At 36.7% G+C, this 144,179-nt stretch overlaps 2 protein-coding genes across 2 annotated transcripts; one reads left to right on the top strand and one right to left on the bottom strand.

Annotated features, from left to right (window-relative positions):
• The first annotated feature begins 9,983 nt into the window (after nucleotides 1-9,983).
• Nucleotides 9,984-106,601, top strand: ATP8A1 (ATPase phospholipid transporting 8A1). The gene is made up of 30 exons (XM_067297163.1): nucleotides 9,984-10,015; nucleotides 15,635-15,704; nucleotides 16,399-16,526; nucleotides 21,446-21,557; nucleotides 22,452-22,617; nucleotides 23,178-23,305; nucleotides 25,026-25,103; nucleotides 26,777-26,865; nucleotides 32,214-32,286; nucleotides 34,428-34,533; nucleotides 35,989-36,071; nucleotides 36,263-36,312; nucleotides 39,700-39,769; nucleotides 40,809-40,893; nucleotides 43,611-43,750; nucleotides 45,643-45,781; nucleotides 50,441-50,505; nucleotides 55,721-55,893; nucleotides 63,479-63,662; nucleotides 63,763-63,873; nucleotides 72,216-72,290; nucleotides 72,418-72,540; nucleotides 74,901-74,979; nucleotides 79,691-79,752; nucleotides 85,676-85,732; nucleotides 86,205-86,312; nucleotides 97,513-97,601; nucleotides 98,011-98,103; nucleotides 105,704-105,795; nucleotides 106,474-106,601. The coding sequence occupies exons 1-30, from the start codon at nucleotides 9,984-9,986 to the stop codon at nucleotides 106,569-106,571; spliced, it is 2,958 nt and encodes a 985-aa protein (XP_067153264.1). The 3' UTR covers nucleotides 106,572-106,601.
• An 8,327-nt stretch (nucleotides 106,602-114,928) lies between these two features.
• SHISA3 (shisa family member 3) lies at nucleotides 114,929-117,710 on the bottom strand. The gene is made up of 2 exons (XM_067297164.1): nucleotides 117,416-117,710; nucleotides 114,929-116,470 (listed from the first exon to the last, which is right to left on the bottom strand). The coding sequence occupies exons 1-2, from the start codon at nucleotides 117,708-117,710 to the stop codon at nucleotides 116,019-116,021; spliced, it is 747 nt and encodes a 248-aa protein (XP_067153265.1). The 3' UTR covers nucleotides 114,929-116,018.
• Between the last annotated feature and the right edge of the window lie 26,469 nt (nucleotides 117,711-144,179).

The following is a 144,179-nucleotide window of genomic DNA, read 5'->3' on the forward strand; positions in this document are numbered from 1 at the left end:
TTGTTTTTAAATCAACATACTTGTTATTGTGAGAAATGCATTGGGTTAATATTCACGATAGGTGTGACTTGAGTTTTTCCTTTCTTGTCATGAAATTTTTTGAATCTTGTGTATGTATCTGTTTATAAATCTGTATAAAAAATCTGTGTATCTGTTTATATTAAAAATCCTGCTGTATTTTTACAGGCTATGAGAAGCCAGATGATGTTTCAGAGAAAACTTCTTTAGCTGATCAAGAGGAATTGAGAACTATATTCATCAATCAGCCCCAGTTAACCAAATTCTGCAATAATCATGTCAGGTATTAACTCCAATGTTAATAGGTATTTAACTGCAGAATGACTAGGACAGCAGAGCTGTTTCTTTTACAGACCTTACCTTCAGAATTTTTAAGAACAGAGTGGGGAAGGTCTGGGTGAGAAATTAGAGGGCATACTTCAGCCAGAAAAGCATCATTTTCACAGCTACACCATCAGCATGTCCCTAGATCCCGTAGAGTACAGATTTTTTCTTCAACTGTCAGTTCAGTTGAAGTTCCGTTCATCTTTGAATGTATTTCTGGCAGCACAGAGTACTTTGCTTGAGCATGGCATTGTTTATGCTTTAGGAAGTCTGCACCTTTTTCAGTTAACCAGCTACAGGGATGCTGTTGTTGCTTATGGAGCTATTCTTGAATTTCCAGTGTGGGCTTTAGGCCGTTGCTGAGTATTATATATATTTTTTTCTACTGAGTTTTAAGTAATATACTAAATACTTATAAGTATGGTATATTTAGATCTGATAATGTCCTTCAGTTAAGCTATTAAAATTAAAAATAAGTGAATAGCGAAGATATCCCTGTTCTAGCTAGGTGTGTTTTATGAAGGTATCTTTGACATATGTAGACATTTTATAGACAGTAAGAATAAAGCCATTTTTCTATGAACTGGAGATACTTTATAATACTTTTTGTTTGTATACCCAGCTGTTATCCTTACTGTCTTTTTCTTTGTTTTGCAGCTAAGCTTTTTGCACAATATATTAATTCCTTCTTTGAATAGCCCATTTTATGCTACATTAAAGGAAATGTTATTAACTTAAAAAAGAGGTTAACATATTCTTATCAGTCTTCTGCCTGTCAGTTTTGGACATTGGTATTGTTTTAGGATGATAAATGCTAGCAGTCTGTTCTTAAACAAATGTAATGCTGACATAGAGCCAGGAGTCTGTTTTGTGTGCATGGTTTAGCTAAGATTATTGCAGTAAGGCTAAACTGTTTTCTGCTCTTCCAGCCTAGCAGAGCTACACTTAATATCAAATGTTTTATCAGTCAGAAGAAAAGTAAACTTTCATTTCAGTGAGGGGTACAGTTTTCCATATCTTAATAGCATTTTATAATTTTTAATTATTGCTTAAATGCACCATTTAAATTCAGTTGATCCTGTTAGAGTTTTTAATCTTCAGGACACATTGAATCAGGCAAATTCATACCCACCTTTTTGTGGTCCAAAGTGGTGTCTGTAAAAATCTTTACTGTTTTAGGCAAAATGAATCTGGCAGCTAGATTAGGACTCAGTGAAGGCTCTGGTTTATTTGAAAGCTTGTATAACTGAGAGGGAAGGAATATATTTGAAGAGTTTCCAGTACTATAATAAGGGTTCATGTTTTTGTTTTTCTGTCTCAGCACTGCGAAGTACAACATAATCACATTCCTGCCAAGATTCCTTTATTCCCAGTTCAGAAGAGCTGCTAATGCATTTTTTCTTTTTATTGCATTACTTCAGGTAAGATCAACAATAAAATGCTAGTGTTTGAGACCTATTGAGGACATTTATGCAGCAGACAGTGATGCTGTCTTTCAGCAGAGATATTGAAGTTGGTATAGCTTTCTTTCTGAGCTAGTTAGCCTCACAGAATACTATATCATGTAAACATACCTTTAATAAATGCTTTTTTTTTTTTAATCCTTGGGGATACCTGTTTTACAGAAAAATCTGTGTAAGAATTCTGTTAAGAATAGCTGAAATGTCACTTGAAAAAAGACTGTTACAGGAAAATCCTGTTTAAAAATATCTGTTGTACACAGAAAAATGTTGCATGTAATTGCTGTTTCTCGTAATGGAGGGTACTGCCTAACAACCTGAACTTTCTGCACTTTAAGCCTGTTTTACTCATAGAAATAGTATGTTTTCAGGGGTAAGAGAATTGCTGCTGAGGAGAGGTGATTATTTGTAGACTGTAGCTGATAAGGATTGAACTTCAGCTGTGGGGTTTTTTTTTCCTGTTTTGTTTTCTTTTTTTAGAAACAAGGGGTTCCTGAACTACACTAGGTATTTCACATTTGGATGCTAGTTAGCTGCACTGATTGGGAAGAAAGCATACTGTCTGTCTTGTATCATCACTGTGGTTTCATTCAGTATGAGTTTGTAAAGGTCTTCTGTGAAATAACTATCCCTGACCCAGCTTACTGAGACTTTTTTGAAGTACATAACTTTTTTCAGATATACTGGAATATTTTAATTTTGCAGTAATTGGTTGATAAAGTTAAGGCAGACTGTGTTTTTTGTATAATATTTTACAAATGTTATAGCTGATGATGAAAAATTGAACTCTGGGAAGGGACAATGATAATTACCTTTGGCTAGTTCTGTATTCTAATAATATTTGATAGCAATTATGCAAAAAATGTGCTTTTAATGCATATTTTATAATGTGTTGATTTGTCTGTTGTGGGGATCATTGTGTTAGGAATTGATGTAAGAAAAAAAATATATACTAAAATAAAAGCACTGCCATGTGTACTTTTTTTCCCCTCGTTTCAGATGTTTCAGCAAGTGAATGTTGATTCCTCTGTAGACATTCAAGTTTTTTTGCTTGGAAAGGATGAGCGCTTGGAAAAGTTTCTTAGGATGCATCTGCACAGAGTGCTTACACTTTTTTTTAATTTTGTAGAAAACGAGAAATCTTAAGTTCAGCATTTCATTAGCTTTGTCTGCCTGGAAACCTGTGGCTTCTAAAGAAGCAGCCTCTTGAACTTATCTGGCATCTCAAGGTTAATCCAATTGTGCAGCAGCATTTCTTTTGTTGCTTTCCTTAACCTGGTGCCACTGTGCAAGTCATTCCAGAAGATGCAGAATGTGAAGTTTCAGAAGCTGTCTGAGACTTGGCATGATTGGGTGAGAACTTAGCAGGTGGGTGTTTGCAGTGTTGTAGGAAGAAGGATGTGATGAAGGAATTGTGGACTTACACGCCATCTCTATCAGGCTGTCAGTGTGAGGCCAGAGTGCTAGGAAAGGTAATGGAACTGCAGTATGGGGTGGTGCTCCTTTGCTTTCACGTCTTGCCTGGAAAACAGGGTGTAATTGAAATGGGGACACTTGGGCATACATGGAGAGAGGAAGGTAAGGTTAGAAGAGCTGGACAAGTACCTTGTCTCTTTGCCACGTAGCCAACACATAGGCGCTTGCCCCACATCAACTTATTTCTGTCTGGTTTCCACTTAAATTTCTTGAAAAGTGTTGTCTTTTGCCACCACTGCACTGTGCATTCAAAAGAAAATGTCTACAGTTATAATTAATATTGGTTGTTTTTCAAAACTTTTGATGATAAATTGAGGATATGTTCTAAACAGGTTGAGGCAACACTTATTAGTATACTCTGTTCTTCAGAGATCTCCTTTTAGTCATACTGGCTGCATTACCTACTATAAATCTGTTCAAGCAGCAATTCTCTCACTAATTAACATTGCCATTGAAAACTGTAGACAATATACAGATAATTATGGATGATGAGGCATCAATGTATATCATACAAGTAGCCGTCTCCTCCCTGTACCTGTACTTTCTTATCAAAAACATATTCCTTTTGATAATCTGGCAGAAAGTTGCTATTTGAGATTTGTCAATTAGCAACTAGTACAAAATATCTGTTATAAATTAAAACTGTGAGGAACTAAAAATGCCTTTGACTTGTATCTACTCTGATACAAATCTGTAAACTGAAAAAAACCCTGTATTTTATAAATACATATTTGATTTGAAACACTGAAAAAGAAGGTGAATTTTCTGCAAATACTAAAACCTCTGAAAGTAACTCCACTGAGTACTATTTAAAATGTAACTTTCTGTTAATTGTAGCAACTTCTTTTGATTCTAGCACAATGATCCTCACTTGGAAATAATCAACAGCCTGTGCAAGTTCTGCTTCTTGCAACAAAAATATATTTTTAGCTAGGAATACAAACAAAATTTTTCTCTCTCTTTTTCTTTTTAATAGCAAATTCCAGATGTATCACCAACAGGTCGTTACACAACATTGGTTCCTCTCTTATTTATTTTAGCTGTAGCTGCAGTCAAGGAGATAATAGAGGACATTGTAAGTATTTCATAGAAATATTTTGTAAATAACTTTCAAATTTTGATAGATTATATTGCAGAAATTTTGTTGAATAAATATGTGTGAAACCATTCTTGGCTTCTGGATGTTGTTGAAAGCTTCTAAAGCTACTTCTGAGGATGAAAATCTTTAGAATATGGTGTTATGCTTTGAAAGTGCTTACTCTATCTAGAAGTGATAACACCATGGTAAAACAGGGATTAATGTTTATTATATAAGGTAATTGTTTTTTAAGTAACTCATTGTAGTCAAACAGTGTCATTAATGAAGTATAAGCATATTGCAGGTAAAGTGTGATTTGGAACCAAAACTAGTAGGTTCTACTGACTCCAAAGAGCCCAGTCAAGTGCAGAGCATTGCCAATTTTCTCAAACAAGGGCTCTGATAAAAGAAGATTGGAATTTACTGAATTCATCCCAGGTGGAATCTCCTTTAAGTAACCTTTTCAAAAATTATCTGATTAGACAAGTTGTTTTTTTCTTCCTTCCTGAGCAGAGTCCTTTATTCCCACTAATAACACTTGTGAGCTGGATTTAACTTCAACCTCTGAATGCTATACTAAATTTTAACATTTTATAGATTTTTTTTTTTAATTTCTAGTTTTTTAGTGTTTCTCATGCTATGATCATGCCAAACCAGTGTGTAAACAAGTCTCATATTTTACCCACAATAGTTTACTCACTGGTGGAGCAAGTAGTAGTTTTCCCTAGCAATGAAAGGAGCTTCATTTTGGCAATGAGAATCTCCTCAGCATCTAAGGTGCAATCAGTGCTAGTATTTACGCTAAATCAGCAGCAGAGTGAGCCTCTGTTCAGTTTGAAGCACGGAGAAGAGGCAAAACTTAGCAGTGCTAGACCATAGGATAAACCTGCTCAGGAAGAAATGAATTTCTTACTCCTAGGTATTTTGTTTAAACTAGTATTTTCTTAACCTTTTTGTAGCCAAAATGAGTTTGACTGTGCCTTGAAAATGCTGCTGTTTATAGCTGCATCAAAAGATTTTTATCAAAAGTTTTCTTAACAACTATGTGGAAGCTGAGAGATACCATTGCCTTTGTGGTTGTGGGCTGGGTGGTTTTTTTTTTTTTTTTTTTTTTTTTAAACTCTTCCCCCCCCCCCCCGGAAGTCTGTAGGGCATTTGCATGGAAGTTAAGTCATATGTTCACTCAATAATCATTACCTGATTTGTAATTTAAACCTAATGCCTGTTTGAAGAATGATTCCATGATTTTTTTTTTTTTTTTTTTAAATCATATCCCAGTTGTGGTAGAGGGCAAGGTTATGATACATAAATAGTAATATGGTACATAAATACAGCACTTCTGTATCTAAAGGAACTTGTCTACATAGTGACTGCCCACATGGGAGGATATTTTAGTATTACACTGTTAACCTGGAACTGGAGGTGATTTTTCTTGATGATCATGACTATGCGAGTAATTTATAGTTCTGTTAAAATGTTTTTAAATCAGTTTACTGAATTCATGAGTGGGAGGGAGTAATAAATGTAATGTTTATCTTAAATGTGAAAGCTTTTTTGTGTTAACAGGCGTCATTAACCACTGTGCATTTTTAATTCAGAAAAGACATAAAGCTGATAATGCAGTGAACAAGAAACAAACTCAAGGTAGGAATTTTTTAAAAGCCTCTTAACTGCAGTTTGAAGAGGGTTGTTTTTGGTTTGGTTCTTTTTTTGCAAATGGTAGTAACATAATTGAGATGCTGAGTTCACAGGTAATTGAGCTGGAAACTGCTCATGCAAATTACTTCAGAATTTGGAACCTAAACATTTTAAATGACAATTTGAAGTCATTTTGCAATCACAAAACAAAATACAATCTAAAAAAAATCTGTAAGGTTCCTAAGAAACTTTAGAATTAACTCACTTAACACAAGTGATACTGTAGCTGTTAACTGAGCTAATCACAACTCTGGATTCAGTGGGACCAAGTTATGATGAAAAGTCTATGAATATGTAAGTTCACAAAACATATTTTTATTTAACCAGCAAATTTGAAATAATTCAGTTTTGGAACACTTTGGAATTGGAAGGAAAAGCCATAAAATTGAACTTTTTCTCCATGCTGCTGCAAAACTCTGGCTAAAGATGAATGGAAGCATTTGTGGGTTTGTGGGTAATGAAGGTGATACTAGCTAATATGTCCTATAATGATAAAGACACTTTGTCAGGCAGAAAGTCCAAGTTAAATTCCCACTTCACTGCTCTTGAACTTCTCATGTTAGCTGTTCTAAGGTAAGCTTTTCTTGATAGGGCTGGTGCTGTTATTTTAACAGAGAAGGACTGGGTTTCCCGTGATTTTGATGTTAACATATTTTATGCTTTTCACAGAAGAGAATCCTACAGCTAGATGTGGAATCTTGCTTATTTAATAGAAAGCAAAACATATACTTAAGTTTTTTAGGGAGGATTGCACTCATTGACTAAAGATATTATATAATCAGAATTGCCTAACACTGCTAGCCAATAGAAATTTTTATTATTTCAAACTCTACATTTTAAAGCCTACATAAATTGTACATGAGTTGTAAGTTTACTATAAAATTTATGTAAAACAGCATGAACTTCAGCAACAAATGAGCTAGTAGCTCAATAAGAGATATGGAAGAGTAGGTAGGGGCACAAAACACCCGATTCTGATGAATATGTTGACTGAAAGCGCTGGAAATTTCCTAGTCTCTAGTTGCTTAGACCATAAAGCATCTGAGCATACTTTCTACGTTGGACATTTCTGGTAGATGTTTTAGGTAGAGATAGGAGAGATGTTTAGGAATATTATCCAGAGAACAGAACTGGAGAAACAGATAATCTCATATCTGTACATAAAAACAAAGACAAGCTTAATGTAGATGTCAAATTCTTTCATCAAGCATTCCTAGCTTTTGAGATTGTGAACAACTATAATTAACAGTGAATCTTCAAGTACCTTTTCAAACTTTCATCCGGAGTGTACAAAGTTTTAAATAAATAGAAACCTGTTGTTTTACTGTCTTTCCAGCCTCCTCTCCTTGGTTACCTCTCAAGAGGTTCTTTGGTGACTATTCCTAAAATTCTGGGTGTACAAAAAGCATTTTTGGGTTGAAATGGTAATGAGGATACACAAAATATTGCTGACACTGAAAAAGAAGGGTTTTTTTTTTATGCTAATGGTGGTTCATATGATCACAACACTGACCTTAGTGTACTGCTGTCAAAGCAGTTATTTAGAGTTAATCAGTATGGTACTCTATCTTTTTTTATATCTATTCAGCAGTTCTGTAGCTCTGAAAAGTAGCCATATGTTTAATGTATTATATATCCAGCCCCACTTTTGGTTATCTTTTAAATATGTAAAATCGTTAATGAAATGGCATATGCATGCAGAGATCTGTATCTGGGTTTCCATTCCTTTGCCTGTTCTTAAATGACCATCATTTAATTCAAGATACAGTTAACCTTAAGTAATTAACTTTCTGAACTTCTGTTACTATAAATACCTTTTGCAGAAGATTTTGATTTACTAAGCTGCATTAGGGATGATTTGGTTACTCCAGGCTAAATAGCTAGACACCAAGACACAGTCACTCACTCTGGTACAGTGAAGCATGCATTCCTGCAGTGTGGTGAAGAAAACTTCTGTCAGGGAGATGGACCATGCCTATCCACAACCTTGCTTTTGAAATCTAGTTGTTAGAGATATAGCTGAAAAAATGGGGGATATGGATTTGAAAGCCAGGCTTCTAAGGCTATGACTTTTTATGGGCGAGTTCTCTAACAGTTATATAAAAGGCGAATTGCAACACCACTTCTTTTTTTCTTTTAAGAAAACAGATTTGATTGAATGCCGGTGTATGTTAATTGTGCTAACAAGCTTATTGGATCAAGCTAAGGGTAGAGTACTCCTGCGATTCCAGGTCTCACAATACATTCCCATGACTCATGTGTTTGTGAGTTCATTTTAACTAACTACACTAGACAAACCCAGCAAAAAAACCCAACAGTTTCCTACCATTTAGTGGGTTAAACTGTCTCATCAAAGAGTCTAACCAGCACCGGTGCCAGCACACATTAAGCTATGAGAGCATGCACCTTTGCATGGGGTGGGGGCAGAACAGGAACTCCCCTTGGCAGTGGCAATGCAAAGCTGCACTTCTGGCTGCACTTTTTAAGAAGCTCCTGGACACCTCTGGCAGCTTATTTACATTTTGGACCCACAAAACTCCACTGTCATAGTTAAGCTGTTAAGGGAATGGAAACAAGTAGTTGGTGGCAGTTATCGAGTCTCTTGAGTTACTTGGGACAATATTGCTACCAGTCCTCACACTGTGGATCCATAATTTTCCCAGTGAAAGGGAATGGTTTGTCAAAATAGATTTTGTATGTTGATAGACTGATTGGTGAGACAGTCATGAAAATATCTTGCTTACTGTCTGAAAGGGAGGCTGCTCCGTTTACTGTTCCTAAGCATATCGGCACTAATACATTTGGGAGAAAGGGCTGAGATATTTTTTAACCTTTTCCTAAAGAATTGTTAACCACATTAATTGCTGGTTCAGAGAAATCCTTGAGGTATGCAAGAAGTGGGGTCAATCCAGGCAGAATCGCAAGGGCGATTTCCATATAAAGGCGATATGTATTCTCAGACTTTGATCCACTTCTGTGAAATAAGCACATGCTTTCATAATAATTGGATTCTGATTAGGTACTTGGATAAGCATCCTGACAGTTTGAAAGCTGGGAGCCACAGTGAAGGAGAGCAATCTCCTGAAGCTATCTGAATATTGATAAATGTCAGTACATTTGCTTTTCATTTTATTTTTCACATCAATCCTCAATACCTTTGTAAGTGGTGTTAATAAAGATTTCACATTTATCATTCTCCAAGAACATAATCCTGGCAATTAACTGGCAAACAGGACTTTGTTTTTTGTATTGTAGTAGCTGTACTTAAAACTAGGGTAGTGGAGTATACCTGCAAATATTCATTACAATGTCAGGGAAATCCTGTACTAAATCTTATACTGAATGGCACGGGTTGATTTGGGGGACTGATGATATGCTTATGGAGGTGATGTCTCCAGATGACTGAATTTATCCTGAAGTTCCATGGCATGCCAATAAAAGTAAGAACACCTGAATCCTAAGCCTACTGGTAACTTTGTAGAAACCTTTTTTAGGACATGATCCTCTTGTCAGTATTTAACTGAGCAAATGTATATTCTTGAATTGATTTCCCTCCCCCCCCCCCCAATAATTTCCTAACTTTTTTTTTTTACTTTGGAACTTTTTATTCTGATTACTAATTTTTTTTAGAAGACATCTCTCCTGATATGATACAATGCACATCAGATTTAATTGATACTCATATCCTGTAAAATGTCATGATTCACTTTTGTAATAAGTTTCTACAGTACAAAAACTGTCATACAAAATACATATTATATAATTGAGGTGCTTTACCAGAATTTATGGAAACACGGCATGCTGTAAAGTGCTGTGTGAATGTGCTATGTCAGTACAGCTTTTATTAATGACTTTAACATATACCTGTATGTTATTTATTTGTACAACTGGAGAATTTTCCTTTCTTTTTTTTTTTTCAGTACTACGGAATGGTGCATGGGAGATTGTCCACTGGGAAAAGGTGTGTGTTTTCTGGGGATTTTTAGAGCATAATACAATTTTCATATTTGCTTTATTTCTCCAAATAATCATCATTAGTAAGAATGAACTGGTATCATGGGAATTGCATAATTTGTTGTATTTTATTTTTCATGTTTGTTAATAATTGTCTCTTAAATACTTGTCTCTTAAAATGTACTTTTAAGTCAAGTCAGTTCTGGTGGCATGAGTGAGGCAAAACTGCCATTAAATGGTGGGTTTTAAGTTCAGTGAAAAATCACCTGAATAATATGATTGACTTAAGGTTATTCACATATGGCAAGATTTTGCTGTTACTTAGAACTATTTGTAGTAGTAAGCAAGAAACTTCTTTCTGGGAAGTAGTTACTTTGTGTATTTGCAGATTTGTTTGGCTTAAAGCATGAGAACTTTAAAGACTGTTAACATTTATACCTAGAAAGTTGATTTATACAGTCCATCTAGTCCCTTAGTTTTTTTGGTTTCCATACCTGAAAGCTTGAATAAAATTTGTCCCACAATGATTTGGAGGCAAGATTCAATGGAATTAGGTTTATAAGTTTGGGAAAACCAAAATGAGGACTATAGTGTGAAGCAACAGAACTGTGATCTTAGGGAGATGAGTTTCTTCTTTAACTCAGCTTCACTCTACCAGTAAAATATTTATTCCAATAACTAGCAAAAGTAAAGAAATGTGTAGGACAGGTTAAAGGATAAGTTTCTGAAGAACTGCAGTGACCTTTGAGTACTAATGCCTATAGGCTGCTTTAAAAGTGTTTAAGTTTCTATCAGTCTTTTTAGCAAATTCAGCAATTTGAATATTTACTCTGCTTAAAACAAAGGGATAGTGTAATTTGTTTGAGACCATTAACCAATTCCCAGTTTTCTTTCAGGTAGATGTTGGAGATATAGTTATAATAAAAGGCAAAGAGTATATACCTGCTGACACTGTACTGCTCTCATCAAGGTAGAGATGCCCACTGATGCTTATAGTGTAGAGGCTGGTTTCTCTACCCTGCATTTATTTATTTATTTATTTATTTTGTGATTGCTCCAAGGAAATAAGGTATAAACAAAAATGCTGCTTCTCTCAAGTGTATTTTTTTGTTAATTTGGGCACTTATAATTTCAGGCAATGTTTTGTAAATTGTGTCAATTACAATTTTAAAGTTATACTGGCGTTTTGTTTACTCCTAAGAAAAACTTAGTATGTTACTTTGGTGTTGGATATAATAAAAAAGTCTGAATCTCTGCCTAAACATTGGATCTCAGCTGCTATATTTAACCAGGTTGGCTTTTTGATAGGTACATAACAAATTGAATCTTTAAAACAAATCAAAATGTGATATATTACAGGCAACAGAAATGAATTTTAACAGATATAGTCGCCGTTTTGATAGTTGAATCAGGAAAAAAATGTTAATGTAAGATGTAAACCATCAAATTAGCAGTGTCTTTATGAACTGAACATTCAATTTACTCTGTAACATATACTTTGAATAATTTCATATACTGAAAGCAAGACTTAATTTGTATAATCTAATGCTGTGACTCTCTTACATGGACAATCAGAGGTTGTTTATCATCATTTCCTTGGACAGTTTTATTTAAGAAATCCACATCTTCTTATGTGGAAGATGCACATTTTTCAACATCTATTTGATCAGGTCAATAGACAGAGTTGTCTAAGATTTTTTTACTTAGGATTATTTTAAAAAGATCAATTGTATTTCACTTTATTGTTAGATATTTTACTTTGAAATTACATACATCTGTTTTGTGATAAAAGTGGAAACATTACTGAAATGCATATAATTATGGATTAGGTATAAACATTCTCTGGTCCCATTGACATTAATGAATCTGCTAATACATACAATTAATAAGGTTAGGATCTTATGTGTGTCTGTGACAGATTCTGGTGAACACTAGTACATGATTTATCTTCCATTATAGCTCAAAATTTAGTGTAGTTATTTCTACAATATTTCTAACAAGTTGTTATCAAGTTTAAAATAGTTGCCGGCTAATTCTGTAAATTCTCCCATGGTCTTTATTTGTTCAATGCTAATGTTTATCATAACTTCGGATGTTTTCTCATTAGGTATCTTCTATAAACCTTTTACTTCTCTGCTCTGAGAAGCATTTTTAATTTCTATTGGTGCTTCTCCACCAATATCTTCGTGGACAATACACCAGGTGGCAAGAACACTTGTTCTGTTGGCCTGATAATAGCTTCTTGCATGCCAACCATCATGAGCTAACCCTCATGTCTTGTATTAATTAGTGTAGGCTAACCAGTTTACATCATCTCAGAACAGTTTCATTATACTCCTCCTAAAAAAACTCCTAAAGTTAGAGAGCCTAGTCTTTGCCTAGATTTCTTCACTGTTATGCCCTTTTTGATTTGGGAGGACACTTGTGTTACAGTGTTCTCCTGTCGTATTTGTATACGCTCAAAAATAGAAACTGCTTGTAAAGCCTGCTTTCTGTGCCTCCTCCCTCGGCTCCCCTCCCCCAATAATCAAACACTGTATCTTGGTATTTTGCAATAAGATTTAGCTGCTACTGGACTTGTCAGGACTGTTCTCTTCTTTGTTTCAGCTCACTTTTTTATTTCCCCTTTGTCAGAACATTGTGTCCCAACGATGATTATCATTCACCTTGAATTCTCCTGTCAGACTTTCTTCTAGGATCCAGCTTGCCAAGATGACTCATTGATTCCTGATTGCTTCTCTGGGCCCAGTTCTGAAATTCTTACAGCTAAAACTTCTTCCTCAGCGGTATTACTGAAGACCTGTTGTAACCTTTCTTCCAGGAGAGAACCTTCTGCTTCTGCATCACCTCTATCTGCTTACTAACATGTACTCTCCTTCTCAAAGTCTCATCTTCATATGGTCACATATTCACCAAGAAGACCATGTCATCAGTTCTGGTTTCTAGGTGTTTATTGATGGCCAATTACATTTTAGGCTTCAACAGTAATGAGAGTCTGTCGGCCTGATTTTTTTTTTTTCTAACTGATATAATCTGGTTCTTTTTGCCAGCAATAGAAGTTTCTGGGGAATAAGGGGATCTTAATTATTTTAGGAAACTAATCTCTTGCGGTGGAAGGACTCAGACCTCCAAGGCTTAATTCGTTTTGTTCTTTCCAGTTCAGTGTAAACTGAAACTTACAGAATTGAAACTGAAGATCCAAAATCATTTTCAGCATGTCTACCTCTAAGAGTTCTTGTCACCTAACTTTTCAGGAAAGTTCATGGAAAATCTTTTGTTGTTGTGATTTTTTTTCGCTTCTTTTTTAATGTGTGCAGTGGCTAGAAAAATTTTCAGTTGAGAAATAAGCGTGATAATGTTTTATTCTTAGTGTTCAATATCAATGTTTTCTGCAGCTTAGAATTGGTGCTGTAAAGTCAAACAATTCATTTGAGTAAAAATGAGAATATTTTAGCTCTTTTCTTTCTGACCTGATTAAAATAGATTTTGAAAAAATTGTCCTCAAACATTTTAATTAACAATGTATTGTTTGTATAATAATTTCAAACTCTGTCTTTTTGTCTTTGTCCATTTGTTTTATTTTTTCCCGTCACTTATTTTTCTGTTCTAATCATTTTTAAACTGGGATGTGTAGGTGGCAGTAGGGGAAGTAGTGAAAGTGACCAATGGGGAACATCTCCCAGCTGATCTCATCAGTCTGTCGTCAAGGTTAGAATAAACTAGTTGCACAGGACATGTGTACGTGGGTCCTCATATACCAAGTACAAAAAACATTGCTGCTTTCATAATCTTTGCTTTGCTGTTCATCTTCCTTAAACAAAACCCACACCTTTTATAAAATTAGAAAAGGTTCAGTTGATAAATACATAGATCATTACAGTGTAAATGCATGATAACACTCCAAGAAATGAAAACTTGTTTCAGTCCCTCTTTCTCTTTTTACATTGTTGCCATTGAATTTTATCAGACAAGTTCTCATTAAACACACAGTAAAGCACTAGGATAACCATATATTTAATTCCTTAAAGCAAATTAAGGGGAATATATATGTTCATAACAACTTATTATTTTCAGTAAAGAATATAGCATAATGTTGATAGGAGTGGTAGAGGACCCTCTGCACAAACTTGGATGTTGCACAGTCTCTGCTGCATGCAATGGCAAAAGCAGCGCTGTTCTTGTGTATGGTGACAGAATGCATGTTACTTAGACATGTCAGCTTTATGCTATTGTCTGCATTGTTACTGCACTTTGTTTTTTCCCTAACAAATCAATGGGCCTGCCTTGATCTAAATGTAATTTATTTATTTTGGAGGTCACTGCTATCTGCTAAAGTAATTATAATTAAGCATGTGTCTCACTTGAAATGTCTTTGCTGCCTTAGTCTTTAATCTTTCTTAAAAGTGCTTCACAAAAGTAGTTTGTTTTTTTTAGTTAACTAATAAAAAATACTAGAATTGGAATAATGTTGTATATAGGTGACTTCATCCAAACAATCTAAACAGCAACTATTTACATTTTTAGAAAAGTTTGCCAAGGAGAAAATACTAGCCTGAAAGGAATTTGTGATAATGATCTATCACATTTTAATGCCTGTGCTTTACAAAAATATATTAGAATAACCTACACAGTTTTAACTTTATCCTGCAAATATTCTAAGTCATTTATTAACAGCCACTATTGCATTAAGATAACAACAAAAAAAAAATCCTTTAATATTGGATTTTCATGCTAGAAAAGAAGGAAAATATTAGAATTTTTAAAGCACCATATAGAGTAAATATTTCTTCTTTTAGTTCTTACAGGTTTTTTTCAGGACTCTTCTGCTTCTTTATGGGATCAAAACTTGTTTCTACTATAGATATAAGTATTAGATGCTCTGTCCTTATGTCCAGAAAATGGCAGCTGAGTGGAACAGTTCAGAAATCCTGACCTGTTAGATCTATTCTTGTTTACCATCCACTTGCAGACAAGTCATTTGGTCTTTCTGTATCTCCATTTTCCTAATATCTCTATAAAGGGTATAATACAAGAAATATAAGAATATTTTACAAAATACAAAATTGCTGCTAAATGTTATACATCAATAAATAGTGTTGAAAAAATTAAATGGAAAGGATAAGCCACTTATCAGTATATGTCAAAAGAATAAACTATTCGTGCAGTAGTGTTATGCATAAACTTAAAAATCTTAATTTATTTTTAAAAAGCTTCTTAAATATAGCATTAAAAGAACAGATATTTTGAAACCTATATTATGGTATCCATAATATAATTGTTGGGTTTTTTTTGTAATAAAACCCTTTACAAGAAAACTTTCATATCTAAACTACTGCTGAAAGTACATTTGTTCCTACATGTAAATCTCATACAAAAACTTAGAAAACTTTGACTATATGCAAGATTTTTAGCAGTGTTTGATCTAAGAAGACAAGTTTTGGCAAACTGCTTTCTGGAAATGTAAAGTACTGTTGGTAATTTTACAGATTTGTCTATAAAGTATTCTAATTCTGAAGATTTGATAAGAAAAAACAAACTGAATGCATAAGTATGTATTAGAAGAGTACAAGAAGTTTGTGCATTTTGGCAGTATAACTTAAAATTAAGGAAAATTTTTTTTTTATAGTGAACCACAAGCTATGTGCTACATTGAAACATCAAACTTAGACGGTGAAACAAATTTAAAAATTCGACAGGTAGGAATTTCATTTTTGAGTATACTGCTAAAATTATTTTTAGTCTATCACTGCTTATTTAAAATGCATGTATATAGCTTGCTAAGAAAAGTATGGAAACTTGTTAGGAAATTAACAGGAATTTTAGAAAACTGTGACATATTAAGAATTTGAATAAAAAACTGTGGATTATTGGTATCTTAGAGTTGTTATGTTTTCAGTATATATTCAAGCAAAAGGAACAGATACTGGCTCCTAAGGCATGCCTTGCACTTTGTTTTTCTTTGATAGAATAGGGGAAGAGGTTTGTAGTTTGGGTATTGACTTTGGTTTTAGAGGAGAGAAGCTGCGGAAAGAATCTGATAGTGCCAGAAGTGCCCTTGAGGGACAGGCAGAGAAGGTGCAGATGACAGCTTTTAACTGAATATGCTGTCTGTATGCAGGGGAACACTTGCTGAGTTATGTGATTGAGCGTTGGGGATTATGACCCTGCTTCCATCAAGATATTTCAAGATATCAAGGTGACTTTTCACTGTCTGTAGTGGCCAGCAACGTGACGGCAGGATGTAGTTGTCCCATTCAGCTCCAGTGAAGATGGAAGTTCTTGCTTTAGATATTGGTTTGCTGGGCTTGCATTATCAAAGTTAAAATACAATATGTATTTAAATATTGGAGAGTGGTTTGTAATGTCATGCCAAACAAATTTTGTTTACAGGGTTTGCCACTGACATCAGATATAAAGGACATTGAAAGCTTGATGAGACTTTCAGGCAGAATTGAATGTGAGAGCCCAAATCGACATCTCTATGACTTTGTTGGAAACATCAGACTGGATGGGCATGGGTATGTAAATCTGAGGGAAAAGATCTCAATAGAATCCTATGTATGTTGTTAAACTACTCAAACTAAAATATGAATACTAAAGTCTTTATGCTTTTAAGACTAGAAAGGTAAAATCTAACTTCTTATGCCTACAACTTGACTTCGTATACTAGATGACCTTCAGAAACCAATAGCTATTATTAATACAAGGGAGTAGTTATCAAATTCTAGTAGTGTTTTCGGATTTGTAGCTAGTAACTCACTTTTTTTGCATCTCATTCTTTGTCTGTTAAGTCTCTATTGTAGAAGCTGAATATAAAAAGTTTCTGGGGTGTTTTTAAGTCTGGAGTGGAAGCAAGTCCACTACTGTATACCTCAAATTCTTCTAATTTGATATAAGAATGTTGAGTTCAGTTGTACTCAAGCTACATCTAAAATACATTTAATACCTTAATTTCCTGGAAATATATTTCTGTAAAAATAGATAACTTAAGTGCAATTATAATATTCATGCTTTTAAAACTGCTTTTAAAATTCTTAAAATACTTAAGAGTTTACCTGACACTGATACTCAGAGTCTTCTGTGGGGTCAAACCTAATGTGGTGTATTAGAAGTATAAAATTCATTACTATATCCAGAATTGTTGAATTCTTCATTCCCAAAGACTGACTTTTTACAGGATTTTTTGAATTTGGTAGGCATTTATTTCTCCATATAGAATATTACTCATGTTTGTGTTTCTAGACTGAGATATATATAGATAGATAGATATAAAACTAATTAAAACATACCTTTTTTATATTCCATTTTTTATTTACTGATTTCTTACAGATGCATTCCGGGAGTTTTCAGTCGCAAGAGTGTGGATCTATTATAATTCCACTGTACTTGTTCAGAAGAGAAAAACACTTACCTGTAATTCTTCTCTGAAGGTAATAGTTATAATAGATCCACACATCCATCCTTCTTCCCTGTCTAGGGGGAAAAACATACTTTAAATTAAAGCATATTTTTAATTGAGTTATTTAATATTAAAATTTGGTTAAAAAGGAACATCAAGTGTGCTACTGGCTATTATGCCTCACGAATGTGTAGGAGCACGCCATCTGCTGGTCAAGCAATTTACCATTTGAGAAATTCAGCTATGAAATACTTAGAATATAGTTCTTGTGCAGTAGGATAGTTCCAAAAGTGTGGCTCTAATATAATATTTACCTTCAGTGAAAAAGAATTGCAGGTGAGTAACTCTTTTTGGATCCTGACCTTATTTCCAACCTGAGAAATCAGGGATGAGTTCTCTTTTTGCACATATTAGAGGCAGTGTAAATTCATCTAACTAATATTTATCCAGATATTTAAGACCTTCCTTCCAGCAGTTATGATTTCCACTTTATCCACTATCATCTTAACATTTTTGCAAGAGCAACAGCAGAATAATGAAAATGTTTCTTCCTCTTCTTTTTTCTTTCATTTTAAATAACTGATTGGAATGCCAGACTACTATGGTTCATAAATGTTGTATCCTGACAGGCTTTTTCTGTCTCCTTCTTTTTCCCTTCATGGGAGAGCAAATGAAAGAAACAAAGGTTCTCTTCACTCTTTTGGGTACTCAGTATTCAAGAAATAGAACTCCAGTACAGTTATTTTGCCTGTTAGCTATATCCATGAACTAGAAGAGCCCCAAAAAAGTTTTCACCCTTTCCTCAACTTCTGAGGGTGTTAACTCCTCTCTGCAAGGTGTGCAGCTCTTTCAGTGCTGCACAATGCTCATGAACATATAGAAGCATGTCACTTGGTTTTTGCACAATGAAGACAATTAGCTAGAGAAAGGAGAGAAGTGTCTCAGTAAATTTGAAATAATTGTTAGAAAAGAGGCCCAGAGGAAAAAGGGGTGAGCAAATTAAAAACAAGGTTAGATACTGGCTATCCAGACCTAAAATAAACATTTTCCTGAAGGCTTTCTTTGACAAACATTTTGGATAAGAGTGAAGTATGCTAGATAAGACAAACACTTTGATTTGTAAGCTTTCAAAGGTGTCTCAGAAATTAAGAGCTCTTAATATAGCAGTGACAGCCCTAGCAGGAAAGTATGCTGAAAGGGTTAGACCTTTTCTTAACCATAATAGGCAGAGTTTATATAATAAGTGAAGAAGTGAAAGCTTCTTAAACAGTTCTTGCAGCCTTGGTGGGAAAGGTTTGCTTCACTAGAACCACAGATGCTTTGTGTAATGATTTTAAGATGCCTTAATTCCAGGGAAGTGAAGAATTCAAGGTGATATGATATGAAATGAAAGAATATACATTCTTTCATGTTTGTTTTTGGTTAGTGAATTTATCATCCCCATGAGGCTGTTAGGGAGGTCTCTAGCTTTTAAATGTTCAGCTAGGCTGCAGTTTAAGTCAAAAGATGCCAGACAATGAAAATTATTAAAATAAAATCTTTTTATGGATAAGTTTCCTGTGCATTTCTGTCAAGTGAGAAATTCAATTAAATAGTGGCTACTAATACATACAAAACAAATGGCTTTAGGAAGAGTTGCAAGCAATAAAGACAAAGTTTATTCTTTCCTATTTGGAATAAAAAGCTTTTAGTATTTTCAGAATTAAACGCTGGGGTAGATGTGAAAATTACTTTCCAGTGTAAACAATAAAACTGCAGAAACAGTCTGTAGAAACAGATGAAAGACACAGGACATACCACTCCTTAATAAGTTCCAGCTGAAAACTGAATTACACTGTCTGGACATAAAGGATCATCACATCTTCACTTTCAGCCTCATGTAGAGAAACAGCATCATCTTGAGAGAGATTTAGCACTTCTAAAACAGCAGTTCAAATATGTAGTTGTGTGTGAGTTTTGGACCCCTCTCTCCTCCCCCTCTCTCCTCCCCCCCTCTCTCCTCCCCCCCTCGAGACATGAACTCCTATTCCACTGTACCCATTTTGAGAACATCCCTTACTGAGTACAACCCAGGTAAATGTACGTTGCCAAGGAGCTGGTAGCAGTGTAGTCTACAAGGAGAATCAAATGAGTTGGAGCAGTTTCGGAGAAAGCTTATGGAACCATCCCCTCACAGGAGAATGGAGGAAGATCACAATGTTGAGAATCAGTAGCAAGACCCTTAGCATCTCTGGGCTTTCTGTGTCTCTGGTCTTTTTGCTGTGTGTTTTCTTCTCCTTGGTCTGTGCACTGATTCTGCTGGGAGTCAACTCCTCCTGGCTGCACTCACAGCTCTGTTTCGAATGTCTTCCAGGTAACAGACCCTTGAGGATAAATTCCCATCCCAAGTGCGAGGGGTATCCATAACCATTTGAGAGCTTTCTAATGGAAAAAGCGATGGATTTGGAGTCCCACTTAATGATTGTTGTGTAATTTAAACTCAGTAGTTCTTTTCATATTTGATAGGAAATTTATTCCACTTTAATTTTGCCAAGATGTGAACACATATCAGATGTAGGAAGAGTGCAGTTCAGATTTAAAAAGCAATTAAACTTCAGTATGTGTTATATTTCTGGGTTTTTTTTCTGTTGTTTTTTTATTATTATTATTTTTATTTATTTTTTATTAAGTACCTGCCCCTGGAAGTGTCCAGCTTTTTACATGACTTTGTCATTCCAGGTTTAGCTTGTTGAAACATATTTAGTTGGTAGAGGGAGTGCTTTTTGAGACATTAGAATCCCTTCAATATGCTCCATGCTAGTTTTCGAGACAGCAGGAGGACTAAGTTGGGAGGTAGTGGTGTTTTGGGAGGGGAGGGTGGGTTTTTTTGTTTGTTTGTTTGTTTTAATGAAAAGGCATTCAAACATTTTTCCAGATTAAATATTTTTTCTAGTTTCTGCAAGAGCTGATTCCAAAAATCTTTACTGCCAGTGTTAATTTTGAGGAGGAAAAATGTGTCATTTAGTCTTAAAAGCTTGAGTGTGACAGAAGAGAAGGGAACATCACAATCCAGAAGAGAGAAACTGTTATCTGAAACTTGCTTGCTGAGATTGACTTTAAGCTCTTTGTGCAACCAAAAATGTTATCAAAATAACATGGTTTCCTCAGGAACTTTAGAGGTTATTTATCAGAATTAGTGTACTGTCATTGAGTCATTTATGTATAATCTTAATATTGTATTGGTTTCAAACAGCTGTAGAGATCATTGGTTTTGATGAGGATGCCAAATACTAGAGCACTATTGACAAGTCTGAAGTGTAAGCTAGTATTTATAGAAAGAAAAGTGCAAAAATAGGATATTGGTTGTTCCAGGAAAAAGGTAATAATCATCTAAAACGTTTTGTGGTTTTAGACGTATACCGTAACTCAAATTTGTCTTAACTCAGCTGTCTAAATTTAAAGACTATTAGACATCTCCAACATCTCTTATGAATTTTTATTCTTGGCTTACCTAGTGCAGTTTTAGAAGAATAATACAGGTAAATCCAAAACTGGTTTTGAGGTTTAAAGATGATACAGAAAATACAGATAAAAATTTTATATAATTAACCAGGTTCATAAGGGTTATTTATTTGACTGAGAAAATGGATTAAGTTGAGAGTTCAAAGAAAATTATTTAATTAGAGAATTGTTTTGGAAAATCAATTTTATAAGAATACCTGAATTTCAGCATAAAAATTTAGAAAAACCTCTGTAATCATAAATCAAAGGAAAATTAACCCATATCTTTAGTGACTGTATTCAAAATTAAGTGGTAAGTAATATTTTTGCAAACTTAAATTTTTGGGCTCCCCATATGACTTGCTTTATACTGTCAGTTTATATTTAATTCAACACACACAAAACTTTAAAAATTAGGTTCCAAGTGTATTTACCATAAGCATCCAAATTGCTAGTGATGCTTGAGAAATTAGCTAAAAGCTTTAGCAACTGCTGGTTGCATTTATTCTTTGAAATAGATTATTTTGGTGATAAAAATATAAAATTGCTTCCTTCTAGTACTGTTCCATTGGGATCTGATCAGATTCTTCTACGAGGAGCTCAGTTGAGAAATACTCAGTGGGTTCATGGAATAGTTGTCTATACAGGACATGATACAAAACTCATGCAGGTTTGTCACTTGGAATTTTTCTGAATTCTCTGTTTTGCTACCTTTTTATATCACTATTGCACAGAATATTCTTTAAGAAAACATGGTTAGACTCAATATAGTAGTTAAATTGTTGGTAATGGGTCATCTTTCTTATGAAGTAAAATCAGTAATAATAAAGCAATTTCTTATTATAACTATTAGACAATTATCTGTCACTTAGCCACAAAGTAGTTTTTCCACTAATAAGCATATTCAGAGGTACTATTTTGTAACTTGTGTTTTGAAAACTATTTTGTTAGCAAGTTGGATTGTTGTAGTTTGCCTGTTCATCTTTTTTTTATTTTTGACTGCTCCTAAAACTATCCTGTTATGGAGCTTTCTTTCAAGTATGAAGGTAAGCATTCTTGTCAGAAAACAAAGTGAAATTTTACTCATTTGCAAAATAATGAGGAAAAAAATTCTCAGACTATGAAGATATTTTTTCTAGTGTTGTTTGAAATATCCAAATTAAAAAGCATTTGTCAAGAAAAAGGAATGTTTTCAGTTTGGTCATGCATGTCTCTTACTTATTCCTTTTCTGATTTGTAAAACCTAATTTGACTGTTCTTAGTATTAATTAGCAATTGTCTTCTATAGCTCTGTTTGGGTGTATGTACATAAACTTTTAATGTTTACTGGTAGCTGTTGCTTTTATGAGTGTTCTGTGTGGTTGTTTAAAGTGCTTGTGATACAAAACTGAAACCCAAATTCATGAGTTTGTCTTTTTTTAAGTGAAAGTTATGCAGTATATGATGATCTATTTGTGGAAAAGTTTAGAAAAGGATGCAATAATATACAATTTGAGAAAAAAAAAAAAGAGAACTGTATGCATACCTCTTAATATTTAATAGCCAGTGTTTTTGTCTCTTGCAGAATTCCACAAGCCCACCTCTTAAAATGTCTAACGTGGAACGAATTACAAACATTCAGATTTTGATTTTGTTCTGCATCCTTATTGCCATGTCTTTGATCTGCTCTATTGGTTCAGCTATATGGAATCGAAGGCATACTGGAAGAGACTGGTATCTTGATCTAAACTGTAAGCTGTAAAATAATTTATTAATATTTTAGTGTTCAGTTGCCCTTAAATTCTTGCTATTTGAAAAGGAGGATGTTTAACATTCAACTTTACATAGTGTTGTTTTTCTGTCAGTCTTTATTGTATGTTGACTGAAGTCATTAGGCTAGGTATGTTCACATTCCCTGTTCTTTTAGAAGATTCATTAAGCTCTCTAATCTCATATCTCTATGTTAGGTAGTGTGAATTCACCTTTTTCACAGTTTTTGTGGGGGGGGAAATAGGAAAGTGTAAGGATGGATATAGAGAAGTTCCATTCCATTCCACAGTTCCCACTTTAAAAAAGTCAAACTTTAAAAAGTCATATTTAGAACTTGGTTCCTATGTATAGGTGTTCTAACCAGGTTGTTATCTTAAAATGAAGGAATTAGTCAAAGGAGGGAAAGGCTGGGAAGTTTGCTTTTCAGAAATTGTCACATTTTAAAAAATCAGCAGTATATGATACTCTGCACTATAATTTCTTTCTTTCTTTTTTTTAGAATCATCTTAAATGTTTTATGATATGTTTTGGTTTTTGGCAGATGGCGGAGCAAGCAATTTTGGGTTGAATTTCTTGACTTTCATCATTCTCTTCAATAATCTTATTCCAATCAGTTTGCTGGTTACACTTGAAGTTGTTAAATTTATCCAGGCATATTTCATAAATTGGGTAAATATTATTCTTACTGTAATTTACATAGACTTCTAAAATCAAGTGGTTTACAAGTGAAATGATTAGCCAGTCATTTCTATAAACGATTTCTATGATTTTATTTGTCTGAATGAACATTTTTCAGATTTTTTTTACATAAATACTTATTTTAAGTGTGCAGTTTATTATTGGAATCTGAGAAGGCAATGATAATATATATTTTTTTAGTGTTTCTTTAACAGCGCAGGATTCATTTTTGGAGCAGAACTGCTTTTTCCAGTGCTTTGTCCCTTCTCATTCTTAATATTCAGGTATCAGAACTTCAACCAGAATGATCGTAAGAGAGTGTTTTGCGATCGAGTAGTTTTATTCAGTTTTCTCTCTTGTTTTTCTTTCTGAGCTTAGTCCACACTTTCTGTACCTTTCATTGATTTCCACCTCCCTCCCTGCCATAGTTTAATGCTTTTGTACAAAGCCAGTCTCTACTGGTATAATCTTCTACAAAATAGATAAAGATCATTTTGTTGTTCTTTAATTTTTTCCTATTGAATTGATGGGGGGAAAGAAGGATTGACTTTTTTTTTTAAGTTGTCTAATTGCTGTTAGTATCATGCCTTCAATTTGTCTTTTTTTTTTTCCCAAAAATAAATTAATCTTATCATTCTGAGCTCTTTGATCTGATTCCTTGATCAAATGCATGAAATGGATTTGCGAGAGATGATGTCATACAAATATAAATAAATTAATACGTACAGTAGCAGGTAAAATTTCTTTTGATTTTAAAAGTTAAACATTTTTGCAAGCAGTCAGCTGTTACTGATTTCTTCATTTCTTTTGTACTGCAGCACAAATATTGTTGACAAATAAGAGTGCAACACAATTCTTCATTTATGTTCTATATTTCAAAATAAATACTTGACAAAGGTTTTGGTGGACAGGAGAAAGAATATAACCTAAGTTGAATGAGTAGATTCATAACTAGTACTTGTACAAGAAATCCTAACAAAGACAGTTCTAACTTTTGTTCCTCCAGTTTCACATAACAAAGAGATAGTTGTCTTCAAAAGTCAATTTATCTTAATCTGGGACACTGGATATTTACTGCCTTAAACACGATTGCTGTGTGTATGCTAATGATACTGGTATAGAGTTGGTCATCTGCAGTCTCTAGCACTGCATTGCCAAACCATACTATATTTTAATTTTTTCCTGTATCTAAAAACTAAGCTTTGAATTTTTTGGAACAAGCAAAAGAAATACTTAGAATGTAACCTATGTTTATTATTGTGTATTCTTAAATTTATCTCCTTTTTTTTTTTTTTTTTTTTTTTGTCTCAAAAAATATTTATCTTACCATTTTGGAATGGCTGGTTTTGAATACAGTATAAGTAGAGAAGACTGACTTTTCACTAAATATTACAATATAGTGTTTCTATTTATTGGTCTCTATTTTAGATAAATTTGTAAAACAGTTATTCAATAATATAAATCATTGGGAGTAATCTCAGTAAAATCTTAAGGCATCATACAGTTTTTTTGTTTTAAGGAGGAAATCTAATTTCTGTTTGGAATTCTTGAAGTGTTCTGACTGTCTGTGGCTTCCCCTGTTGAAATAAACAGAAGTAGATAACTTGTGTTCATATTCAATCTGTTCTTGTTCATTTAGCCTCTCTATAAACTAATATTTTTGTAAGAAGCTATGGAAGACAAACTTGTAAATATATATTTTTTTCTTTAGGATATAGATATGCGCTATGAACCTACGGACACTGCTGCTATGGCTCGTACTTCCAATCTCAATGAAGAACTCGGACAGGTACAAAGAAATTACTAGCTCTAACTCTGTGTGGAGAATTATACATATGGTTTTAAAATCTAAATTATTAAAATAACGTGCGGCTTTACTTTTAAAACTGATATTCTTGCCTTAGTCTTTGTTTTATTTGCTTATTTCTTTTTTCTTAATTTTGTCAGAGGTGTTTCTTTAAAACACTTTGCAATACTTATAAGGTAAATATTTGAAGCCAGTATTAAATGAGCAAAAACTGTTCTTTGTATTGATGTATGTGTGGTAATCCAAGATTCCAAATGGTTTTCTAATGTAATCCAAGGTAATCTAAGTGGGTTTTTGGCTCCATATTTAAGTGTGTTTATATATTACATACAAAACAGTGTTGAAGTATATTATTAAAGTTGCAAAGTCTGTTACTCAGAGGAATTCTGAAGCATTAAGGCTGTCTGTGGCATATAAATTTATCTCTCTCTATATATATACTATGATTGTGCATATCTGTGTCTATGTGGTGGTTTTTTCACACACACTGTCTTGCTCAATGGATGGATGTGCTCTAGGGCTGAATCATGGTTGCATAAAAAGAAGAAGATTTTTTTTTTTCTTTTTAAATGCCTTCCCTATTTTTTGCCACAAAAGACTGAAGGTAGTGAATGAAACAGGGGCTAATAGTTGAAATAAGTCCTGGAAATTTGGGCTTTATTCTCTGCATTTTCCTGCAGAGTTCCCATGTAATACTGAAAAATCAGTCGGGCTTTTCAAAAGAGATCACCAATTGTGTCTTCATCATTTTATGCAAGTGTGACTTATTGAATTATTTCTGAGGCTTGCTTGTAGAAGTACTACGTGTTATATTTGTTGTTTCAGCCAATTGCATTTGCAGTCTTGCTTTAAAAGTATATTCAACATTATACTTGCTAGTACACTGATTCTTTGGAAAAAATACTATGTGTTCATTTAATTACAGTCATAGTATATGCGAAGTGTATATATTCTTGCATTTTCTAATCTATAATTTTTCGTAATTGATTCTTTAGCTTATTGCATGGGAATGTAAAAGTTGTTATCTGTTATTCTTGCAAAACTAAACAGAGAATTTTAGCCATGTAGCATCCAACTTCTCGGATCTAATGCTTAAGAGATCTGCCTTTTGGGAAAACAGTATCAAGCAACAGACAGAAGTTGTAGCTTAATATGTTCTAATGTTAGTCCACATAGAGGAGGATGAGACCTTTTGATCACTGGATTTCACAAGTATGTGCAGATAGCAGAAAGTTTTTGTTCTGTTTCTGGCCTTAAAGGGGTGTATACTCTAGTTGAAGGAGAGACTGTTAAATATTTGCTTGCTTTCTGTCTCATTTTATACCATCCATCTTTCTCTTTTCGCAGTTAGCTTGTCATTCACGTTCTCATTTTTCCACCTTGCCAGTGGAAGTTTCTCATCAAATTCATCTCTTCTTAATTTTCATGCAATCTTAGTTGATTGCTTTTTTGGAAATAGATATCAGGACTCTGCATCTGCAACATTTATGTACTGAATGTATTTATATCCTATGAACTGCGTGAAGTTTGCAGAACTGGTAAAAAAAAAAAAAAAAAAAAAAAAAGATATTTAGTGTGCTAATAGGCATGAATTGTAATAAATATATAAATAATTACAAATTAACTTTCAATAATTAATTTTGCCATTTATTTAGGTCAAATACATATTTTCTGACAAAACGGGTACCCTCACATGCAATGTCATGCAATTTAAGAAGTGTACTATAGCAGGAGTTGCATATGGGTAGGTATTTTTATATATACTCATTTCTATATCTGTACATCTTTCTCTTCCTCTGCTTGTGTGTATGTACACACATATATACATAAAGTTAAAGCTACATTTAAAACAAACTTATGCTTGGCAGTAGATACAATTTAGAGTCAATTTGTTTGTGACTATGAAATGTTACTTGTAAGAAGGCTGTAGTTCTTTATCACTTCAGTTATAACGCCTCTTTTTGTCTTTGGTATCTATATTTTTGTTTCTGTTTCCAATGTCATAAAGCAACTTCAGTATGTCTGCTGCTTCTATAGCTCAATCTATTTAATGCTATTATTAAAAAATTACTTCCCTCATACTTGCAGAAAACTTCTGTAGTTGTCCATGCTTCATATTCCATGTAGGCACATGCTCTTATACTAAATGCTATGCAGGACGAACAAGAATTTGGATTACACTACTATAACATGTAATCCAAGTGGTTTTTGTGAGTAGTTTTAAAGTGGCCTAACTCCAAATATAGATTTTTAACTATTAAGAAATCTCTCCAAATAAAAGCAGACAAAACATTTTATTACTTACTGTCTACAGTTGCAGCCACGTTCATTGACCAGTTTGTGAAAGGCTCAAAGTTCTAAGGCTGTTGACTTGCAAGAAACTCATAAGAGCAATAAATAGAGCAGAAGTGCCTACATTATAATGCCAGCAGTAAATGAAATGCAGGGCCTAGGCGGGTCTCTGAATGTTCAGTGGAAGATAACTAGACACCTTTAGAACGTGAAATGTTGAGCAGAGACCAGGCAGACGTTATGAAATTTTAAGTTTTGAACTTGTGCTAAAGCGATGTTTGGGCTTTTGTGGCTTTGTGGTTTTGGGGGGCTTTTGTGGGATAATTTGGATCCTTTCAAAGTTCCTAAAATAATTTTGAGGAGTCTGATGATACATGCTTTTGTTTTGAAAACTTAAATCCTCCATGTATTAACCATAATGGTGTATTTTAAATTAATAATTTCATTTTAAAAAAAATACAGTTTCAACCCTCGTATTTCAAAAAACGAACCAAAAAAACCCCACAAAACTCACACTTTATTTTGGGCTCACCTTCAAGCACAGGAGCTAGTCTTTTTACTTCAGTGAAACTGATCTGAGCCGTCTATTTTCAAATTCTTTGTATAGCAATTTTGTAAGCTGACAAGAATACACTAATGGTAGTGGCAATTAAAATCAACATTTGATATTCAGTTCATTGTATATCTCTATCTGAAGTTGATATAGCACAAATTTTCAGACTTCTCCTTTGCAAAACCAGGGTTAATGTGTTTTAAGTAAAAGTGTTCTAATTTTTCTTGCTATGCTTCCCAGCTCCTATTCATCCCCTTTTGAAAAGACATTGGCATTTTTAAAGAGCATTAGTCTGTTTAGAAAGCAGTTTCTCTTTAGAGCAAATAGCTGTTACAACATTTCTCGTGGCTACTCTGACAGCAGATTCACGCTTTCTCTCTGTATTGGTGCAGGTTAGAGGAGGTTGGGAACACAGAGAAAAGGATAGAAGTGACTCTTCCATCTTCCATGCCTTGTCAAGTGTAGTATAATTTGTGATATATTCCAACCTGTGTCATCATAGGGCTAGATCTTTCACATGCTATAGTTAGCTGTGTTGATCAGCTTTTTTTGAACTCAGCCAGATAAGCTGACATAAGCATTGACATAGCAAGAAATGCTACTTTTTGTTTAATATGAAACTGCAGGAAATTCTAGCAGTTGAATGTCTTGTTCCTTAATTAGGAGTAAACATTTCTAAAATAATGAAGAGCAAGACCCAGTTGACTTGGAGACCGAAGATGAGCAAATGGGAAGAATTAGAGTAATGCGCTTTTGAAGCATAAGTCCAAATAAAAAAGAAGCAAGCCTGAGCTACCTTAGTGCCCAGTGACTGCAGCACTGTCCCAGGATTCCATGCAGTCGGAGGAAGGAATTGACCCCATTTCTTCCTCCTTTTGAGTCTGTGCTTTAATTAGTAAGAAGGCATCTAAAATACTGTTTTAAAAAAAAGTAACTGACTGCATTTGTGGTAGTCTTCATTCTGTTTAGTATGCACTGGATATATTTTCTGCCTATTTTCTGACTGAGTCTTTCTTAGATGTATTAGAGGTGGCAGGTTTGATGTGATATGTCATGTTAGATGTGATGACTGCTGAGGCTGAACCAATTTTGATGTGTACAGGAAACAAAATCACAACACAATTAGATGTTTCAAGTGAAACAAGGTAATACTTCAGCCTGATAAAGTTTTCAAAGTTTCGAAGTGGAGTCTTTTTTCAGTGGACTCTTCTTTTAGCTGTCTTGGACCTAATTACTAACTGTCTACCTCATTCCCTTTTTGTTGTAAAGATACTTTTAGGAAATCTGGTCCTAGCTGTTCTGCCTCAGTTTCTGAGTACCTACTATATTTTCTTGCACTGAAAATGAGTATATTCCAATTTTAGACTGACCTTTACCCCTCTCCAGAACAAAGTCACAGTCATAACAGCCTGTTCAACTGTTATGTGTTAGACTTTGACATAGACTTCTGTATAAGACAGTTTGTTGATTAATGTATACTGAAATATAAAACAAGATTTGTAAAGAGGGATAATGCTATTATATCAGCTGGTGTATGTTAGTAATTAGACAAGCTTTAAATCAAACAAAAATTATCCTTTATGGTTTATAAAGCCTCAACAGAAGTATCATACTTTTTGCAATGCTTTATTGTAACCTAGGTACTGGGAAAATACTCATTAAGATGCTTTTAAATCTTTCTCTTTTTAGTAATAATTTCACTAACTAACTTCTCTTTTACACGTGATCAAATTTTGTAGCCTTTGTGATTCTTTCCTCTACCTGTTTCTATTCCTCTCTTACTTTTTGTGCAGCCATTGCCCTGAGCCTGAGGATTATAGTGTTCCTTCAGATGACTGGTAAGCTCTAAAAATCATTTAGTATATGGTGTTTGTTTAAGATTCATGCTTAATACCAGTGAGATAAATAAATTTTTAGAAATAGAGCTAAATATATAATATTTTTCTCAAAAGCTGTTTTAGCTTCAAATTGATGCAGGCTGACTGAGGCTTATACAATTTTATGCTGACAGAACTCTAAGTGATTAGGTTGGGTACTCTGCAATAGAATTGTTAACTAATACGGTCACTGAGGTATAGTGCAATTGTCCTACTGACAATACAATTCAGAATAGCTATTGGTGAGAGAGTTTTGGTTATTTATAAAGGTATCAAGGTAACTTTGATCACACTTTTGAAAATGTTTCTACCGTTACCTAGTAATAAGTTAAGAATAATATCTGTTAGAAAAATAGCCTGAACTTGAGAGCGAAAAATATGTAATAAGCTATTGTTAATATTTTACTTTCTACGAAGAGTCTTAGAATATTAGCACTACCTGTTTTTTTGTTGTTTTCGTTTTCTTTTAACTGAAATTGAGATTAAACCACCCAAATGCACCTGGAGCCAACATTAATCTTTTAAACAGGAATCTCAGGAAAGGCTAAGTCCTGGCTTCCTTTCTGTTCCCATCTGCATGATGTCTTGTACTGTCTTCATTGTTCTTTCCTAAACCAATCAATCATTTGCTATCCTGTTCAGAATTAGCTCAAATAAAAAGGGGACAAAAATTCATTTGCAGTCTTTAAATTATTGTTATGTTTGATGAAAGTCATGACAAGGTATTGCACCAAAAGCTATGCAGTATGTTGTCTCTGTATGTTTAAAAAGTTTGTGAGAAAAACTTATTTTGCTAAGTTAGAATTAACAGTTCTTCTAGATTAAAAAAAGGAACAAAATCTCTCCCCACATGCACCCAAAATATCTCACACCCATGCATGTGCCCCAAAATTCTATCTGACCTGGATATCCGTATTTGTTGTAGTGGCCTATTTCTTACAAACATGTACGAGCATGCTTAGCTGTGCACAAATGAGTGGTTTTATTAAAATAATGTTAATGCTTATATATAATCAAGCATGTTTGCTCATAAAATACTTGTTGTGTCCAACTGGAAAACAGTTATATCTCCAACTGGTTTGCAGTTTCTTTTTAGCGCTGAGATTCAGAAATTAGTTGTCTTTGCTGCTACAGAAGAGATCTATATCCTGAAGTTTTTTATCAGAAAGCTTTAAGCAAACAAAGTTTAAACCTTAAACTCTAAACAAACTTGATGTTATTGAAATTGCTAACTTTCAGCACTTCAAGAGCCAGTTGCTTTGATATTTATTTTAAAAAAATTCTCAGTGATTGAGAATGCTTTGGGTTTCTCGCTTTCATTATAGGCTTGTGCAAAAAGTGGTCCTTGAGAATTTATGCAGAGGAGGTACTGTCATTTCATATGCATTCACAGTAGTGCAGGACTGCAACAGCCCTCTTTTGTTTCCACAGAGAATCTTTAGACTACCTTTGATATGACTGTGGCTTAGTCTCCAGCTTAAGTCATTGAGTGTGTTCAGGCTCTTCTAAGATTGTGTGACCAAGGCAAAATCCAATGTAAATGAAAAAAGAATACCTCTTCTCCAAAGTAGGCTCACTTTTCAGCCCTGTTTTGTTTCACTGAGGTTCAAACTCAGGTAGATTGTCGTCATGGTCAACAGTCAGCTGTACTGTAGTAACAAGTCTGTAACAAGATGTAACCAGGTCTAGAAGTATTTACTTTTTTGAGTCCTTAGCTTCAGCCAGAAGCCTTGGTCAATGTGAAAGATGTTTGTGTGCAACTTTCTCCAGAACCCTCACCGCTTTGTCTCTCTTTGGTCCCTTCCTGCTTCACCACTGTTGCTACATCTTTATACATCAGCTTACTAGGTTTCTTTTTGGTCATGGGCAATAGAAGACAAGCCATCTCCTTTCAGTCTTCCCTGATGTACAAACTCAGTTTACTTTAACTCTTTCAGCTACCTCACTTGCTTTTCTGTAAATGTTTGCAAACCTATTCCTGCTGCTAATTTCTCAAAGAAATGTTATTTCTTAAGGCGTGTCTTGTTCTGTGTGGCTCCAATAATGACCTCCTGAGGAGAGCAGAAGCCACAATCTTGTATTTTAGTAGATTTTTACTTCATCCTGCATTATCTGAAGACAGTAGAAAAACTTCCCTGCATTTGGGAGTATTTATGTAAATCAGAGTTTATCAAAAATAGATAAATGTTGGAGATGTGTAACAAGCACCTGTTCATTTCAGTTTCTCATCCTATGTGATTGCAGCCACAGCACTATGTTGCAAAACCTACAAACTGAAATTTATGTTTGACCTCAGCACAGCAGATGATCTGCAGATGAATTGTTAAGAACATGCTAATGGTTTTCTCTCTTCTCCTTAATTATTTCTAGGCAGGGCTCACAAAATGGAGAAGAAAAAACATTTAGTGACTCATCATTACTGGAGAATCTTCAAAGCAATCATGTAAGTGATACAGAAAAAATTACTGTTGTTTTGTGAAATCAAACCGTGGCTTTCAGTAAGCCAGAAGATGATTTCCTTTGAAGAAAAATAAATTAAGTACTTACACAAAACCCAGGTGTAGTCGTGAATACTTTTTTAATTGTTCACTGTTGATGTGTGTAACTTAATTAGATCCATCTAGAACTAACATCCAGTGTTAACTTGCAGAGAGCCTTTTTTTTGAAGGAATTTCAGACTCAGAATTTCTAAGACTGAAGCATAGTAGTCTTACACTGTGGATTCTATGGGTATTTCTACCATTGTTTTATCCTAAGTCATGCTGTTCATATGTTTGTCATGCTATCGATCAAAGCTTGCAGTATCAGCCATGTCAACTTACTATCTTGACATGATTGATTATTTCTGTGCCCAGGCTTAGTTAAAAGCAAGGAATTAACTATATACATTGTTTTTGTATATGCGCTTGTTAGATCATCACATCAGATAATTAATTGAAATAGAGATTATAGAGTCTGATATTTGCTCCAAAGAGACAGTACATTTTGCAGTAGGTTAGTAGTTTAGTTTATAATTTGATTATGAAACAGTCCAATCATTAACATTTTCTGTTTGTCATTTGTATAAGAGATGTTTTTACCTGGCTATAACAAAGAACACCTGTCTGGAATCCTTAAACTGTTCAGTCTGTATTTGAAGAGTGTAAATAAGTTACTCTTTTTGCTTAATTTGGTCTTCCCCTGAGCATAATTTCAGGGTAACTGACAGACAGTGAAGTATTTTCTTCCTACAAATGTGGCAGAGGGATCTCTCATACAGAAATGCCCAGGCCAGTTTAGGTAGTCATTTTCCTATGACTACTGTTGTTTATAGAATCCTAGTGTGCAGATGACTCGGGGATAATGCTTGAATCTTGAAAGTTTCTTTACAGATATATTAAATCTCTATAAATATGCATTAAATCTATATAAAATGGGCAAGGTGTTTTGAGCTCTTTTCCTTTAAAAAAAAAAAAGGCAGTTGTATACATTTTAAAGTAAAAAATTGAGGCACAAATTCAGAGAGAAGCTTCACCATTGTAGGTTAATCATGTTCTGAAGTGCTTTGGAAAAGAATCTATAACTGAACCTTTTGAGCATGTCTTAGAGGATTTGGGGTCTCTCAGTTGAAGACGACAGGTACCTGATCCCATCTTTGATTATGAAGAGCTTTGACTTGATCCAAGTTTTATAACAATTCACCCATTCATTGTTTCTGCACTCTGGAATTAAGTTAGGTTTTCAGAGATTATTATATTTTATAGAGTAATTGTAAATTGAATTCTATTGTTGATATTCTTAGTGTACCACTAATCAGAAATACTAAATACTAAAAATATTCTATAAAAAGTCTCAGTTTGTGGTGGCAGCTGTTTTTAGCTTGTTTAGGGGATGCACTGGGAGTTTTTTGAACAACTGTTCAGGAATTGGTTCCTTCGTTTTGCCGACTTCAGATGTACTAATAAGGCATTTTATGTGCATTAGTCACAAATGTCAACTATTTTGATTAGATCTATTCTTTTCCTCTTACTCCCTTGGTTAAACCATTTTAAATTATTTTCTTTTCAAATTCCGCTGCACCTGACCATGCAGTGTTTCCCACATGATTTTAGAGTTTGGTTGCTACATTTTCTAAAGGTTCTTAAAAGTTGTCAGATACCATATTAGAAAAAAGTAATATAAAGAGGAATATTTTTAACAAAAAAAGACTAACATTCAAAGAGACTTCAGTGAATAATAAAATCAGTTGTGAAATCATTTTAAAGTAAAATTCTTTCAATACAGGATTCAGGTTTAGCTTTTGTGTAAAATGTTTATGTGAATTATTTTACATTTCTGATTATTCCCTTTTGATGGTTATGACAGGAAATGCCACTAAACACTATCTGTATAGTCTATATTGAAGTAGAGCAGCAAGAAGTTAACTCTGCAAGCTGAAATTGGAGGATAGATAGTCTGTTTTATTTAGTTGTTGATAGTTAAAGAGGAAAAAAAAAATTTCATTAGGTTTTTCTTGACCATTTATTTGTCCATATCTATTATTACATTTCAGTTGCTTATATTGTTCAAATGATTTATCACTTTCTGACACTATTTTTTCTTTAGCCAACTGCACCTATAATATGTGAGTTTTTGACAATGATGGCAGTGTGTCATACAGCTGTTCCAGAAAGAGAAGGTGATAAGATCATATATCAAGCAGCATCTCCAGGTGAGAGTCAAATAATGGAGTGAACATATAGCAAAGTATTCTATCTGTTCAACAAGAAAATCGTATGCAAAATGTATTGTTTATTTTGAAGTATCTGCTGAAATTAAAAAAGAAGACAGGCCCCCCCTAAAGAGAATTGGTGTCAGCTAAAAACAGATTTATCAAGAAAAATAAATTTAGACTTTTTTCTTGCTTACTTTGCTTTAGTAAATATGTATGGATTTCCTGCAGATTACATAATGGCAAAGGGTGATTGGTAACTGTAGTATTACTAAGCTGTCATTAGATTACTATGGAATTCTGAGTGAGCTACTCAAATGCAAATAGAAATCAAAATAAACCAGGAGGCAAGCTGATGTTCTTGCTTTTGTACCTGTTCCATATTCAATAACACTGGTATTGAGTTATAACAAAGACCATGTTTTAATCAAAAATGAAAAAAAATGTTTTTAAAAGGATAGAAGTTGTGATAAGTTCTACCAGATAAACAAAGTAAAAAAGATTAGAGTAGAAAAGGTCTGGTTCAGGCCTACTTTGTTGCACAAACAATTTTGAATTCAAGGCCTGAGGGACCAAGGCAAAATAATTAAAATATGATCGGTTCTACTGAGCTAATGTAATATGACAAACTATGATAGGAAAAGTGACATGAAGCACAGTCTCCAGCCTTCCTCTTTCTCTGTCTGTCCCAACTCCTGGGTAGCCATTTACCTGCAAATTCTGTCCTACAAGAATTAAAGACAGGACAGAGGTAGGGCCATAATAAATAAAATAAATAAAGTTAATGGGATGAGAGCTGCGTTTTGTTGGGCATGGTGAGCTAATTCAGTTTTGATATCTTGAATCATCTGGGGAGAACTGATGCCTGTGGGAAACTGAGTCACAGCTTGAAACCTTTCAGGGATGTAGGCACTGAATTTATCTATTATTTACAAGAATGACTTACCACTCTTGTCTTCGAAAGCAGAACTTGGACAAGGTACTTACCTTCTTGTGTAATGCCCTACTGAATAAGGCGCTTGCCCAGAAGTGAGAGGTTTGTTCTCTAAGCAACGTTTAGTCAGAGAGCATCCAAACGTCTAACTCCCAGAACATACGCTTATGGGGAGGAGGCGGGCAGGAAGGCTTCTCTCTTGATGAAGCTGTATCGTCGTGTCTACAGGAGTGCAGAGTTCACTAGGCTGCAACTTAAACTTTAAAGAGGTTGTTCTCCTTACTGGACTGAGAGGCATGTTCCTTTTGGAGCATATTTTCTCTGAAATGTAAACTCATTTCAGCACAGTTTTAACAGGAGAAACAAAGAGTTCTTTCTATTCCATCATTGCCTCTAATTTTACAAATTATCAAGGAAAAAGGAAATCAAAAGTAGAAAATCTTGGGCTGTGCCCATTGAATCATGGGGGAAAATAACAATTTTGTGGTACTTCTGTGAAAGCAGTAATTGATTTGTTGCAGATGAAGGAGCACTGGTCAGAGCAGCCAGGCATCTTCGTTTTGTATTCACTGGAAGGACACCTGACTCAGTAATTATAGAGTCTGTAAGTACATGAGAATAACAGTATAATTTGCAGTATTTTTTATTGCCATATTAAATAATTTCTAAATAACTGCATCTTGGCACATATCAATTGAGATGCAGTTTGTTTCTTTGTGTGTCTTTTGCTACAGCAAATCCTTTTGCATTAATTCTTATCTCTTTTCTTTTTTTCTTATTTTTATTATTTTTCAGTTGGGACAGGAAGAACGATATGAATTGCTAAATGTACTGGAATTTACAAGGTAAACAGCATGTTGAACACCTAATGTCTTCCGTGAAAGTACTTTAAGAATTTCTCTTATGGATAAAAATGTTTGCATTTATGCTATTCATACAGAAAAATCTTTTTTAACGTTTTATACTTTACAAAGAGTGCAAGTTGTGTGGCTTTTATCACTTTAGCATATATGACCATACTATAAACAAAGCAATGCACATGAGTAAGATCACATTCTGGTTTTATTGTAACATTATTTTCAGAGGCATATAATTTTTCTGTCATCTCCTTTTTGGCTAATATTTTTAGTTTTCACTTTTGCTCAAAGCTTCCAAAAAATTGCTCTGAAAATTTTTTTTAAGTATGAATAGACAGTATAGAGAAATGAAATTTTAAATTTATTTCTGAAATCACTAGCACCATGGGAATTAATTAGAAAATTGATATTTTTGAGGGGAAGAAGCTTCAGACAGGTATTAGTTTATCGTAATTTAAACAGTGATACTTTCTGGTGAAAAGAGAATTACTTGTGAATCTTAACCTTTGGAGGATTAAGGTTTTGAGTGGATACCCATCACTCAGCTTTACTAAGTGTTCAGATTTTATAGTTGTTTTTCACTTACTCTGTATATTTCATAGCTTTACTTGGAACTGGCTTCTTGGAGGCACTAGGGGTCACCCTTGTTCCACAGCAGAAGAAATTTTAGCTCCAAAACCTAAGACCATCTGAATGGCCAGGAGCGTGTACCTTCAGAGAAGTAATCTGTAACAATTAAGATGCCTGAGTTAAGAGTTTCCAGGTGTTGTAAGTTGTTTTTCCTGGAAAAAAAAAATGCAAACTGATTTCTTGTAGTGATTCCAGCATGAGCTGGATAAGACTATTCTGCAAGTAGAGCACAACAATGTCAACATTTTGATAGGGGCAGGTTTTTGGAGAAGTGTGTCACAGAAGTAAAACTTGTAGGAATGCTTGGTAGAGTTGTGTTTTGTGGTATTATTTCTTTACAAAGATCATGAGATGTGCCTGTGAAAAGAGAAGTAGCATACTTACATAATATGCTAGTAATATACTTTTCTTGGAGGTATGGAAGTAGCTTTCTGTCCTACCAATGTTTGAGCATACTGAAAGCAACTAATAATGCTAAAGCAGTTAGTTGACAGTTATTCCTGAAAAGCGATGCTAATCTCTGTGGAGCAAGTGGTATCTTGATGAGTTTGCCCCCAGTAGATACTTAGCTCAGGTGTCGCAACTGTTGTGGTACCTTAAGCTCAAGGAAGTGGAGAGTAGTTGAGACCCTCTGCTGTCCAGGGCTCCTCAGCTGTCTCTGGGAAGCCAACATATAACACCTAGGGTATGTACCTACAGTGGGGTAAGAAGGGAAGGCACTGTGTCAGTTAAGGATCCAGAATTAAAGAATGCCTTAATGCTTACGGTCATCCCTGTGCCAAATACGTGTACTGTCTTTTCACCTGGACCAGGTATAACCAGTCACAGAGATGAGCATGATTTTGAGTATGTGATTCCTTGTTTTAGTAAGCATAAGCTACATTCATCATGTTCCTTAAAGTTCTGATGACTTGACTTCCACAGCCTGCATCGCAGCTTTTACATCAGTTCTTGCATCAACATGTGTCATTACCAGCAATGCTACTAAGAGAGGTTTTGATTGTATCTACTTGTCCTGTTAGAAGAATGAACTGAATTTTTAGCACCAGAATTAATTTAGCTGACAAGTATTGAGTATAGACATAGTAATAATATCTCAATATCTGGGAATACGCACCATCTATTGACTTAATGACTGATCTTCATCTCCCTCACTGGGAAATCTCTCCACATTCTAGCAAAAGCCTTCTACAGTTTTTATAGAGTAAAGCTTCTTGTCTAAGGACTATTTTCAGTTTAGTATGCGGATGTATTTACCTGAAATACAGCAGTAGCTTGACTAGTCCCCCATCTGATCAGTGCTACAAAAAATACACGTTGCCTTCATTGTTGTACTGGGCCCACACTAGGCCTCCTTCTAGAGCATTTGAGATCTTGCCTCCTTTCCATCATTCAGTGAGGCCCAGAACTGATCCTCTTCTGTGAGAAAAGATTGATACTTCTAAATGCAGAAGAACAACTAGAGGGGCTGACCGAGGAGGTATCAAAGTCTCTGTAGCAGTGTTTGTTTTCTGTGGTTGTGTTGTTGCACTAATGATGAAATCATCACCTTGAATCTGAGATAAGCTTTAAAGTAACAGGGCCAATCAGGAGCAACTCCTTTTGCATTCCCAAATTCTGGAGGCGGCAAATGTTGTGAAAGAAGAAAGCATCTCTTTCCCCTTCTGTCTATCTTTAATTCAGCAACAACTGCATGGGAGTTACCAGCTATTCTGCCTCCTATGGTGAAGAAAACAAAACAAAACAAAAGGATATCACATTTGAAAGTTTTTCAGTTGTTTGTAGCAGTGTTATTTTGTGGTTTCTGTATCTCACCAAGTAAAAGAAATAAAACTAACACTGCAATGACATGACTCATAAAAAATTAAAGTCCTTGACAGTAAGTCCTGCTCACTAGCTTTATTGTAGTTTTACTGCGACAATGTATTTGTCAGTCGAGATTCAATATATGTCTTCATAGCTCAATTTTAAGAGTGCTACAGGAAATTGTTAGTTATTCTCTGATACATCCTCAGTAGACTGATAGATATGCAATTGTATGCTGAACTTTGGGATTACAGTCTTCTGTTATTGCAAAGCTATTGAGGCTTTACCTGTTAAGGGCATATATATATATATATATATTTATATATATATATAAAAATTATAGTTTATACAAACCCTAAAGAACTGTATTTCCTCCATAATTAAAGGGAACTTTCAGACGAGTATAAAGAATTTTGGTAGCTATAGGCTAGATCATTTTGCCAGGAATTAAAGTGGATCTGTCTGAGGCTTGCTTTTATTTTAGGCAGTATAAGTGCAGTTTGGAAGATCTGAATTTCTCCATTGGTCTTACAGCAGATCCCCAACTGGGCACTGTCTAAGGATTTTGGAATTCTGCTTATCTGAGATTTCTTGGATTAGAGACGAAATGGAGAAGGAGATACATTAACTCTTTATGATCTCAGTCACAAATGTTTTATGCCATGAGATGCTTCTTCATGAACAGTGGACAGTGTTTAATGAAGGTTCTGAAATATGCTTTTAGAGGAAAAATACCTACAAGCAGTCACCACATTAACTCTAAATATTTGACAGTAAAACCGTTTTTCCATCCCAGTCACCTAAAGAACATCATTCAGAATATACAGGCCTTATTTGTTTTGCTTTGACATATATAGCAATATTCTAAGATAAAAATGTTGGCAAATACAAATATTTATGAACCATATACACATAAAGGGCACTGAATTTCTCTTTCAGCACTAGGAAGAGAATGTCGGTGATAGTTCGCACACCAACAGGAAAGTTAAGACTCTACTGTAAAGGAGCTGTGAGTTTTATTATATTTTCATTGTACCAGAGAACATGTGCTACTGACACAAATGCAAAAGCAAAAGTTTAATATAACTGTAGTCATAACATTGAAAACGGAGAGAAGGAAAATGCCTTTTCAATTTACTTAATTTTATTATGTAGTTGTTTATGCCATTTTTTACTAACTGCCTATGCAGGTGAGTCAGACCTACTCATCCTATTCTTTGTACTTTGACTAACACCTCTGTACTTACTACTAATTGTTTTCCTTTGTACTCCAATAAAATGGTTGAAGGTTTGGGTTAATCGATTATTTGTTTGCCTGAGCAGCTGAGCATAAATGACTAAGTCGGAATAGTTATCTAGCACCGATGAGTAGGTGGGAATTGTGATCTACCATTGCTGTTATGCCAGAAGTAAATTTTCCTGGAAACAAAAAGGATCTATGTATGGGAAGAAGATATTTTGATCACAGTGTATCCAGGAGTGGTAAAGTTGCTCATTAGTTCTTGTTCCATATCTAAAGTCAATTTTGGGGGGTATCCAATTCCTGGATGGTATTAAAAAATGAAGATGATTGAATATAAATGTCTATTCTATATCTTCTCAAGTGAAGACAAGAAGCCTTCATTAATATTCTGTATATGCAAGCTGGCTACAAAAATCTGAGAATGGCAGTTATTAAATACACTAATTTTAACGTGTTGCCTTAATAGTAAAGAGGAAGATGACATTTTAGGAGACAAAAAAATTCACGTGGCAGGGCAAAGGAAGACACAGTGCTCTTCAATATGACAAGAAATAACAGTAAAAACTGTAGGAGAGAAAAAAAAACACGTGATAGCAAAAGCTGTAAATTCGTAGGATGTGTGGGCTTAGAATGTCCTTTCCTTCCCTTGAGAGAAACTCACTTCTACTCATTTTTTTGTTACCAAAATAAATCAATACAGTGCTGCATATTTTTATGCCATTTTCCTACATAATTTGTATTGTCAGTCCAACAAAACTCATTTATTCTATTAAATTTTTCCAAGTTAATTTTATTTGTTTTATAGGATACTGTAATTTATGAGCGTCTTGCTGAGAGTTCAAAATACAAAGAAATCACCTTAAAACATCTAGAGCAGTTTGCTACAGAAGGTGAGTAATATTATTCAATATAAAACTACATCTGAAACTCAGTTTCTGTTCAACTTTTTATTTTTGCTATTTCATATTGTTGTAATGTCTTATTCACATTAAGTTTGAAAATTACAATGTTTTAGTAATGCCTTCCTAAAACTGCCTTTCTTTTCCCAAGAAGTCTCAGTAATAAGTTCACATTAAAAAAAATAGAGCAGTTGGAATTAAATGGAGTCTTTTAAACTAAAGGTGGTTTTTTTCAAAGAGCAAATACATTGCACAGTTCTTTGTTTCTGTGAAGATTTCACTTTCCCTGATGGTTTTCATCTCCCTTACACAATGAATACTGTAGGAATGTTGCACAGGAAGAAGCAGACAAAGTAAAGGTGTTGGGATGGCTAGCACAGTGTTTTTAAGGCAGCTTTATAATATATTATCTCTGTTACTGGTGATGATAAGTGGAACTGTCAGCACTAGTTTTCTATTTGCTGTGTTTTGATATCTCTGCTATTTTAACAATCAGTCTTAAAAAGCAATTGCTGAAGGTGGGGAACCCCTCATGAGAGTTCATGAAGTAGAAATAATAAGTAGAATTAGAAAGACTAGGAAACTAAGACAATTCATACATCTCTTTATCAAGCAGGCAGTTAAAGTTATTTAATAATAGTGGATTCCACGTATAGACATGAGCAGGTAAGCAGACTCTAGAAGGGTTTCTGCTGTCCTATAAGCTTTTGCAGCACTGTTCTTAGATCTTCCTTTACCTGAGATAATAGAAAGGGGGCATGGCAAGGATTATAGAGTCGTACTGTGAAGTATCATAATGTTGTAACTGATGGAGGGAGTAGTTGGAAGCAGAATTATAATAGTTACAGGAACCTAAACTACAGATTTTTTACCTCTTCAGTTTTTTTAACACACTGTTATTAGGATGTTACAAATATCATTGATGTGTCTTAAGGAGTCAGCTTACACTTAAAATTTAACTTTATTAAAATAAAACTAGATCTTTCTTGTTGTCCCAAATTGTCTTTCAAACTTTCCCTTTATGGAAAAAGATGCGTTTTCCTTCTAAAGTAGGATCCTTACCTTTTGATAACTGAGATCTGTGGTCTGGCCAAATCTTTTTGTATCAGCAAAGATCTTTTTCTGTTTGTTATACCATGTGACTTCTCTATTCTCTTTTGGTTTATCATGAAATTTATCGGTTTGGCTATTGTCATAGTCAACACCTTCAGTCTCTTGATTCTGTCTGTGGTAGCAGAAGCAAGCCACAGATCTTTTTCTTTTGTTTCTTTTCCATATCAAGATCTCTGCAGGAAACATTTGGTTAGCCTTAATTAATCTTAGAGTATCAAAGTTATACTAAATTTCTTCTAGAAGCAACTTCAAAGCAGAACTAAAACCAAACAAATTTGACTGATAGCACAACAGCATAAAGCCTCAGATATGTTTCTGGACTTCAGAATCTAGTTATCTGAGCTGATTGGACAGTTCTTGGGGGAGGTTGTAAAGGCCTGACCAGGATCAGTCAAAGAAAACAAAAATTAGTTTGAGTTACAGACTATATATGTGGCTGCAGAAGAGGCAAAAATAGATTAATATCTGTTAGTCTGTGTGAATTGATATGAGAATTTCAATCCAATTTTTAATTATTATTCTCATTAAATCAGTCATATAGCTGATACCATATTTCCTAAGCAGTCAGGCTGGACTGAATGAATCAACAGAAAAAGTGAAAAAGTGAAAAATTCTGCCCTTCTTTAAAACCAGTGTACGTATATATTAGTGTTGAGAAGTTTGTTCAAGTGCTTTCTGTACTTTTCTTCTCAGCAGATAAAAAGATTTACTCTTCAAAAGAGTCACTTGCTAACCTTTCAAAAGCACTAAATTCAGTCTTAAAAAAAATTTAAAGTCCATCTCTCTCTGGAATCGATTAAAGAAATCGGTATTTATTTTTGCATCAAATTTAAATTGCAGCTGATGATGTTTCAGAGTTTCTGCTGTGTATCCTTTTATGTGGCAGTACAGTATGTCCTTGGCATTTGCTGCATGTTCTTGATGTGTTGTTCAAAAATGAAGTGGTTAGCATGGCTGGCATTTATAGTTAAGCATTTATTAAGCTTGAATGTTAATGCCTACTTGGATGAATAGGGAAAGTGTATTTATTTTCTGTGTTGTTGTTCCAGTCTGTTAAAAAGCAGACTGAATGATATTTTGTTTTCCATTTTTCTTTTGGAAGATTTTTTTTTTCCAATCAGAATGAAAGGAATTTTCTTAAAATTAAGAATAGAAAAATAATTAGGCTCTGATTTAAAAAAAAAAAAAAAAAAAAAAAAAAAAAGACAGCAATTGCCCTGAAAAACCCACTTGCTGATATTCCATACACACTGAATTCTTCACTTTATCATCTGCATATCTGCATAGTTTACAGTTTAAGATGACTTAAGTCTTGTACAAAATTCCATTTTTTTTTCCCTGAAGTGTGTCACCTGTATTACGTTCACCTACATTGACAGAGTTACTCTGTTGCAAAAACTTATATTTTTATTGCGTTTTTTACTTTATATATGTCAAACAAAGTGCTTCAGGACATGAAGCAGTAACTTGAAAATTGGGCATAAGCATACATAAAATACAGAATAAATTTAGTTTTTAGTAGTTGCTCATTGCAGGTATATTAAGGAAGGGACTAACAAATATTGAATCATATTTGCTATCTGTTTTCTCCTTAGGTTTACGTACTCTGTGTTTTGCTGTGGCTGAAATTTCAGAAAGTGAATATCGAGAATGGTTAGATGTCTATCACCGTGCTTCAACAGCTATACAGAATAGAGCACTCAAACTTGAGGAGAGCTATGAACTAATTGAAAAAGTATATACAGTTTTCAGGGTTTGTGGGGAGGAGTGTTTTGGGTTTTTTGTTTGTTTGTTTGTTTTTAATCCATGTCCTTTCTTTGTATTCCATGAAATTTAAATCTATTGAAAAATAATGCTTAGACAGAAAAATTTCTAGCAGTATACTGACAGATGAGTCATGTAGTCCTTACAGTTCCAATGATCAAAAATGAAGAGAAGATTCATTTTACAAAGTTTTTGCAGTGAGTGCTTGCCAAAAAATATTGATTTTTGGCTTGAACTAATGTAAAAAAATTTTTCAGAGTTGCTGTTTTCTAGAATAAAGTGTGAAACAGGCAAAGCATTTGCTTCAGGTATAATCATCATAGACCCATAGAATAGTTAAAGATGGAAAGGACTTCTGGAGGTCATCTACTCACAACCCCTTGCTCAAAGCATGGCTAACTTTGAATTTGGACCAGACTGCCCAAGGCAGCCCAAACTTGACCCAAGTCTGGTCAAGTTTTGAGTATCTGCAAGGATGGACATTTTCTAACTGCTGTAATCATTTTCTTCAGTGCTCAACCATTCATTTTTCCCTTTTTCTGAATTAGAATTTCTGTTGCTGCAGCTTGTGACTGTTGTCTCTTGTCCTTCCACTGTGCAGCTCTTAGAGGAATAAGACTTCTCTGCAAGCGCTCTTCAGTTAGTGGAAAACAGCAATGGAATTCCTCCTTAGTCACCTTTCTTTCTGCAAGTTAAGCTAGGCCAGCTCCCTCAACTACTCCTAACACATGGTTATACATCCTTGTGGCCCTCTGCTGGAATCGCTCCAGTTTGTCAGTGTCACTTTTGAACTGAAGGCCCAGAAGGGGAGGTAGTGTCTAGATACAGCCTCCCAAGAGCAGGGTAGTAATCGCTTCCCTTGACTTTCTGGCAACACTGTTGTGGGAATAGCAAAGGATGTGATTAGCCTTCACTGCAGCAATTAAAAAGGCTGTTGTGACTCTTGGGTTGCAAAAAGGAGTTCATGAGACCAGTATTGTTTGAAGCTTGATTTTTTTTTTTTAATCTTAATTCAAAGGCTGAGAGGGATTACGTTGGTGAAACTGCTTTAAATTTGGAAGTTGAAAGAACCTGATGTGTTTAATTTATCAAAAAAAAAAAAAAGTGAGAGTTTAACACTGCAGTCACTTCTGAGACTTCAATTTATGTAAATGTGCAATTTATCCAGACAGAAAGAAGACAATTTTAAAACTACATAGCTTTGTTAATGCCATGGCTACCCTGCTAGCCATACAAATTTTTGTATTGGCAAAAATTAGTACTAGTGTTAGTACTTTTTCAGCCTTGTAGTATGCAGGCCATGCTACTAGGAGCGTTGCACACAATTAGGTTTGTAATGCTGGCATTAAGAGAGTTAGCTAGTTTTAAAGCTATAGAAATATGAAACATTAAAATGGCTGTATTCAGAAAAACTGTGTAGACTTGATGTGTGGGGAGTTAAAACCAAACATAATCAAGTTTATAGTCTTTAAGAAGAACAGACAGTTTTTACAAGGGGAAGAGAAGTTATTACAAGTGGTGGAAGCCATAGCTAAGGCACTCCTTAAGTCTTCAAATCAGAGAGTTGCCTCTCAAGAAAAGGTAGCTTTTGCCAAACAAGCTATTGAGCTTGTGAATAATTCAGTGAAGTTGTAGTGTTCATGTTGTACGGTTTATCAAACCAAATAGATATTTAACTGAAAGCTCATGAGAATAGCCTGGAAGATCTTTGTTAGTTTATACCAAGTCTGATTCATGAATTTTCAGAGCATTAGTCTTGTGATAAATATGGAAAGCTTAAAAAGTAAAACCAACAAAGCACTAAAAGAGTAAAACTGAATTTGAACTAAAAACCTTCATGTATTGAATACTCTGTGTTCACAGAATCTTCAGCTGCTTGGAGCAACAGCAATCGAAGATAAACTACAAGACAAAGTGCCTGAAACTATAGAGACACTCATGAAAGCAGACATCAAAATTTGGATACTTACTGGGGACAAGCAAGAGACTGCCATTAACATTGGTATTATATTTGCATTTATTTTACATTTTTGTTGCCTGGTTTAGAAATCGCAGATCTTGTTAGAGTAAAATTATTGTCAGAACACAGAGATATCTTGTAAAAATAATACTATTATATGGCATTCCAGAATTTAAATGTTAACTTATTTTTTGGTCTCTGGTAGCAGGAGAGTGGGAAATGGTGGATTCTTCCTTCATTACAACAGTAACAGCAAGAAAAATTCATGTTACCCTAGAGAGGAGGGAAAAAAAATGGGCATTTGTGCTTTTTGTGCTTTTTGTAGCATCTAAAATCATGAAGAATACATTGTTTGTTTTTTTTGGCAGAGAGAGGGAATAATGTTAAGAAAATGTAAGTATTCTTAGTTTCCTTTTTGCATTTTTTCTTCCTTTTGGGAAAGACATTATTCAGGGACCATAATCTCAACTAAAGCTAAACAAAATGTGCAGATTGTACATTAAAGTGTTATAATCTTTATCATCAATCAGAGGTTTCCTTTTATTCAGAAAAAAAAGGAATCATGACTTAACTAATTCAAATAGTGATAAATCTGTATGTTAAATAGTAATATATGAAGACTGTGTTTAAGATTTAAGATTATTTGCATAAGAGAATATCAACACTTCTGCACTAATCTAAATATGTTCCCTGAGACATTGTTTTGGTAATACAGATCCTTTTTATTATTATTACTTTTCAATCTTAAAGAAATTTCTCTGTGCACACAACACAGTTAATCTAAGGTTATTTTTGTTAGTAACTTCAGGGTTGAGGAAATGCATATAATACCAGTATTTTCAGTTTATTAGGAGTAGTAGTATATATTTTAGCTGTCTAGGCACGCTGCATCATTAACATACAGCATACTGTTTGGAGGAGGCGAGTCCAGGAGCCTGACAGAGGGGAGGCTGCTGCAGCTCCATTCCCTCAGGTCCAACCAGTAGCGAGGCTGAGAATGTATTCCCAGTAGACAAACGTACAAACACACATATACCATGCATATTTACATATGTTCACAGCCAGCCAGAACAGATCAACGCGGACAGGCATGCTCAGCACTCACTCAGACACAAACAGCACCAATGGCCTCGTCCTGTTCCCCTTTCTGACTGATCAGGAGGAAGATCCATCAGTGGGACATACACATACATATGGACAATGTGGATCCCCCAGTAGCTGGGCTTAGATGCTCAGTGTACCCAGTACCTGGCCCCTGGATCCCCAGTCTCCCCTGTTGCTGGCACCTGGACGTATGAGCTCCCGAGGCCCGCAGCCCCACTCCAATTGCTGGTATAGACCCCCTCACACATAACACACACATGCGTCTGCCCACACATACTTTGGATCCATCCTGTAGCTGTCCTTGAACACGCAGTCCATCCAGAAGCTGGTCCAATTGGCTGGGTCTCCCCTGGTCTGTCCAGTAGCCAGCTCCCTGTGGTCTCACCCTTAAGGACACACTCGCATACCTGACTCCCATGGCACTTAACCTACATGCCGGCTAGTGTGATCAGAGAATCACAGAATCACAGAATCGCTGAGGTTGGAAGGGACCTCTGGAGATCATCTAGTCCAACCCCCCTGCTCAAGCAGGGTCACCTAGAGCACATTGCACAGGATTGCATCCAGGCGCATTTTGAATATCTCCAGAGAAGGAGACTCCACAACCTCTCTGGGCAACCTGTTCCAGTGCTCTGTCACCCTCACAGTGAAAAAGTATTTCCTCATGTTCAGATGGAAGTGTCTGTGTTTCAGTTTGTGCCCGTTGCCTCGCGTCCTGTCGCTGGGCACCGCTGAAAAGAGTCTGGTCCCATCCTCTTGACACCCTCCCTTCAGATACTTGTACACGTTGATAAGATCTCCTCTCAGCCTTCTCTTCTCCAGGCTAAACAGGCCCAGCTCTCTCAGCCTTTCCTCATAAGAGAGATGCTCCAGTCCCCTAATCATCTTTGTAGCCCTTCGCTGGACTTGCTCCAGTAGTGCCACATCCCTCTTGCACTGGGGAGCCCAGAACTGGATGCAGTACTCCAGATGTGGCCTCACCAGGGCTGAGTAGAGGGGGAGGATCACCTCCCTCGACCTGCTGGCAACACTCTTCCTGATGCACCCCGGGATACCATTGGCCTTCTTGGCCACAAGGGCACATTGCTGCCTCATGCTTAACTTGGTGTCCACCAGCACTCCCAGGTCCTTCTCCGCAGAGCTGCTTTCCAGCAGGTCAACCCCCAACCTGTACTGGTGCATGGGGTTATTCCTCCCCAGGTGCAGGACCCTGCACTTGCCTTTGTTGAACTTCATGAGGTTCCTCTCTGCCCACCTCTCCAGCCTGTCCAAGTCTCTCTGAATGGCAGCACAACCCTCTGGGGTATCCGCCACTCCTCCCAGTTTTGTATCGTCAGCAAACTTGCTGAGGGTGCACTCTGTGCCTTCATCCAGGTCATTGATGAAGAAGTTGAACAAGACTGGACCCAGGACTGACCCCTGGGGGACACCGCTAGCTACAGGCCTCCAACTAGACTCTGTGCCACTGATCACAACCCTCTGAGCTCTGCCATTCAGCCAGTTCTCAATCCACCTCACTGTCCACTCATCCAGCCCACACTTCCTGAGCTTGTCTATGAGGATGTTATGGGAGGCAGTGTCAGAAGCCTTGCTGAAGTCTGGGTAGACAACATCCACTGCTCTCCCCTCATCTACCCAGCCAGTCATTCCATCATAGAAGGCTGGCAGATTGGTTAGGCATGATTTCCCCTTGGTGAAGCCATGCTGACTGCTCCTGATCACCTTCTTGTCCTCCACATGCTTGGAGATGGCCTCCAGGATGAGCTGCTCCATCACCTTTGCAGGGATGGAGGTGAGGCTGACTGGCCTGTAGTTCCCTGGGTCCTCCTTCTTGCCCTTTTTGAAGACTGGGGTGACATTGGCTTTCTTCCAGTCTTCAGGCACCTCTCCTGTTCTCCATGACCTTTCAAAGATGATGGAGAGTGGCCTAGCAATAACATCTGCCAGCTCCCTCAGCACTTGTGGGTGCATCCCATCGGGGCCCATGGATTTGTGGGTGTCAAGTTTGCTTAAATGATCTCTAACCCACTCCTCCTCCACCAAGGGAAAGTCTTCCTTCCTCCAGACTTTCTCTCTTGCCTCCAGGATCTGGGGTTCCTGAGGGCTGGCCTGAGCAGTAAAGACTGAAGCAAAGGCAGCATTCAGTAACTCTGCCTTCTCTGCATCCTTTGTCACCAGGGCACCCACCCCATTCAGCAAAGGGCCCACATTTTCCCTAGTCTTCCTCTTGCTACTGATGTATTTGAAGAAGCCCTTCTTGTTGTCCTTGACATCTCTCGCCAGATTTAATTCCAAACGGGCCTTAGCCTTCCTCGTCGCATCCCTGCATACTCTGACAGCGTTCCTGTATTCCTCCCAAGTGGCCTGTCCCCCTTTCCACTTTCTGTATACTTCCTTCTTCTGGTTGAGTTTTGCCAGGAGCTCCTTGCTCATCCATGCAGGTCTCCTGCCTCCTTTGCTTGCTAGTGATAACACCATACTCATTCACATACCTCGCTTGCTCCAGTTGCTGGTACACCAGACACTTGGGCCCTCTGACCTGTGGTCTGACTTCAGTTGCTAGCACTCAGACATACACACACACATACAGAATAGAGACCCCCTCACCCAGGAGAATAGTTAGAAAAAGGAATTTAACAAGCAGATAGGACAGGCTGCACTGATCAGGTGCAGGACATAGCCAAACAAGCATACAGACCAGCCCTAATCCTTTTCAGCCCTTTATTTCTATGTTTTCCTATGTTTGTTCCTCCTCTAAACATTCCATGATAAGCCTTGCGCAATCCCGAAACGCTCTTCCCCTGCATCCCACAAGGTGTCCCATACCCCTAGGCAGTGACCCCCACTTAGTCTGTAAGGTGCTCTGGACAGCTGCTCCATTTGACTCGCCTCACTGGACTTCATACCTGGGCAATGGGGCTGATGCTCTCCTGGGACAGCCCCGGCAGAAGCCAGACAGGGTGTCCGTCCCTCTGAGTAGTTTAATTTGGGTTCCCCCGCCTGCCACCATACCTCTGCACTCTTCTGTGCTTGGGGAGATGAGCCCTTGATGGGCCAACCACTCTCCTGTGATGGGCCTGGGAGTAGCCAGGCAAGGTGTTATTCAGGTTTCCCCATCTGCCATTATGTCTCTGTTCTCCTTTGCGTGTGTGCAGATGAGCTTTTTATCACATAACCTAATACATATGCTCTGTTTAAAGCTTCAAAGGATAACAGAGAAGATGAGAGTATTTTTATATGCAATTATTTGTATGAAACACAGTTTGCATTCCAAAAATTTGCAAGGCTAAGGGAAATCTATTTGCTGTCTTCAGCTACCTGAAAGGGATTTATGGAGAAGATGCACTTTATTCAGAGGTGCTCAGCAGGATGAGAGACAATAGTTGCAAATTTCAGCAAGGAAAATTCTGACTATCCTGACTTATACCGTATATCTAACTTCTAATAGGATGGTATATAATAATTTTTTTAACCACTGATTTCAGTTGGAGCAGTTTGTTTTTAATGTTGTCCATAGTTCCCTTGCAGAAAAAATGCTTTGTTACATTGTAAAGGATTTTGTCGAGCAGATTTTGAAAGCAAAAATATTTTTAACAGGTCACTCCTGTAAACTTTTGAGAAAGAACATGGGACTAATTGTTATAAATGAAGGCTCTCTTGATGTAAGTAAAACCTGCAAAGTTTTCAATATAAGTAATGATTTTAAGCCAAAATGAAACATTGTGTTATTTAACTACTTAAAATACCAAGGTATCTAGAAGAGGGGAGGGGAAGGTAGAAAAAGAACTTTTAGCATCTGTTTATATGGAGCATCACTTATCTGGACAAACACATAAAATTCTGCTAAAACCACTGATTTTTCCCTTCCTTTTTATCTTATCACTTAGTTTTAGTATTGTGCGTTTGGAAGATTGTATCGTCTTTGTGACAAAATGTTGCTGAATGAGGAGAAACAGTCTTCCAAAACCACAATGTAGCTACTACACAAATGAACTTCATAATGATAATCAAACAAATTCCAAATAGTAGGAATTAGTAGTAGTGCCATCTTCTATGCAGGCAAAGAGCCAGCAACTCCACATGCTTCTAGTAGTATTAGCCAGTATCCAAACTAATCCAAAGTTCCTTCTAATGCTGTTTCTTAGAGAATTCTTAGTATCTGCCAAAAGTTATTTGTTATTGTGTGGTTAAACAACTCAAATTGTAAGCAGGATATTGACCTACAAATAAAGCTTGAAACTACCAATCTACAGTGCTTTGTAGAGAAAAAATTTTTTAGATAAGCAAATGCAATGAGCAAATAACCAAATGCGTAAATTTGCAATGAGCAAATGCAGAAATGCAAAATTACACGTAAAATTCCATGAAGGGAAAAACATAATTCCTGTTACCACCCTCTAAAGGAGCCTTAAATGGACTTAAAAACGGAAGTATTTCTCCAGCAGGATTATTTCCTGTACAGCACGCTTCTGTAGAAAACCCTGAAGCTAAGATTATATTATGTTCAGGTTGCTCAAGATTGGGTTTAGGGAAAGGAAGGAAAAAAAAAAGGTAAATAAAAAGTAAAAGAATCAGCAAGAAGGGAGCAGCTTAACTGAAGAATTCAATGGCAGTATGTAAGGGTAGGAGGATGCAACATGAATTAAAAATATTTTTCAAAATAAGTACTTTATTTAAATGTTTTTTGACCCACTTAGAATGACGCATTTTCAACATCAGTGTGTGAACTCAGTCACGATTAATATATTTTAAATATAAATTATTTTAAGCAATATATTTTGTTGATAAAAAAATTTAAATAAAATCCCAACACAAAATAAGCAGAAGACATTAATCAATGTCTGGAACCAGAGTTTGCTGAAATACTAAGCCAGCTTTTGACACAAGTAGCCTGTGATATTAATGAAGAGAGACAGTTTTCTTTTCTGTTTAGTTCATTGGATAGCTTAAGAAAGATTAAGTGAACATTGTGAAAAAACACGAAAGGTTTTTGGTTCATGCCTTTCATTTTGCTTTTGACTTTTTCACTCAACCAGTCTCTGAGTAAAAATTAACAGGTGCAAGAGGAGTGCGACCTACTAGCCTGTATTTAGGTTAGTTGCACTGACTGGATTTCAGAACTACTGCATACTTAATCAATGGATTTAAAGTGCAAAAGATTGACAACTTTGTATGCTTCTTTATATGTAATGAAATAAACTGAAGTAGTTTTATTTAACTACTAAAAAGAGTCCAATATAAAACTGAGTAAACAGGCACTGCATATTAACCATTTTCTAATATGACAGTTTAGAAGTTGATTAAGTATATATTAAGCAATATACTTTAAAAAGTAATTGTATGTAGGTACAGTTTATTTTAAACATAAAAAATATCAAGTATGATATTCATACCATAGTCCGTATTTCAAACTGAAGTGTTTAGGTTGCATAGAGATCGAGAGCTCCTTTCCCCACATGCACAAAGTACATTTGAAGTACATGGGGAAGCAGTTTTGTTATGGCAGTTGAATTTGCATGTACAAATCGGTCAGTTGCAAACCTATGTTGATAACATAAATCATATTTTATCAGTAGAAAATTGTGTTAATCAAATTGTTTGAGAACTAGAGGCAGTTTTAAAAAGAAAAAAAAAGGTTCTGTACCGCCATTTTTAACAAGAATCTCCCTTGAAAGTTTTCTGTCTCATTTGGTGGTGTATGTGTCATTGTTTAATGTTCACCTTCTCTTCTGCCTGTGGATTTTACTTGCTGGTGTGGTTGGAATCAGATGATTATTTTTAGTGTGACTTGTCAACACTGGCCTTGAAAATTCAGGGGGTTAGTGGGGAGGGGGCAGGCCTGAGCAGGTCTTTAGGAAATGGTGAAAGAGAAGTGGGCTGCTGTGATCGAAGGACTTTGAGTCAGTGCAGTTGAAATTTCTTTTCCTTGTGCTTACCTAAGAGATCTGGCAAAAGGCCATGATAATTACTTGGAATATTATCTATTAAGATATATGGCCAAAACTCTGGCTCTTGAGCTCAGCTCTCATACTGGGGCTCTGTCCCCTGCCTTGCAGTGGAACTGTGCTCCCATGGGACTGCTGGACAACCCAATTCCCTCGGTATGGGAGGAATCGAGCAGCCAGGGAGTGCTGAAGAAAAATGCTACCATGTTGTAGGACTCCTTGAGTGCACAGGACTTCCCTGTCCTACGGTGTAGGGGCACCTGTGTATCTAAGACTTTAGAGAGCGTTAATGTATGCTGTGGCATTTCTCTCCCCCTTGGCTCTGCAAGATATGGATATTGTTGGACTATATGAAGGTTTTGGTTTGTAAGAGTTCAGAGGGCTGGCTTCTCTTGGTCAGCATATTCCTAGTAGTCCTGAATAAAGAGTAACAGCAGTGGATTCCTCTTGCCCTTGCTGTTATAACAGTAGTACAATGCCTATTGCATACCATGGCTTCTTTTGAACATCAGCCAGCACAATCTGGATCCTTCAGGGACAGATAGTCTTTCCTAAGACATGTAAAACAGATTTAACAAAATACATGCCTCCTGAATTTATTATCACCTTAGCATGCACAACACAGGAAATTAGACAGAATCAATAAAATACCTGTTTAAGCTATATCCCAGCTCAGTGAATTGAGTTTACAAAAAATACACTGAAATAAGAGATCATCTTTTTGTAAGATAATACCTGTATTTGTGGAAATAAAAATATCCCTCCTCCCCAAATAAGCATGTCTTAGATGAGAGAGAATTGGAATCAGTTCCACAAAACATTTAGATATATCCATTTTTGCAACATTATTTATTTTGAGATTCTTCTTCAAGGAATGTCTGTCTTGTTAACAAAAGCACGTTTTGTTTTTGAAGGTCTTATATAAAAGTACACTGCATTTGATTTTTGCCTTTGTATTGACTTAATGAATTGATAAAATTTCAGTATAGTTTTGCTATCGTGGAAGGAAATCATGAGAACAAAGCTTTATTGTTTTAACTGTGAACTCAAAAATGTTTAATCTGAAAATTGAAAAGTAGTTTGAATTGATCATCATTCAATTTCACTGAGAAGTATTTCATGGAAATGGTATAGAAGTAAATAAGAAACACTTTGATACTGCTTTTAATTTAAGACAGTGGATTTCAGCATAGAGCTCTATTTAAGCCCATAATGGAATTTTAAATGTAATAGCTTCACAGTTAGGGTAAGAGTTTTGTTTTGTTTTGGATTTTTATTTGTTTGTTTTCATATATGGCATGCTTGGAGCTACCTGAGGGCATGTCTGTTTGTGATTAAAAAAATTAAGGGCAATTTAAGCAGGAGAGTTCATACTACATGTATGAGAAGAAGCAACAGAAGATGAGAGGAATATGAAGTTTCAGGCTCTTGTATTGTTTAAGTTCTGTCATAAGCTAAGTAGTTCATGGAGATGAGAAAAATTCATACTTTCTTTGATATTGCAATATTTGTTATTCAAAGAAATATATTCTGGAATAATATTCTGGAAAATAGTTATGGAGGTTACTGTGATTTTTAAGACTTTTTTAACATGTAATTTTAAACAAAGTGGCACCTCCTTTCCATTGCAGCACCTTCAGAGAAGGATAGGAAACCTCTGAAGTGCAGAATACCCCAAGAGCCTAATCTCAGTTTAGAAAAAGCAATCAATTTTAGATTAGTGAAAGCAAAGCAGGCAAAAAACAGGGAATAGTGAATGGGGAGAGGAAGTTGAGTGGGGGAGGCAAAGCATTCTCATTAATTTCATTTTAGAGTGTTTAAGATTTGTACTTAAATCTGCTTAGTATTTTCTTTTAGATGGATACACTCGATTTCATTTAGATCTGCCTGACATCACTGAAGTAGCATGCCCCTGCTAAAATAATTGTTCAGTTGTTAAGACCATAGAAAAATGTAGGAATATTATTATCATAGAATATGACTGTGTCTGAAATTGAGTTTTATACAAGCAAAAGTTTGTTTTCATCTTCCTTTCTCCTCCCAAACCCTTTTTACTTCTAGTCTGTGAAGGAAAAAACAGCAGAACGATAGTCATAGCTCTGTAAAGGCCATTTAGAGAAAAAGAAATATAAGCAGTTATTTGTTTTTTCTTCTTCATGACATTGTATGGTAGAACTTTGCTGTAACTAACTAGATATTAGTGACCTCTCCAAAGCTGGTTAATAAATCCTGCTGCATAAATACAAGTGAAGGTATTGTCCACTGAATATAATCAAAAGCTCTTAGTACTGGATCACAGAATAGCAATTTGTGCAGGTGTGATTCAAACTTTCCGTAGCAGCTGAAAAAATATGAAATACGGTCTTTTGTATAACATGTTGTTAATGTTGGCTTATCTTAAAGTATAATTTTAATATGATGGTTAGAATTATCAGTTGTAATGCATCTACTTATATTGTGAATTATCCTTGAAGTTTCTTTTACTTTTTTCTAAAAGTTTATATCTATTTTGTATAACAGTGAATAAAAAATATTTCTTCAGGTATCTATATATGTGAATTTTCCATTGGATAGGTACGTAAAAAACATACTTTAGTAATGTCTGTTAGCAGTCATTTATGCATCTATTGTTGCCATTCAGAGAGCGTTAAAAGTTCCACCACAACTGAACATTTTTTTGGGCAGAGTGTTAGAGCCATACTGGGTGCATTCTCCACTGTGGTTTCTAATAGCACATCTATTGCAAATACTTTTTATGTTATTATTATTATTTGGTATGATATATTTGATAGATCTGATAGCATAATCAAAAGGTAATTTCCTTAAAAGGTGAGCACAGATGTTTCTAATCACACTGAAAATATTTTTGGATTTAAAAGTAGGAATAGTAGGAATTAAAAATAATCAACTCTTACAATTTTATGTGCAATAGGGAACAAGAGAGACGCTTAGCCATCATTGCAGTACTCTTGGTGATGCTTTAAGGAAGGAAAATGATTTTGCTCTTATCATTGATGGTAAATCCCTGAAGTATGCTTTGACATTTGGAGTGAGACAGTATTTCCTGGATTTGGCTTTGTCATGTAAAGCTGTTATTTGTTGCAGGTAAGATTTACGTCTTTTTTCTCTACAGTTTTTTTAATGATATCAGAAAACTAAGAAATATTTTCCATTTCAGAGTAGGCAAATACGTATATGCGCACATGTTTTCCACCATGAAATATAAAAAGGTTTAGTAGTTAAAATTCTGAAATATAATCATTCAAGCAAAATATTTCTGTAGTGAAGGATGAAACAGGTGTGTACCTGTCAAAGTCATTCAGGTTGCATATACCCAGAAAAATAAGTTGTTGTCTATCAAGGATAGTCTCAGACATTGATATTAACCTTAAATTGACATTACAGTTACCTGCAGGCTTTGGCACATCTAGATTCTTTTGCAGAGCTCCCTCCGCAGGCAAGAATTTATATCTGTGCCTTCTCTGTAAAGCATTGATTACACTGCATAGGTAGTATACAAAAAACGTAAAAGATGTGGCTCTGAGTGATGCTTTTTTCCTGAAGTTGATGGAAACACCTTTTTTATTTATTCTTTATTGTTTTGGGGTTCTTACAAAACAATCAGACCTTAAATCCCTTACTGTAAATGTCAACTATTAGAGCTGTAGCAAGGGAACTTTTCCCAGGTCAAAGAAAAATAAATATATGCATTCTCCAAATATGCAAAGTATGAAAGCAGTTTGGCTAGTCTTTTAACATTTCTAGATTTATTTTAAGGAAGGAATGCATCATTACTGTAAAAGTGATAGCTTGTGTGGTTTGGGGCCTTCTTTGCGCCTTCTGTGTGGCTCTAAACATAGAAACAGCAAACACATCCTGTGCAGTACATCACCTCTACATTTGAATGATTGAAAGAAAAGGGAGTTGGACAACTATTAGCTAGATAAACAAGAACTGCTCCTGCTGATGTTTAAACAAGTGGCTGAACCCAAGTGATTGATTTGTCAAAAAGCAAAAGCAAGGACTCTTCTTTATCAGATCATTGGCAACTCGGGTAAAACACCCTTGTTAGAAAAGCAATCAAAAATTCCAGAACTGTGGAAATAACTATTATTTTCATCAATTGCTAGGGGGACTATTGCAAGGATATCCAATTAATGTTCTCAGGTTATTTTCACTATTTTGACCTTTCTATTAGTATAGACAAAGTTGTTTCCTGTATTAGACCTGGAATAATAAACTCAGAAACAAGACATTCAAACTCTATTCTAGAGCTTGCTGTTTATCAACATTAAATAATGTCACAGACTCAAGTTCTCACAGTTAACGTAGTACTGAAGGATTTAGGGGTGTTTGTCTTCTCAAGTTACATCTAATTCCACTTTTCTTTGCATAGTCTGATTATAATTGCTTTAGAAGAAGAATCTTTGAAAAGGAAAGTCAGCCTGGATCTTGTACAAGAATAAAGTAATTCAGAGAATTCAGCATCATTTCTCACCAAATTTAAATCTTGCTTTAATAAATTACATAAATATCTTTTTGCCCATTACCTTGGTATCTGAAGGTAGAGGCACAGTGCATGCAAGTGTGGGAACTGTTGAAAATACATTTAAATAGACTGTCTGCTTTTCATTTAAAAAAAAAAAAAGTTCTCATGTTCAGGTATAGAGTTTAATAATGTTTCACTAAGGTAAAAACAGATCCTTCTGAAGAATTAGTATGTTCAAAATGGATCTGTGTGTTAAAATGGAAATTTTTCTGTCTTGAAAAAGGAGGGGAAACAGTTTTTGTTTTTGATTTTTAAGGTTTAGCTTTGTGGCCATGCTCCAGCATGAAAGTCTCTTTCAAGCTAAGATCTTTCTTTAGCACTTGTGTGATGAATAAACATCTTTCTAATCACTTCCATATTACGACGACAGTCCTTATGACAGTCACACAGGCAAGTAGGAGCTTTGTGCACATGCTACTAGTTCCAGTTTTGCTCAGTGTAGTGAGTAACAAGCTGTAGATAACTGCTGTTTCAAAGCTCTGCTTCTCTCCTCTGTTTTCTTGACTTACAGCTACATTTCATGCTGTATAAAGAAACAGTGTTGCAGTTTCTATTAAACTAAAGCCATTTTAGGATATCCTATACAAATAGCTGTTCTTTATTGGTTGCTTTCCTGTGATTAAGCAACAAAAAGTACAAAATTAGGGTTTCTGTTCTAGTAGCATTCTCTCTGCCATTTCTACATTTCCATAATATATTTAGGTCAGCCAGTTTCAATAAATATCTAGGTATATGCTCTGACTATTTTAAAAATTGGCTGCAGGTTTAAAACTAAAACATTTGCTTGTAGCACTCACTGTGTTAGTACGTGCGGGTTTTTTGAGAAGTGTCACTTGCTTTTCAAAAGCCAAAATTATACCAAAGTGTTTTTTTCTGTTAATGCTCCATCTTTAAATATTATCATTTTTAAAATAATTTTTAAAATCTTTTTTCCTGGTCACAAGCACAGAAATGAAATTTTAGTTAATAATGTAAATCACTTATCCGCCTAAAAACATTATCCTCTTGAGTAAATCAAAATACAGGCCTCTTCTATCCATATAAAGGCAGTAAACACTTGAAGCACTCCTTGGTTTTAAAAGTATAAATTACATCATTTTCTTTGATGCTTTCAGACTGTATTCACTTGTTCAGCAGCATTTGTTACCAGTGAACTCCTCCTAAGAGTAGCCATAACACAGATGAAGCTGACAAACATTCAGTAGACATTTTACTTCAAAAATCTGCATATGCTGTTAATTCCAAGCAGATGTTTGGCTTAAAGACTTAGACTAGCTGAATTCCAACCCTGTATTGGCTTCCAAGGAATATGTGTAAAAAGAATGTTAAACTGATGATTCTGTAGTAAAAATGTACAGCTTAGAGTGAATAAATTGAACAGAAGGTACTTTTTACAGCTTTCACTGTGAATTTGAAGGTATCCAGTACACACTTTGCTTTCATGTGGCTTTTCGTGTGGCAATGAAAGTAAGTGTCGTCTTCCAACAACATGGTCCAAAAGGGAAATAACCCACTGTTCCTTGAAAGTTAAATAGATAAAAATAAGTAGATTTAAAAATCAGCTTTAACTTCCCCTTTTTTCATTACCAGATAGACACAGGAAGTGCCTCATCAGTATAATTATAAAAATCTTACCATGTCAGAGGAAAACAGCATTTTTGAAGGGGATAATTTAGGGTAGATCTGCATACCATGATGAATTGTTTTTTTTAGTATTGAAGCAAAAATAAGAAAACAAGCAGTTTCTCTTGTAAGGTACTTGTTGAGTAGTGTTGTAAAAGACAGATGGTATCTCACAAGGTTTAGACGATGAAGAAAAATAATATTTTTACATCTTGTTTTTAGTAATAATAATCTCAGAATTTTAGTTATGCATTTGTAACATTTTCAAATTATTTCAGTTTTCAGGTCAGGAATCTTCTGTAGAAGCTGGCTGTAGCTAGTCTTGATATCATCAAACAGTGTTCAAATAAGATATATAACATATATAATCTTTTGATCATAGAAACACTTCTTGATATACTTGGACCATGGAAATTCTTTTGAAGGGCTTTGCCTAGGAGCTGTCATCCCAATTTCTGCAAAAAATTGTACATTACCTTTTTCAAAAGTCTAAAGATGTGTTGCACAAGCTGCTGAAAAAAGTATCTAGACAGCAACCTGCAATCCAAAGTCTGTATTATTTTTCACTCCTTTCTGTTTTGCTTTTGGAAGACCATGCAGTTAGACTTTATCAAACCTCCTTTTGATTGATTGCACTTGAAGTTTAAGAAGTTTGACTTAATTGGCACAGGATAGGCACTGGGGGATTTTTTCAGCAGATCAGGCATCACCCTCAGGTGAATTGTGAGAAGGTGTCCTTAGCACATGGAGAGGAGGGTTGGAAGACTAGATTAGAGTTGCAAGGATGTTTCCCAGTGGGAATTAGAAGATGCTATATGAGGAAAGACGTGTAGATGCCAGGCACTCAGTTTTGCTTAGCAACACTGTCTCACTGTTAATCACCACAGTCTAGGAAAAAGAGGCAACCACCATTAGTATACCCCTTTACTGGAAACTCAGTAACCTATCCAGTGTTTCGGCTTTATCTATTTATTGCACATATTTTTTTTCTCTGTAACTTTATAAGGTAGATAAAATGAAAAATACTGGCATTTGCTAGAGGAAAAATGGCAAAGCTTTTCTTTTTTTCTTTTTTAAATGAGCTATGTGCTTCATACTGTTGCTTCATTATTTCTTCCGTGACAGCCTAAATCTTGGCGTTATGGACTAACAGCATAAACTGATAGGTGTGGTGTATTTCAGAGTGATCATGATTATCCTTCGACTGCTAAAAATTAAATAGCCTCTATTTTAGTGGGAAAGTGTTTTCCTGTCATAGAAAACTTTTGTGGGTTTGCAGAAATTAGAATTTTCTAAAGACCATTTTCAGGAAATTTTCTCAAAGACTGTTTCTCCTTTTGCCCTCAGTATTTAGCTTTTCTCAGATCTTTGTAACTTGGATTTGTTAATAAAAGAAATAGAAGATGGATAATAACAGCAGTGTGATGTCAGTGGTTTCATGGGCTTTTTTTCTGAACTTTTTCACTACTCTCTTTTGCTTTTATTTTTTCAATAAAAACATGAAATCAGTCATCAGCCTCAGTGTCAGTTCTAAGGAAAATTTTGCTTTCCTTTTTTTTTTCTTTAAGTTTATAGCTTGTCTGTCCTGTGAACACTGGATTTTGTTGTGCTATCTCTCAGTAAATAAAGTGTCACCTGGTTGCTTTTTCATACAAACGGAATGGAAGGTAGCTCGCATCGCCATTAGCTTCGGCCAGTCATGTAATTGCTTGTTGTATTTACTGGTAGTTACGCTAGAGGTTACAGATGGCTAGAAAGTGAAGGCCAAGCAGTGCTTAATGAAGAAAGGTAATTGGTGCATCACTGTTCTTTAACCAATAAAACTTAGTTGTAATATGTGGAGAATTTAACTTCTTTTCATTTTTTATTTTGAAAGAGGTGTGGGTTTTGTTCTGTTTTTGTAGGGGGAGAGGAAGAATTGTGATGAGAAAGTTTATACATCAAGTTGGAGAGAAAACTTTTCCTATAGAAAACCGAATTATGAATCAACAGTTGGGTTCCTATAAAGAGCAATGAATTTTAACTTGTCTGACTGGCCAGTGTCAAGAGAAGCAGATCCTTTAGCCTTGGCTGTAATGCCAGTGTTCAGTGGGGAGACAGGAGTGTCTTATTACACCAGGAGTTTGTATTGACTAATAGTTTGACTAATATGTATAGTTGGAAAGATTTTGTTTCTTTTCTAGGTGGTTTCTTTTTATTATTGTTCTCATGAGCACTGGTTTCTGATCCTATAAATTAATATAAATAGGGCAGTGATTTTGCTACATTAACTTACCAGCTTTGCTAGAATTCTTTTAGCTAGAGTTCTTCAAACTAGAAAGAACTTGCCCTTCAGGAATCTTATTAACAATTATAATGGTATAATATTTTCAAGTATCCTGAGGCCTCTCAGTATTCACATACTCATGAGAATGGTGCCTTTGGGGCCTTGAGCTTACAGGATCTTCTGTGAAAATCTCTATGACTGCATGGATGCTGTAATAGTGCTGAATTTTTGGTATCTGATGGTAATGCTGCTTCTTGTTACTGAGCACGTGAGTGCCCTACTGCATTCTCCATTCAGGTGAGAACTCAACCCGTGAACTACACAGACCATATTACTTGTCAGTATCTTAATCAGTATCAATATACAGAGGATGTTCAGGAAAAAATATTATTCAGAACTAACTTTCTTTTGTGCTTTTCCTTTGTAAGTTTGTTACCCAAACCTTGTATTTTATCTTGAAGTTCTTTTTTTAACCTGAAAGAACTAAGTCGGGGTATGAGCATCCCTTTATAACCCTAAGCACTGCACTTTGACACCACTGGGAAAGTCTCACACAGCCCCAGTTGCAAAGTTACAGAAATTACAGAAGGCAACAGTGCCAGAGGGGCTATTGCCATAACTGTGCATGTAGAATATTTGTAGAAAATTAGTTAGAAATATGTATTTTTTCCCCAATTTTTGGTGTCAGTCTGTATCCAGTGGCAAGTTCTACATCTTTCCCATGTTTAGCTGTTACATGAAGGGAGCTAGAACAGTTTATCTGGAAAGCTGGAAAGACAGATGTGGAAAGGATGATTTCTTTTTTTTCTTTCTTTCTTTCTTTCTTTCTTTCTTTTTTTTTTTTAGTACTCATACCATAACTGTTTGCTCCTGAGTGACATCAGAAACTAAATATGAAGCCACAGATCTTTCCTCTAACCCACCATGATCATTCTTATTGTCTTACCTAACTTTTCCCCCCATTACCCATTTCTTCCAACTGTTTCCTTTTTTGTTATTTTTTTTAAACAGTCAGTAAAATTTCTCTGCCTCTTGATGCTGCAGATGAAAACAGTTCAGCCTGGGATATATGGCATTAAACCATTTGTTTCTTAGCTATTTCTGGTTGATGCAGTGGAAGTGCTAGAAAATAAGATCTGGCCTTCACCAGATGCACCTTAGCAGCTCCACAGTAAATGCAGCTAGAAGCAGTGGGAGTCACACTTTGGTACCAGAATTGCTCTGTGGGGGGCACTGAACAGTAGCAGGGGGGAGAAATAAACTTGCACAGATTTTCTGCATTTCTCTTTATTTCTACCTGTACAACTAAACAAGGTGGGGCGGGGGGGGAAAGTGACTCCAATGCCAGGAACACAAGACTGAATGGTCCCACTGCTTAGGATTTGCTCTTTCCCTTCCCTACGCTCTAGAACACATCAGTCCTAGCACATAATTTCTCTATAATCTTTGCAGTTAAGGTGTCTCAAATACTACAAGAACTAAGTTGCAGCCTGCTGAGTAAAACTTTTGCAACATGAAATGTAAGGTACATGTGTGACATACAGGATGATAGATGGAGCCAAAATCATAATCTCATCGATACAGCTTTGGGGAGTCATTCCTAGAATAATTTCTCCCCTCAACTGTAGCCAGGCATTTTCTGAATAAGAGATAGTTGGAGCAGTCCTGGAAAGAACCAGGGAGCAAGCCAGCAATTAAGCAGAGTAGTTGATCAGGGTTCACTGTTCAAAGCTGCTTCTTTTATTTAGCAGTGTAGACTTAGTCTGTGATAATTTACTGGTGTTTCATACTTTTTATTTGTTCCTATTTGGTTTGACATCTATGGTTTAAATATCTTGTTGTTTGTTTATAAAATATATATTTAAACAGGAAAATAAACAGCATAAAAGCAAAATATGCAAAAATGTGCAACTGTTCTAAGGTAATACTGATAGTGGTGCTGCTTGGGTTTTCTTCCATTGTTCCATTTTAGGGGCCTATTACAAGATCACAGCAGGCCTGCGTAGGTGGATGATGTTTGACCTATGTGTCTCCCATCCTATTCACATCTTACTTAAATTCAATGTTTGCATTAATCTTGCTATAAAATGTGCTTTTTATCATATATCCTAAATGGCAATAGCAAGAAGCTGTCACTGACTGGGATGTTAACTGGCCTATTTTTATTACCTTGTAACAGAACAAAGTATGTTTTAAAAGTACATTCATTTGAAATTCCTGTATTAAACCTTTTGCTTTCTTTTACCCCTTAGGGTATCTCCACTTCAAAAATCTGAAGTTGTAGAAATGGTTAAAAAACAAGTTAAGGTAGTAACTCTAGCAATTGGTGATGGAGCAAATGATGTTAGTATGATACAAACAGCACATGTTGGTGTTGGTATTAGTGGAAATGAAGGTCTACAGGCTGCTAATTCTTCAGATTACTCAATTGCTCAGGTAAGTTACTACACTATAAATCATTACAGTAAAGTAATTTAAAATCAGATTAATATCAATGCATGCATGTTCTAAGTATGTGCTTTTTCACTGTTTGCAGTTCAAGTATTTGAAGAACTTGTTGTTGGTTCATGGTGCCTGGAACTATAACAGAGTAGCTAAATGCATCTTATACTGTTTCTACAAGAATATAGTCCTGTATATTATTGAGGTAATTTTACTTTTTCAAAGTTTTAAGCATTATTTTGAGGTTTTGATTAATATATGTGATCTTTACAAAGCATTAAACTGCCAGTGAACACTTACTGGACTGAATCTTGCTTTATAGTAAACTGATTAATATTATAGTCTGATTTTGTTACTTTTGTTCTCATACAAATACCTACTGAATATTAGTATTACATTAGTACTGAATATTTGTATTGCATCATACTGCTAACTTATTAAAAATATTTATCTGTAACATATTATAGTACCTAAGGAATGCAGTTATAAGGAGCCTTAAATTTGCCAAGACATGTATGTGATTAAGCTGTTTGTTGAACTGGGGTCCTCAACTGTCCAGTTTGCAAACTGATTGCCCTTTTCAGACCACTGCTGAACTGCATGTGTAGGCTGTTGCTGTTCAGAAGAGTGCTTAGTGTTTTTTATATACATGCTTAATTACACTGTTGCACTACACCTTTAACATTTTAATGTGGAATCCATGTCTCTTCTACACTCTAATTTGTGAACAGGGATATTTTTCTAAAAGTAGCTGACCTAGTTTTCTCATATGGGATTTTAATGAGACTGAGGTCTTGTGAAAAATACAGTTGTATGAGGGGACTGTGTTGTAATAAATGTATGTTTACTGGTAGGTACAGTTAAGACAGTATGTATATAACTGTAATATTTATGACCTTTGTGACCACTTTGCATCCATACCGTTTTTAACATACTTTTTAATACATTTTTTAAACGTTTCTTTTTTCCTTCATTTACTTTTCCTCTCTTTCTTCCAAAAGCCTTTCTTTCTTTCTTCTGTGCTTTCCTCTAACCAAATCCAGCAATGATGTTTATATTTGATTTGAACTTTAAATTCATAATGTAACCTGTTGCAATATTTTAAAATACTTTAAACATCTTTTTATCTAGAAATATTATAGCCAAAAACTATGTATTTTTCTTTACACCTTTTTACAGTTTCTAAATTTTCTGTGCTTCCTCTCTTTATTCTTGTGTTATTAATGTGAATAGATTTCAATGTAAGTATCAACAAGTTTGTAGTCTATTTAGAATAACATATAAAGTAAGAAGCAGTGCAAAAAGACACTCCATTAGAAATCCCCAGTTGCTTTAAAAATGATGGCAGTCTTTAGGACCTGCATTTCCAAAGCTGAACATCTGAATTCCAGAAATACTGGTTAACTGTAGCGCTTCATCAGTATTTTTTAAGTACTTCAACCTTTTAGTAAAACAGTATTAAATACTGTTAAATAAATAGCTAAATAAATATTTAAAACAGTATTAATGTATTTTTTTGTATTTATAGAAAACATATAAAATTGGGCTTTAGAACATACTTCCTTATTCTTCTTAGTTTTCTGTCATTGTCACCTGCACACTCCTTGTGAATTTAAAACTTAAATCAGGTATAAATATTCCCCCATTTGTATTCTCTTGTGCAAGACAGTTAAATGCAAGGTACAGAGATCATAATCTAAAAAATACAAAAGACTAGAGGAGGTAGAGGAGCAGATGAAAGGGCAAAGAAATTATTTTTATGTGGATTATTACATTTCATATATGGTGCCTACAAGCATTTTATCATATATACCTTCTCTGGAAGACAAGATGGCTTTTGCTTGAATTCCTATATACCCAACATTTGTCAGCTCAAAAATCTTTTGCAGATGTTAATAGCTCATGTCAATACTGTGAATGAATGGGCAGATATTCATCATTGAATGTCTCTAGAAAGGACAACTGCCAGTCTTGAATCTCTCTTTTCAGTGTTTTGTACTGATGAGGCGTGGGAGCAGCGAGCTGAATGAGTATTTGTAAGCTGCTGATTAATATGCAGAAGTGCTACCTCAGGAGAAGGCCTGTGAAGCCTGTGTGGCCATGCCTCCTTGGGCTCGGCATTCAGAAAATAATACTAGGAAAAGCATGTCTGGAAGTTGCTTTAAAATAAGTTTCCTTTTATTTGCTGAAGACAACTAATGCTATCTACCTTTATTTAATATACGCGTTTTGGTAAATGTCTGTTTAGTACTAATCAAACATGGAATATGATAGATGCCATTTAATTTAAAGCACAGCTTTTTTCCTAGACACTTATGTATTGATATGAAATAAGTGCCATTGGTTTCTTGGTGCAGAACATGCTAAAGGTCTATAGCAACACTTTCTATACATTTAGACTCCTATTCATAAGAAATGAGAAGTGGTCTGTAAAAACTTTTTCCACTCTGTGCCTTGATTCAATAGGTACTTAAACATGGACCTCATTTGTTGTATGGGACTAGTCCCCTGTGGTTATATACTGAAATATCATTCTAAATTGCAAGTTCAAACTCTGAATTTCTAATAATCTTTCAATGTGCATTGTTAAGCCTGTACAGAGCCTCAGGTTTGCATGGGATAAGCTTATGCAGAGCCTCAGACCTATTTTGAGGGGAGAGTCGTTAGCTTTTAATGATGGTTAGGATGTTAACTTAGATTGAGAACTCCTTTGTGGATTGATTTGTTTTTTTACGTTGCCATTAGTGCATATACTCTTTGGTAAGCTTCTCACTTTGAAGTTATGCAAATCTCCCTTCAACATCAGAGGAACAAAATTTTCCTACTATTTTTACTTTTTCATCTGCTAGCTAGTAATGACAAATAACTGTCTCATGTTAAATAAAGAAGATTTACAATAAAAAAAGAATTTGTAAAGATCTATATAGGTCATTTCTGTGAGAAAGTTCAAACCAAAGGGTAGATAAAAGACCAGGACATAAATAAAAGAAACAAATACATGGAGTTCATGTTTAAAGTCCAGTCACCAGTTCCTAAACATGGTCATATGTCATAATTTAAGTGATCTTGTGTAAACAACTAAATTGTACCAAATACTTTATTAGCTGTACCTGCATCTCTTTGTTTCCTTAAACTTTGGATGGTGGGTGTCTACAGACGGTTGCACATCTTTTTACTATTTTGCAAATTATTGGTACATTTAGCTTTCCAATCCTGTTTTTTTTTTCCTTCTATCCAATCCTAGATCTGTCCCTCTCTCTGATATCTTTTCTTATCTCCCAAGTCTAACATAGCTAAAATTGCATTTAGTATCTTTTTTTCCCCAAGCATTTTGCATTCTTCTAGTAAGTTAGACACTTTGCCTGTTGCTCATATCTATAACTGAAGTTTACCATTTTGTTCCTGATTCTCTAGCCTGGCACATCAGATGAATCCTTGCAATCATATTCAGACCCTAACATGCATAAATCCAAAACTAAGTGGACTTTCTGATATGCTCAGATTGATTCTGAGCCATAGAGTTTAGGAGCTGTTGTTCTGTCACTTATGCTAAAATGGGGGAGAGGGACACTTAAATCACAGGAGGTCTGTATGCTACATCATCAGTATGCTTAATGTACACAAGCTGCATTTAGTTCAGTTTAAAACACGGACAGCAGAAGTGATAGTGGTCACTATGCCTGCCTTTTCATTATATAGTTTGAAAAATTAGGACTGTAAGGATCCATGTTTGCAGCCCATCTCATTTTGCACTGGCTGTGAACCTAAATCTTTAATTTCATTGGGAAATTCTGTAGCTATTGAACAATGAAATAGTCTGCATCTTCACTTCTCCCTCACTTACATAGTCTAAATCGCTTCTCAAGGACACCTATCTTCTTTCCTTTATACAGAGATGCTGGATTAATAATTTGAGCAGTTTGTAGGGTCTACCTCCTGTAAGAAGGTTCCTGAATTTGTTCCTAAATTATTATCATGTACCGTATTCCCTGAATACTAATATTTTACAGGTACAGGTATTTTACAGCTTCTTTCATTGTCTATCATAATCAGGATGAAACACACTTGTCCATGAAGATAATTTCCCACTGGGAAGCTCTTTCCTGTCACTGTCACTATTAATACTGTAGTAAGCTCTGTAGAGTTTGTGGTTTTTATGTTAAGGTTAAGGATGTCATTTTCTAGGGTTCACAGGTTAAGAGCGGGGTTAAAAGGTGACTTTTCTCACCTTTTTCCAGCTTGAGATGAGGGCTGTATTTATCATTGCTCCTATTTTTTTTCTTTTCTCCATAGCTGCTAATTTTTTCAAGCTGCTGATGTTCTTGATGTGAACATTTGAATACAATTGATTCTCCCCAGATATCTTACAAGCAAAAGAAAACCTATGTTTCTGCTTAGACCTTGAAAATACTCTGTCTCTTGTAATAGTATATCTGGTAGGCTACTAGGTAGTAGTATTTTTAAGACAGAGAGCGTTGTTTAGCCACTTAAAAGGGTTCCCTACCGAAACATTTTTTTGATAGATTCAGCAAGAACTGTAGAACTTGGTGGTGCTACCAAATTTCATATCTTTGTGTATTGCATCTAGAGCTCTGACCAAGATTTGTGCCAGTTCCTTATTACAGCAAGACTTTCCACCTGAAGTACCTGTAACTTGCATACTTTGCTTGGAAGAAAGTAAAATCTGATTTCAGCAAGTTAATATTGTTTCTTAGAGGATTTCTTTACAATTTTACAGTAAAACTGTAATTTTCAGACTTTCAACAGCTTGAAAAATTTTAACTTAAATTCTGGACAAAAAAAAACCTGAAAGTGATGAGGGTTTTAAGAAACAAAAAGGTACGTAGCATTGCTGAGAGGCTTGGTAGCAACTTCATACCTGACATTCCATGTAAATCAAAATTTGTTCATAAATACTTACATTTCTTTCAAACAGTCACTTCAAAACATTTCCAAGTGTTACTTAACATCGCTTATCTTTAATAGCAGAGAATATGTGGAATAGATCCAATGCATGTATTTGGTCCTTTCTAAGTAAGAGTTCCATATAATTTTGACTGCTAGTTAAATCACAACAGAAAGTTAATGTGCTGATGGAGGTCAAATATGCGTCTGTTGGATATTTGTTCTACACTCTTCCAAAAAGTTGTACTTTTGTTAAACTCTTTCTGAGGTCACCAGCACTGAGATGCACAAAGTTTTATGCCCTGCATATACGCACGTATATGTCACATATTTTCTATTAGCATGTCCTTTTTCACACATCCTAAACCCCTTCCAAATTAAAAATTCTAAAAATTACCCCAGTATTTGATGCAAAAAAAAAAATTAAAAAAAAAAATCAAGGGGTGACTCACATAGTATCTGTCCTTCACTATTCTCTCAAGAGAAGATCTCACCTAGCATGTACTTGAACCTTAAACTAAAGGGGAGGAGGGAAGCTTCCATATCTCCTATATCATAGACTGCCTCACAGCTTCAGCTTTTTTTAGTCTCACAACATTATCTTATGCCTTTTGAGATGTTAGCCATCATTCACTCACTTTAACTGTCCTTCTGTGCAAACTTCCATGCCATGATACAGCTCAGTGGCATACCAGCCATCTGCCTAGTTTGGGAGTAAAATAATATAGTAACTTCATAATACAAAGGTTGAAAAGAGGGAAGGCAGTTGAGCAGCGCAACTTTTATATAACAGTGGTGATGAGGTTCCTTTAAATTAGATTAGATTCACATGTTTAGTTTAGTTGTAAAGCATCCAAAACATTGCATTGATGTTGACTGCATAATCAATTGTTTAGTAATGAAGAAAAGCAGAGTGAAGGTTAGCTATATAATCATTTGAACACCTTATACTCTCATGCGTGCACCTTCGTGTACGCACACATGCACACACATTATTACAGGATTTATACAGTTGCATATACAGGTTTTCAGAAGCTGTGTAACAGTCAGTATGAGGGATGATGGTAAATAGCATCCGTTTTTGACAGGCAGAGTAGAGTATTTGTTGTGTGTTCGTTGGTGGGGTTTCCTAGTAGATCTAAGGGAGTGAAGCACTCCAATTGCCATTTCTCATCACAGATTCCGTGCTACTACCGATCACTTGCTAGATAGAGAAGCAGCAGTTTCTTGAAATCATGTTTTGTGCCAACTCTTCTTTAAGATACTAGAATAGAACTAAAATCCAGGTTGCATTCCTTCCTCAAGTTGTGTATTAGTTTAACCTTGTCTACAAATATCTTCCTGAATACAGATGTTTTCTTTAACTGGGAGCTAGAACGTTTTTCAAAGTGAAGTTGCACAAGTAGTTTTTTAGTATTTATTCACCTATTTTTATACCTATTTTTATGATTTTAACATAATTTCATATTTGCAATTAGAGCAATTGCTGGTGATAACTACCTCCTTCATCGTATCTGCGTGCTGCTTTCCTTTCTTTGGAGGCTTTAGCAACTCTGTTGCCATCAGCAGACTCTAGAAACTCACAAGAGGGGAAATGTCTGAAGCCAGAGAACTGCCTTGTCTATTTCATGAAATTCATTGTAGCCTGCTGAGAAAATATTTGAAAAATATTTTTTTCCTCATTCCTTGACTGAGGAAAAGGGTCCAGTTGGAAATAAAAGTATTTGGTCGTACAACTAAGAACTGTTTCCTAATGCATAAAATGGAGAGCATTAGTTATGATTATATAGCATACTGTATTTGTCATTCTCAATGTTTCTCAATGTTTGAACACTTGATGGTTTTCACCTCAAGTATCATTCTTCTGATATAATTTTGTACAACATAAGCGTTTATACTCCATCGCAACGTAACATTACATAAAGCATTCCACGGTATTCATATGGTAAATCATGTCAACTTGGAAAAATAACTACTGAGAAACTGCTGCTAGTGAATGTCTTCCAAATTCCTAGCAGTTAAATCATAGCTCTGATTTCAAAAATCCAAAATCAAAATACTTAACAGAAGATTTAATAAAAATCTGATTAATCAACTGCCGTAAACTACTCCCATAAAATAAGTCTGTTCTGTGAATAGACTGAAGCATTAGAAAACAGAAAAGTATAGCTGTTAGTGTTAAATTAGCAAAACCAAAGAAGTTTAATATTAAGAAGACAGACAGAAACTTTAATGAACTCTATGATGTCTCTGTATTGCAAGCTCTACCATTCATGATTTTGTATGCAATCTTGTTGCAATAATTGGCCATCAAAAAAGTCTATTTACTTTTCATTTCATTAAAGTTTTAGCTGGGTTTTAACACTAGTTTTGTTTTTTTTCTATCTCAAAGTATTCACAAACATGTTCAAACACTCCTTCACATGTTAAAATATTATGAGCTTGTTCGTAGGATCTGGTCATCTGCAGGCCAGCTTGAGTACCTATTGATAAATGGGTAATTTGTAGCAATTCATGCTTCCATAATGAAGTTAAATGAAATATGAACTGCAGCAAAGTCTCTGCAAAGCTCCATCTAAAAATTCACTTGACCAGTGTGTCAGGATTTCTGCCCTTTTTTTGGATGTAATCTTATTGCTGATCCATTATCTAAACTGAATTACAGCTTTTCAGTTGGAAGTGCATGTCTGGCTTTCAATATCTTAGTACTGTTAGTGACATATGTTGCCAAAAGGTTATTTATCCAATGATTTCTGGAAAATTAGAGTCTTAAATAGAGTAGAATGTCGTTTAGATGGTCATAACTTCTGTCACCTTATAACTTACGTCTGTAGTATGCAATATAGTTGCAGTGTAACTTGTTAAGAAAGATTGATCAGATACACTTGTTACCCACTTTCTCTTTGATGTAATGCAAGCATAGAGTGACTTACATAAAGTACTGTCACGCTGAATAATGTACTGAAAAATATAAGAAGATGTGGATGAATCATGCCTTTCAAATTAAATTCAATTTTTTAATCTTTTAGCAAAAGTGGTAATATTTATGCAAAGAAAGGCTCCCAACCACCCCTCTAAAGTACTCTGTAATTGAATCAGTGCTTGTTAATTGCATAATTGTAATTGACTTAGTACTCTGGTAAGTCCTCATTATCTCATGAGTTTCAGGTAGGAAAAAGGACCTATGCAGTGTCCAGTTCAAAATTACAGCTTACTGTATGAATACCGTAAGTTAGGGAGGATGCTACTGATTATAAGATGACTACTTTTATTCTATAGTATTTTCCTGGAAATTTGTATTTCTCAGACTTCATATTTTGTGAAGACTGAAATACAGTACAAGTGTAGTGAGCTAAACCACTCTTAAAAAATTGAAGAACATCAAATTCCTTCTGAAAATGACTACCTCTTTGAAATGTTTTCATATTTGGACAGAGTTGCTCACATTTTTGATCAGGTTTCCCATCATGTCTTCGGAAAGCAGGGGTTTTTTTTAGAATTTTTTCATGTAGTTTTCAACCAGAATATTCTCCACTGTGTTGTAAATGTGTTCTAGGAATATCCTTTTTTGTGATGCAGAGGAAAAATATATTTACCATACCTCGCAAGACATTTGATTAGTGTGGTTCTTCTCTTTTTCAGATCTGGTTTGCTTTTGTCAATGGCTTTTCTGGACAAATTCTTTTTGAAAGATGGTGTATAGGTCTTTACAATGTGGTAAGATGCTGCGTTTGTTTTCAGTCTCAACTATATTCATGAAAGTTTCTTAAGTAAGCAAGCTTTTAAGCAAGTTCTCACATTTCAAGTTTTGCAATATGTTTTTTTTTTTTAATACATATACTAGATGTTTACAGCAATGCCTCCACTAACTCTTGGAATATTTGAGAGATCCTGCCGAAAAGAAAACATGCTGAAATATCCTGAGTTATACAAGACTTCCCAAAATGCCCTGGACTTCAATACTAAGGTAGGTGAAAATCAAATATAATTAAAGCAAAAATTAATAGTAATTCAATATAGTTATCCATTTGATTTCTGTGCTGCATATTCTCCTAGTTAAAAATGGTGGAGATTTTTGTTACTACTGTTTTCAGTAGCATTTCGGTTGTCCATGAATGGTGGAAATATGAAAAAGGATGACGAGCGTTTTTTTTTTAAACCCTGATTTTTTTTTTCTGCTGTTAATAAAGCTGTCTTCTGCAGGCAGAAGTGATTAGTGCTTTCTGTCATCGGGCTGTGTGTATTTGTACTGTTATACGGAAATGGATTACTGAAGTATGTGGAGAAGTATTGCAGGGGACAATAAGAACTGTTACTAGATTTATAGAGGGAAGCACTTTGCACTATTCCTTGTCAATTTTGAGTTGCAATTTTATGGTCCAATTTTGAGTTTTAGGAAAAAATACTTTGATACATTTAAAATGTGTGAGGATGGATCAAAAGAAATCTGAAATGGGCAATATCCATCTTGCAGAAACTAATTTAAAGAGATAGTAGAAGAAAGTAGGACTTCTTAATATATAAAATATACACTATTTCTCAGATTTGTCCATAAATAATCTCTGTTAAAAACATAAATGAAACTTTCCTGAATCTGCAATTTCATGAATGCTGGTGACATTTGTAAGACAGTTCCTTCTGGTCTGATTTGATTTTTCTAAACCTTGTTGGGACATTTCAAGTAATTTCATTGTATGTTGAACTTGGAGGTACATTCAATTTGTCATTGAATTAACAATGTCTGCATGTGATGGTTTGTAACAGATGTTGATGTGCCAGTTTTGTTATGGAACTGGAGTATTTTTTGTAGAATTATTTGTCTAGATCATCTTTATTCATTGAAGCTTACGTGATTTTGTTCTCCTTCACCCTTCCCTCACTGTCCCACAGTCAGATTCTTGTGTCACTATGAATGCTTTACAAATATAAGACTTTTCATGGTCTATTAATACAGACGCTTCTGTGTTACGATAGTTTTAATACCATAACATATGTGAAGAACGTTGCAGTAGCTGAATGTTATGTTCAAAATGATGACTCTTGAAATTTTCAGTATTGCACAGATGTCTTGTTGACTTCAGTGGAAATTCTGTGGCTGTTCCCATATAACCCTTGAAATGGGTAACTGTCTACAAAATTCCCAGCTATAGAAGTTGAATAGTTGGTGTTAAAGATTTGGAAACATTACTGCCCTGAAAGTTGATGCAGATGTTTGTTATGGTAAAAAGGATCAAAGGTTATGAGGTCACGACAGAGGTTAAAGGATTAGCGTGTGACAATAAGTATTGGTCAGGAAAATGGAAAAGTAGAACTAATTTTTCTTGCACCCACCTGTGCTTCCTGTCAAATAAAAACTGGCAGTAATGACACAGCAAGAAGGAGAGACAAAGGTTAATGAGTAGCACAAGTTCAAATGCGCAAAGGATTGCAGTGTAAATTGAATCATACAACCTAGTGTAGCTATATGGTCTAACAAAAGGCTTTGAGACATTGTGGAAAATGTTGTGAGGCAGGCAACTTAATTTCTATTGTTTGAACACCTTAAAACTCATAATACTTGTCAGTTAGTTACAATAAAGGCTGTGTTTGTAAAAAGCATTGCTAATGAGAAAACATGATTGCTGTCCCAAAGGACATGAGTTACATATTTTTGATTAAGTGTTTTTGTATCTTTATACAATATACTATGTAAAGCATTAATAGGATGTTTATGTTTACACTTAATGCTGTTTTTTTCAGAAGGTATTTCTTTGTAAGTGGATATAAACTTGAAAGTGAAGTTAGTTATTTAGCAAATACATTAAATATGATGAAGTTATGGACTTTAAGAATGGAGCATGTAAGAAGAAACCCAAGGAAGATACATTTATTTGTCCTTTTAAAATTTATTTCTATGTAGAAATATATAGATAGCTATATGTAAAACTCTAATTTGTTTGTTCTACTGTCCAAATTTTCCTTCATCACATGAAAAGTAAAATTTAAAGCTAGAGGCCTTTTTAGTTCTCTACTTGCAATGTAGCAATTATTTCAGTTCTCTGGTTTAGTTCAGTTTTTATGATCATATTGCCATACACATATATTTTAATTTCCCTTCTAATCTGAAATTAAAAGGGAGAGATAATAAACACCTTTTTCAAAACAAAAAAAATAAACAAATGACCCATGAAGAGCTAAGAGACAGAAGTGCCTGTCAGTTATATTACTTCACAGTGGTGGCCTGACAGAAACACATTTTTGAATCTAACACACAGATAAAAAGAAAGGTCAGGGTTCACAGAGCTAGTTTATTGCAAATGGTTCTCATGGATTTTTGTTTTCCCTTAGGTTTTCTGGGTTCATTGTTTAAATGGCCTCTTCCACTCATTCATTCTCTTTTGGTTTCCACTAAAAGCCCTCCAGCATGGTAAGTGTATAAAATAAATATAAATATATATATGTGTGTGTGTGTGTGTGTGTATATGTATGTATATGTATGTATGTATATAAAAAAATCTTGAAAGATACTAAATACCTAAATACCTTTTCTTTAAGAACACTTGATAAATACTAACAGTTTTGTGGAATTAAATTTTAAGTTATCATTTCTAGAACTAGAGTAGAATATGCAATCTATTTAAAATGTGGTTTATTTAAATTATGTTTAAAAGTATGAGTAATATTATGTACATATGTATAAAATTATATAAATATACTTGAAGTAAATAGAAACCATATGGAAGGAAAAAAGACTGATGATTAATTACTCTACTTTTGTGTAAAAATCTACAGTGTTGAATACTTGTAAAATCCTAAGTCAGTCACTACTGTCTCTTGCATTAAGTCTCTTATGTTTTGGGGGCCTTTATTGCCTGTGTCTATACCTTCTCTCCTTTCGGGGACACATTAACCCATTAGTAAACAGCTGTGTCATTAGGCTTGTGACAGGTGAATCTGAGACATCTTGGACAGCTCAGTCCCGTCACTGTTCTTGTTTCTGTTGTATGTGCACCTGAGAGGCAGAAGGAAACTGGACACTTGTGAGACAAACCCTAATAATTAGAGGAGAGTGAAAGCAGTGTTTCCAATTAATGGGAATGTTTATGTGTATTGAAGCTGTCATAGGGATGGGTTTTGTTATGTTTCGATTTCAGTTTGTAGAAAATTTTTAAAAATAGAGAAAGGGTGTATCCTGCAGATTTTCTGTAAAAGCAGTAGTCTTCTCAGTTTCCCTGATAATAGCTAGGCAGTCTGCCCTGGTACAGGGGACACAGAAATATTCTGATCATCTCTCAACATTTTGGAACTTTAGGAAGGTTCTGGTGGTCGAGACTAGTGAGAAGGTCACAGCTGCTTGTGCCCAAAAGCTCAAGAGAGAAACTGCTGTTCTTGCAGAGTATTTTGTACTCAGTGACTTTTGATGGGTGAACGAAGAAGGTAGCAGCCTCATTTTCTATGAAAGGCATGTGAATGTGAGTTCAGTGGCTGCTATTTACACTGGAGAGGGTTGTAGACAGCCCAGGAGAAAGCTCCCAAAATGTCGATTCATACTCTAAAACCACAGGCTCAAATCCAATCTAAAATCTCATTTCAAAGCTATAGTCAGTTTGTGTGAGAGTGGATATTTTCCAATGCAAAAATAACTTTGGTGTATATGATGCAGAAGTGTTTAATGAGTAGACACAGTGATGCAGAATAGAATTCATGTGTGAATGGAAAAGCACGACTATTTGCATAAGACTGCAGAGTTGCTGTCTGAATGCTCTAGCAGCCCTCTTCAGCGCCGCAGCCTGTGGGCCAGAACTGACCTGCTGACAATCCGCAAGTGGCCCTCTGTAAGTCTGCAGAAATTGCCCTCTGTCTTCCTTGTCCCTTCCTAGAGAAAGGCCGAGGGGACAGGGAGAGCAGAAATGGGACCTGGGGGTTGTGTATGTTGTGTACAGTGTAATGAGTACATGCAGTGGGTACAGCTGGTGGACAAAGTTCTGCCTGCGGGGCAAATGAGCACAGAATGGAAGAGGCTGATAATCCCTTGGTGATGACTCTCTATGTAAAGAGAAAAGAGGAATAATGCTGTTAGGATGCTATAGGGAGGGTTTTGAGAGTCAGAGAGAAAGAGTTTAAATAAGAAACTGTATTATTCCTTTTCTCCCCGGCTTTTCTTTCCCTTATCTCGTACCTGGACTCCTTCACTCCGTGTTAGATCTCTCATACTGAGCAAACAGTCATCTTCACTTTCCTGCAGCCTAGTGTGACCATTTTCCCAGCCAGCTTACTGTGTTGTATATGTGTGAGAAGAGAAAGAACTTGTCTTTGGGGATGTTAGATCTTGTCTGGGTTGTAGCATGTGCTACTTTGGACCAGATGATCCTGTGCATCTTGTTCCTTTCCTTGGAGCTAGCTTTTCGGGGGAAAACAGCCACAAAATTCACTAGGACAGAAAAGTGGTTCTCTTTAGGTGGAGCTGAAAGTGTGCAGTATTACCTTCTGCAGTTTACTGTATTTGATTCCCCTGGCTGGGTCAGAAATACTTCCTGATCGTTGTGTTGGGTAACTTCCCAAGGTCCACCCAAGAGAGGAACTTGTGAGAAGAGGGCTCAACCTCCACCTTCTCCTAGCAATGGAGAGGCACAGGGCCTCTGAGGAGGCTGCAGGAGGAATGGGAGAAGCTCAGCTTTGTGCTTAAGAGTGCATAAGAGTCCTGAGTCTCCCACAGTACTCTGACTTATGGAAATAGGCTTAGCTGCCTGCCTATTACTATGGGTCCTTTTTTGTTTTGGTCCTGTTATAAAACTCTGTTTAAATAAATCCTCCTCTTACATACCTACAGATCTTTACTGCTTTGTATATATTGTTAGGCATCAGTGTGCAATTTCAAGCTGATATTTATTAGAATGTTGAAAATAAAATCTTGAAGGTCATGAAATTCACTCAGAGCTCACAGTCTTTTCTTTGAGCATTTTCTTTTGTTCGCTCTTTAATCTCACTTGTTCATATCTTTCTTGTCTGTAAGTAGAAAATTTCAGACTGTATGCGTTGTAGTTCAGTCTACCAAGAAATAAATGATTGGAGAACAGGGACGGGTTTGTGAGAATTGTTTGTCAGAATTTTTCTCTAAGGGACCTGAATGTTGGACAGTACATAAAACTTGGCTCTTTGCCTCTGTGTAGTGTCACCTGAATAGGAATAGTAAGAAGGATTTGAATCTTCAGAAAAGCTTCTTCTCTGTCGACGTGTCAGTAAATGACAGAAGCCAGGTTTATGTGAATGAGTAACCCTACCAACTGTTACCTGTTTTATGACCCATGTTATTAGCTTAGTTTTCAGGCTTCCAGAGCTCTTGGGATTCTTTGTGGTCTGCCAGTCTATCCAGAGAGAAATGTCAACCAGGGGAAGTGTCAGGAGTACGACCGGTAACACTGGAGCTAAGGAGGTAGCTGTTGTGAGCTCCTCAGCTAGGAAGGTGGAAAGGGCTAGGTTAAGGAGAACTGTTTTCCAAGCATTTTTATTCTTTACATGTGAGAAGTGGATGGTACAATATGTGGCTATTCTTTTCTGTTTCTTATATGTGCTGAGTTAAAATGCCTGCAAAACAAAACTGTGTAGTGAGTGAATGTACTGAAAAGTGATTATTGTTTGCAGACTACCTAATTTTTCTGTCTGAACTTTTACCTGCTGTGTCTCCCAGAATATCAATAAATAAAAAACCTTCTTTCTGTGATAAACTAGCCTCTCAGATGCTGAAAAACTTTCAGAAAGAAGCACTCTTCATCCGTGACTAAAATGAGTTTTATTTCCAGCATGTGTGAAGGGGATATAAAGGCTAACAAAACATTCAACACAAATACACAGAAATAGTTAATTAGCAGCATTTAACATACCTTATGCTAACTGAGGATGGTGAAAAATAAGTCATTTCAACTCCAGGTCATTTTTGTCAGCATGTCACATTCTTCTGACCAGTCCAATCAGAGCTGATTTAAAAAAAAAAAAAAAATTCCCCCAACACAGGTTTTAAAAACATGCTTCCTTATGCTGCCTCAGCCTTAATGAATTTTATTTTTCCTTTCTTTTTGTCTTGTACTTTTATCCCTCCTCACTACATGCACAGTATTTTGATATCACTTTATGTGATGGTAGTGAAAAGCAATGTTGAAATGATTATTAGTATCTCTACAGCACAGTAAGTGCTGTGGTTTGGTTGCAGTCAAGGAATGATCTTGAGTGCTAATGGTATTTCCAAACTGAATATGCAAAAGTCTAGTTTTAATTGGGAATGAGGAATTCCCTCTAGATATTTTAGCTGTATGTAGTCCTGTGTATACCAAGAACTTTCACACAACTGTAGTCAGAAAAGCCCATGCTTTAGCAATAGTCATAAAATAAGTTCTGTTTAAATAAGTATAAATGCAGTGCTTCAGAATTCCTAACTTACAAACCACAGTAGATGTCATTTTTATGCGAACACACATCTCTCTTTATGGCACTGAGCCTTAGCCTAAACGCTGTCTGTATATCCATATAGGTAAAATGTGTATGTATTTATATGAATCAACAGATTTGAGTTGGCTAAATTTTTAAAATTTTATGCATAACAATCATCTCAAGAATTAAAATGAAATATATTTTTATTTAAACTGAATCTAAGAAATACTGATTTACAAAAAGAGCAAAGATCAAGTTTCCATACCAAAAGTATCCAGAACCAATGAAAATCTAACTCTCTAAGCTTTCTGTTCGATTATACGTTACAGACAATGTACACTGGAGTTATTATGTTTCATACCTTTGTGAAGGGAAGATATTGTGTCTCTAACTTAAAATTTATTCTAACTGAATTACTACTGAATACATATTACATATTTTTGGTATTTGATTTTACAGAAAGCTTTTAATTCTAGTCTAATTCCAGAGGTCGCTGAAAGTTTTAAAAGATTAGAAACTGCAAAAGTCTTAGATCTTTTACTGTTCACTACCCTTCATGGTGAAATCTGCTGTTAGTACCTGTAGCAAGTACTGCCATTTCATTTGTTGGGAACATGGGATCCAGTATCAAAAATAAAAGTTCATATATATTGTACTATTGCGGATATTTAAATGTTTAAATGTTTTTATTTTTTCATTATGTCCTTCTCCAGGTACTGTATTTGGCAGTGGTAAAACTTCAGATTACCTGCTCCTGGGAAACACTGTTTACACTGTAAGTTTTGCTATAGCTATCTGGTGCTCTATCAGCTGATTATTTATTCTTTATCTATATTGACTCTATCTTTACATCTTACACAGAGATGCGTTTTTATTTATACTTCTCTACGTAGAAGAGTTGATTCAGCAGAGCGCCTTAAGAATAAGAAACAGTGCTTAGATGACTCTTTGAGAAGCTTTGAAGTACATTATGCATTCTGACTGCAGTTTGTAAAACAAAGCAGTTTAACAAAGTAAAGAGGCAGAACACAGGTCTGTCCTCTTTATTGGGAACCGTATTTGCAAATAATGGGAATTGTAATTCCCTAATTAACATACTGGTTAATTTAAGCTAAGTTTCTGCATTAAAGAAATCTCAGGTCAGTGGACATGGAACTGGTTTGTGGACTTGACTCTTCTGTACTCACTCTCTTTAATTTATAATGGGACCTTGAAAGAAGGATAGAGCCACACAGAACCAACATTTGTGGGATGTCTCTTTGAAAAACAACCAAAGTGCTGGAAGTAATTACACCTGACATACTTAACAGTAATCTTTTGTTAGTTTTGTACTTGGTAGTCTTTACTGTTGTTTATCTTATTAATTTATTCTAGGAGACAAAAGACTGAAGTTAAACACCAAGTTTTTCACTTGTTAGATATCAGTCTTGCCTGACAGATGTGGGTTTCCCCAGATCTCTCTCAGAAGGAAAATTAGACTTGTGGTCCCTTTCCTCCGCTCTTGGAAATTAAACGTTAATTTTCAAATTCCTGTTGTTGGTCTAGACAAAAAAGAAGTTAGTTCTTTCAGAAAAGTAAGGGGGCTGGAATGTGAATATAAATCTGTATCAAAATCTAGTTCCTAATTCAGTTAGGAAAAAGGAAAGCATCGTAACTGAAACAAAAGGAAGGTATTCTAGAATAAATCGTAGTTATTCGAGAATGTAGGCATCTGTAGCTACTGTAGGCATCTCCTGCATAAGAGATAACTGTTTAAATAATGATATCTGGTCAGCTAACATGTAATCTATTCCTCTTGCTTCCATGTGAGAGTATAAAGGGCAGAGCAGCCACAGGCCTTCTTGTGCATTTTTTACTGCTGTGACAGTGAAAATAAAATGATTCTTCTGCTGCTCTGTACGAGGACTCTAAATGGGTTCTTTCAGGCCACGTTGAAGAATTCTGCGTTAGCACATTCTCTGAAAAATTTGTTTGCTCTACACTTCTTTCCCTGTTCTGAAAGGCAAAGCACAACATGTTTTGTCAGCAGTAGTCACATACGATTGTGCAGTCTCATATGATGAACTGATCTGCATTAGGAATGGATGGAATATCCTTGGTTGCCTGTGCAAGTCTTTATAAAATTAAGATGTAAGGTCACAGTCATTGTCATAGCTCATTCCCAACAAAAGTAGTTCAGCTGACATAGATCTGTTTGTATTATGGTCTCATAATTCTGAGCAACATTTAGAACTCTGTCGTTCATCTGAATGTCAGTGCTTCCTCCAGTATCGGATCAGAAGAGTGTCTACCAGAACCATCTGTTCTTCTAAGTGAAATAGGTTTTCCTTGGGGAGAGAGGTTCTCTGCACCAGGTCCTGACCTTACAGATGTTTAATTATTTACTGTACTTACTACTGAAGTGTAAATGTCAGTTCAGCTGAAGTTTCTTCTGAAAATTTTATGTATGTATTAATGAGTTGTGTAATTTCACCTGTCATAGTACCTCAGTCTAGTTTTCTGACAGCTGGCACCTCCTTTTGTTTGATTGCGCTAAAAGCATTCTTTGTAGTGGCCATCATTATGAAGAGTGAGTTAGCATGGTACACTTGTTGTTAAACCCAATTATTCAACATACTGCTGCAACATATCTGGAGTCAGCTCTGTCTTTTCTTCCCAAAGCCAAGCTTGGCCCCAGAAGAAAATAAGTTGCGTATGCTGTAGCAAGAGTTTACTGAATTACACTGGTCATGTGGAGCTGAAGGTTCTAAAAGTGCACTCATTTGGACTCTTAACTCGCAGCTGATGGATGCATCTCAGGGTACTGCAGAGCATCTCAATATCATTTGTGATATCAGTGGACTCTCAAACATCAGCGCCTGCTTTTTCAAATTTGCAGTAACATCTGCCACCTTCAGAAATTAACTAATTTCTGATACTTGCAGTATCATAACTTGGAGCCAGGCACTACTGTTTGCCAAACTCTATGCATAAATGCTTATACAGAGGTCAAAACTGACAGTGAAATTCTACACTTTCTACAACTGCTTTTCAACTCGGAGAGCTGGAACTTCACCATCTTGGGAGGATAATTGCTTACTACTGGCCTGCAGAATGGCTGTGCTGAACAAATACCAAAAGAAAGAGGAGTGGTTTCTCTCCCAAGGAACTGTTGTCCCACCGTTATAAAATCCATCTGGTCCAGACAGCCTGCTTTTTCATCTGTTTTGCAGGTTCCCCATTTCCCTGCACTTCAGGTTGAAAAGAAAATTTTGGGGGGTTGGTATATACCAATCCTTGCATGGGAATTTGAGGTGGTCTGGGACATATATGCAGCTTTGAGAGAGACTGCTTTTCGAAAAATCTGTGCATATGAAGTATGTCTGCACTGATGGTTGGAAGTCATAGTCTTGAAAAATCCAAATCATAACAGGTTAAGAAACTTTTCTTTCTTCCTCTGCTTTTAATCTGTATTTGGGAATTCTACACTCAGGAACTTGCCCATTCAGAAGAACAGAAAGAAAAGCAAAAGGAAAAGTTTTTACCAGAAGCAAGCTTCTAGAAACATCAAAGAGGGATTTCTGTCTCCCCAAACAACCTATTTTAGATGATACACAGCACATTAACATACACTGAACAGAATACTTTTATTTCAGTATGCCAAATGAGTTGTCGATCCAAACTGCCAGTTCAGGAGGCTTTTGAAAAAATGCTTCATCTGGGCATCAAGTTCCATGAATCCCTCTCTTATGCAAAAAAATCAGTAGGGAAGGGATTCAGTAATTAATAGAGGTTCTTTGGACCCATGAACAAAGTCAGGAATGTGTGCTGATTCATATCATGTCCTGGAATTAATTACTTCTTCAAACATAAACTTCAAATAGCAGTAGAGTCCCATGAAAATATTTGTATGACCATTCTTGAGAGGTCTTTTTAGCTCAATAGTGTATACAGAAATAAAAATTTGATTTTGTGTTTCCTGGGTAGAATTCAGTGAGCTATCATTAGTTTGGGACAGGGAGAGAAGGGAGCAATAAAACCCAAATCCTTGAGGAAGCAGCTGTGCATAGCTGGCAACTTTTTTAGGGGAAACAGTGAAGGTGCAAAGAGAGTATATAGTCATGCAATCTGTAACTCCTTTTAGAGAGACCTGCAGTAGAGTGCATATGTGGGCTGTGTATATATTTTGTCTATACAATGAGAATTCTTAATCTGATCCTAAAGAATGTTTTTTTTTTCTTCTAATGACTGACTCAAAAATAGCAAGCAAGTGTAGCAGATGAGAAGTGGTATTTTTTTTCTTCTGTAATTCTTCATTTTTTCCACTTGGCCAAATACACCACCAGAACTGGGTAGACTAGGTAAATTAAAACACTCATCATGGGCCTTAAATTATCTGCTAATCAGATTTCATACATGTTCTGGAAAATGGAGTTGTGGAGCTGTAATTTGTCATCCTAAATAGTGCAGCATTAGTTGAAACAGGAGATTCCAGAATTAAAAGCATAAACTGTTACAGCTGGAGTGAAAGCTTTCTAGCAGGATTTGTATCCATCTATGCCCCAAACATAAAGAAGGACATGTCAAATATATCTAATCAGTTACTTTTAGCTTCTGATTGAAGGAAATTTCTTCCGAGTGTCTGAGGCTCACTGAAGTTCAAACATAGACAAACTCCCCACTGCCATCTTGGCCAGCAGACTAGAGGTTAAACCATAGATGACTGAAACTAAAACAGAGCTATTATAGATGGAGCTTGGTCTTTGTGACTCGGTTTGTCAGCCTTATGTTCTTCAGATTGCACACAGAGCAAAACCTGTAGTATAGGTTTACATGTGAGTTACAAAACTAGTAACTATTTCTTTCTTGGTTGGGGGTTGACCTGCTGGAAGGCAGCTCTGCGGAGAAGGACCTGGGAGTGCTGGTGGACACCAAGTTAAGCATGAGGCAGCAATGTGCCCTTGTGGCCAAGAAGGCCAATGGTATCCTGGGGTGCATCAGGAAGAGTGTTGCCAGCAGGTCGAGGGAGGTGATCCTCCCCCTCTACTCAGCCCTGGTGAGGCCACATCTGGAGTACTGCATCCAGTTCTGGGCTCCCCAGTGCAAGAGGGATGTGGCACTACTGGAGCAAGTGCAGCGAAGGGCTGCAAAGATGATTAGGGGACTGGAGCATCTCTCTTATGAGGAAAGGCTGAGAGAGCTGGGCCTGTTTAGCTTGGAGAAGAGAAGGCTGAGAGGAGATCTTATCAACGTGTCAAGAGGATGGAGCCAGACTCTTTTCAGTGGTGCCCAGCGACAGGACGCAAGGCAAGGGGCACAAACTGAAACACAGGCAGTTCCATTTGAACATGAGGAAAAACTTCTTCACTGTGAGGGTGACAGAGCACTGGAACAGGTTGCCCAGAGAGGTTGTGGAGTCTCCTTCTCTGGAGATATTCAAAACCCGCCTGGATGCAATCCTGTGCAACGTGCTGTAGGTGACCCTGCTTGAGCAGGGGGTTTGGACTAGATGATCTCCAGAGGTCCCTTCCAACCTCAACCATTCTGTGATTCTGTGATTCTTTGGTAATTGGAAAGCTTGATTGTTTCTGTGAGTTTACAGGGAAGGAGATGAACATTTTCCTAAATTGACTAGTCCTTGCTGTAGGATTATAAACTTTCAACTACTGCTGGTCTCCCAACTAAAATGGAACATGTCCAACAGGAGAATGATGTGATGTTTTTGGAGATTGTTATTTTTACTCTTTTTTTCCCCATCTTTACTCTTTTTATGGAGCAAAATGAATGAATCCATTTTGTTATTTGGTATGCAGAATATAGGTCTTAGGCTGTCAGCTTTGACACTCTGGCTTTTCAGAGTTTGGCAAAGGTGACTCATTTACTAATGAAGTGAACAAACCATTTTTTTGATTTACACTAGTGTAAGCTTAAACAAGTTGCAAATTTTCAGCCCAATATCTTGATCCAAATCTTTCTTTGTATAGAAAGAAAGTTATCTCAATAACTAACGGGCCTAGTCTGCCATCTCTACGGGGGTGGACTACAGTCAGAACACTTCAGAAACCTTTCTGTCTAACCAAAGTGGCATAGATACAGAAGCTAAAGACTCAGTAAGACCCAGACTTCCAGAGTTCTGGGAGGCAAGGAAATGTTTAAGATTTCTAGTACAACAGAAGTGTCTCCAAAAAAAATGAGCGCTTTCCAAAAACAATGAGTAAGATTAGTAATGAAAGCTAACAATTCTGAGTACTCTGTTACTAGTTAATTACTGGGGTACTTTTAAATTTTCTACTGTGGTCATTTCAAATGGGCATTTAAACTTCTGATCTAAGCTCACGCATGTTTAAAAAAAAAATGGAACTACTAACTAAAAGACTATTAAACTGGAAGGTGCTATTCCATAGCTTTTGGAAGTCCATGGAAATGATTTCCTTTTGCTTTACTGAACTTTGGATTGGATACTAGTACCCAGCTAGGTGCATTGACTTGCACAGTACTTTGTTGAATATTATTAAGAAAATCCTATTTAAGTTGAAGAAATTGATTATCCTTTTTCCTATTTCATTTGTGTAAATAAAAACAACATAATCAAAGTATGAAAATAATTAACCTTTACATTCTGTGCTCTACTGAAGGTTTAACCAAACTAATCAACACTGTGTGTTAAATAAGATATTTTTCTCTCTCTCTTTTTTCCTTTTTTCTTTTTTTTCTTTAAGTTTGTGATTCTAACTGTGTGTTTGAAGGCTGGATTAGAGACCTCGTACTGGACTTTGGTAAGCAAATCTTTATCATATTCTCAAATGTGCTATAAAAATATCATGGATGAATAATTGTATTATTTTATTCCTATTTATTATGTTATGTCCTTACAGTTTGCCAGCCACAGTATCAAACTAAATTATGGTTACTGAGTGGAAAGACAGAATATAATGTTGAATAGTGATAAGGATGGCTTTGGTATAAAGCTTAAAATAATCTCTAAGTTAGAAGAATCAAATGACTGTAAATTGGTTGTAATTGAACTTAAATTGGTTTAAAACACATTGGCAATTATTACTGCTGCTGAAAGTATCATCTTGCTTTAACAAACAGCAAGCCAAAGGAGCAGAGTTAATACTGGGCATGGAAATTTCATCCAAAACATCAGCGTTCAAAGTAAACAGTAAGCAGCAAAGATCTTTTTCTATGTCATAATACATCTGTGATGATTATTTTCTCTCTCTCTCTCTCTCTCTCTTTTAACAGTTCAGCCATATAGCTATCTGGGGCAGCATAGCACTTTGGGTAGTGTTTTTTGGAATCTACTCTTCTTTGTGGCCAGTCATTCCTATGGCACCTGATATGTCAGGAGAGGTAAAGTATATTTTAATTAATCTCCAATTTTGTGCAAAGAATATTGTTTCAGTTTTCAGTATGGGCCTAATCTTTATTGGATACTTCTACTAAGCAGAAGTTTGTAAGAGTTGCTTCCTCTATACATCCAATATAGTAGCCATGTTTATTTAGAATAGAATGAATTTTTACTCTAGTGAAAATGGAGTTCAACTAACACGCTGTGATTATATGGTATAGTGAAGGAGAACTAGCAGGTAAGCTGCTTGACTGTTCTTTGGTAAGTTGGAATTTTTTAAAGAGATGTCTTAGCAAATTCTGATCTCAGTAAAATACTGCCTATTTGGCTGGAGACCTTACATAATGAAGTAGTACAAGTAGTGTATTAGTTATGGCTGTCTTTTCATCAGAATATAAAATTTTACAAATTTTCTAAGTTTTTGAAACTATGAAATAAATCAAACATTTGAAGTGCCCTAAAATTACATGAGCAAATGTACACATTTCTTTTTCTATTAATTTGCTGCTTGGAATGCATTTTTGTGCTATATCCTTAACCTTTTGACAGTAATTATTTGTTTGGCCTTTATTTATTATCCTGCTTGTGTCTACATGCTCTGTCTATTGCAAATAGGACTGAATCCACAAAAGACATGCCGTTGCTACCTGTCCTAATCTAATTGGGACTTCAGTCCCAATTACCAATTCTCAAAACCACTCAGTTCCAGAAACAGCTGAAGTTTAGTATGGACTTCTCATGCACTAGCGCCTGCTTCTGGGCATGGCCAGTGCCTCCTGAGCTGAGACATTAGGTGTGTAGTCTCATTGGGAACCACAAACTGGGAATACCTGCTTATTTCAGAAAGAGGCTCTTGTAATTGTTCTCCAAGCATATCTACTAAATCAGGCCTTACACCAAGTAGGAGAGGGAGTTCCTGTCACTCACCTTCTTTTATATAATTCAGCAATTAAAAAACTCATGTTGGATGTGGGAAATCAGGTTCACTTCCCTTCCTTACTTGGAAGTGATTCAGATCCACAAATTTCACCTCCCACATAAGCTGTTATGGAAAAGTAGTATATAGGCATTTAAATAACTACTACATTATAATGCAAGGCCACAAGGAATCAACTTGAGTACTTGGAAACCTATGAAAAGGTGAATTTGTAACTTTTATAACTTTTTCCCCTCTATTGTAACCTCTCATCCCCATATATGTGTTAATTTTATACATTACCTTGTTGCTTCCATTATTCAAAAATAATTATGTATATTATGCTAAATTAGAGTAATTGTAGCTATCATACTTAAGTATTTTTCTTTATATACACTGTATCTTGTAGAATAAATATTTTAGAATGTTTTAAAATTTGTTCTTTTTACAAGTTTTGTAATGTTGTCTGTTTGGTTGCTCTGAAGACAAGAACCTTTATAGTGATGAGCACAGTGGGAACAACAGGAGATTGGCATGGGATGACATCAAAGAAAGGTGGCTACTCCACCTTTGTACTAAGAAAAATGTCAGTTATTTCATGTCCAGTCTCTGTTGAAGTTATTGTGAGCAAAAGTTGTTGTTGAACGAAAGTCCTACAAACTTGAAAAATTTGCTGTTTGGAATGCGAGGTTTCTGTCAACAAAAATAAATATTCTTAGGGTTTGGGTTCACCATAACAATGAAGTAGCTTGACTTATAAACCCATGTTTATCTTATTTCTTGTGACAGAACTGTGTCTGTACTTGAAATGGAGCTAATTGCTTTGTTAGTAACAGTTTGTGTGTTTGTGCATGCATGTGTGTGTAGATATAGTAGCTTTAGGTGTGTGGACATGCAGAGTTTGCAAATTGTTCTGTCACAGGGGGGTTGCTTTGTTTGTCACATCTGAATACAGTCTCCTAAACTTCTCATAGAACTTAAGTGCTTGTTTTTAAAACTCTGTTTTCTAGCTTTTTGAAGTATATTCTGTGTGGCCAAAGACAGTCCTAATCAACTAATCCGGTGGTGCAGACTGGAATGGAAGAACCTCATACGCTCTCCTGGGCATTTCCTCCCTGCCAGGGTGGACTCTGGCAGGCTGGAAGTCACTGGGCTGCACTGAAGCAAGCCCAGGCCTTTCAAATATGTATTTTAACTAAAAGATTCACAAATTTAACTGTGGAAAAGATCCATATGGACATCTCTACTTGCCAGCGCAAATGCTGTTTGTCTAATTTTTTCAAATGTGCAAGTCAGAGTGAAGACTAACTCCATCCAACTACATTTGGCAGAAATTAATCAAACAAATCAAAAGCTCACACTTCTATAGCTCTTTGTCTGTTTTGACTGTGGCCTCGTCTGGTAAATTATGTTGGAGGGGGCATTTGGTTTTTATGTTTGCTTTTTTATGAATATGTTCATAAAAAATGCCCTATTTTAATAAGCTGTAGAATTACAAGGAGATTTTACCAGCTATAAGAATAACAAAAGGGGATGATAAATGAGTAGTTAATTATATAGCATCCTTGGCTAGTTCAAGTACCGTAGTCAGATCAATTTTATATTTGGAGTCTTCTAATAATCTGAAATGACTCTTCTGTATTTCATCTTAATTAAAGTAAAAATATTTTTTACATACTTTATTTTCTTATTTTGTTTTGCATTTTAGGCTCTTTCATTTTAAATTTCTCTTCTTGAGTTTATTCTAACATTTAAGGGACCATATTCTTCCTAGTCTTAGTCACAGATTGTGAAATAGAAGGGATTGAAGTTTTATCTGCTTACAGCAAAGTGTTAAAATAGCTTTTCTACTAGGAGGATTTCAGTAGTAGTAGGAAAAACAGAGAATTTCTGTTGGAGGAAATTTGATGCACAGTGTATGAGAGAAAAATCTGGAAAACGTTCCAAAAGTTTCCAGTGACTTCATAGTAACTTTACAATCTCTGTAAGGTGATCTGTATTACAGTACAATATTTAGCTGCAGTAGTAAACCTTTGCTGCATTTGTTGTTTGTTAGTGCTGTCTAGCATGGAAGCATCTGCGCAAACAGCTTTACAGGTTGTTTGCTTGATATTTTATCTGAAGAAATTGTGCTTGTAAATGTAGGTGCATAAAAAAGAAAATATATCTCTTTACAGGAGCTTCTTAGTTAGATTTAACACCAGTATGGAGAAGTTGGCTGTATCACAGCATATCTGTTTTGACCCATTACATGAAACGAGTTCTCGAAACTTATTTTTAATAATGTCTGCATGAATTTATATAAATAGCTGCTATTTTTTAATTATTTTAGACAGATAATTTTCTAAAATTGTTTTTCCCCAGCATCTTTATTCTAATGACAGAAGTATAAATGATCATAGAATTAGACACTGCTTATTTCTTCTCATACCAACTCATTGGCCAAAAATGCTAAAAGACGCCTTTGTCCAAACTCAGTTCTGAATTTCACAGTACTGTGACTTACCTGGTCTGGGAATGGAAGGCTGTTTGATTTGTAGAACAGTGCCACTACAGACTAGTAAAAGAACATTTTCATTGCAGACCTCAGTAAATCAACTGCATGGTTCTCTTTCTCTATTGCTTTGATATAACTGATATCGATAGTCTGCTTTTATGCATCATATTAGCAAAGGGAATAGTGCCATTTATGTCGGGGGGGGGGGTGTTAAACAAAACTACGCTATTTTCTCATTATAAAACCACATGTAGCAGATCCAGTTTGCATAAATATCTAAAAAAAAAAAAGGCCAAATCTCTTTGTATTGGTGAGGTATTTACTTTTAGACAGATTTTTTTTTTCTTTATGAGACTTTCCATAACACAGCAAACTACGTTCTGTGATGCCAAGCCAAATGCACTTTAAATCTATGATGCAATGCATTACCAAGAGAAATTTCCTGTTGTCTCTGTTTTGCCATATTATGCATTATATCCACTTGGAAGAAATAATGATATTGTGATTAAATTATGGATTCTCTATTTTTCTATTTATCTAGTCTTCTTGCAATAAACCGTTGGCTAATAAAGATCCTGTAACTTGCATCAGCTAATCAGAACAGCTGCTGGCTGTTCCTGTGTCAGTGGATTACAAAGCTTCGAGAACCTTTTGGTTAATGGTTCTATTCTATCAATTTTCTTTTCAATACCACTTAATAGAGGCAGATTGGTGGGGAGAGGGGCTTTTTTTTTTGGGGGGGGGGTTGTTTTGTTTTGCTTTTTTCTTTAGAATGATAAAATTGGATATATTTCTAAGCTGGTATAGTTATCTCTTTCTTGAACAAATAGAGTTGTGATTTGAGTTGTAAACCTTTGAGAGGAAAAAAAAAATGCACAAAGCCTGTGTATATTTTGTGCTAATATAATTTATGAGGCAAGGCATGCTTTAGGGAATGTGTTATGCTGTATAAGCAAGTGCTGATTCCTTTCTGTAGTTGTCTAAATTACTGCTTATGTGTTCTTTTACACTGAGAATTTAGGGTTTGTTATTGTTGTGTACTCAGGATTGTTGGTGTTTTTTTTATACACCTATCTGATTAATAAATGAGCATAAAAATATAAAATTTACTCGAATAAGAAGTATGACATTGAGATTAAAAGCAAAAGTTCAGTATCTGCAGAACTTTTTTATTTATTGTGGTACTGTAGATGTGCACTGTAAAGTTCTCCAGAGCACCAGCTGTTTCTTCTCTGTCTGGCTCAGGGGATCTATAAAACTACTGAAGGAAATTGAAATTAAGGAACAAGCAGGTGTTTTACAGAATTTCAGATCCTTTGAATGAGGTTTAGAGAATCTTTGTGAAAAACAATAAAACTCCTTTTTGGACAATTTAGCTGCACCATGTAGGAAAGATATGTTAGTATATACTGTACTAACCATATTAGTTTCTTAAGTATTGCCTCTGTCTGCATTATCCCCCATAACCTAGTATATGGAATTGTACTTGTTAAAATTAGATATTCTCCTTTTAATTGCCCTGCTGAAAATTTCCATTTTTTATAATGTAGTTGTCAAAATACTTCAACTTTCGATGAACAGGTCTTTTCTGGGGAGGTGTTTGAAGTCTGATTTGATTGGGAGGGAGGAGGGGGGAAGAGGATGTTTTAGTCTGATAGAGAGCAAGTCAGTATTCAGGCTAGTAAAATATGCCACTAATGGATGTTTCTCTCTTGCATTTTTAAAAACTAATAGAGTGTTACTATGGTAACTTTTGCAGACTACAGAAAAATAAGTAAAATTAGATGACTGCACGTTTAAGAAAATTGTTCTGGTACTTTTACTCGGTATTAGCAAGGGGTGTTGTAAGTAATGTCCTTAAAATTAGAAAAGTAGTAATTCTCTTTAAATTTTTCAAATTCAAGAAACAAGAGAAGTACTGTACCATACTTTTTAAGGAGTCCTTTCAGATAACTTAGTTGACACCTGTATTTCCAAAAATTGTCTTGAGCCCCATGTGGAAAACAAATAACCATAAAGGGTTTAATACTGAGATTGTTCAATTCCCAGTTCTTTATCATAATACTTGCAGAAAACAGTGGGCTTTAAGGACTGATATCTGGGGTAGTTATGTTGAGTTAGCGAGTAATTTTTGTCTTTTTCTTTTTTCCCTGTTTCACTGCTTATTACCTGCTTGAATTCAAATGCTAGCCAAAACTCTGGGTCTTCATTTTGGGAGGGGTAATTGGTGTAGTAAATTTTCAGTGAGAGGATATTGCTTATTTGCAAAGAAAGCATGAAATCTGGTTTTCCTGACCACAGAGAGAGTCAAACAAGAGCCAGCATGTTCACTTACAGTTCAAGATCTTTCCCAGCCCATACTCAGCATAAGTTCCCTCTGAGCTTTTTCCCACATTCTTAACACATTTCCAGGTTTTCTCCAATGATCCTTATCCAAGTTTTTCCCAGCTTTTCTTATACAGACCTATAAATCTTTACAAAGCGGTAATCAGTAATCTGCATCTTTCCTGCTCCATATACCTCTGTGAACTTCCTGTTTAGGGAAATCAAATGTGTTTTGTATTTTGAGGTGAGAACATTATTACTGCATAACAGAACTCAAATGATTTCTTGAAGATATTTTAAGCAAATCGGAATCCATCCCATAACACATCTCCATTTTAGTCATCTGTCCTCACCTGAGAGCCCAAAATTCATGTTACAGTTGTGATAGTTTCACTGGAAAAGATCTGAATGAGCTGAAATATGCTACTAAGTGCTTCCTTTGCTTCTTCCTACTACACTTAATATAGTTCACGTAGTCTCTGTCTGTATAATAAATTCAGTAGAACCATCAAAACTCATCCTGGCTTTACCTCTCCCTCCTCCGAAGGCATTATTTGCTATGTCTTTGAATCAACTCAGATAGGCCCCCCTAGAATTTTTCCTTCCAAGGCAATAGGTGTTTGCTTTACTTAAAAGAGAATAGGTGAGCCTTCCTTTCATAACAAGATTACAAGCACAATTAAAAGTAATGTGAAAAGAAAAAAAAATCGGACCTTGCCAACACATTCTGGCTGGTTTAATTTTGCATCCAGATATCTGATCCTCTTTAGGTTTTTTTTTAAGGTGATTTTTTTTCAGGTCTGTCAATCTGTGCTGTAGCACATCCTTGTTAGCCAGACCTTGGCTTAACAGAACTTGCTTATTCCTTTCAATTCTTGGGGAAACTTTTTTTTTTTTTTTTTTTGGTAAGTCATCTGTCCTCTCAGACTTCTTGGGGGAAGTTTTCAAGAATTATTAAATACTTCTTGTGAGGTCTCCAACTTTACTCTTTTCTTGTTTTTTATTTTTGAAAGCACTTCCATTATTATTTCTATCTAAGGTCTACTGAAATAGCAACTGATATAAGCCATTCCTGGCACTATAATTTGTCACTGTGTTATTTTTTCAAAGGTGAAATACATAGTGAGGTGCCCTAAACTGTCATTAAATGCATGGAGAGAATTAAGTGCCTATGAACTTAATTCACAAAATGAAAATTGAACAAATACACCCCTAAGCTAGTCACAAGAACATGCTATAAGAAACAGGTGTTTCATCCCTTTTTGGGCTCAAGTGCTTTATTCTGGTTAGAGATAAGTGCTAATCTGATGATTCACAAACTTCCTTCTCCAGTTAGACCTTTGTATCAGCTTTTTTTTTTTTCTCCAAAATACCCACTTATCTGATAGTTAAATGACTAGAACACTCACCCAAAATCAATGTTACCTAAGAGCCAAATTTAAATTTCTGTGTCCTTTGGAGCTTTCAGAGTAATGCTTTCTGCTGAAAGAGTCACTGAATAAAGAACCATAAGCCTTCTACTATTCCACTTTGTATGGAATAATTAAATATTTTTTTCGATCAGAAGAGACAGTGTGCTGGGTTCTGCTCTACCTGGGAAAAAGGCAAGATGCATGTTCCAGTGGATACTTAGAATATTAAAGTACTCATTGAAACAAGGAACTGAACTAAGGACACTCCTGTAAGAGAGGAGAGACCTTCATCCTTGTTTTCTCTATATTGCTCTGTCTGGCTTTGTTAATGTTTATAAACTCCCAGTGTCACCACAGAGATACTGTCTTGAAGCTGTCTTTAGGATTTATAGTATGTATCTGTGAGATTTTATATATATATGTATATATAGCCTCATAATTTATTTCTCTGTGGGATGCATTCCACCCTTCATATCCCACCTGCAGTCAGGGAAGTCAGTGGTCTTACAATGGACTGGTGCTATCCTTAGCTGAAGAAGTTGAGAGGAGCTGGGAAAAACTGAAGGCATGTTCCTCAGTCTACCCTTACTGAGATTCTTCATTTCACAGGAGATTTATTCGAGTAAGAACTTCTAGATTCTGCCTGCAGATGTCCACAGTTATCTGCTTCCCAACTGTCTGGTACTTGCTATGTTTAAGTATCTCTGTGTTCTGTTGTATATCAGTAAGACTTTGTTTTGTTCTGAGTGTATTATCAGAAAATGGGGGGATCCCCTCTAATATTCTCAGTAAGCAGAGTTCCAACTTAATTCCGAGTTAATAGGACCTATGAGATGGTTTTCTAAGCTTTAAATAGCAAAGAAAGACTGGAGACATTACTAGAACTCACTTGTAGGAACTTCACTGCATTGGGAGTTAAATGCAAATCTGTTTTAATATTGCATCAGTAAGAGGTTTTTTGTCATGTATGAAGACAAACACATACAGATAACTAAAATTAATGAAGCTTTCTCTGTAGGATGGTAAGAAGAGAAACCATTGCTGGTTTTTCTTAGTAGCATTAAGGAGGTGTTATTTTGATAGTTCCATAATTTAAAAGGGTGAGGATTTGTACCTGGTGATACCTGAAATAAACAGAAAGGGGCTTTCATAAGCTTTTCTGCAGCAAGAATTTTACGGCTCTTTTCATCTTTCTCTCTCTGCTTTTAGACAGCTATCCTTTTTCAAATCTGTGCTAGCTGTTTCTGCAGAACATGTCATAGTAAAGAGAAAGGGAATATTCTCACTCTTCATTTTGGCATGCAATTTCCTAATAGTACATTTTCAGCAGTGCATTAAAAATGTTTTGCTGCCAGGATTTCTAGTCTACTACTAAACTAGGAAAGAGATTAATTTTCAGCATTTTTTTCTTTTTAAAAAAGTTAAGCACCAATATAAAATCTATATGTTGCACTTATGAGCAGTGTTAATTCTTTGTAGAAAGTCCTAAAATAGAGCATGAGCTATAGAGACAACAAATTATTTATCCTTCCTGCAGGATTTGTTAGTCCTACAATAAACTAGGCTTTCCAACTCTCATTTTGGATTATTTCTGAATTCCCCTGGGAGCCACTTTTGTGGCAGATTCCATTTGGTTTCACAAGGCCTAAAGGGGAAAAACTTGGCATAGACCACAAATCTCTCACATTAGGAACAATTTGTAAACCACGAACAGAGGCAGCCAGAGTCCGTCCCCAGAACAGGCTGCTCCTGTTAGTGCCATTGTCTGAAAAGGATTGGTTTGCCATTTCCCAGATGACCTGCCTATGTGTAGAGAGATGTGAAAAGTTAGAGACAAAAATGTTTTCTACAGAGTGAGGGGGGAGCTTTCTTGTACAGAAAGGAAGGAAATACCTCTGTGGGATTTTATTTTTCCCCTCTTCGTCCAAAAAATACAAAGAGGCCCTCTGTCTTTAATGCGAATGTCGGCTCTAAGTCTTTTAGGTTTGGATTAACTCTGTAAAAGAAAAAAAAAATCTGACAGGCTTTCAAATATGACGCAGAAAAACTTTTTTTTTTTTTCTCAATTCATGTCGTTCATTTGTAAAGCCAAAGGCTGGATGGGCTGAATAGTAGGCGCCAGTTGTTCCTTCATTCATAGTTAGCATTACAATGGTCAGAATTAACATCCTAAGACCTGCATTATCACTTTTGCTGTTTCACCAGCAAACATTTCATACAGGGTAGCTAATGCAAGGACAGCTCTTCGCCATGTTCTCATAAACTAAAAAATGTTACTAATAATAGGAAGAAAGGGTGATACTTACTTCAAGTTGCATTTTTCTATGCTTTTTTGTTGTTGTTTAGGAAACCGTTAGTCTCTCTAATTGTTACTTAATTATAAAAGCGCTTACAAAATGTAGTTGTGATGGACATTTCCTATTAGCTGTTTTTTTAAGAACTGAGTATGTCATCAAATATGTCAAAAGTCATGTTTTGCTTATAAAGTGACAATGCAAATACATTTTCTCCACTTCCTGATAGAAATGCTTCTTCTTTTTTTTTCTTCCTGTTGAAGATGTGAATTGTTTTATTTTGAACCTGTTACCTTTGCTGACAGCTTTTGGCAGAAATAGTTACTAAAATCTCAGGACAATATCTATGTCCCTTACCATAAGTTGTGGCAAGTTTACCAGGTTTTCATTTCAAATATATTCTAATGCTTTCCAAAGAATCTGTGTAACTGATCCAACTGATTGGATACAAAAACAAGGTAAACAAGACTTTTTTTTCTATATTAGAATGAGATTTTTTTCCTTTTTTGTTTTTACCCAAGTAACAGTATACCAGGTATAATTCTAAAACAAACTTTCATGTATATGTGTTCAAAAATTAGACTTGAGCTACTGCAAATTATCTGCATTTGTCAGCTAATTACGATCAGTAAAATTTCAGCTTGTTTATTTCAGTTAGGTGCTGAGGTTTAACCTGTAAATGGAATTAGTCTCCAAGAAATGAAGCAAAAGGTTTGAAAGGGTATCATTGTGCACCAATGTTACTTTTAATCTGTATGCAATCTAACTACATTACAAAGGCATTTTTAATACTGACTGCAAACGAATCTTTCAGTAGTATGCTCGATTAAGTATATATCATATTCCTTGCAGCCATAGTATTATGATATAGATATTTGGGCATGAAGTACAAGGGTAGATTAAAGCATTTTCTTCAGTGTCCTTATTATTATGATGGCTTTTTTTGGCTTTAGTTTTTAGCAGGTGTACAAACCAAGTTGTGAACAGAAGAAATTCTTATGTATTAGTGTAGTGTTTCAAAAAAAAAGAATAAAACCATAAAACCCACAAGTAAAAGCAATAACATGTTTTGCAAATATTTTACCATGCAGTAATAATGTTGTAGATCTTCATTTAATGATACATTGCATACTTCCTAAGCTACTTGGTATTTATGTAATTAGTTGTTTTCTTAGTTCTCATTTTTAAACAATTTGTTGAACAGGGCTCTGTTGCAGTGTGGGAACTGTGGTATAGTGAGCTCTATTGGAGATATATCTGCTTTGATCTGAGTTGTACTGCAGAATAATTGAACAGTATCCAATATCAATATCAAATGCCAGTAACGATTATTTACTGTTAGGATTGACTGCAAAAAAAGAGTTTGTGCTTATAACGTATATAAAGTATTGGCAAAGATGGGGGGATTGTTAATGGATTTTCAATAAATAAATCTGGTTTTAATTGAATTCTCTACAATCAGCATAGTGGCGTAGAGCTGGTTTTGTGGAGGTGTAGGTTCTCCCTCTCTCAAAGAGCCTAAGCAGTGTGATCTTTCTGCTAGTCTTTTAATGTGTCATAGTGCTCACTAAATGCTGGATTTCTGTAGTGAGTAAGGGGATTTTAGAGAGGAGTTAAATTCTTGGTTTACGTTAGAGAGTCTAGAAGGCTTCAGTTAAGTTTTATTTTGATGCTCTCAACCAAGCAGCCATTGGTATTTCTAACTTTTCTCTAGTTCTCTTCATAACTTCATCATATTTTGTGCTTTTTTCCATCCAGGCAGCTATGATGTTCAGCTCTGGAGTGTTTTGGATGGGACTTCTATGTATTCCTATGACAGCATTGCTTTTTGATGTAGTATACAAAGTGTGAGTACAGAAATGCTGACGTTTATGGGGGAAGGTACTGATTTTTAAACATTTGTTCTAATTACTAATATAAAAAAACACAAATGGAATTCACATCTGCTGGATATATAAAATTATTTTTCACCTTGTTTGTAGTTTACAAATCTTGTTGCAAACCTTAATACTATTTTAAGTGTTTTAATAACTGTAATGTCTTTTTATAAATAAAATACATGTTGTTTATAATTTGCAAGAACAGCTGATAAAATTAAACTTTAAAAGAAGAAATATTATAAAGCAAGTCTAAATAATACATTTTAAGTCATCTGGGAAAATGGATTTGTAAACCGAAATTTTATTTACGAGTTTTTAAACAATGATCTTCGGGTTTCAAGAGAGTAAATCTGCCAGTATTTTGTATTTTTTACAGAGTGAAAAGAGCTACTTTTAAGACACTGGTAGATGAAGTACAGGAATTGGAAGCAAAGTCTGAGGATCCTGGAGCAGTTGTGCATGGCAAGAGGTACTATAAAAATCTGTAGACCATTGTCTTTAAATAATAATAATGCTAAATGTTTTCAGCTTCATACATGTGTCAAAGGCAAAAGGTTATTTTCCAAAAACATACAAACAAAAAACATTCTCTGGAGGTGTCTATAAAGAGGTTTCAGCTACACTCAGCCTGTGTGGTTCTTCATATGCTTAGCTGTAGGTAGTTTTTATCAAAGCTTTTAACCGGTGTGTTTCCTTCTAGCTGATGCTTATGTTTCTAGTTATTATGTATTGAAAAAAGCTGTGGTAGAATTTCAGTTCTGTCAGTTTAACTGTGTTAACAGTTAAGACAAAGTGAGTTTAAACCTAGATCATTCACAATTATAGTTACAACTTGAGCCTAAGCACAACTATTTAATAAAAAAGTAAAAAAAAAAAAAAAATTGCTTGGTAGCATAGAGGAAAACAGGAATCGCTCTCCAGGATTTGCTGAAATTAAATAGGACAAGCTGACTTTGCTATCCATTGCCAGTCCAGAGGGTGCATCTCTGCCTTCATGACTAAATAAAGAGAATCAGATTTGACAAATCTATATCAGATAAGAAATAAATTCAACTTAACACTCCACAAAAATTCTCTTGCTACATGCTCCCTCATGTGTCAGGCAGGTAATTTGAGAAGGGAGAAGGTAAATTTGAGAACTGAACATTTTTATATTGTAAACTTAGTGTAGAATGCATTCATAAAACAATTCAGTCTTTTTAGCCCTAGCTGAACTCATAGGAAGTGCTTGCTGAATGTGAGTATAAGAGGAGAGAGCACACTCCCTACTTGCAATTCTTTAGTGCCATTTGGCATTTAGAGCTTTCTTTCGTAGTCTTCATGATTTTTGTGAAATTAAAAAAAAAAAAACTATTGATGCTTGATTTTTCTTTTTTTTTTTTAAATCTTTTTAGACTACTGATATTTTAGTATCTTCCAGGCAAAGGGGGAGGGAAGGGAACTGCTTAGCCAAGAAGTATTTTTTCCTATCAAGGCATACATGGAAGGAAACCAGCAAAAACACCAGCAGCCATGTTTTTATTGTAGGTCCAACATCAGGCAGCACCTTTGACTGTTCATAAAGATACTTAAGTTCCCTTTCTCATTTAATCTTACTGTATTCCTCCTCCAGTTCTATGGGAATCAACTTGCTAGGTCCTACCAGATTGAAATCAAATTACTTGGGATACCAAGGTGATGACCACCATTTCTGGTGTATCCAGCTCATGTCATTGTTTGCCACTTTTCCATTTCCTTGCTAGATGTTCTTTTACATGAACTTTTTTATCTCTAGTGGAGTTCATCTTCCCTGGTACCACAGACAAATACCAACAGAGATACTGCATGGCCTGGAAGCTCATCCTGTGGAACACCTAGTGGAACAGCCATCAGTGGAACACCTAGTCTAGTGTGGTAGGCTGCGTAGGTGCACGTACCTATGCTATGTCTCCCACCAGGCTCCATATACTGTCTTTGTAGCAGTGGCTTTGTACTAAAGTACTGCAAAATCCCACAGTTGTGGGATTCCTGTGTCCTGTGTCAAGCATACTTTCTATTCACCACTTCAGGACCCAATGAATACTTGCAAGAGTGAGTTCTTTTACCTTTAACAGTGATCTAAATTGATTGTTATGGATGCCCCTCTCACTGCAAAGCTCACTCAGGCCAAGTGCCTATCTTCCCTGAAAGCCTCTCTCCCTTCAATACATTTTGCATCTCTTGTTCCATAAAGTTGTACATAGTAGCATTAAAAACTGTTTTTCTCACCCAATCACTTCAAGGTTTCTCAAGAAGTCATTGATCTTTTTTCTTCTTTTAGACACTTGAACCACAGTAGACTTAATCTAATGCTCATATCCCTTCATGAATGAGGCCTTTGAAATCATAGCCTTACATTCTTTGATTCATCTTTTGATCAAAATAGCTTTTCTGTTAACTATCACCTTTGCTTCAGGAGTTGGAGATTGAGGTCACTGTGGCTGTCTTCTCTTTCAGGAATCATAAGTTTTTATCTGAAGTAATTTGTGAATTTAATTTGAAAAAAGAATCATTTGTTCTTTTCCAAGCCCTCACTTCCAGAGCTGAGGCTCCTTCATACCCTGGATATCAAAAACATATTTTGTTTTCAGTGTTCATAGGGCAGAACCTTAACGGTTAGTCCCTTTCCTTTTCCTTTCTAAGAAAGAGAAGCCTAGTTATTTCAATCCAGCGTTGTGACACTGGATAGTAGATTATGTGATGACCTGCTATGAAATTGCCAGGATGAAGCCAACATTCATAATTGTGTACTGTATAAGAGCTCAGGTAACTTCAGTGGCATTGCCAAGAAAAAATTCACTTGCTTCAGATCTCTCTTGCCAATGACTGTGCCATCATGAAGGCCTTCGGATACAGTGCGGCATGGTCTAGGCAAAATTTCAAGTCAGTTTTCTAAGATCCTGAGATCCTTACCCAGATAACTGGTACAGGTTCAGGAAAGGTACTGCTTAGGGGCCTCTCAAAGTATCAAGGCATATATAGACAAAGAAGACTAAAGTGGACTTACTGGGTGTGCAAATCTTTCAGGAAGGACACTCATTGACTGTCTCCCCTCCGCCTTCAGAATTCATTCTGGAAAAAGTTTGGACTTTAGGGATTAAATATGAGTTATGCTTTCTCCTTTATTCACAAGTTCGTGTAGGAAGCATGATGGCAAAAAAGAAAGGTGAGAGAGAAGTCTTCCAACAATCAGTGCTAAAGCTAAAGGTTTACCTGACTGACAATGTGAATATGCATACGGCTAATATATTAGGATGTTTATTTTTACGTAATCTTCAATTCAGGAGCCTTGGAGAAATAAAATATGATTCAAAAATTGTAGAAGGATGAATTACAGAAAAAAAAAAAGGGGCATTAGTACTAGAAAGTGCTGAAAGGGGAACTTCTTGTGGTGGATATAGAGGACAGTAAGGTATCACTTTGTGTTGCATTCCGAAGAATTTTCTTGTCATCCCAGATTTAGCTACTTTTAGTTCAGTTGTCTAGACAGTGTGCTCTTCCTTCATCTTCCTTATTTTTTTAAGTCAGAGAAACTTGATGCTTCCAAGTACTAGGCATTGTGTATGTGTCTTCTTTAAAGGAGAGTCTTGTTCTTTCCTCAACTATATGGTTAGTAATTCAGTCTTCCAAGAAAATCTGTCTTTTCAAAAGCATTTAATTGATTTAATCTTGGAGCCTTTATATTACTTCTGTATTTTAGCCTTCAGCTGCTAACAGTTTTTGAATAGGTTTAGAGTACCTCTCTAGTTTTATAATCATATTTTTATCGCACAATTAAGTAGTCCAGAGGGCTTTATAAAGACTGTTTTGCTAGCTGCAAGAATATCTTTCTTAGATCCATTCCTTCTCCACAAAGTAATTTTGAGAACTCTATTCTTTAAAGTATATAAGCAGCTGCCTCACGTATAAATCAATGAATATTAGACATCTTAATATCTCTAAGGATCAGGGATTTATGTCCTGAGTGATTTTTTTTTTACATACGTACATACATGTATATATTTGCATATAGTATCTTAATTCAGGTAATAGAGCCAAAATTTCACCCTTTATGGAGAAAGTATTCTTTGTTAAGAAAATGGGACCTGAGAAGTCTCTGGTCTGATGAACTGGCTTTACATCTTCAGAAATTTTACTGAAAACCATTTTTGGTTTTCATTTTACTGTAAACCATATTTGAGTCTCCTAAGTTGTAGAAGCCTGTTAACACTGCAGAGTAAGTGATGAAAATACAAAGGAATGTTCTCAGCATCTCTGCTTTAGATATGCCATCACATGGGATTTTTTTCCTCATGAGTTGTAGTGCTTTTCACATAAGACCAATGGGGTTTTTTGACAAATTTCTTTTATGTTCTTCAAAGTCAATGAATATTCTTCTAGTGTGCATATGTCTGGAAGTACCTTCCTACACTGTAACAGAAAAGGGATCTGTTCTTATAAAATGACAAAATAATCTAAAATGCAGGCTCTTAGAGAATGTAAAGCACTGATTAAGAGTAAAATAGTGAGAAAGATAACTCAAACTTTTTCCTGCTGCTCATCCCCATCTTCAAATTAATACAACACAAAGTAAGAGGCTTAGCTTTCACAAATAACAAGTCAAGATTTTTCCATTGGTTAGATGCTATAATCAGATGGTATTTGAATTTTGACTTTTAAAAAGTATATTAATGTTATTTTTTTAGCTAGCATATGTTTGTTGCAGATTGTTAGAATTGTGTTGACCTGACATTACATGCATATAAATATAATTAAGATTATGAAGATTTACACTTCAGTGTTTTCCTATAAAACAGTGTTAGGATAGGAATTTTCTATTTACATTTTAGGTTTGCACTTTCAGCTGTTTTCTTAAAATTCAAATAAAATTGTCATTTAGATTGGAATAATTTAAAATATTGTTCTTCAAGGATCTTTGTTATATATCTTAGGATATGTTTTAAAAGCAGGACATACTGACATAGTCTTAAGAGCTGTCATCCCTCATATTTTTCCAGTGCTGACTTGAAAAGATATTTTAACTGTTCCCAGTGAAGACTCAGGAAGAGCTTTCCTATTATATCTTGCCGTCTCAAAAATAGATGTGTAAACAGAATTTTTTCCCAAAACTGTCAACAAGTAATTTATTCTGTCCTTATGTAGACAACACAGCAAAACTGTTTTTGTCACATATATTCTTACTTAACTGACAAGTATATCTTGAGCAAGAAGGTGCAAGTTTTACTCGGTCACTTTTCTAACTGAAAGTAAACTTTCATGTTGGAATACTACTGACTTGAGGATGCGTTGAGAGCATAAAGAATAGAGCAGTTTCAGTAGATTAACGAATTTGTGCCACGGAAAATTTGATTTTTATCATTAGAGCCATTGTAATTGAAATGCTAGAAAGCCATTTGTATTTAAAATTGAAATGATTAGGCTAAAGGATACTATTTGTATATAAGCTATTTTTCCAAAAGGCTTTTCTGATACTTGGTATATAATACTTCAGCAACAACAACATTAATATTTACTGCAAAAATATTTTTACTGGGTTGAACATTACATATACTAACCATAACATGAACAACATCCCTACCTTTAAACTGAAAGCACTTTTCTTTTCCCAGATGTATTTCTTACTTTATTTGTATTTTCTGTACCAGCTGTCAAATCTATGCACAGTGGATATTTTATAATATAGAAAATAGCAAAGGTGCATACTGCACATTCATGTAAAACTTAAGACCATGTTTTCAGTGCTTAGCATTTAAAGAATCTGAATATTTTATTCTGGAACACAAACAAAGGATTATCATGGTACCAAAAAAGCTAGAACAGGCCTGCTATCTTTTGTTAAAATTGTTTTGTATTAGAACACAACACCTGTCAAAACCAAAAATTTCATAGATATTTACTGATTTCAACACAACTTATAGTAAGAAAGGTTTCTCAGGTGTGCTGAGGGTGAGATACAGCCAATGTCTTTGTCAATAGTCACATGGTCTTTCACCTCTTTGTTCTCCCACCTTACCTGAAGGTATTTATTTACTCCCATGGTGTGCTTATATTGTTTAAACTACAAAAAGATCCTATGTGCACAGCATTGCAGCCTGTAACTTTTTAGTCATCTTGTCACTTGAAAAGTTTTTAGCTCTGAACTAAAAACTTACTCTTATGCAGCCTAGATGAAAAGTTAGGAGGGAAAAAAATATTCAAACCCAAGAAAATAACAAGCTAGCTAATAAAAACATTGAGAGCAAGGTGTATACCAGTACTCCGATCTCTCTATTCTTCAGATTTTGGCTCCAATCTCAGCTTCGGTTTTATGACACTGAACCCTTTCCTGGAATTGGTACCTACTTCCTTTTTACAAGGAAGTCTCATTCCAGCTCTTCATTCAAAACATGGCCACAGGAGCAGGTTTTCCCCACTTGTCCCCTCACCCTGTAGGTTTGGCAGTTAGCATTCCTTTATGGATGTGAGAAGGCTAGCTTTATTGCCCTCTTCTAACTTAAGAGGCGAGCTCTTACCTGCTGGTATATGCTTTAATCACCAGATGATAAACTGGAGGGGAGCAGAAAGGGGAGACAGTATTTCCAGTTTAAGTTAATAATTCAACTTTGTGTAGAAAAATTAAGTACTCACTGAAGAAAGAATGAGCAGTTCTAATTTAATGGTTTGAATACTTATCTAGTAGGGGAAGCAGTCTAGTTCCATTCCTTCCACCAGTTGAAGTTTGGTAGGTAGCCTGGGAAGGTAGCCTGTGTAGCTAATCAACGAGAAAATTAAAAAGTAATTTGACTGGTCAAACCTCACTAAGTATGTATGTGAGATCTTTCATAAATACTAAGTACTTACACAAGAAATGACTTTGATAACCCAGCAAAACTATAATGAAACCAAATCACTATATACTCAAAATTAAAGTAAGATACATTTTTTAAAAGAATTAATTAATTTTTAGACTAGTTCACCAAGGAGGGGTCTGTTTTTCCACTGTTGGAAATGTTTAAATGACAGGTTAGTGTTTTTCTGAAATACAAGCTCTAATTCATAATGAATATTAAATTTGGATCAATAAATTAATTTTAATATAGTTCCTTGCACGTTTTTAATACATTATCAAAATCGTCAATTACATTTTGAAAACATTCTGAGCTAAGGCTATTTCAGCTATTAATTATTTAGTAAAGTAGTATCCTATTTGTGAGAACTGTAACTGTAAGAAAGATGCACTGTGAGGAAACTTGACACATTCGCTACTTAATTTGCAGCATTCCACTGTTGTTTGAGCCACAGTTAGTTTAAAAACTGTTTAATATTCCTCCTCTTTTCTAGTTGGGCTGAAATGGAGAGTCATCTGGATCACATTAGGGCATAATAAACACATAACGGAACAGTGCTTTCAGTCAGCACTGCTCTGGAAAGGATACAGGCTGAATGGCCCACCTCTAGCAGTGATAGTAGTTCCTTATTTGGGTATAATCTGGAGAAAAATGCCTTCTAGAGTTGCCTGTGAAATACCCCTTGCTAGGACCCCTTGCCAGGAAGGAACATATTTCAGTACACGCAGCCGATGGCCATGTGTGTGACTTTCCCTCTATCTTCTTTTCCCATCCCCTTTGGGTACTGCGTCAGCAAAGGCAAAAAGCGCTCCTTTTTAAAGGGAAGGGAAAGGAGGCTATAATTCTGCTTCACCCTCATCAGGCCATGCTCCTTAAAGGAAGCCAATACCTTCCTTTTACTTGTTTCTAAAGGAGTCAGACTTAAATATTTACAGTATTATGCATTTCTTTGCATTGAAGCAGTGGTGTGCACTGACAAACAGGTGTTTTGACTGTACTGTGGCAAGTACAAACAAATAAAAACAATACCTGAGACGTCAACCTCATAAATCTGCCCTTTCACATGCTTTTAATCATCTATTTAATAATTATTTCAGGCACAATAAAAAATTAAAAAATGGACACTTTTCATTTAATAACTAACTCTTGTTTAACAGAGTAAGATAAAAGAATACTGCAATGAGCGAGTTAATATTTTTTCACAAATGTCCGCTTTTGTTCTAGTTTAACTGAAAGAGCCCAACTACTGAAGAATGTTTTTAAGAAGAACCATGTGAACTTGTATCGCTCTGACTCTCTGCAGCAAAACTTGCTTCGTAAGTGTTCAGAGATATAACAAAAAACTGATACACATTCACATTATAGAAATAAATTTCTACGTTTCACTGCATTTGTTTACAATAAAGATGCAGTATCCTACTATTTGTCACAGGGGCTTTAAGGCTTTCTAGAATACATTTGTCTAGAATATATGTATACAATTTGTGTCTATACATTTTATTTTTGAAACTTTGGATAGAACTGTTTTTTCACGTGTTAGCATTAGCTTTAAAAAAGGAATTAGTTAATGAATTATTTTGAATTATATGTAGATTTGGTCGTTAAATTTTCAAATTTTCTGCATCCTTAAGTTGTTTTAATTAAATCTTTTTTCAAAAAAGGAAGACATTTATGGAACGTGTAAGTATCAGATATTGTGTTTGTGAGGTTTAACTATGTGTGTGTGACTATATTTGTATCAGAATGCAAACAGAGCAGACCATGTTCATTGCCTTCTGACAGGATTCTGTTCATTCCTAAGATACTACACAGAGTCTTCTGCTATCTTACAGTTGCAAAATTATGTAAGAAATAGTGTGTTTTTTCTACCTACCAATCATTGAAAAGATGCTTATTCACATCTATTGACCTTTTTAAGCTGCTTTCTTTAAAACTGTAAAATGTTGAGGAATAAGTGAAACTGTGATCAAAACTTAATTGTTTTCTATCTGCAGATGGCTACGCTTTCTCTCAAGATGAAAATGGAATAGTTTCCCAGTCTGAAGTAATAAGAGCTTACGATACCACAAAACAAAGGCCTGAGGAATGGTGAAGGAACACGGCTTGAGATTTAGGCCTTATTAATTACTTCAGTGAGACAGACTGCTAGATCTTTGCTGGGAACTGTGACCAAGGCCTCATTATCAGAGATTTTAAGATCCATGATGGTCTTACTCCATAAAGTTTGGATTTGTGTATTCGGTAGACATAAGCACTGTGCAACTATACTGTAACACACCATCTCTCTAAAATTTTTCAGGAGTATTCGCTTAGCCTTTGTAAACAGATTGAAATTTACCTTGTATCTTGCCAGCTTGCTTATTTTACAACAAAGCTGAATCAATACTGATCATATACTTGGAATGTAATGGTCAGGTTGCTAAACATACTTTACATTAACAGACCATTAGCATCTGTTAAGGTTTTTAAATGATAAATATTTAAATGCAGTTGATAACAAGCCTTGATAACTTGATTTCAATCAGTGCTGAAAAAATAGTATTTTAATGGTGTTAACTCACCTTTAAGAAAGATTTTGAATCAAGATGTTTAAAGATGTTTGTGTCAAACTAACCTAAAAATGTTTGCCAAAGAAGTTCCATAAATGTTTTCTCTCTTCAGAAGTAATTTGAAAGGAAATTAACTCCAGTCCTGATCTCAGAACTGCATGCTTGAGTCTCTACACTTGAAGAGAAAGATTTACAGTACAATGAGCCTAATTTGAGTGGCCTTTATGGCATTTGCTTTCAAAACTACAATTCTTTGCACCTTTGGCCTTATAGAAGCTTTTCCTTTATTTTCATTTAGTAACGCATATACTGAAAATGACTGCCACTTGTAAAATGAAGTGCACATACTGTTCATTTGTTCACATTTTTAAGAATTGCTCTGCCTTACTTTCCTTTATCAATCTTTAATCATTTTTGAATGCTTAGAATTGGAAGTTCTAGCTGCTCATGCTGCAGCTTCAGCAAAAACTTTAATTTATAAACACAAATTAACTACTAACTAAATTTTCAACATTTTTTGCTACAATTATCTGAAACATATTTAGTCAGAGCAAAGCATGCCCTTCAGCATTGGGTGGTATGTACTATTTTATTTGCACTAAAGCCACTTCCTATAAAGGAGCTAAAAACACTGCAGCAGCCTCTTTACAACTTATTAATCATGAAGAAAACCTACATACTCTCACCTTTTATTAAAAACAGAGAGGAAGTGACTACAGAAAAAACACTGCTGATTAAAACAAAAAGGGAAGGGAGGTTAAATTAAAAGTTTTATTCCCTTGAGAAAAACAATGATGGTGATTTTTTAAGTAGCTATAGTTGGTATTTCCACACTATTTTCCAGTCAGAATTTCCAAAAAAAAACCCCTACTTTTGAAAAAAAAAATAGTTAAATCGTGTGGCTTTTTAGTCCACCTTTAATTCTGATTTTAAAAGCCATCAAAATCACATTTAACTTAATTTGTATAGAGTAACAGATGCTTTTAATTTTAATTGCATTTCGGTGCATTATTTTGAAATGACAGGGTTTTTTTCTTTGAATGGAGATTAACTAGATAGAAAATAGAACAATGACCTTCCTGATGATGTTAGATTAAGAATTTCTTGTTTGCTCTCCAAATCCTCCAGTTTCTGTTTGTAAGTAACAAGCCATACACTCCCATCTTTTCTCTATCCTCCCTGATTTGTCATATATTTACTAAAGCTGACTTTATCTTCTTGCCTTTCATCTAACTCAACACTCAGCATCTAACTTTATTTCACCATCCAAGTTTCTTATGCTCTATTCTAGGAGAAACTAGCAAATATACATGAAAACGCCAACAAAAAGCACTGTATGAAAGTACATATTTAGGAAGGTATATCAATGGGAAGGCAGTCTGCATTTCATATGCATGTTACGCAATGTCTTCCTCCCACTTTCCCGGAGTGATCTTTACACAGAAGAGAAAACAGAAGACATAGGGACAAAGGGAATGTATCCCACTAGAAACAGTGCTGCCAGTCAGTCATGCAGACAAGAACTGCCTTCAGAAAAGCCATTTCAAGCATAGATAAATAGATGGATCAATATGGGAGGGCCAAATCACTTGACCTAAGGCAAGAAAAAATTTGGGGGCGCGCCCCTTTCTAAAATGGGGATCCTATTTTCTGTCATCAGAGGGGCAATGGCCAACTTCAAAACATTTCTGAACCGTGACACTGTTGTTGTTTTATAATCTTTCAGTGTACTTAACTCATATGAAACAACTCAATCCATACATACTCTTTATTAGTAAATTATTTTTTGATCTTTTTTTCTGTTCTAAATGGTTTAAATATTAGTTTTGAAGAAATGGCATGAGGACTAGAAATGCATTGTTAATGTATGAGAAATTTACAAGATCACTTACTCTTCCTATGAAATAAAAATGTTTCCTGCCAGTGTAATATAATGGGGGAGGGGGGGAGGCACACAGTATATTCCAATTTTGTTTATCTATGTTAAAAGGGAAGAAAGCAACTGAAAAATCTCTAAGACCCTAAATTTAGACTGTAATTTGTGCTGGTGGTTGTGCTATGCCATATTTTGCTCTGTTTTTTTAAGATAGCATAATCTTTTCACTGTTTCATCCTTACATTTTTACAGGATTTTAAGTAGTAGCCCACAAAGTACATTTTTCACTTTGATTACTTCTAATGTATTTTTTTTTCCTGTCTCTATACCTTTTCCACCCCCTATGTTGTTTACTGTTTGGTAATTAGTGGTGGGAAGATTTCTTGCAAATAGTAAAAAGACAATGTGGCAGTTCTAACCATGTTTTTTGACTGCTCATACAGTTCCATTTTAGAATAAAAGATCATCTTAGCTATTTATGCCCATTTTTAAATCAGATCCAAAATATAATATGCACTTTATTTTCATTTTAAGTACACAGTAATATAATCTGTTATCATCTGCTTAGTATATAATATCTTTGTTAAATTAAGAGGATTGTGCAGATGTTTATTTAAAGAAAAAGCATTTTAGTCAAAATTGTTCATCACAGTGCATTTGTTCTTATTGTTTAAAGATTTGAATTTGTATTAAATATGGAATTCACATGGAATTTTCCATCTGTTTTATGTGCACTATATTGCAGTAACAAAGTAGTATTAAAAAATTTCCTTCAAAAAAGTTGAAGCAGTGCCACTTACAAATCAGATATCATATATAAATACAGTTGCTTGATTATTTTTAAATACATATATATATATATAAATGATTCAAAACAGTAAGTAACACGTAACAAATTTTAACAAACCTGTTGATAATTTGTATTTGGAATTTTTTCTTGCCATTTCCTGATTTTAGACTTATTTTTGCAAAGCAGTTTCAACAGATTTATATTTAATCATCATTCTATTTGTATAAAAATGATAAATAAAATATTTTGAAATAGTAATAAATAGCTGAAGATTCCTGTATGTTCATGTACGTTCAGAAAGTCCACCATGTTACAAAGATGTGTTTTAAATGTCATAAGACTTCTTTCATTACATTTAAACCCATCTTGAATGACTAGTAATTTGGAATGTATGTTAAATTTAAGGAGAGAAATTTTCACTTTTTTCTCTTATGTGTTGTGCAAAAGCACGTGTAGTTCTGATGAATTTATCTGTCTGCATGATATAATACTTTTAAGTGTTCTGAGGCAATGCATGATGGGTTGCTGTTCCCTTTTTTAATGCCTTCATTAAAAGTCTCTTCATAATATATTCAGAAGCTAGTGATATATGAGCAAATGAGTTTGTCAGTTCAGTCTTTTGGGCACTGGATGTGTTCACTGGTAGCAAAGCTCAACAAATGAGTTTCTCCTTCCCCCTTCTGCCCTCAGTCCCCCAGTTTGTTCTCTGTTAACCAAAAGCTCTTTTTTAAATGAAGGAATATTTTAGCATTCCAAACCTTGTTCCTGCTTATGCAAACCCTTCCTCACATAGGCTTCAATTGGACTGTCTGTAAGTATAAGGACTACTCGTCTGAGTAATGATGTGCAAAGTTGGGCACTTTGGAGGGCTGGTACTTTAATGTAAATGAAAGCTTTTCCTTATATAGAGTGATTTGTAATTGCAAAGCTGTGACCAGAGTAAGTTTGTTTAAAATCATGTTTTATGGTGGTTTTTTATTGTAGAATAGAAGCCATAAATGCATTAATATTGTTTTTCTACTTCAACTTAATTTTTCATTAAGTTTTTCAGTGTTTGATATGTATGAACTGCTGCAGAAAGCAGTTACTATGTCCAAGCAAAGTTTGCATTCAAGGTAAAGTGAGGTTTTCCAGCTCCACTAAACCATTACTGCTGAAACTGTTGTGGAACTTATGAAGCTGCATGAATGAAGACTTTTTGACTCAGTGTTTATGGTAGTTTCTCAGGTTTAGTTTTAACTGGATATTAAATGCACTGTGTTTTATAAATAGTTGTTCTCTCTTAGTAACACATTCAGTTCTATGCAGTGTTACATGTCATTTGGCATTTGGAGATTGTGCATGTTTTGAACTGCAAATTTAAAATGTTTTGTCTTTTAATTGTTAAAAAAAAAAATGAATAAACTTTGCCATTAAATGAAGAAGCTTTGCTGAAGTGATTGGTTGCAAATGCTAGGGATTACTTTTCAAAGGAAAATGTATAACCCATCATTCTAGTTTTGTAATCCATCAAAATGGAATGTATAAGAAGTAGCATTTCACAAGAGTACCCAAGAATTCTTATGTTACTGGGGTAGACTTATGGAAAAAGTAGAAAATTGTTTTTACTTTTTTAAAAATAGCTATTTTCAGATGCCTCTTCCAGTTACCATGTGAAGCACAGAAAGAATTAAAAACAAACCTCAGAAAAGGCTGTATGGGAGTCTGCAATTTAGTGACTTGCAACGATGTTTCCGGTAGTGATGCCATATTTTGCTCTCATACCGCACAGTTCTCCTCTTTCAATGGTAGAGTATGAATAAGGAAACAGTCTCATTTTTTTTCTACCACATGATAAATATTGTATCCTTTGGCTGTGATAGGAGCAGACGTTTCTTTCTGCAACAATGCCTACCCACAGAATAAAAATCAATATATCTATACCTAAATTGAGTTTTGGTTGCAGATAGATGATTAACTCTGTATATACACTAAATACTGAATTTATTTTTGTAGACTTTGTATTCTGTCAAGGCACATGCAATAACAGACGCACGCTGTTAGTTTTGTGATACCCTGGCTCTAAGGGTAGAGCTGGCTTCAGGAGATTGCACCGTGTGGTATGCCGCCACCTTCTCTGTTACGCTGGCAGTCATGAGGCCATTGAAATGATTCAGGTTATAACCCAGGTTATAATGACCCAGGTTCCCTTTCCAATCCTTTCCCTCCTTTCTTTCACACAAAAGTTATTTTTAAGCTAGATCATTTCACTAATCTGACTTACACTGCAGCCCCATGAATAGTTACCCTGTCACAAGTGTGAGATGGAGAGGAGACTTAAAAGAGCAGAAAGGCATTTCTTAACCTGAATATTGTGGTGAGCAGCAGCCCGCTGCGGAGGAGTTCTGTTCGCAGATCTCTGTTCAAGTCAGCGCACCCACTCTAACACCAGGAAAAACAGCTCTGAAAATTGACTCCATATCCTTAATATTACTTCAAACTTCAAACAAATAGTAGTAACAACATAAAAATTTTGAAATTGTCACTTTTTTTTTAAATTCCGGTGGGTTTAGTATTACAAAAACACAATTAGTTTACCTAGTCTTTTACCATACCATTTACCTAGTTTAAAATAGACTCCTTCAGAAATTCTTGCAAGTGCATGTAATGTTTTTCTGAGCACTGAAGACTTTTGAAACATCTTGGAGATATATGCTTAAGAAACCCATAGTAGAGAAAAACAAAACAAATGACTGATCTAATTCATGTCACTAATTATTATTCTTTGCCCATAGAAGACTTGGTGTTCATGCATGCTGATACAAGCTAATGGCAGAGTATTTTGTGAATGTAGTGTGTGAATGATGATAATCAATTTACTGAGTGTGATTCTTCTGTCATTTTATTTTAGATTAGTGTCACTCTAGTAAAGTTAGTATAAATTAACTCCAGTATTACAAATGGAAGAATTAAACCTACTGTGTTTAAAAAGCATGATAGTAAAGCAAGTAATATATATAAATGTGACTGAATGTGTATAAACGCAATTTCTGATAACAAGCGATTTCTCTCTTAATTCAAGCATGTGATATATAACCCTTCAAAACAAACTAGCTAGTCATTAAAATTGTGCATTAGAACACCATTTGTGTTCTGCCTGCAAGCTTTAGAAAATGACTATTTTCCTATAAATCTTAGGAGCATCTAGTGCCAATAGGTCCTTTTCTTTAAGAAGGAAATTCATTATTATCACCTGTAGCCTAAATCCATTTGTGCTGGAAAGTACCAGCACAGGCAAAAATCACTTCAGTCCAGGGAGCTGTATTCTGGCCAGCTCCCTTCATCTCTGTTCAGCTATTACCATCACTTTAGCTACATTAACAGCAACTTATATTATTTTTTCTTTGTCAATCTATTTGCAGACCGTGCATACTTCCCACCTCACCTGGCTTACAGGTAATTCAGTACAGCTATTTTAGCTACACCTGATCTTTCCCACAATCTTAGAGCCCTGTCTACAAGATTCTTTGCACTCTGGCCACCAGTCTGTAAAACGCTCAACACTCTATAAACTTTAAGTCCCATTCAGTGAAATTATTCCTGCGTGTCAAGTTGTTTAAGCATTTTATGAGATCAAACCCATTTTGCAGCATATGCTAGTACAAACCCATTATGCAGCATCTGGGGAGGAAAAGCAGTAGCTCAGATGGGTCTTCCCTGCTAGGTTGAATTTCACAATCCATGGCAAACTTTACAGCTTTTGCTTACACTGAATAATCCTTTAGAGTCTATGAGACTGCATGCAAGTGTAGCAAAATGTGTCCCTGTGTTAAAACATTAATAAATCAAAGTCCTTTGAGGCCATTATGATGAAGCAGGCTGGCTGCTTTAACCTACACCATGAAATTTTAATAGGCAACACCAGTTTCAAACCCATGATTTCTTTGAGGAAAACATCTAACTTCAGCTATCCACCACTTAGGCTAGTAGTTCTGATGACTACTGTTTAAAAAACATCTTCATTGTTCAAAAGAAAACAAAATTGTGCCATTTTAGCCAAAATTGATCAAATTTCTGCCTCCATATATTGGATCTTTTCTGCCTTTGTTTACTAGATTTAAAAAGTTCTATTAATAGAAGATTTAATATGTGTTTGTAAACCATGGTCAAGTCAACACTGTTCAATTGTTTTAATATCTATTTCTGCTGTATATGAGAATGATCAGCAGATCACCCAGGCTGCTCTCAAACAACAGAGCTAGCATCTATTGCATCTAAATTCTAGGTTTGTTTTTCCAGGAAAGATACTTCATTAACACAGTCCCATATCCCTTATACATTCAAAATGCCCAGTGGATCCAGAATAGAGCTCTATAAAACATCGGCAAAGGTAGATCCCCTTTTCTGAAAAAGATTAGTTTTATAAAAGCACAAGGCAAAACATTAAAATTTCAAGTAATTTTACAAATATTTGATTTTTTTTTTGATAAAACATATACACTATTGTGTATCACTATTTTGGTTCATAATTAACAATTACAACATTCAGACCAAAACTTATCACTTCAAACATCATTGTATAGAACTTAAGTAAGTTGTCTTTATGCTTATATATTATATTTCTAGTAATAATTTCTACTGGACTGTAATGTTAATTATGCAGTAAAAATAATATAAAAGGATTTTTTTTCAAAATATTTTTTCATAAAAGCTAAGATACTGACTTGTAGATATTTGCTAAGAAAAAATAATTATACTCAACTCTTGAGGAAGAACCAATGTATTGTATGTAATGTATTTCAACAGATCCTACACATAGGGAATTTGGGCCTGATTGATAAAATAGGAAAGTTCAGCCTCTGCTACAGCAGATTCTGATAGAATGACTTTTTTCACAAAAATAAGTATACATAGAGGCCCTTTAATGACTGTACATTTTTCTTGTGTATTTTCCATTTGCTTGCAGCATATGTTTGTTTTAGATGCCTTTTTTTCTTCTTCCATTTGGTTTGTTGGATTGCTTGGATGAAGGAAATGTAGAGGGGCAAACAAAATGTATTTCTATGAGGGAATGTTATAAATTAAAATGCCTAACTAATCAGTGTAGTTTTGACCACATCAAGTTTCCAGCTGCATATAAAAAGGCATTAACCTATTAGCTAGCTATATATTCAGAAATTTACATTATCTTGAATCTGCATAGCATCATAGGTACACAGTTGAAGATGTAAGCCATTTATAAAAGCAAAATTAACTATTTTTAAAAGAAAAAATACAATATAGTGAAACCATCAAAATGAAAACTTGCTCATCAAACACTTCCTGTACAGAGACATACAGATGACACAACATTTCAACTGCACAGTTTATTGATAAAAATTTTCAGTGACTACTAAATAATTAGTGCTGTCAATGCTGTAAATACATTTTAAATTACAAGTTTGTCTTTACATTTTATACATTGCTAATTTTACAAATAGAACTTTAAGATCAGTTTGTCCAAGTTATTGTATAAAGGTTGCTGAGCAAAAAGCCAACAATAAATACTTCCTTCTGAAAAATGCTTTAATATAATGCCATTTTTAGAATTTTATGCTGAGAAGTTATTAATGATATTATGGAATACATTCTGCTTTTCTCATATATAATTATTTGGCTGCTTGGGATTTGCATTTTTTCAACTAGCCTAATTAGTAGTAAAATATTTTTATCTACCTTACTAGTAATTTACCAATACAAGTATGAAGTGTAATTTCAGGTACAGTATGTGCATTTAAAACAACCACATATTTGGATATCTATAGTAATGCACTTCCTCATATTTTCATTGCTCATGGGTGTGGGAAGCAGTCAGCTGTTTTTAGCATGCTCAAACTCTTCATTTTAATAAGTCTTACTTCTCAGTCATATTGCTGCTTTACAGAGCTATTCTGACGATTAGATCTGCGCAATGCAGCCACTTTGTTAACTAAATTAATATCATTTAGGGTTAAAATATCATTTATAACACTATGAAATGAATACTTTTATGCCAGAACAGTTTTTCTACCTGTCTCTGAATATGTCCTGCACAAACTAGACCAAACTATCAGATAGTCAGCTTTTAAAGCAATTAAGCTTTTAATATTCATTTGTAATTGTGAATAGTAATTGTAATTCCACGTTCAGGAAATAAACTAAATGTTTCTTCATACAAGGCTGATTCTATGAGATCTTGCACTTTTCAAGGGCAACTCACCCACTCGAGGGTTCTGACTCCCACAACCACAGCGCATGTCGGTGCGAAAGGCACCCAGGAGCAGTCCTGGCACTTCCTGCGGCGGCGCCATTTCGTGACAACTCCTTTCAGCTCTGACTAAAATCAGAGCAGCTTTTCCCAGCTAGGGCAGGCTCTGGCTGGAAAGGGTACCCGAAGTATGGGGGCGACACCAGGAAGCCTGATGGCGGAGGCAGGTGGGCAGAATGGGCTGCCTGGAAGCAGCCAGATGTGTAGGGCGGAGGTGGGGATGCCACCAGGCATCCCGGCTCTGCCCGGGCCAAGGAGAACCTGCGAACTGAACTGCCGGCGGAGCTGGAACTTGTGGCGGTACTGGACTGTCTCGACGGCGTCCTGAAGCTCGTCGAAGCCAGGATCATGGGCAGGGTCTCGGTCTGATAGCTCCGAAGAGAAAACCGTATTGGCTGCGATGGTTGTTTAGGTCTTAAACATGTGCAACAATAAACAGCTACCAAAGAGCCCACGATAATGAAGGCAATAAATATTGATCCAACAATGAGGAATGGAACGTAGATTGGTTCTGGTAAAGAAAAAGAACAGACAAACCATGCATATTAGCCTACGGAAATAACAGTTGTATCATGTAGAAATAAACTCCATAGAGGATATGAAGACCCACATCACTGTCAGATTCCCACTAACATCCTGCGCTTTTCAGAAGATAGAGCTTCTGTTCATCATCATTAGACCTAATTTAAAGCATATGCCCTATTTGTGCAAGTTAAAATTTCTTTCTGTTGACAGTTTTAACAATTTCTAATGGTAAAAACTGTCCACACTGTGTCTGGTTTGTCACATGGTTATAGTTTATTCTTATTAGGTTTCACTCAAGAATCAAACTCTTCCCCCGCACACACCACAAAACTGTTGGGACTGTCAAGTGTAACTGCTTGAATCTGCAGGCTAACTCCAATGCTTCAGATATTGCTGCTTCCATTTGTAAGGTGAAAAATAAATGCAGAGCGAGTGACTTTGAAAACTACTCTCCGTGTGCACTGCTGGACTTCTTTTGCTTGACAGACTGATGGCCCCTTGCACTGTGGAGTTACGTCCGCAGAGCACCGCGGCTCAGCCTCACCTCTGGGGAAAAAAAAGTGAGTGGAACAGAGACGGGTCGGCTTTGCAGTAAGGGCTTCACTGCAAAGTAGCCGCCGATGCAAACTTAAAATACAAATGCTCCTTCCCGCCTGAAGGGACCCGACTGTCGGGGCGCTTCTTGCTCGGGAAGCTGCGGGCCCACGAGCTGCCCCGGGGCGCTCGCTCTCGCCCGGCCCCGGCCCCGGCCCCGGCCCCGGCCCCGGCCCCGGCCCCGGCCCCGGGCGCCACGTCCCGCCGCCCGGCAACCCGGCGCCGCCTCCCGGTGCGCACCTGGAGCCGCGCCCGCCTCCTGCCCCCCTCCCGGGCCGCGCCGGGCCCCGCGGCCCCGCAGCCGCCCCCGCGGCCGGGGCGCGGGCCGGGCACTCACGGGCGGCGACTCCCGCGTCCGGCGGCTCCCGGTCGTTGGTGCAGCCGCCCTGCTCCAGGCGAGCCTCGGCGGCGCCGCAGCAGTAGCGCAGCGAGCAGGAGCCGCAGCAGATGGTGGCGGCCGCCGTGTCGAAGCCCTCGGGGCACTGGAAGCCCTCGTGGTAGCCGCCCTGCCCGTCCACCCAGCCGTGGCAGTACTCGCCGCCGCCGGGCTGCCCGCCGCCGCCGCCGCCCAGCAGCCCCAGCAGGAGGCAGCGCAGCAGCAGCAGCAGCCGCCGCCGCCGCCGCCCCGACATCGCCGCCGCCGCCGGGGCGCCCGCCCGCCCTCGCCGCCCTGGCCCCACCGCGCCGCGCCGCCGGGCGGGCGGGGGCGGCCCCGGGCGCCGCTGGGGGCCGGGGGCCGGGCGCGGGCGCGGGGCCTCCCCCCGCCGGGCCCCCGCCGCTCCGCGCCGCGCCGCTCGCGCTCACCTGCGGCCGCGCCGCCCGCCCGCCGCGCTGCCTCCCGCCGGGGCGCGCGCCGCCCCTCGCCCCTGCCCGTCCCCGCTTCTTCTGGGCGGTCGTTCGCGCCTCAGCCCCGCGCCCCCGCGCCCTGCGCCGGCAGCCCGCGGCGGCGCCCGCTCCGCGCGGCGTTTGCAGGGCGCGGAGCGCGGGGGAGCCTTGCCCTGGCCGCGTCTGCCGGGCCGGCCCAGCGCACGCCGTGCGGAGGCGTCTTCCCCGCGGAAACGCAGGTATTTGTTCTGCGTGCAAAATTAGTAGAGCTGACATGAGGGAGTCTGCCATTCTGGCATGCCTGAATACGTCCCTTTCCTTCCCACTGTCTTCGCACTCAAAAACAGAGGAGTTTATTGCATTAGCAGTTCATTAAAGTAGCTCGGCGCTTTAAGGGTTAAAAAAAAACAAGCATAGCACGTTTTTTAATACTAGGACTCTTTGGTTTTTAACTTGTTTCCTTTTCTTGATACTTTTTATGTGTAAAGATACAGCAATATATGCATATATGATTTATACCCCCTTTCCAACACACACCAGACCTGTCACCTTTATTTTCCAAACCGGGAGGGAGAGAGTGGGGCTGAGGAGGAGCGACACATCTGTTGGTATGAACGTCTGATCCTTTTTCTGCTGGAAGAATAATAGCAAGTCAGCAAGCATCAGGAAAACCACAAAAGGAACTGCTTGTTCATTTGTGCTAGAGAAAAAAGTATTTTAAATGACCTGAGCAGATTTGGACTTCTGGTTCAAGCAAAGAAACTTCTTTAAATGATGTGTCCCTTGGGTGCTATCCAAGAGGCACTCCTGCTTTAACAGTGGAAGTGCTTACGAAACTTGTGTTACATTGAAGTTGGGCTGAACTAAAGAATTTATTTTTACTGCATCTTAAACTTCCTCCCATCATTTACTGCCAGGGTATGAATATGTATATCTGAGTCTGACAACTTGTCAAACATTTCGAATGCCTGTGTCACTAATTTTAAAAGTTGGCAGGTTTAGTGAAACAAAAGGAACAAAGTGTGCTGTGTACCAGCAGTAAAACTCTGTACACTGAGAACCATCTATCAAAACCATAGACTTCTGGCCAAACCCAGATAAAGTCCACATGCACAATACTTGTGTTGTTTTTTTTGTTTTGGTTTGGGTTTTTTTTTTTTTTACAAGTCTATTATCTTTTTCTCTCTGCCCCTTTCTTCTGTTTTGATATCTTTAAATATAACCCATACTACCAGACAGGAAAAGCAAATCAAAAAGTTATATAAATGCAAAACATTTTTCATGGCTATTTAGCAGGCATATGTATAGAAACTACAAAATTAGGTATTAAAGAAAATAGATTTCTAATGTGAAGATGTGATATTCTGTCCTCTTCTGCATTTTCATTTTGAAATGATGATGTGAATTAAACTTGCACCAGCTTTCCTGACTCTGAGTTACTAGTTTTTACAGTCCAATGTTAAATATTAATACAGTTTTGCATTTACGTCTCTGTAGTTTTAATGCAAACATAGCCTCCAAGGAATGTTTTAAAATGTAAGGCTTTTAAAATCTTAATGAAGCTTCTGAGAAGGTCAAAAGAAATCTTTTTGTTGACCAAGATGAGACTTGGATCAGGAGCCCAGTAAGGTCAATGTTTAGCTGGCTATTCTACAGGCAGCAGATGCATCCTATCGGATTGGCAGGAAAGCCATGTTTCATAGTAATATGTAAGCAAATGTGTTGCAGAATTTTGCTAATTAATTCACTGCCTTTACAGAAAGAGGTCTGAAAAAAATCATCATTCTGCTAGATATTCCAGATATTTAGGTATTTCTCTGCGATCTTCATGCAGAAACTGGGCAGGGGGGATCCATAAGCATTGGCATGAATATGAGCTGGTTTTGTTCTCCTGTGCTGCTGTGCTTGGACCATCTCTAGCATTTGGATCATTAATAAAAGTCTATCATTTGTGTCCCCCTTTAGGCAGGGCCACTCTCTGCTCTCCTCTTGTGTGACCTGATGGCAGCTGTGCAGTGTCTCTATCAAATGTGCACAATTAGCTGTCTCTCTGTTTGAATCCCAAATTGTCCCACCCTGCAAGAAGAATCTGGCAAGAACTTACCTATTTGCTTTAATGCGTGTATGAGTTTGCTTGACTTTTCTGCAGATAAACAGCATCTCACTCACTGGAGTGGATTCATCTCACTTGCTCCAAATAAAAATCAGAGGAAAATTTCAGTACTGATCTTCCATACACAGGGAACCTTGAAAGTTTCAAAATGCCTGGGCAGTTTCCTACGGTCTGGTGATGTCCTAAGTGACTTCTTTGGGCTTACTTTCTGCTTCCTCTGAAAGATGGGTGCAGTTCACCCAGCGTGGTGTGATTCTGGAGTAGATGAACTTGGTCATTCTGACCCAGAAAGACAATACCTTTGCTCTGCTCCCCTGTCATGAAGGTTGTATCTGTGGCACAGAGTACTTAAAGAAATTGAGATGTTGGCAGATTTGTTTGCATCTATTTATATTATGTTTTTAAAATAAACCCACAAAAAATTAAGAATTCAGGGAAAAATCAGGCGCATTATATGTCATCTAGACTGCAAGTGACATCCTTCATTCTCACTTTGAGTACATCATTTGTCCTACATCGCTAGGACAGCCTCACATAGCATGCATTTTGTTGGGTAATGGTCTTGCAAAGTACTTACAGGGACTTTGCTTATTTTTTATTCTTAGCTGAAGCTGTCCGGTTTTTAGATAATGTGCCATCATTGATTTGAAAGAAAAACACTTCTTTTAATTTAAAAGCTCATATAGCTATTGCTCTGATTACTGTTGGTCTTAAAACTAGCAAAAGAGAGATTAGTAATATAACAAGCAGAAAAGAATCAGAGAATCGCTGAGGTTGGAAGGGACCTCTGGAGATCATCTAGTCCAACCCCCCTGCTCAAGCAGGGTCACCTAGAGCATATTGCACAGGATTGCATCCAGGTGGGTTTTGAATATCTCCAGAGAAGGAGACTCCACAACCTCTCTGGGCAACCTGTTCCAGTGCTCTGTCACCCTCACAGTGAAAAAGTTTTTCCTCATGTTCAGATGGAACCGTCTGTGTTGAAGAAAGATAATGTCACGGATAGTTTAAGACATTATTGTTTATCGGGTAGGTTTAAGGTATCATTATCCCCACAGCAGACCCATGGGGATTATAGCACTCATCTGCTCCAGTGCAAATTCAAACAATTTCTCTTAAATTACTGCTGAAATCATTGCACTCATGTCTGCAGTAATTATCTCACTTCTTCCAAATTCATTGGTTATAAAAATAGGCATTAAAATCTTCTTAAATAGGTTCATAGTTCCTGCTAATATTCATACTACCCTTCACTTCTGGGTTAGGTTTTGTTTGTTTGTTTGTTTTTTCTGTTTTTACTATGGTGCTTTTGGGGTTCCTCTAGATTAGAGTATAAAAAAAGGCAATGAACCATGAAGCTTTGGCATGAAAGACAATCTTCATTTCAGGTCAGCAGTGCCCAAGTTAGTTAGTAAAACTCTGGGAGCTGGGCCTGACTGCATGAGTTCAAACAGCGAATGGATCTTCCAAACACATAAATAATTGCACACATTTATCTTGACTAGAAAAATGATAGGTTCAGCTCATATCTTTCATGATGTAACCAGCAATACTGGTAATTTCTCCCTTGCTCCTCATTAAATATTGTCTTGGATTTCAAAGAACATAAAGGCTAAATCTGGTTTTCAGCTTCTGAAAATAATCTTGAGCAAGCAGATTTACTTAAAAAAAGGAAATTTACCATGTAACTGCAAGGGTTTGCAAACCTGTACTGCAAACCCTTTAGCTAGGCGAACTGTTTCATGTAGCACATAAGTATATGAGGACTGTTCTAAATAAAACTCTGTAGGACTGGTCTCTAAAACGATATCCTTATTCTTGGCCCTTTGCTGAGAAAGCTTCTCCTGAAGTTGCCTTGCAGGGTGAACCACCTGCGAGGCCACACGCCTTCCTTTCCGAGTGGGAGCCGCCGGAGCAGGGCGGAGCACAGCGCCAGGATGCACCCCGGGCCCCGCACTGCAGACGGCGGCTCTCCCGTCTCTCCTCTGCCTCTGGTCCCCCCAGAGGGCTGCTGCACACCGTCCCTTTTCCTACTTCAGCAAATTAATATGGAACTGTAAAACACACAAAATGTGTTTTAGTTGGTTTAACTAAGGGGAAACGTCCATCTTGTCTTCTTTCTTTTGCCTTTTTTCTTTTTCAGTGTATTATTCTTATCCTTTCGTATCTAGCAGGGAGGGATCATTCTAGACTGTTTTGGTTTGGAAGTCACAGTCTCTGACAGTCAATGTATTTTATGGCTTATTTCTGACTAGCAAGAAATTCAGGATGAGATTTGACCAGCACTGCATTGGTTTTTCATCCCAGGCAGGATTCTTACTTTATTTTCCGAAGTCTCTCAGGCATCCTGGAGAGAGAAGGTTACATAGCCCAGATATTAAAAGCAACATCACTTGTATTTTCATGTAAGTAGTCTTGAGAAAGCCAGTTATGGTTTGGGGGGAAAAAATGTAGAGGTCGGGTTATTTCAGCCTAATGGCTGTCTAAGCAAATAAGATTATATATGTTAAAAAGCTTCAGGGCTCACTGAAGTAGGAGGATGTTAGGTTAGTACTATACAGACATGTGTATACATACATTGCACCGATGTTCCCTTGCATGAAATCCATAGCGCTTATTAGGTGGAGGAGTTAGGTGCAGACTTCAGAAATCGCTATTCTCTTTATACAGCATCAAGAGCAGAAGCTGTCTTCAAGCCACCAGGCATCTGTCGCTGTTCAAAGGACATATTATCTCAGCCCCCCCAGCTGTGTTTTGGGAGGTTGCTTTTGTCTTACACTTGAGCTCTACAGAGGCCATGTCACAGAAGAGGAAAAGATTTGCTTGTATGCAGTGACCTGGGTGCGCTGAATGCATCTCTTCCACCCCGTCACCCCGGTGCCACCTGCTCTCTGCTTCAGCAGCCAGATGCAAATACAGCTGTTTCTTCAGAGCAGGAGAGCCAGGACAGATGTCTAGAAGAGATAGGAATGGGTGTTCTTATGGGACATGCAATTACCTGTCCTTCACTCCAGCCAATGCTAAAAATAACCTGTCGTATGGCTAACAAGCAAAGTGGAATAGAAATTCACAGAAATGCTGACATTTCTTCAGTGCTTTGTTTTCTGCAGTAGGCAAGCAATACGATCTTTCCTCCAGGTTTGCTGAAGAGGTGTTTAATTTGCTTTTAAACCAGAAGTTCCCGTGCTGTTAGATTCAGAAACAAATTCTACACACAACATTTTTCAATTCTGAAAAAAAAGATATGTAATTACACCAACAGCTAGTACAGCAAGAGCCAAAAAAACATAAAGAATAAGTCAAAAAGAAATGTAAAAATGGCAGACAGAATATTTTGTTACATTTCTAACAATTATTTTCAAAGCACTGAATATGGGGAAATGTTTTGACAGCAAAAGAAAAGATTGAACATGGTGACATTTTGACCATTTTCACCTGAAAAACATTAATCAGCTGCAGTAGTTTGGCATGTAGCTCCTTCTCAGTAACTTGCAGAGAAAGAATGAGTTATTGCTAGAAAATAACTACATTTTCTAACAATATTCATATTGTAACCATTTTTAAGCACTACCAGCAAGAGGTGAAAAGCTCAATATGCTATTGCCATGCAATTCCCTAATCCCCTGAACAGAAGACTTCATGCTATAGTCATATTAATGAATACTGCTACAGAAAGGTCAGAGGAGATAGCATCAGTTAGATCTGCTTTGCACTGCAACAGAATGTGCACTTCTTTCCTTACAACCCTGAGAATTAATGTCTAAAAAGTGAAAGGATATGCAAGAATATGATATCTGAGGGTAGAAAGAAAGTGTTTTAACCAGGGAATGAAGACGACTGTTATTTTTCACTCTTGCCAAGAAAAAGAACATTTGAACATTCAAAAAGAAAAATAGGGAATACATACCACTGCTTTTTTTTTTTTCAAGATAAATACTGCTAAACGTGAGGGCACTGTTCCAATCCTAAATTAACAGAGCATGCCTAAGTATTAACAGAGTGTGCCTAAGTTTAAAGGTATGTGATTTTTTGAAATTATGAAACTACAGCATGTAAATAACTAATAACTAATGTGAAGAGAAATCTTCAGATAGACTGGTTGTGGAGTGCCTTAAACCTTAAGATTCATGCTTTACAAAAATATGGGAGAACTAATTATTTAGGAAATAGTAATTTCTAGCACTTGTAGTCTGCTTTTAACTCTTCAAAGTTCTATACAAATAATTCACTAATAACAGACCCTCTCGACCTAAAAGACTAATCCTGCTGTAGCACTAAACCTGCTAAATTAAACTGTTCCCTGGCACGGTTTTGAGTAGGTCCAGAGTTGCTGCAAGTCGTGCTCAGCAACTTGTTGCTCATGATATGATGCAATCCCATACTAGATCCGTCCCACTGTTCACCTAATCTAAAGTCCTCTCTGCCTCTGGCCACCGCTAACTGCTTCACTACCAGCTGTGATAGGTACGTGCCGCCCGGTTGATCAGGGTGTGTGCAGAGGAAATATAGTCTGGATTTCTGGTCAGAAGTCTACAGCCCTGAAAGTTACCCAAACAAAATTTAGGAGCAGGAAGGCGGTCTTATCTGGGGAGCCCAATATATAATAGTTTGAAACATTTGGATCAGTATTAGTTGGGGACTGGCTTTAACTCAAACCCTAGAGCAGGCACACTAATACTATTTCCAAAATATTTTGTTTGTAATTTTTTTGATAGAAGCTGAACATTGAGCAGATGTCTTCATTGAGGTGCCCTTTCTTTCCTGAAATAATACTGTTAAATGCAAGTCCTGTAAAGTGAAATCCGGATGTGCCTCTCTGAACTGTATTACATTGTATTTGCAGGCACTGCACTTCACTTGCCCACTCACCTGATCCATTAAGGTCTCTCTACAGCTCTTCCAAACCTGGCTGCTCTGTTTGTCTGTCTCATGAGACCTGTCCCCCGAGCTCTCCACTTGGCAACGCTCATAAGGAGCATGGGGATGCTGGCGGGGCATGGGGGGGATAGTAGTCCCCTGTCCTGCACTACCGTCCCTTCCAACAAACCAAACAAAACACAAGCACATTTCGCCCGTCACAATTTAGAGCATCACTGTGGTACAGTTACGAAGCTTGATTGCTATTCAAGATGAAAACTGAGTAATTTAGGAAGATGTCTTTGAATATGGCACAAGTGCAGACTATGTTCTGTGGTGTACGGGACCTAAAAAGGACTAAATCTTTAAAGAACTAAGAGCAGACTCACAAAATGTTTTGGTGAACACATTAGTTATTTTGGAGAGCAGCAATGTTGATTCAAAATATTTAGCTTTTGAATTTGGCTTAAAATATACACGTAGACTGAATGTAGTCATGTGTTTGGGGACTTAATAACTTTACTTCTAAGTATTACTTATTATTCTTATGTATAACAGCCTGAGGAAATTTTCTTTTGCTTATCTGCATTTTGGTCTCTCTGCTTAGATTTCTTCTGGGATCTGACCTATAAAAACAACTGGATTTATGATATACTAAAGTTTACAGCAAACACTTAACAAATACCCCTGTTTCAGAGACGAAATTAATAGTGTTTAAATATAGTCTCAGATGTTATCATTTTTTGCTGTTTACCGAGTGAAGTAGTTTTCTAGCAAATGTCAAGGAACCAGCTAACACGTAGGTATACCAAGGAAAGTAACTGCACGCCGCCATCTACGGTGCAGGCCAGGGATCTTGCAGGACTTGGTTACAGCTAGGAAAAGCGAGAGCGGGTATTTCTAACAAAGGTGGCCATGGATTTGCCGCTTCTGGCTACGGGTCATGTTGACGCAGAGCATGGTTTGCAGAAGGGCCGTTATAGTAAGGAACGTTAATGGCACTTTGTGGGAGGAGTGAGAACTAACACAGAGTTTGGAGACTAATATTTTTCTAACTGATTTTGTTCAGAATATTAAGGCCTTACTCAAGAACGGCTGGTTGAAACTGTGCAAGGCAAGGAGGAGGAGAGCATATTCCGTTTTTAGTGGGAGGACTCACTCAGAGGGTACTAAATTACAAGCATTACATGGTCAGCACAAATCCTGGTTTGCTCACCATGTCGTGACAGCGCAGCCTGTGCTGCTGACTGCTTGTGGCAGTGGTTATTTCAGACCACAGAGCTCTTCTTGCATCCGTCCTGCCTCATCTCCCACTTCGCCTCACCTTGCTGCCTGCCAGCTGCCATTGCCCACTGCTTGCATTGCCAGAGCTGTGCTGCAAATGGCTACATGGACAATTTGGGGTCATCCTCAAGTCCAAATCATTCATCCAGCAACACTGCAAGCATCTGCTCATGCACAACCAGCAGCTCCATAGGCGCCTGTCACATAGCCTTGGGGAAAAGAAGCAGGAGGATGCCCAGCACACCATGCATAAAGCCTATATACATAGTATACAGCCTTTTACCCTCTCTTCAGGGCTACATCTTGCAAGGAGAAAAGTTCAAAAGAAAATCCATCAGTTCTTCACTGCCCAGTCCTCCTTCAGCTCCCCACCTATGTCTTCTAACTCATGCACAGCAGTCTTCTTCAACAAACTTCTGAAGGGCACATGATGGATAAAAGAAATTCACAGCTGTTGCTTAGGGCAGAAGCAGATGCAGAGGAAGAACTGGTAGTTCACACAACTTTTGCTTTTTTCCATCCACTCCTTTGTCTTGCAGGCCACCAGCAGCCTGTGGGTTGTCCCTTGAAAAGGTCCAGCACTCAACAGAGCATAGTCTGCTCGTAACCTGGCCTCTGACATCTTTGCTACTGGATAGCTATGAACTGTGCACATCCCACTGTATTTATTATTTTATTGCCCAGGCTGTTTGTTCGTGTCATGCACTAATAAACTCTTGATTTTTAGACTAAAAGGTAGAGGAAGCAAGGACTGTCAAGAATATATGTTGGGACACAACCTAGTACAACAGGGTCCCATCTGGTTGTGATTGTTAGCTGGCTTCTCAATATAAATCTTCAAAAACAGCAGTAATAGTAGCCTTGAAATAATGTTTATGCAGTCATAAAAAAAGTCATAAATTACCTGAATCCTGGATCCCTGTTAACCTCCATCTCAGAAGAGATGTTAATGTTCAACATACAGTCTGACTATAGTTCCTTGTTACCCACATTTGGCTTTTTTCAGTGAGCTTATCTCCTCTGGCATTAATGATAAATTATTATGAACCTACTTTGGACATCTTTACATTCTTGGCTCAGTGTCTTAGAAATGTCTTCAGCGCCAGATTGCTGACTTCAGTCTTAATTAATGATCACTTGTTATCAGCTTAGTTCAAATGTTTGTTTCTAACATGCTGTGTAGTCTAAACATTTCCAAAGTCCAAATAGACAGCCTTAACTTAAAATGTTATGATTTTGATATTGACTTGATGCCTTCCTGGCTGTGTGTGAAGATTTTATTCCTCCATCACTCTGATTAATAGACCTATTGCAAATCCTACTATTTAAGAGTACCAAACAGTGAAGCAGCTAAACATCATGCACATTAACCTAGTTAAGAGTTAATTTCATGTTTCTGTCAGAAGTTTTTTCTTTGCTCTAAAACTACTTCTATCATTAGGACAATTTTCAAATTATTAATTCTTGTACTTCTCTACAGTTGCTTATTTGTCTTTTTCTTGGCATATGCTTTTGCTCTGCAGCTCACATGCTGCATGGTTAATCATTATTACTCTATTACACGAGCACTTAAGAATTCAATTTAAGTATCAGGAAACTATTCTGCAAAATACTCTGCTAGCAAATTGCAAGGTCTTTACCCCAAGAGTTCAGACAGGATATAAGCTGTCTGTTCTCACATCTTTACATGAAACACTGGTAGGTCTCCCGTCATTACCCAATCATCAGGCATTCTTAGCAGCAGATGCTAGACCATTCAAAGATTTCATAACGCCTTGTTCCCACACCCTCTATCAGATATCTTTTAGATATTACAGTCATGCTTTGGGCAATTACAGTCTTTAGCACAGCAAAAATAGAAATGCTCAGCTTCATTTTTAATAATGCAGCTCATTTTGTCACATCAGCTTGTAATCAAAGTTCCATTTGTGTTTTTCAGGCTCGCTCCAAGAGCCCCTTATTAACTAACCAAGCAGATTTTATGAATTGTTTTCTAAAACACAATTTGGGTAACTTCTGGTTAACAGAAGCCTTACTTGAAATTAAAGACACTTTTTATATTGTCAAGTTCCTTGTACCAGCCATGGTTTTTTATTTATTTGGAGAAGCTGAGGGACCTGTCCCTGGAAATACTGACACAAGTACCTGAAGGATCAACCCTAAAGAAAATACTGCCAATATTTTCAGTCCAAAGAGAGAGTTTTCCTTAGCTTTTAAGTTTTCTGGAGCAGAGACTGTTTTTTTCATTATTAGGTGTCCAGTGCCTAGTATAATTACCTCTTATTGCAGCAAAAATAAATAATAATCAATTACAATAAACATTCAGTGCTATAACTTTCTGCAGATGGGTTTGTAAACTATGCCACAGGACTGTGAAGTAGCCTGGAGGCTGGACTAAATGCTATAGGGATGTAAAGGAACACTTTATTTCCTGTCTCTTGGTCAATTTTCAGATCTATTTTCCCATTTCCTACCTCCCAAGGGCCTTATTTTTCCTGTAATGAAGCTTCGAAATGAGTGTTAACTATCTGCTCTGAAACAAACAAAAGAAATAGGATGCGAGAGACAGGAAGGCTGGACCAGCTGCTTTTAAATAAAATTCTGAAATTGGTCTTGAAAGCTATGGTCATCTGATAATTTCACAGCTGATATTCTTGCTGCCAAATGCTACTGGTTGCAGAGAGCCTTTCCCTGAACAAGTCGGCACTGGGTTGCTTGCTTTGGGTTTCCTTTTAGTGCTGCTCCTTCTTTCCTTACCCTGCTCTTCAGTTTTGAGGCTAAATTGCTGTAGCATTATCCTGCTCCTTAACACAGATGGTTTTACTCTCTTTTCTCCTGTGCATTTTGACTACCCTGGCAGGAGCAGCAGGTATGGCTGAAAGCGCTCCTCTCGGAGCCACTCACCTCTTCTTTCGGCAGCTGCCGTCCCCACTGCAGGGAGGCTGAGGAGGTAAGGCAACCTGAGGGTCATAGGCTCACAAAACAAAGACCACCTTTTTCTTACAAATGGGTTGGCAGATTGATTCAAACAACCCTAGAAAGAAAGGTATTTTACCTATATGAATTACAGCTTGATCCTGCAATACCATGCTCATATTTTCAAATTTTTCATTGTAAGTAGTTCCTGAGTTGAAACAGAGACACGGAAACAACTATCAATTTTGAAAATAATAAGAAAACCTTCATGTTTTCCAATTTCTGTCATTTGAGTTTCTTAAAACTCTTGTGAGACTTATTAATGTATATTCTGGGGTGAACATACATATATTCTGTCTTGCATTCATCAGCAATCATAAAATGGAATTAGCATCCTGTCTTAGTGTATATTTCAGGTTTATGTGAAGAATGTTGTAGAGTATTTGCGTCACTTTGGGTTGAAAGATTGTGTCTATTCAGACTTCTTCCACCTTATTGTACAGGTGGAAATGCAAGTGTAGTGAACTCTAAAGAAATAGCATAACAGGTAATCTAGTCATCAGCTGGCCCAAAGAAAGCACTGCACCTAAAACCGCTGGAAATGTGAGAAGTGAATGTGTCTGCTCAGCTCCTTGCACAGACATGTAGAGGCTTGGCACAGAAACAAAACCGAACTGTAGAAATCCTAAGGCTAATTTGCACCAAAATTCAGTGAAATAAAATAGCATCATCCATGTGAGCAAACTTGCGTATCCCACTGGTGATGAGCAGCAGTGAACTGGTGACCCAGGAGTCTCTGTGGAAAATGCTTCGGAGCCCAGAGCACTGGCTCCCTTACAGTGCTAGGGCCGAGGCGCTTTTATTCTGACAGACTTGTGCCCTCCTTGATTCATGAAGCAACTTAATTGTACAGAGAATTTACTTGTTCTGTTCCACTCTTACCTCTAATAGCATTATACAAACCTTTGACTTCTACCCCGCTGTACATGTGAGGATGTCAGATACTCTGTCTCTTTATATGTCTAAAACTTATGACTATTAACTGTTTATTAAATGTGTAGCCTGCCTTACCAACAATTTTCCAGATTAATTCAATAATGAGAAGCAAGATGAATTGTTAAATCCTCTACTGCAGTGCTTGGACCTCTATGTATAGACATAGGAGGATTATGTTGTTGTAAGGTGATTCTGAATTTTTGGAAAGAATTCTACACTACGGGCTCACAGTGCAACGGGTAGTCTCCACAAGTAACATTGTTCTTCAGACTGACTATCCCATATCTATCGGAAAGTCTAAGAGAAATTGAGGGACACTTTTGAGTAATTTGCCTCAGATTCAGTGCAGACAGAACTGGCATGATTACCCTACCTCCCCCAACAGTGGACATATGTGGTGAACTTCAGTTATTTATAGCTCCTCTCATACGAATAGCTGTGAACAAGATTGCTGCTTTCCGGCCTATGGATGAAAAATAGAAATATTTGTACTAAAAAAAAAAAAGTTATTATTTACCAACTGTCTGTCAGCTCAAGACTGTTCTGCTGTAATTGTTCTCCTTTGGACAACAATGGGAAATGCCATTTGAATCTCCCAGGACCTCACAGTAGAAAAAAGTATCGTGACACAACCAAGTGCTGGAATGCCAAAACTTTTGGACAAGGAGTCACTTGAGTTTCTGGGTGGAAGAGGGAGGGGTTTTATCTCTCTCTTTCTCTGTATCTCCTCTCCCTGAGCCCCCACTCCTGAGTCACTCTCATCTTGCTAATGGCTGGAGAGCTGCCCCAGGGAAACTGAGTGAAGTCTCCAAGTCAAGGGCTCTTCTCTCCCTACCTCTTACCCTTAACAACCCACTGAGGATCTACAGACTGCCACCCCACTATGTTCATGGCAACTCTGATTTGCCTCAACATATTGTTGGGGGAAGGAAGATAGACCATAGCCAGGGGAAGGGGAAGCAGGATGGAAATATGATGTGACTCTAGGTTTTATCCATTTGCTGTTGCTAGAGATGTGCAGAAGTACAATACAGCTGAGCAAGGTGGTGCGAGGCAAGCTACTGGACTAATGTCATGAATGCCACCACCCTATGTTATTTTGGTACCAAGAGGCATAATGTGCACTTGGAGTCACAGAGCTCCCATAGTATCAGTGCCTTGCTCATCATTAACTTGGAGCCTGCATCGTAAATGTGTTCAGAGGTGAGGTTAGGGAAGGGACCTGGGGCTGCCCAGGGAGCAAGTCACTGCCCTGGTACACTCTGGCTGCCTGTTGGCTCTTGGTGAGGTTATTTGGTTTTAAACCACCAAGTCATATGGACCATCCTAAGTGAGAAAATCCCTTTTTTTCCTCCCGTGAGGGCATCACTGCAAGAGCTGGCTGAAGGCCTCTCTGGGGCACCCTGACAGGGCCAAGGCTTGTTGGAGCCGATGGGAAGCTTTCCACAAAATTAGAGAGGCCTTTGAATCAATCACCCTGAGTAGGTGTTGCTCAGGAGGATGTTATCCCTTGACTTGCCATGGTATGAATCACTGTCCTTTGCACAGGCCTCTGGGGACAGCCTGGAAGGTTTGAGGAGTGGGGATAAGACTGATTTATTTTGTTATGTTTCTGGTATTTGTATGTGTTTATGTGGGCAGCGTAAAAAATAGCAATATCCTTTGCTATTTTCTTTCCTGTTTTTATGAACTTGGATTTTTTTTTTTTAATGCAATGGTAAGTACATTAACCTTTAGTTTAAAATCTAATTTGCTTTTGAAATGGAAATTTTATATAAATTGCCAAATTAAATACAAAATATTCCTCAGGTAGTTCAATAATTACTCATTTTATTTTTTTAAGTTACATTAGCTGGAGGCATATTCTTGGATTTGTAGGTGTTTGGATAACTTAATTTCAGAAAGCAAAACAGACTATACCAGATAAGAGAAACTTAGGTCAAATTATTCTGGTTGTGACATATGTGATACATAATACTATGTAATTAGATATTAAAGTGGTTGCTGTGCAGCAGGATGTTTTATGAAAATGGGACAAATGTTTTTTAAATGTACCACTGGAAAGCAGAGAGATGGTAACCTATATCCCCAAGGGGGATAGCTGAATTCCACCAAGTTTTTGATATGAATTTGAACTGCAGTGAATAGGAAAAGAGGGAATTTACGATTATAACTTAGCTGTCCATTAGTCAATGTTTGGCTGCATTTGCAAAGGATGCTTATATGGTTCTTAATCTGGACAGTAATGTTTTCTGGGGATTTGTTATTTCTTGAGCAACAGCAGAACAGATGGTGACAAAGCAGATCTGGCAATAAATCATGGAGACAGAACATTTGAAGCAAGCAAGATGATCTAGAGGCACAAAATAGAAACTGGAGGATAATCGTTACACAAATGCGGAGGGTATTGCTGCTAATTTTGTTAATGCTGGGGACAGTACATAAAGACTGAGCATTTCCATGTAACTTGGCCATTAAAGCTCCTATTAAAATTTTTAATGAACATCCTTTGGGAGTAAAACTTTTCAGGGCACTTACAAAAAAAATCACAAAAAACTTCCACTGACTGCACAAATAAAAAAATGACTGACAATCTTAAACAGCCACATGCCTTTTGAGACTAACCAGTTCTGTATCTCCATAGGAATCTGGTCTGAAACTGTGACAGGCTTTGACACTTTCTGCTGTACATGAAAGTAACTTAAAAGACACTCACAAATATTTTATGAAGCATAAGGCAAGAAATAGCAATCTCAGGAAACATCCTCTTGATGGATTTATTTTTGCATGCTGGCAGTTAGGCATTGGTGTTTCCTGTGCTCCCAACCTAGCAGGCAGTACAAATCCTCCCGAGTGTCAGAGGCTGCTTCTTCCATGCCCGTGTGGTTGCAGATGAACACTGGGAGTAGTGCTTCCTCCATGCTCCCTGTTGTTAGCTCCCCTCCAGCCACAGCATAGCCCACATCTGTGTGATGATTCCCCCTCTCCAAATTTGTAATCTCACTTAACATTTTAACCAGAGCTTTTAGTTATATTCCTTAGTCTGGAGGCTGCTGATATGGAAGAAGGCAATGATTAGTTGTTCATGGTCTTGGGTGGGAGAAGGAATCCTTAGACCCCTGCTCTTAAACTGAAGCAAGGCAGAATTGGGCTTCCAAGAAACACTATACAATTACCTGCCACTCCTAGCCCACTGGGCTGAAACAAAGGATTGCTGTTGCATTTTGTATATGATACTACAGGTCAGATAGATAACCTGAGAGATAGAAACTATCCATCAATTCAACAAATATTTTTTCACAAATCTCCATATCAGATCATTCTTAGTGTCTTTCACAATGTACCATGATACAAGCACCATCATATAGTCTTGACATGTAATCAAAGCACAGTGATATTATCATACAGCAATTATCAGATGGTTGGTTGGTGCACATGTGTGTCACTTTGGATCATCTGTGATTTGCTAAAAGTTAATATTTCCTCTAATCTGCCTTATTTCAGTGACACCATGAGACAGGCCTGCTATGAATTATTACTCTAATGAGGTACATTTGGGAGGTGCACAAAAGAGCATTTCATAAAGGATCTTCTTTTTTAATAAGTGAAAATAGAAGAAAATACAATAGTACTGAACAATAAGCATTGGCATTTTTGGTGAAAAATAGATCATGAAAGCTTATTTCAGCAGCCCTCAGAGAGAGCAATATTTAATCAATAATTGTAAAAGTAGAGCTGTTAAACTCAGATAAGTAATTCCCTGATGTCATAATGCCTCTATTTTCTTTTTTCTGATTGTGTATTGGAATGTAAGGGGGAGTTGGTATAATGTGAAAACAGGTAGAAAAGTGTAATAAGCAATTAATCGGAAGGGCCAAAAGCCTAATGTTTTGTCCTGTTTTTCAATAGCTCATATCTGAAGTTTGAATGAAGAGAGCAACAAAACCTTCTCTCTTTTGTCTGCTCATGTTTTGGTATAGTAGCTGGAATTAGACTTTACATAGCAGACTTTCAAGAAAAAATTAAAGCCTGTTTTCTCATGTGTGTATATATATCAAATAAACTCTTTATATGATCGAGACTTGCATACTTCATCTGAGAGCTTGTTGGCATGTGATTGCCGATTTGTCCATTTCTGATTATCTTCAGCATGTTTGGGTATTAATTAGATAGTGCAGGAGTAATATCCTTTGAATACTAGAATATGTGTAAGGAGAAAGAATTCCCACTAGATGATACATGCAAATTAGTTTGATTGCAAACTATGTAGTGCAGACATATATAAATAGCTAGTAAGCATAATATGTTAGAAGTGATGATCAGGGGCTCAGAAAGACTACAGGACCACTAGAAAGGAAAAGAGCATGGAGCCAAGAGTGGGTAAACAGATTGAGTGTGTCTGCTCTAAGGAATAATAACAGAGTAAGGCTTTTTAGTCTGGAACAGAAACAATGTAGGGAGGATATAGTAAAATTGTGAATAGCATGGAGAAAATGAATAGGGAACAGTTGTTCACTCTATCTTCTAGTAATAGCAGGTGGTAGCTACAAAATTAGCAAAATGCTAATCAAGATGTGGGATGGGACATTTTGAAAGCTAGAAGTTTACATGTGCAGAAAGCTGCTAGACAATCTTTTAGGAAGAAAAAAACTCAATCCAAGGTAATTAAACATAAAAATACCATGGGATGTGAATGGAAGCACAACTACAACCAGTACCGTAAGCGACTCTGCTAGAAGCTCACCAGGCCACAGAGAGTGCCCCTGAGCTAGCAACCAAGTGTGCTCGAGGCAGTGGCATGCTGCGAATGCACCTGTGCTTGCAGCCTGGAGCTGCATCCTTCCTGGTGGAGCCACGGCTGAAGCTGCACACCAGGGAGTGCTAGGGGCACCCACAGCCACGTGGATACCAGATCCCCCCATTTAGGTGTCCCCTAACCGAGGCTGACAGCGGTGTGAACATCACTGCTGGGAAAGACACACTGTGGGCATGCAGAGTGGCTGCCAAGAGCTGTCATGGTACCTGCTTTTCCCTAGGTTGCATGTTGGAGCTGCTGTTAGAAACACAAGTTGCAGTTCGTCTCTGTTGTCTCTCCTTCCTATTGCATTGGTCACTTATTTGTCCACCAAGAGAAGAATACAGAATTCCAATGGCAGCACACAACTCAATTTCTTTCCACTATGTTTTTTTTTCTCTCTTCTGTCCACCCCTCCTTTTCCCCTCCTTTCTGCCAAAGAAAAGAAGGAAAGAAAATGTGAAATAGGACAATTTACCTATTTCTCTTTCTTTGTAGAAAACATTTATAAGGAATGCTGTTAAAATGAAACCCTTAATCAGTCACATCTCAAATGCTTTAACTGTTATTTTCTTCCTTATAACATTAAAAGACCATCAGAGTAAGGAAGCTGAAGTTCCTGTGTCCGAAACTTAGCACATTGTTTTACTATGTAATGCTGTAGAGTGCCAGGGTTACATTAACACCTTTGATTCTCTGGGGTCATTAATCTCATCAAAGTCCATGCGACCAGACATATTAAAGCTTGACAATAACAAAAATATGACTAAATCAGGAGATAAATGCATTGTAACTTGATGGCACAACTTTTTTCATTTGTGAAGAGATATAAACTTTGGGGACAGAGATGGTCTTTACTCTTCCTAAATTTTAGCTCTTTAGCAGAGCCAATATCAGGTGAGGAACAAGATATTTGGCTCTATATCCAGTATTACATGTTAGAGAGAGCTCTTTTTGACAGGGTTTATTCCATGTTAGGGCTAAGAAGGAATGTTTTGGGACTCCACAATAGGAAGTTCACTAAAAAAAGTACCTGCTGCTGGCCACCAACTGGGTTTCAGTAAAGCCTGTTCTGGGAACACAGGAAACATCCTCATGTCAGTCATGAATGAGACCACTGTGTTGTTCCTGCTGAGTATTTTACAGTGCTGTGAAGTGCAGCATTAAAATTAAAAAAAGAGACTGTATAATTAATAAATCAGAAAAGAATCTTTTAATAAATAAAATGTTATGTTAGTCTGAAATTTAATGAAGTTGAAGACTACTAAAAGGTCACTTGTCCGTAAATAATTCTACAGAATAATACAATTAAACTTATTTCCTCTTATTGTTAGAAGCTGGAAGCATGATTGCTACTTTTGCTTGAATTTACTATTAAGGCTTGATGTGAAAGGTGTTACTTCAATGAAAGAGTAGTACAATTACAAAATAAACTGAAGTGTCCCAGAGGAACTGTCCTTACGGTCTGATTTAGCAAGATAATAGTTGCTCATATAAAATTTCCAAGACTATCTTGTACACAGATGTTATTTTTAAGAATTTAAGGCCAGGAAGAAACCTTCTGGTGCTAAAGCTATTGGAATGAGGCCCTTTTTATGTCAAGGGTGATGTATGAACTGATAGCTCGAGAAAGATGAAGCTTTGACTAACTTATTAGACTTTTACCTTCAGAGTTACGGCTGGGTGAAGCTACTTGACCAATTACATTTACTGATGTAGAGCAGTCTGTGAGCTTGTTTATGTTACCAGTGACAATATGGTCCAATTTAATGCCCTCAGCCCAGCAAAACTAAACAAATTACCTTTCCATTCCAAATAAAATGTAACTTAAATCAAGCTATGATTTATGTGAAACAAATGCTGGCTAGAGCTCATGGGTCTGCAGCTCTTACTTGTGGCCAAATTACTTTTAGAACCACACAGAAAAACTCTAAGTTCAATGAATGAGTGGTACTTACTACCAAAAAAGAAACTGCTAGGGCTGTGCACATGCTGGTCAAAATATCAAACCCTCCAAAAGTGCAGCTTTTTACGAAATGTTCAAATGACCAGGGAAATTCATGTGCCAGGTGACCAGCTCTGCATGCTCAGTAAGAGCAGCTGAGGCACGGTAGCGCAGAACCTACTGCTCTGTGTTTATTTTCAATGACACCATTTATTGTGCAATTAAAAATTTGAATCATAGGCACCAAACTAAAAATGTATCCATTTCTTTAGCATCTGATACAGAAAAAGAAATCATTTTGTACTTCATATTTTATCAGCCAAATCTCTTTCCTGTTGCTATTTTCTTGTTTAAAGAAAGTTTAGCATTCATTCTGCAGGACCTACCTGGCACCAGAGAAACAGACCCTAAAGTGACTGTGATATGAATGATATTAGATTTATAGCCAAAAGTCCCAAATGGAAGAACAATTTGCAGTGTCAGAACTGAGTACTCAGTGGTCTTCTCAGCAGTGGTTCACGCTCATGTCTGGCCTCATTCAACACCCTCCTTCGACTCCTGACTTCCCCAGGTCTAATGAGGTCTTGTTTTCAGAAGGTTCTCACTGAACCAAGACGGCCTGTGACTGAGTCTTCATCCTCCTGTGGGATGATGAAGGCCAGTGGCAGCCTGGAAGGGGGACCAGGCCAGACCCCACATTGGTCTCGTTGCACTCCTCATTGCTCACCTCGGTGGTATTTCTGCCTCTGCCCTGGAGAACCTGTTTGAAGGTATTTAGCATGATGACAGACACTATAAAAGACAGGCAACACAAATAATAACTGCTAGTTGCTTTCACTACACTGCCTGTGTCATTTCTTCTGTGGGAATCTGGCTGTGTGACTGTCTTGTCATGGCAGAGAAAGTATTTGTCTCTTTACAACATCTACCACACAAGTGAAAAAATACTACTTGTAGAACAAATGAAAAGATATGGGTTTCCCAAGAAACACATTCAATAATGATCCTTGTATACTGTTGCATTTCTTCTGCTCTATTTTCTGTGTTTAAAACTCCAGTCATTCCTTTGTTATATTCTCTTTAAACTATATTCTTCTCTCCCAGCATCTTTTTTTCCTTCAGGTTTAAATTTGCTATAGTAATTATTAATTCAGCTTTGCAGTATTGTTTATGTAATTACAGATTGAAGAATCCCTGAGAAATGTCAGGGAAGGTTCCTGCTGTAGAGCAACAGCTTTGCTCATTTTGTAACGAGAAAGATGCAGTGATTTGTTTGCTAGTTCATCAGCTTCAAGTGAAGGGGGAGGAGGGCTGGTGCTCCCCCAGGCCATGCATCTGCCCAGGTCAGACCCCGCTAGGAGCTTTGCTGCTCTCCTGCCCAGACTTCCCAGACCTGAAGTCAGAGAAGTAGCAGATACTGTATATCTGGAAAAAAACTATATCCAGGGAATATCCATGACTGGTGGAAGGTGCCAAAGGTGAAGCTGCAGGAAGGAGGACAATGTTCATGGCTCTGTTCCTTGGGGACTCTCTTGCAGGATATGGTGAGACAGCAGAGGACACAGAGTGGGGTCCAGGTGTCCCGGCAGCTCTTGAGGCATGGAGGATTAAATTTAGGATTTATCCCAGACAGTGTGTGTTCCCTGACAGGCAGTAGCTGCTTGCCAGCTTCCCTTAGGAGGAGGTGCTGCTGAACATCCATTTGTTGGATAAATCCTCAGTGAGATGGTGTGCTACTGCCTCTCAGAAAGTGGAAGGTGGGAGGGTAGTGGAGGGTAAGGATTTCCTTGACTTGTAAACCATTCCAGTTACAGACAAGTATCTCCCCTTCCTTCCATGTTGGCAGTTCTGTGTGGTGGCGAGGTCTGGTCTGAGTGACAAGACAAGCCAAAAAAAACCAAGAACTCCAAGGATTAATGTCCTTTTTCACATTTGGTCATGAATTAAAGAGAAAAGAATAAAACATGGTATTTGGAGTGCCCTTTAAAAGCTGGCATAGGAAACTTTCGACAATGCTGAGGATAAACTGTATTTTCTTAGAGTCTGAAACTGCTCTTAACAGCTTGCTGAGGAGAGGAGAGTCCTGCCTAATGATTTTAGAAGAGATGGGATTGATAAGATATTACAGTGCCTCTTTGACCCACTTTGACTCCTGAGCTCCTCGACAGAATTAATGTTTTTCGCACTATCAGGGACTTGAACTTCTTAAAGCTACATGTCCAAGAAAAGAGGGATGTGCACACATCTGTCTTTAGGAACTTTAGAATTAGATCAATGTCAAAAAATGTTTATTTTACTAAGTAACACTGCAGCTACATGCTGCTCTTAGAAAAAAGCTTAAAACGCAGATTGTTTGGGAAACCCCGGGCCTAACAGTATGGCATCAGAATTATCTGGGTATATACGAGAGTCATAGGTCTCGTAGAAATATCTGAGCAGAATTAGAGCTCAGGTGAGACTTTCATATAATGAAAATATCCAGTTGTATGTTCTAGGTCTCACATGGCTGTCATCCTGACTTTGGGACAGCTAGTCAGCTGGTGTCAATAACTGCAGTCATGTGGATTTACTCTAACATAGGATATGACCTGGAGTATGTAGTATGGGCAATTCAGACAATAATCTTTTGAAAAGAGTTTGAACTGACACTTCAGATGCCCTCCAGACACCATGAGCTTCAATGTCTGATGTGGCTGTGACAACAGCTGTACCGAATAAAATAACAGATTTCTCACATATGTGTGTGTTCTCCAAGAACATGACATGGTATTTACCAAACTGAACTAGAGGGTGGACACCCCTAGCACATAACATAAGTTTATAGTTCATATTTCCAATTGCAAACATGTTTGAGATTTTGCTTTTGACAAATAGCATCAATAGATTTACACGTCTGGAAATTAGAACTGCATTCCTATAGGGCACAGGGCTGCCTTTAAAGCATATATAAATACAAACATATTTCCAAAAATCATGTGGGCAAAGCTCTAGTTCCGAGAGGATTGCAGGGTCATATTTCCACTCTTTAAGGTGAAATTATACTTTTGAAAAGTTCCTTATTGTTTTCTCAAATCACAAATAACTTTCTAGAATGCTGAGGCCTGTTTCAGACTCAAAATGGGATCTGCAATCCAAGCTGGTTTCTTTCTTTTCACATGTTCACCCCATGCATAAAGGTCTTGCAGGTTAAATTACACCCTTAAATTACTCCTCTGTAATTCTGTGTCTTGCAGTTCAGGCTTTCCCGATCACCCTTGTATCTCAATTGCCCTCCAAGGATTCACAGAGGAGTGACTGACTGGCAGCAAGATTAGATAAATTATTCTGTTGATGGTGCCTAGGAGGTAATAAAATCCAGTTTAGTCTCTCAGAACTGCAAAGCCAATGACATTAGAAGAAGGCAATTGCAGTAAAAGCTGTATTTTGTCTAAAAGTCAAGAAGTATGTGACTATGAATACCTGCAAGGGATAGTCTCTTGAATAAGAGAATGCCATTTCTGCAGCCATCTTTAAGTGAGGACAGAAACTAAAAATAACAGATGATATGTTTGTTACATAGGGCTGTACCTTCATTAATTTTCTACATGACTGGAAGAATATTTATATAGTAACTTCCAGCCAGGGAGCTCAAAAAGCTTTAAAAACTCCGATTAGCTGCACCTCTGAGTCAGGGCAATCCTCTCTTTATTGAACAGATGGGATGACTGCGATGCAGGGAAACTGTTTATCTAATGCACACAACCAGCCTGTAGAGGGGGTAAAGTATAAGCCCTCAAATTCCTGCACTTTGACCGTGCTTCTGTCAAAGAGTCCTTAATGAGCTTTATATATGTGTAGAAATATCAATGCATAATAATCTGGCTTAGCATTCTGAGAGAGGGCTAATAAATGTAGGAATAAGACATAAATCATTGATTAAAATGTCAAAAGTGACGAGAATATAAAAGATTGCTCCTGCCTTTGCTGAATTACATATGCAAATTTGCATAGACTACAAAATGAACGTCTTTAAATGAATGAATTAGAATCTTATGCAAAAGTGACTGAGCCATATTTGCATACAAAATTTATTAGGAGGAGATGTGCTTATTTTTGGAATAAACACCAAAAGCAAATCCTTGGAATTTGCTAAAGCAGCCTATGCCTGCAGCTCATTAGAACATGCTGTGTCTCCTGCCAATGTGTGCAAACAAATACAAGTTGTGCCCTGAAAAAACATAACTGGCAGATTCAGGAAAACACTGACACATCCCAAACATTTACAGCTTTTGTCGGCATTGTTTGTAGTCTGAATAAATTAAAGCCACTGACTTTTTCTTGATATTCCTTTATTTTCAGACAGCTGGATTACTACTTTGGCAGACTTTGAATTCACCATCAGGGCAGGGGCGTCTGTATTTATCTGAGACAAACTGCATACGCTGTCAGGTGAAATGCAGGAAAACATTTCAGTGAGGCCCACTCCAAAACTATTGGTGCAATGAAAAAGTATTGAAATTATAAAGTACAGCATACACTACCTATATCTCCATTGTCCAAAATTATCTGGTATACAGAAAGGGGGGAAAAAAATCCTGTCTGGAATTTAAGGTATCTCATTTGACCTCTTAATTCAGAGCTTGTACTTTTCATTAGATATCTTGAAGTACTGGGTCATCTTTGAAGTTTTATTTTTCCCACAGTTTCTTTGACTTGAAGTAAAGGTGAGAGCAATCAGCACATACATTTTCAGCAATGCTCAAACCTTTTCAAAAAAAAAAAAAAAGGAAAGTCTTTTTAACTAGTTGTTTTTAAAATACAGGGAGAGAGGAGAGGGCAGGAGAAGGCATGTCAAATCCATCCTGAACTCCACTGCTAGCAACCCTCATGAAAGTCTGAACACCTTTTCTTCCTCCTTCATGTGCTGGTTGCTTCTTGAAATGAAGAGCTTGCAGAAGTACATGATGATGAGTTCATGTGAGATCCACATTTCCCTGTGTAAGACAGTTGTAGTCAGTAGTAGCCCCCAGCTATTTTAAGAGTTTCATATACTAATGAAAACTGTGCAATATGCTTGTATATTGCATACAATGATGGTCCTTAAAGCAGAAATCTTTTCTATACACTTTCCTGCTTTCTTCTGGAAAATCTTATGCTTGTGTTAGTAGCTTTTATTAGCAAATATGGTCTGTATTCAGCTATGTTGCACATGCACATTTTAATTCTCTTAAAATCAGTGTCTTAAAATACCTGCTCCAAAAGTATTTTGTGTTTAACTGGAAATGAAAAGTGATTGTGCAGTGTGGTCCTGCACTTTCTCAGGCTGTGAGCGCTGTACCCTGACCAAGGCGAACCTGTTCAAAAGGAATCTGACAGTGCCCTCTAGAGGCACGTTGTTCTTCAGCCCTAAGGAAAAATCACCGTTTCCATAAACTGTGTCTTTCCTTAGACCAAAGACTTTAATATGTTGACATTGTGGGAAATCTAATGTTGCTTTAATTTTTCTGCATCAGTCTTCCATACATAGAGAAGTGACTCTGAGAAGAACAAGGGTCAAGATTTGTATTTAAGAGAGGGAATAATGAAGTGTCCACTCTCCAAATTATTTCAACCCATCAGGGCTCATCTGATTATCTAGCAATACTGTCTATTGTATAGCAAGAGAAACGGCTAAAAAACTTCTAGTATCCACGACAAGAATAAGAGTACAAGGTAGCACCATAAGAATTATCCCTGGCTGATCTTGTGTATTATGAAGTATCGCTCATTCACGCACGTTCACAAACTACTGTTAAGTATCCTATGCAGTCTTAAAGGGGACATCTGTCAGGTCTCAGGTCATTGGAAACTGTAAGTTAAAGCATTGACATCCAGCATGAAGGAAACCTGCTGCTGTGATTCTGCTGTTGGTTACACAGGAGTCTGAGCAGGGCTGAGTGCATCAGTTCTCAGGCCAAGCTGCCCACAACCTCTCCAAACAAGCCAGCCTCCCTGGCCATGCCAGCTGAACCCAGCACAGTGTGCAACCAGCTGTGCTCTCTGGCCTGTCAGCCTGCTGCTGTAGGGTGTGTGTGGGTGCGCGTCGCGCTGACAGATGGGCTTTGCATGCACTGTGAAGCAGCAGCTGCTCTCACCTGCTGGCGCCTGCTGCTTTTGAAGGGAAAGTTGTGCTGAGTCCAGCCCCAGCGCAGCAAATCACCCATTCAGAGCTGAAGAGGAACCAGTGTAAATGCTGCGAGTTGGCAGAGTTGCAGCCCAAAGGGAATGCAGATCTCTGACTCCCGACTGCAGCCTGCCACCGGCAGGGTCTGCCACTCCAGCCCATACGTGGCAAACTTGCACTTATATTTGTCAGTTGACTTTTGGCATGTTCCACCAGAGGGGAGAAGGAGAGTGTCCCCTGGCAGATACCCACTCATTCATTCACCCAGAGCCAAAGTCCCAGAAGTCTGCTGAGTATTTAAGATTTATATGCCATGTAACTGAATTGCTCATCAGGCTGGTAAGACCTGAGAGCCACTGGCTTGGCACAGAGGGATGGAGGAAAATAACCTACAGCTGTCCCCAGGTGCAGGGATGTAAAGCCACTCAAGGTGCAATAGATGAATGCGCCATCCTGAACCTCTGGAATTAAACTCCCTATACATGGCTAATCGTGTTCACCTCTGGGCTTTGGGTGAAGTAAAGTGGAAGTTACAAATATTACTCATGCATTTATAAGCTCCAGTTCAGCATTCTCATTAGATTAGTGCTGAAGAAATAACAGTAACCTCAGGTGTCTTTGAGCATAAAGAGGCTTCAGCTACCCCCATTTAGTTGGGCTTTTTCTTGATGCTGAGTTTGGGAGACATTTCAGAAATCTTAAAATTGCCAGGGGGATTTATGAGCATAAGGCCTGCTGGAAGCCAGTGGTCCTAGACCGCTGAGGAATGATGCGAACTATCTCCCAGTAGCAATGTGAGACCTCCAGGTAATGATGAGCGAGAAAGAAAGTTAATGTCTGCAACTCTTCTAGCTTCAATAAAGTTCCTTGTTTGAATCATGACCGTAAGACAGCAACTCACTGACAGACACCTGCTTAGGATGGGTCAGATAAGCAAAGACTTACAGTCCAAGCACCACCCCCAAAAGTGAGTACTAACATAATCCAGACATACTCCAGCGCTACTTAAATGAAAAGTAAGATTTTTTTTAAACACCTCTTTTGCTTGCCAAAGTCATTTTCCTGCGACATTCTCAGTTCTAACGCAGATTGCCTGGGTACAAATGACTGTTGGACATCTGGCTACATTATCAGTAGTGTTATCTATCACATACTTCCTTGGAAAAACTGCACAAGAAAATGAGGACTTTGGTACTGCAGCCATTTGTGACCTTACCATTTCTCTGTC

This window comes from Apteryx mantelli, chromosome 5 (assembly GCF_036417845.1).
Source record: "Apteryx mantelli isolate bAptMan1 chromosome 5, bAptMan1.hap1, whole genome shotgun sequence".
NCBI classification, from domain to species: Eukaryota; Metazoa; Chordata; class Aves; order Apterygiformes; family Apterygidae; genus Apteryx; species Apteryx mantelli.

Bases quoted from the DNA above. Each gene is read 5' to 3' on its own strand.
- ATP8A1 (XM_067297163.1), top strand. From the start codon at position 9,984: ATGGTGCATGGGAGATTGTCCACTGGGAAAAG. The intron at 36,313-39,699 runs GTAAACAGCATG...TTTCTCTTTCAG, and splicing joins AATGTACTGGAATTTACAAG to CACTAGGAAGAGAATGTCGG. The intron at 86,313-97,512 runs GTAAAGTATATT...TTTTCCATCCAG, and splicing joins CACCTGATATGTCAGGAGAG to GCAGCTATGATGTTCAGCTC.
- SHISA3 (XM_067297164.1), bottom strand. From the start codon at position 117,710: ATGTCGGGGCGGCGGCGGCGGCGGCTGCTGCTGCTGCTGCGCTGCCTC. The intron at 116,471-117,415 runs GTGAGTGCCCGG...TTTCTTTACCAG, and splicing joins GGACGCGGGAGTCGCCGCCC to AACCAATCTACGTTCCATTC.